The 127,500-nt window shown below is 44.6% G+C and overlaps 1 protein-coding gene and 1 non-coding gene across 2 annotated transcripts; one reads left to right on the forward strand and one right to left on the reverse strand.

The window, feature by feature from the left end:
* Window positions 1–32,319: 32,319 nt before the first annotated feature.
* On the forward strand, window positions 32,320–110,356 carry LOC106593120 (histidine-rich glycoprotein-like). Its single transcript, XM_045719542.1, has 7 exons — window positions 32,320–32,350; window positions 108,584–108,607; window positions 108,730–108,753; window positions 108,997–109,320; window positions 109,595–109,738; window positions 109,790–110,023; window positions 110,073–110,356. The coding sequence occupies exons 1-7, from the start codon at window positions 32,320–32,322 to the stop codon at window positions 110,354–110,356; spliced, it is 1,065 nt and encodes a 354-aa protein (XP_045575498.1).
* trnat-ugu (transfer RNA threonine (anticodon UGU)) lies at window positions 95,623–95,698 on the reverse strand. The gene has a single exon. It is a non-coding gene; the product is annotated as a tRNA-Thr (tRNA).
* Window positions 110,357–127,500: the final 17,144 nt, after the last annotated feature.

A 127,500-nucleotide genomic window follows, 5' to 3' on the forward strand; every position in this document is an offset into this window, starting at 1 on the left:
TTCTGGTGGAGGTGGAGAAGCAGGGTTTAACTGGTCCTTTGAAACCCTGTGAAACCGTGTTCTATTGGCATTTAAATTCAAGCCAGGACGTTAAGGCCTTGTCATTCATTACTCCAACAATTAGGCTAGCTATTTAATCTGTTACCTTGCTTAAAATAAAATCACATTTGATTTGTCACATGCATCTTAAATAACAGGTGTGGACTAACAGTGAAATGCCCTTCCCAACAGTGCAGAGAGAAAGACAAGAGATTTAATAGAAAAGTAAAAGACTAATAATAAAAGCAATATTAAAAAAAAATTATAATAATATTTCACCTTTATCTTAACCAGGTAGGCTAGTTGAGAACAAGTCCTTTATCTTAACCAGGTAGGCCAGTTGAGAACAAGTCCTTTATCTTAACCAGGTAGGCTAGTTGAGAACAAGTCCTTTATCTTAACCAGGTAGGCCAGTTGAGAACAAGTCCTTTATCTTAACCAGGTAGGCCAGTTGAGAACAAGTCCTTTATCTTAACCAGGTAGGCTAGTTGAGAACAAGTCCTTTATCTTAACCAGGTAGGCCAGTTGAGAACAAGTCCTTTATTTAACCAGGTAGGCCAGTTGAGAACAAGTCCTTTATCTTAACCAGGTAGGCCAGTTGAGAACAAGTCCTTTATCTTAACCAGGTAGGCCAGTTGAGAACAAGTTCTCATTTACTACTGCGACCTGGCCAAGATAAAGCAAAGCAGTACGACAAAAACAACAACACAGAGTTTCACATGGGATAAACAAACGTACAGTCAATAACACAATAGAAAAATATATGTACAGTGTGTGCAAATGTAGCAAGGTTAGGGAGGTAAGGCAATAAACAGGTCATAGTGGTGAAATAATTACAATTTAGCATTAACACTGGAGTGATGGATGTGCAGATGATGATGTGCAAGGAGAGATACTGGGGTGCAAAAGAGCAAAAATAAATACATAACAATATGGGGATGAGGTAGTTGGCTGTGCTATTTATAGATGGGCTATGTACAGGTGCAGTGACTGGTAAACTGCTCTGACAGCTGATACTTAAAGCTATTGAGGGAGATATGATTCTCCAGCGTCAGTGATTTTTGCAATTCGTTCCAGTCATTGGCAGCAGAGAACTGGAAGGAAAGGTGGCCAAATGAGGAGTTGGCTTTGGGGATGACCAGTGAAATATACCTGCTGGAGCGCGTGCTATGGGTGGGTGTTGTTATCATGACCAGTGAGCTGAGATAAGGCGAGGCTTTACCTAGCAGAGACTTATAGATGACCTGGAGCCAGTGGGTTTGGTGACGAATATGAAGCGAGGACCAGCCAATGAGAGCATACAGGTTGCGGTGGTGGGTAGTATATGGGGCTTTGGTGACAAAACGGATGGCACTGTGATAGACTGCATCCAGTTTGCTGAGTAGAGTGTTGGAGGCTATTTTGTAAATGACATCGCCGATGTCAAGGATCGGTAGGATGGTCAGTTTTACGAGGGTATGTTTGGCAGCATGAGTGAAGGATGCTTTGTTGCGAAACTGGAAGCCGATTCTAGATTTAATTTTGGATTGGAGATGTTTGATGTGAGTCTGGAAGGAGAGTTTACAGTCTAACCAGACACCTAGGCATTTGTAGTTGTCCACATATTCTAAGTCAGAACCGTCCAGTGTAGTGATGCTGGAAAGGCAGGCAGGTGCGGGCAGCGATCGTTTGAAGAGCATGCATTTAGTTTAACTTGCATTTAAGAGCAGTTGGAGGCCATGGAAGGAGAGTTGTATGGCATTGAAGCTTGTCTGGAGGGCAGTTAACACAGTGTCCAAAGGGCCAGAAGTATACAGAATGGTGTCGTCTGCGTAGAGGTGGATCAGAGAATCACCAGCAGCAAGAGCAACATCATTGATGTATACAGAGAAAAGAGTCGGCCCGAGAATTTAACCCTGTGGCAATCCCATAGAGACTGCCAGAGGCCCGGACAGCAGGCCCTCCGATTTGTCACACTGAACTCTATCAGAGAAGTAGTTGGTGAACCAGGCGAGGCAGTCATTTGAGAAACCAAGGTTGTTGAGTCTGCCGATAAGAATGTGGTGATTGACAGAGTCGAAAGCCTTGGCCAGGTCGATGAATACGGCTGCACAGTAATGTCTCTTATCGATGGCGGTTATGATGTCGTTTAGGACCTTGAGCGTGGCTGAGGTGCACCCATGACCAGCTCGGAAACCAGATTGCATAGCGGAGAAGGTACGGTGGGATACGAAATGATCGGTGATCTGTTTGTTAACTTGGCTTTCGAAGACCTTAGAAAGGCAGGGTAGGATAGATATAGGTCTGTAACAGTTTGGGTGGGGATGACCGCGGCAGCTTTCCAATCTTTGGGGATCTCAGACGATACGAAAGAGAGGTTGAACAGGCTAGTAATAGGGGTTCCAACAATTTCGGCAGATCATTTTAGAAAGAGAGGGTCCAGATTGTCTAGCCCGGCTGATTTGTAGGGGTCCAGATTTTGCAGCTCTTTCATAACATCAGCTATCTGGATTTGGGTGAAGGAGAAATGGTGGGGGCTTTGGCGGGTTGCTGTGGAGGGTGCCGGGGGGGTTGACCGGGGTAGGGGTAGCCAGGTGGAAAGCATGGCCAGCCGTAGAAAAATGCTTATTGAAATTATCGATTATCCTGGATTTACCGGTGGTGACAGTGTTTCCTAGCCTCAGGGCAGTGGGCAGCTGAGAGGAGGTGTACTTATTCTCCATGGACTTTACAGTGTCCCAGAACATTTTTGAGTTTGTGCTACAGGATGCAAATTTCTGTTTGAAAAAGCTAGCCTTTGCTTTCCTAACTGCCTGTGTATATTGGTTCCTAACTTCCCTGAAAAGTTGCAGTAAAGATGTTCTGATGTACAGTACATGTCCATTTTACGCAGTGTAGCTCCTTGTACATATAGCTAGCTAGCAGCAGGCATTAGTCCTCTTACATATAGCTAGCTAGCAGCAGGCAGTAGTCCTTGTACATATAGCTAGCTAGCAGCAGGCAGTAATCCTTGTACATATAGCTAGCTAGCAGCAGGCAGTAGTCCTCATACATATAGCTAGCTAGCAGCAGGCAGTAGTCCTTGTACATATAGCTAGCTAGCAGCAGGCAGTAGTCCTCGTACATATAGCTAGCTAGAAGCAGGCAGTAGTCCTCGTACATATAGCTAGCTAGCAGCAGGCAGTAGTCCTCGTACATATAGCTAGCTAGAAGCAGGCAGTAGTCCTCGTACATATAGCTAGCTAGCAGCAGGCAGTAGTCCTCGTACATATAGCTAGCTAGCAGCAGGCAGTAGTCCTCGTACATATAGCTAGCTAGCAGCAGGCAGTAGTCCTTCTACATATAGCTAGCTAGCAGCAGGCAGTAGTCCTCGTACATATAGCTAGCTAGCAGCAGGCAGTAGTCATTTTACATATAGCTAGCTAGCAGCAGGGATTAGTCATTGTACATATAGCTGGCTAGCAGCAGGGAGTAGTCCTTATACATATAGCTATCTAGAAGCAGGCACTGGTCTTTGTACACTAGCTCGATAACAGCAGGCAGCAGTCTTTGTACACTAGCTCGATAACAGCAGGTATTAGACCTTGTCAATATAGCTAGCTTGTAGCAGGCAGTTGTCCTTATACATATAGCTAGTTAGAAGCAGGCATTAGTCCTGGTAAACTAGCTAGATAACAGCAGGCAGTAGTCATTGTAAACTAACTAGATAACAGCAGGCAGCAGTCATTGTAAACTAACTAGATAGCAGCAGGCAGTAGTCCTAGTAAATATAGCTAGCTAGTAGCAGGCAGTAGTCCTTCTACATATAGCTAGCTAGCAGCAGGCAGTAGTCCTTCTACATATAGTTAGCTAGTAGCAGGCAGTAGTCCTTCTACATATAGCTAGCTAGTAGCAGGCAGTAGTCATTGTAAATATAGCTAGCTAGCAGCAGGCAGTAGTCCTTGTAAATATAGCTAGCTAGTAGCAGGCAGTAGTCATTGTACATATAGTTAGCTAGCAGCAGGCAGTAGTCCTTGTACATATAGCTAGCTAGTAGCAGGCAGTAGTCCTTGTAAATATAGCAAGCTAGCAGCAGGCAGCAACAAACCCAGAGCAAAAAAGTGATCAGCTGGTGGTTGCATACCTGAATCTAATCGGCACCAGTTGTGAAACTGAGCTGCGTTGACCGGGTATCCCCTGATCCTCTCTCTCTCTCCCTCCCTCCCTCTCTCTCTCTCCCTCTCTCCCTCCCTCTCCCTCCCTCCCGCTCTCCCTCCCTCTCTCCCTCTCTCTCTCTCTCTCCCTCCCTCTCTCTCCCTCCCTCTCTCTCTCTCCCTCCCTCTCTCTCCCTCCCTCCCTCTCCCTCCCTCTCTCTCTCTCTCTCTCTCTCCCACTATCCCTCTATCCCTCTGTCTGTCTGTCTGTCTGTCTGTCTGTCTGTCTGTCTGTCTGTCTGTCTGTCTGTCTGTCTGTCTGTCTGTCTGTCTCTCTCTCTCTCTCTCTCTCTCTCTCTCTCCCTCTCTCTCCCTCCCTCTCTCTCCCTCTCTCCCTCCCTCTCTCTCTCTCTCTCTCTCTCTCTCTCTCTCCCTCTCTCTCCCTCTCACTATCCCTCTCCCTCCCTCCCGCTCTCCCTCCCTCCCTCCCTCTCTTCAGGATTCCCCTGGAGCACTTTGGGAAGAAACTTGACGTCAGGAAATCTAACGGTCCCAGGAGAGAAGTTGACATTTACAACATGAGTGTGTGTTAGCGAGTGTGGCTAGCCCTAAACCGTTAGCCTAGCGGCACTACTGCGATTACCACAGAATTCATCCACCACTACCACAGGCAAAGTGTGTGTGTTTGTATTGCAGCGAATTCAAAGGGCAGCCTGAGTGAGACTGAAACCAGCAACCCAGTGTCTGTCAGCACAATACATTTGCCATTACGTCAAGAGGTCTGACCTGTATAACAAGGTTGCTGGTGTGTGTGTGTGTGTGTGTGTGTGTGTGTGTGTGTGTGTGTGTGTGTGTGTGTGTGTGTGTGTGTGTGTGTGTGTGTGTGTGTGTGTGTGTGTGTGTGTGTGTGTGTGTGTGTGTGTAATGAGCAGCTTCTCTTCCTGGTGTCCAATAAAATGAAGGCAGTTTATACAATTTTAAAAACATTACATTAACAGATTTCACAACAGACTGTGTGCCCTCAGGCCCCTACAGTACTAAATCTATGTATAGTGCATATGTTATCATGTGTGTGTAGTTTATTTATTTAACTAGGCAAGTCAGTTTAAGAACAAATTCTTATTTTCAATGACGGCCTAGGAACAGTGGGTTAACTGCCTTGTTCAGGGGCAGAACGACAGATTTTTACCTTGTCAGCTCAGGGATTCGATCTTGCAACCTCTTGGTTACTAGTCCAACCACTAGGCTAGCTGCCACCGTATGCATGTGTCTGTGCCTATTTTTGTGTTGCTTCACAGTCCCCGCTGTTTCATAAGGTGTTTTTTAATCCGTTTTTTAAACCTAATTTTACTGCTTGCATGAATTACTTGATGTGGAATATTGTTCCATGTAGTCATGGCTCTATGTAGTACTGTGCTCCTCCCATAGTCTGTTCTGGACTTGGGGACTGTGAAGAGACCTCTGGTGGCATGTCTTGTGGGGTATGGATGGGTGTCTGAGCTGTGTGCCAGTAGTTTAAACAGACCTCTGGTGGCTTGTCTTGTGGGGTATGCATGGGTGTCTGAGCTGTGTCCCAGTAGTTTAAACAGACCTCTGGTGGCATGTCTTGTGGGGTATGTATGGGTGTCTGAGCTGTGTGCAAGTAGTTTAAACAGACCTCTGGTGGCATGTCTTGTGGGGTATGTATGGGTGTCTGAGCTGTGTGCCAGTAGTTTAAACAGACAGCTCGATGCAATCAACATGTCAATACCTCTCATAAATACAAGTAGTGATGAAGTCAATCTCTCCTCCACTTTGAGCCAGGAGAGATTGACATGCATATTATTAATATTAGCTCTCTGTGTTCATCCAAGGGCTAGCCGTGCTGCCCTGTTCTGAGACATTTGTAATTTTCCTGAGTCCTTTTTTGTGGCACCTGACCACACGCCTGAACAGTAGCCCAGGCGCGACAAAACTAGGGCCTGTAGGACCTGCCTTGTTGATAGTGTTGTTAAGAAGATAGAAACTAGGGCCTGTAGGACCTGCCTTGTTGATAGTGTTGTTAAGAAGGTAGAAACTAGGGCCTGTATGACCTGCCTTGTTGATAGTGTCGTTAAGAAGGCAGAGCAGTGCTTTATTATGGACAGACTTCTCCCCATCTTAGCTACTGTTGTGTCAATATGTTTTGACCATGACAGTTTACAATCCAGGGTAACTCCAAGCAGTTTAGTCACCTCAACACCTCAAAATGACCACATTATTTTTTACAAGATTTAGTTGAGGTTTAGCGTTTAGTGAATGATATGTCCCAAATACAATTATTTTAGTTTTAGAAATGTTTAAGACTAACTTATTCTTTGCCACCCAATCTGAAACTAACTCAAATCAAATCAAATCAAATGTATTTATATAGCCCTTCGTACATCAGCTGATATCTCAAAGTGCTGTACAGAAACCCAGCCTAAAACCCCAAACAGCAAGCAATGCATGTGAAAGAAGCACTGCAACTCTTTGTTAACCTGTTTAGGATAGGGGGCAGTATTTTTACGGCCGGATAAAAAACGTACCCGATTTAATCTGGTTATTACTCCTGCCCAGAAACTAGAATATGCATATAATTAGTAGATGTGGATAGAAAACACCCTAAAGTTTCTAAAACTGTTTGAATGGTGTCTGTGAGTATAACAGAACTCATATGGCAGGCCAAAACCTGAGAAGATTCCATACAGGAAGGCCCTCTCTGACCATTTCTTGTCCTGCTATAGCCTCTTTATGGAAAATAGAGGATCTCTGCTGTAACGTGACATTTTCTAAGGCTCCCATAGGCTCTCAGAAGGCGCCAGAACGGGGAAAGATGACTCTGCAGTCCCTGGGCGAAAAACAGTAGGGGTTTTGGGAAGTGGTCGATCTGAGAACAATGACATGGGTGCGCGCGTGCATGTGAAGACTCCATTTTCTATTTTCAGTGTTTGAACGAAAACAAGGTCTCCCGGTCGGAATATTATCGCTATTTTACGAGAAAAATCACATAAAAATTGATTTTAAACAGCGTTTGATATGCTTCGAAGTACGATAATGGAATATTTTGAATTTCTTTGTCACGATATGCGCCGGCGCGTCACCCTTCGGATAGTGTCTTGAACGCAAGAACAAAACGCCGCTATTTGGATATAACTATGGATTATTTGGAAACAAAACAACATTGGGTGTTGAAGTAATAATTTGGTCAGAGATATACTTGGATATGTAGTGTCAGTATTTGTTACTGGCATGTCATACCTAAATTTGCTAATCTTGCCAATGAAAAAAATCATTAAAGTTGTTGACAATATGAGTTGGCTTTGTGATGAATGAGCCATCTGATTCAATGAATGAAAGAGCCGAGTTAGCTTTTTTACCCAGAATTTCATTTAAGGTGCTTCAAAGCTTTTTACGATCATTCTTTATTTCATGTATCTTTGTTTCATAGTGTAGTAATAACTCTAAAAGTGTGAAACTGGAGGCTCTTAACATTTCAAATCAAATTTGATTTGTCACATGCGCCGAACACACTCTCACACCTTAAGCCTTCCAGATCCAGAGCTGTCCAGAGCTGTCCAGAGCTGTCCAGAGCTGTCCAGAGATGTCCAGAGCTCTCCAGAGATGTCCAGAGCTGTCCAGAGATGCCCAGAGCTGTCCAGAGCTGTTCAGAGATGCCCAGAGCTGTCCAGAGCTGTTCAGAGATGTCCAGAGCTGTCCAGATAATTCTAAAGATGTCCAATTCCTGAGTGTGAGTGTGTGTTTTATAAGGCTAATAAACCACAAAATAAAGGGATGATATAAACTACAAGATGTTAAACTCTCTCTCTCCATCTCTCATTGGGTTAGGGTTAGAAAGGGATGAAATAAACTATAAAATGGTAAACTCTTTCTCCATCCCTCGCTTGTTGGGTTCGGGTTAGGTTTAGAAAATGGATGATATTAACTACAAGATGTTAAACTCTCTCTGTCTGTCGTTGGGTTAGGGTTAGGTTTAGAAAAGGGATGATATTAAACTCTCTCTCTCTCTCTGTCTGTCGTTGGGTTAGGGTTAGGGTTAAATATGAGAAAGGGATTATATAAACTGTAAGATGTTAAACTCTCTCTCGCTCCCTCTCTCGTTGATTGGAGAGATTTTGTCACGCCTGCTTTGACAGGCTGGCCAGAGCTCAGGTCCCAACGGTTTGGCAATTATCCTCTAACCCAGTAGCCTTTTCACTCACACAGTGTGTGTGTAATGAGGTTTGGTTGGTTGGATATAACTGTAGAAGTCTGAAAATCTGGATACTCTTAACATTTCACTCTAATATACCGTACATCTACAGATACACACACCTTAAGACTTCTAGATCCAGAGCTGTCTGATTCCTGAGTCAGACTGGTGACGATTTCAGATGTTTACAAAGGTCCTGAGGACGTATGCTGTCCTCAACGATCACCGAAACACGTACTAAAACTAAGGCACAGCACTGGACTCACAACTCTCAGAGGCAGAGCACACTTAGACCACTGCACCATGCCTTCCCCAACCACAGCCCCGACCTTAACCACTTGGAATGAAAAACTAAATGTAACCCTTTGAGTTGCTTCTGTTTTAACCCTGAAACAACGCGGAATTAATGGGTCAAAAATGTACGTCCTTCCAATTACGTAAAATCCCGAAGTGAAACTATTAGATCAAGTTACACAAAAACACAGCCATGTTGAGGTAGAACCTTCACACACAGCCATGTTGAGGTAGAACCTTCACACACAGCCATGTTGAGGTAGAACCTTCACACACAGCCATGTTGAGGTAGAACCTTCACACACAGCCACGTTGAGGTAGAACCTTCACACACAGCCATGTTGAGGTAGAACCTTCACACACAGCCATGTTGAGGTAGAACCTTCACACACAGCCATGTTGAGGTAGAACCTTCACACACAGACATGTTGAGGTAGAACCTTCACACACAGACACGTTGAGGTAGAACCTTCACACACAGCCATGTTGAGGTAGAACCTTCACACACAGACATGTTGAGGTAGAACCTTCACACACAGCCATGTTGAGGTAGAACCTTCACACACAGACATGTAGAGGTAGAACCTTCACACACAGACATGTTGAGGTAGAACCTTCACACACAGCCACGTTGAGGTAGAACCTTCACACACAGACATGTTGAGGTAGAACCTTCACACACAGACATGTTGAGGTAGAACCTTCACACACAGCCACGTTGAGGTAGAACCTTCACACACAGACATGTTGAGGTAGAACCTTCACACACAGACATGTTGAGGTAGAACCTTCACACACAGACACGTTGAGGTAGAACCTTCACACACAGACATGTTGTCTGATGCAATCACCAAGTTTACTTCGGTTCTGTCTATGTGCTAGCGTAACAGAGGTCACTTGTGTTGGCGACGTAGAGAAACCCTGGTTGGAGTTCAGGGAAGCAGTGTTATATGCTAAGCTATCGCACTGACCCTGGTTAAACTATGTAGGTTTGTTTTGTGCACGTGTGTGTCTGAGCTTAGCCCATGGTTACAAATGTATTTTGTCTGTGTGGAAGAAACAGAATTGCTAGAGGGGTGTAATTTTCTATGTTATAGAGGTGTGTGTGTGGGGGGGGGCCTTGCCTGGAGCTAAAGTCATTGAACCGTTATTAAGGACTTCCTGCTTCACTCCAGGCTAAAGCTGCCCCGCATCATCTGACCACGCGTGAAATTAATACCTTTCATCATCATCATCATCATCACACACACACAAACACACAATCAACGTGGGTTAAAACATATGTTCATACAGACAGCACACGGGTTAACCACGTCTGAGAACAGCACACGGGTTAAACACGTCTCAGAACAGCACATGGGTTAACCCTAAACCTCTACCCACACACTGACTGGACTCTAACCACACACTCACTGGACTCTACCCTCACACTGACTGGACTCTACCCACACTGACTGGACTCTACCCACACTGACTGGACTCTACCCACACTGACTGGACTCTACCCACACACTGACTGGACTCTACCCACACTGACTGGACTCTACCCACACACTGACTGGACTCTACCCCCACACTGACTGGACTCTACCCACACTGACTGGACTCTACCCACACTGACTGGACTCTACCCACACACTGACTGGACTCTACCCCCACACTGACTGGACTCTACCCACACTGACTGGACTCTACCCACACTGACTGGACTCTACCCACACACTGACTGGACTCTACCCACACTGACTGGACTCTACCCCCACACTGACTGGACTCTACCCACACTGACTGGACTCTACCCACACTCACTGGACTCTACCCACACTGACTGGACTCTACCCCCACACTGACTGGACTCTACCCACACACTGACTGGACTCTACCCCCACACTGACTGGACTCTACCCACACTGACTGGACTCTACCCACACTGACTGGACTCTACCCACACACTGACTGGACTCTACCCCCACACTGACTGGACTCTACCCACACTGACTGGACTCTACCCACACACTGACTGGACTCTACCCCCACACTGACTGGACTCTACCCACACTGACTGGACTCTACCCACACACTGACTGGACTCTACCCCCACACTGACTGGACTCTACCCACACTGACTGGACTCTACCCACACTGACTGGACTCTACCCCCACACTGACTGGACTCTACCCACACACTGACTGGACTCTACCCACACACTGACTGGACTCTACCCACACACTGACTGGACTCTACCCCCACACTGACTGGACTCTACCCCCACACTGACTGGACTCTACCCACACACTGACTGGACTCTACCCACACTGACTGGACTCTACCCACACTGACTGGACTCTATCCACACTGACTGGACTCTACCCACACACTGACTGGACTCTACCCACACACTGACTGGACTCTACCCACACTGACTGGACTCTACCCACACACTGACTGGACTCTACCCACACTGACTGGACTCTACCCACACACTGACTGGACTCTACCCACACTCTCACTAGACTCTACCCACATGCTTACTAGACTCTACCCACACAGTCACTAGACTCTACCCACACTCACTAGACTCTACCCACACACTCACGAGACTACCAACACACTCACTGGAATGTACCCACACAGTCACTAGACTCTGCTCACAAAGTCACTAGTCCCTAACCCTAACCCTAAGGAATAGGCCAAAAATCACCCAACTTATTGTGGGAAGCTTGTGGAAGGCTACCCAAAACGTTTAACCCAAGTTCAACAATTTAAAGGCAATGCTACCAAATACTAATTGAGTGTATGTAAACTTCTGACCCACTGGGAATGTGATGAAAGAAATAAAAGCTGAAATAAATCATTCTCTCTACTATTATTCTGACATTTCACATTCTTAAAATAAAGTGGTGATCCTAGCTGACCTAAGACAGGGCATTTTTACTAGGATTAAATGTCAGGAATTGTGAAAAACTGAGTTTAAATGTAATTGGCTAAGGTGTATGTAAACTTCCGACTTCAACTGTATTACCTAAATGTCCTCGTACCCCTGCAGATTGACTCAGGACTAGTACCCCTTGTATATCGCCTCCTTATTGTTATTTTTCTGTGTTACTTTTTCCTTTATTATTTACCTTAATTTGTTTTACTTTTTAACTCTGCATTGTAAGTATGCATTTTACAGTATTGTCTACACCAGGTGTATTCAGCATTTTACAGTAATGTCTACACCTGTTGTATTCAGCATTTTACAGTATTGTCTACACCAGTTGTATTCAGCATTTTACAGTAATGTCTACACCTGTTGTATTCAGCATTTTACAGTAATATCTACACCAGTTGTATTCAGCATTTCACAGTAATGTCTACACCTGTTGTATTCAGCATTTCACAGTAATGTCTACACCTGTTGTATTCAGCATTTTACAGTAATATCTACACCAGTTGTATTCAGCATTTTACAGTAATATCTACACCAGTTGTATTCAGCATTTCAAAGTAATGTCTACACCTGTTGTATTCAGCATTTCACAGTAATGTCTACACCTGTTGTATTCAGCATTTCACAGTAATGTCTACACCTGTTGTATTCAGCATTTTACAGTAATATCTACACCAGTTGTATTCAGCATTTTACAGTAATATCTACACCAGTTGTATTCAGCATTTCAAAGTAATGTCTACACCTGTTGTATTCAGCATTTTACAGTAATATCTACACCTGTTGTATTCAGCATTTCACAGTAATGTCTACACCAGTTGTATTCAGTATTTTACAGTAATATCTACACCAGTTGTATTCAGTATTTTACAGTAATGTCTACACCAGTTGTATTCAGCATTTCACAGTAATGTCTAAACCTGTTGTATTCAGTATTTTACAGTAATATCTACACCAGTTGTATTCAGCATTTCACAGTAATGTCTATACATTTACATTTACATTTAAGTCATTTAGCAGACGCTCTAATCCAGAGCGACTTACAAATTGGTGCATTCACCTTATAATATCCAGTGGAACAACCACTTACAATAGTGCATCTAAATCTTTAAGGGGGGGTTAGAAGGATTACTTTATCCTATCCCAGGTATTCCTTAAAGAGGTGGGGTTTCAGGTGTCTCCGGAAGGTGGTGATTGACTCCGCCTGTTGTATTCAGTATTTTACAGTAATGTCTACACCAGTTGTATTCAGCATTTCACAGTAATGTCTACACCAGTTGTATTCACCATTTCACAGTAATGTCTACACCAGTTGTATTCAGCACTTTACAGTAATATCTACACCAGTTGTATTCAGCATTTCACAGTAATGTCTACACCTGTTGTATTCAGCATTTTACAGTAATATCTACACCAGTTGTATTCACCATTTCACAGTAATGTCTACACCAGTTGTATTCAGCACTTTACAGTAATATCTACACCAGTTGTATTCAGCATTTCACAGTAATGTCTACACCTGTTGTATTCAGCATTTTACAGTAATATCTACACCTGTTGTATTCAGCATTTCACAGTAATGTCTACACCTGTTGTATTCAGCATTTTACAGTAATATCTACACCTGTTGTATTCAGCATTTTACAGTAATATCTACACCAGGTGTATTCAGCATTTCACAGTAATGTCTAAACCTGTTGTATTCAGCATTTCACAGTAATGTCTACACCTGTTGTATTCAGCATTTCACAGTAATGTCTACACCAGTTGTATTCAGCATTTTACAGTAATGTCTACACCTGTTGTATTCAGTATTTCACAGTAATGTCTACACCTGTTGTGTTCAGCATTTTACAGTAATATCTACACCTGTTGTATTCAGTATTTTACAGTAATGTCTACACCTGTTGTATTCAGCATTTCACAGTAATGTCTACACCTGTTGTATTCAGCATTTCACTGTGAGGTCTACTACACCAGTTGTATTCAGCATTTTACAGTAATGTCTACACCTGTTGTATTCAGCATTTTACAGTAATGTCTACACCTGTTGTATTCAGCATTTTACAGTAATGTCTACACCAGTTGTATTCAGTATTTTACAGTAATGTCTACACCAGTTGTATTCAGTAATTTACAGTAATGTCTACACCTGTTGTATTCAGCATTTCACTGTGAGGTCTACTACACCTGTTGTATTCAGTATTTTACAGTAATGTCTACACCTGTTGTATTCAGCATTTCACTGTGAGGTCTACTACACCTGTTGTATTCAGTATTTTACAGTAATGTCTACACCTGTTGTATTCAGCATTTTACAGTAATATCTACACCTGTTGTATTCAGTATTTTACAGTAATGTCTACACCTGTTGTATTCAGCATTTCACTGTGAGGTCTACTACACCTGTTGTATTCAGCATTTTACAGTAATGTCTACACCTGTTGTATTCAGTATTTTACAGTAATGTCTACACCTGTTGTATTCAGTATTTTACAGTAATGTCTACACCAGTTGTATTTGGTATTTTACAGTAATGTCTACACCTGTTGTATTCAATATTTTACAGTAATGTCTACACCTGTTGTATTCAGCATTTTACAGTAATATCTACACCTGTTGTATTCAGCATTTTACAGTAATGTCTACACCAGTTGTATTCGGCGCATGGGTCTAATAACATTTATTTTGATTTGATTTAATTTGATTTGACACTCACAGCCCTGGGTGGTATAGGGTAATATGGTAATTTAGTCTCAGACCTGCTGTCTGGAAGAGTGTCACCCCACATTAACCAGCTACACCATCAGCAAGACACTCATACACACAGAGAGACACACACACACTCCACAGCAGGCGTCAGTTAGATTTGGCTCTTTTGAAGATGAGCAGAAGTGTGGTAATGTTACAGCCGAGGGCGACAGACTGCCAACACACACACACACACACACACACACACACACACACACACACTGTGCCTGTCACACCATATCTACCTCTCCTTCTCCCTTTCTCTCTAACCCTTTCTCTTGATTTTGGTCTGAGTCAGCCTACTACCAGGCCATTTCTAGATAAGTTATTGCTTGCCGGGTATGTAATAGGCTATTTCTAGATAAGTTACTGCTAGCTAGGCTAAGTTAGTATCAGGCTATTCCTAGATAAGTTACTGCTAGCTAGGCTAAGTTAGTATCAGGCTATTCCTAGATAAGTTACTGCTAGCCAGGCTAAGTTACTATCAGGCTATTCCTAGATAAGTTACTGCTAGCTAGGCTAAGTTAGTATCAGGCTATTCCTAGATAAGTTACTATTAGACATAGCCTATTACTATCTCAGCCCGTCTAACAAAGGATCTCCCAAAGAGTCCTGGCAAAATGCTTCATTTAAAGTTGTGGTTTTCTTTTGAACCTGAAAACTATTATAGTAAGTAGACTAATTTTTGTTGCCCAGATATGACAGGTGTGTGTGTGTGTGTGCTTGTGTGTTTGTGTATTGCCCCAGGTCATATCTGTGGTTGGTAGAGCCCAGCGCTGCAGCATGATCCCTCTGCCTTTAATTAACCATATTAACATAAACACTCTCTCTCCCTCTGTCTCTCGCTCCATCTCTCTATCTAAATCTCTCTTTCAGTCCATCTCTCCCCTCCCTCCCTGCCTCCCTCCCTCCCTTTATCTACTTCCCCATCCCTCTCTTCCTCCCTGTCTTCTTACAATTGTGCTGTTAGATGACCTCAGGCTATCCCGACCAGCTGTATTAAACATGAACTAATCAACCACATACTTTCACACACACACACACACACACACAAATGCACACAATGCGCCTGTCACACCACATCTACCTCTCCTTCAACATAGTGTGGTCAGTCGAGTGTGGTTTCTTAGTTCAGATGGAGAGCCTACTATAAAGAGAGATTAGGATGCTAGTCTACTATAAAGAGAGATAAGGCTGCTAGGCTACTATATTATATAGAGAGATAATGATCCTAGGCTACTATATTATATAGAGAGATAATGATCCTAGGCTACCATATTATATAGAGAGATAAGGCTGCTAGGCTACTATATTATATAGAGAGATAAGGCTGCTAGGCTACTATATTATATAGAGAGGTAAGGCTGCTAGGCTACTATATTATATAGAGAGGTAAGGCTGCTAGGCTACCATATTATATAGAGAGGTAAGGCTGCTAGCCTGTTGGGGCTCGGGGGCAGTATTGAGACATTTTGAAAAAAATATGTGCCCATTTTTAACTGCCACCTACACCAACTCAGAAGCTAGGATATGCATATTATTAACACATTCGGATAGAAAACACTCTGAATTTTCTAAAACAGTTTGAATGGTGTCTGTAAGTATAACAAAACTCATATTGCAGGCAAAAACCTGTGAAAAATAGATTTAAAAAAATGTGAATTTTGTGACTGTACTATTTAGTGTCATTGTTTTATAGATACCATAGTGAGAAAGGATTCATTTCGCAACACCTACGGCTTCCACTAGATGTCAACGATCTTTATAAAGTTGTTTGAAGCGTCTATGATAAACAGAGAGCAAATTAGAATCCAAGGAAGTTGACATGTCATCACTTCATTTTTTTGCGCCTGCGCATAAATCTGAGAAACGTGAGTTTTGTCTTCATTGTTTATCTCGACATAGGATAGGTTGTGTGAAAATATTACTGATGTTTAACGTTAAAAATGGACCAAAAGATTAATGCTAAACAATATTTGACATGTTTGAACGAACATGATTATTTACTAGGTTTTTTTAGCTTTTCGGCGTGATTTTACAGTCCCCCACCACGTTTTGTGGGAGCATAATGAACGCTAAGTACTTGGTGTTATTTGGACATAAATTATGAACTTTGTCAAAAGAAACCACATTTGTTCCGGACCTGGAATGCCTTCCGGACCTGGGATGCCTGTCTTCTGATGGAGATAATCAAAGGTAAGGGGATATTTACAATGTTATTATCGATTTTAGATGATGCTAACTGTATAGCATAGCCTGTTGTTCTTAGCATAGCACCCCGTTTATTGCAAAATGTGATTTCCCAGTAAAGTTATTTTGAGATCTGGCCATTCGGTAGCAATTACGAGATGATAATATATTATTCTTTGAATGACAATATTATAATTTACCAATGTTTTCGAATAGTAATTTTGTTATGTTCACCGGAAGCATTTCAGAGAAGAAAAAATCTGAATTTCACGCTACTGTAAAATGCTGTTTTTGGATATAAATATGAACTTGATGGAACAAAAAATGCATGTATTGTATAACATAATGTCCTAGGAGTGTCATCTGATGGAGATTGACAAAAGTTAGTGCATAATTCAAGCTGGTTTCTGCTTTTGGTGACGCCTGACCTTGAATTGAAAATGGATGTTTGTACTTTTGTGGCTATGTACTGTCCTAACATAATCTAACTTTATGCTTTTGCCGTAAAGCCTCTTTGAAAATCGAACAATGTGGTTAGATTAAGGAGATGTTTATCATTTAAATTGTGTAAAATAGTTGATTGTTTGAGAAATTGAAATTATTAGATTTTTGATGTTTTGAATTTCCAGCCTTGTTAGCAATCCCGGCTCGGGGTTCATTGCTAACCTGTAGCCCCAACAGGCTAGGCTACTATATTATATAGAGAGATAATGATCCTATGTACTATAAAGAGGATAAGGCTGCTAGGCTACTATATTACATAAGGAGATAATGATCCTAGGTACTATAAAAAGAGATAAGGCTGCTAGGCTACCATATTATATAGAGAGGTAAGGCTGCTAGGCTACTATATTATATAGAGAGATAATGATCCTATGTACTATAAAGAGGATAAGGCTGCTAGGCTACTATATTACATAAGGAGATAATGATCATAGGTACTATAAAGAGAGATAAGGCTGCTAGGCTACTATATTATATAGAGAGATAAGGCTGCTAGGCTACTATATTATATAGAGAGATAAGGCTGCTAGGCTACTATATTATATTTATATAGATAATACTGCAAGGTAATAATATTATATAGAGAGATAAGGCTGCTAGGCTACTAAAAAGAGAGATAAGGTTGCTAGGATACTATAAAGAGAGATAAGGCTGCTAGGCTACTATATTATATAGAGAGATAAGGCTGCTAGGCTACTATATTATATAGAGAGATAAGGCTGCTAGGCTACCATATTATATAGAGAGATAAGGCTGCTAGGCTACCATATTATATAGAGAGATAAGGCTGCTAGGCTACTATATTATATAGAGAGATAAGGCTGCTAGGCTACTATATTATATAGAGAGATAAGGCTGCTAGGCTACCATATTATATAGAGCGATAAGGCTGCTATGCTACTATATTTGGAATCGGGGTAGTTTCCCAGTTTCATCTGTTGTACAGAGAGACTTGTTTTAGTGTTTTAGTTGAATGAAAGACAGAGTTACTTCTCCTTTATGTATAATGATGCCAGATCAGAGTCAGTAGGGATGAACAGGGATGTTCTCTTGATAAGTGCGTGAATTTTGCCATTTTACTGTCAAAATGTAACAAGTGCCTTTGGGTGTCACAGAAAATGTATGGAGTAACCATGGCTGGAGGTACAGCAGTAGTAGTTGCCTACGAAATTAACTCAGTAAGAAACAATATTGTTGATTAGATCACAGAGGATATCCTCCTCGCAATCTCCAACATAAAACAGCCACAGGACAATTTTGTTTCGACACTGAAACGGAGTCTTGGCTTCCCATCCTATTCTAACCACCTCTCGCCGGCTTTGTATTCATATTACCTGATGAAATTGGTTTACAATATGATATTGTTGCCATCTGATGCACATTCAAATGTCATTAAAAAATCAACACTGCAGAGTTCTCCCTGTCCTCTGCCGTGCCTTGATTATAATACTACTGATGATATCTGGAAATGTGCATGTACACCCTGGCCCATCTACTGTTGCTAGCACCAATTCTGACATGTGCTCTGATATCTGTTTCACTGATTTCTGCTCTCATAAAAGCCTGGGTTTTCTCCACGTTAACACACAAAACTTATTACCTAAAATGTATCAATTGAAGGTGTGGGTTTACAGCTCCAATCCAGATGTGTTGGTCATTACTGAGACGTGGTCAAGAAAGAGTTTTGAACACTGATCTTAACCTTTCACGTTATAACCTTTTTCAGTAAGACAGATCTTCCAAAGGTGGTGGAGTGGCAATCTTTACTAAGGATCACCTTCAGTGCATGGTTGTCTCCACCAAGTCTATCGCCAAACAATTTAATTTGCTGGTTTTAAGCCTTAAACTTTCAAATTGCTCTTTGTTGACTGTTACTGGGTGCAATGGTCCTGGATCAGCACCAGCCTTAAGTTTAAGGAGCTCCTTTAGCATCTCAGACTCATTGACTGCATGCAGGGAGAAGGTTTGTAGCGGGGCAGGGGAAAAAGAGGGAGGAACTGATTTACAGTTCATGAGGGTTTCCTAATCACACATATAAAGTTTTGAAAAGATCTGACCTTTTTAACCCTTCGAAACAGCCCCTATGACACAATTTTAAGGCACTTCCGGTTGGCACAGGAAGCTAAAAGTAAACACATATCCTGATTGGGGTATGCTCTTACAGAATCCTGAGTTTAAAGTCTTTACATTCAGAATTGACCTATCTACACAGGGTTGAATGCAGTGAGTTTCACGAACTGCAGGTTTGGTATATCAAAACACCTTTAGGGTGAATTTAACCACTTCCAGTTGCTCCAGGAAGCTTAGAATCAACACAAGTAGACCTCATAGTAGCCTGACAAATTGTCATCGAAGACAGTTTGATATGGCATTCATAACCCACATAGGCTTCAGGTTGAATTTAGGGGAGCAGGCAATGTATTCCTATGGGGAGAGATGTCATTGTAATCTGTGAGATGAAAAAAACCCTGTTTTCACTGTTAAGGGTTAATGCCACACAGTAAAGGTCAGGCTTGCACAGATCGGGAGGACCTCAGGAACGCTCCTGAGGTTGAATTGTGCTTCTAACCTAACGGTTCCCCTGCTGTCAACCAAAAGCACCTGGAATTTAGGGCCAGGCTTCATTATGGGCCTACTTCTTTTTATTACGGTCGCTGCGCTCAGACCGAGTGAGCTACGGTCAAGCGGGGCATCTCGTTGAACTCGGCACAGCCTAGAGATAATGGTAATGCCATTGTGTCTTTAAGCCCCGCACCGTGTCACTCCATCCTTGCTATGTGTGTGTGTGTGTGTGTGTGTGTGTGTGTGTGTGTGTGTGTGAGAGAGAGTTTTTTCTTTGACATCTGTTGGGAGAAATGACTTATTTACAGTTCATGAGGGTTGCCTAATCACACATGAAGTTTTGGAAAGATGTGACCTTTTTAACCCTTCAAAACAGCCCCTATGACCCCAATTTAAGGTACTTCCGGTTGACACAGGAAGCGGAAAGTAAACACATATCCTCCTTGGGGAAGGCTCTTACAGAATTTTGAGTTTTAAGTCTTTACGTTAAGAACTGACTTATTTACAGAGAGTTGAATGATTGAGTGTTATTTCAGAAAATCACAGATAATCACAGAAATCACGTAGAGTTCCGAAACCTGCCTTAACGTATTCATCTGAACACGCTGCAACTGGATCTGTAACTTTTTTGAGAAAAAAAACACATTTCTTTCAGCAGCACGAATTGTACATTGTACGATTTCTCTTAAATTACGATAGATAAATGTCTGGTTCTTTTTTCCTGACACCGTAGGTTTATGTACTTTGACGTGAAGTCAAATTAGCGCTCTATTTTTGTTTTTGACCTTTAATCCCAGAGAAATGTCCTTAATTAACTCAAAAAGCGTTGAGGCCCCGATGCCATCTTGTTCGGGGCTAACTGCCTATTATGCCAAACCTATGCTCACCAAGTTTCGTCTTCGAAGTCTTTTCTGTTTAAGAGAAAATGCCATGTCATGACTGGTGATGTTTTGTACATTTGCAATATGATTACATTCGCCATCTGGTGGTATTTTCCGGGACAGCGGAAAAATGACCAAAATTAGAAAATTTTATAAAACGGAAACCGAATATACGAGAGACTTCGTTCGATGACTTCCCGGAAGATCTGTCCCCGGTGTATGGCCTGCCGCCGTCCGCGAATTTTACAAACATTCGCGGATGTCTAGTAAGGGACCGTACATTTGCAATATGGAGTTTCTCATCAATCCTACAGCAAATGCCAAAATGTTCCCTTCATGTATGTAATGACACAAAACATTTCCTGAGCTAATGTAAAAAATATTACATAAAAAAAAAATACTGCAAAGTTTCCTAAGAGCTAGTCGCTATGCTGCCATCTCTGTTGGCACCGTTCTGTGCACGTGATTAGCATGTTTGTTTTGCCTACTTTATTCCAATATTTCTGTCATTCAGTGATATTTATTACCATAGTAATTCGTAATGGATCCATCCAGATGGGGTTAGAAAACAATGCATTTGGTGGACTCAAGGGTGCATGGCTTCTTTTGTATTCTTAGAAGAACTCCAGCACAGAGAAAAGAAAGGAGCCTTGAATAATTAAACATGTAAAATACTGTTAGACTTGGGGATTATGGTCACGGACAGTGCTATTCGCCTGTGTTACACCGAACGTGAAAGCCCAAGAAAATGATCAAGTAAAGTAGTCTACAATGCTGTAAAGTAGGCCTAATAATGATGAAATAAATTGACTGCTGGTCTTTACCAAATGCTGTACATTTTTACATTGTGTTCCATTTCCAGCTAGACTATTGAAGCCATCGACTCACTGATGGTTGAAGATGATGAGCAATCGGTAAAGGCCATCTGTAATCTGCTGGCATCACGGCATAACATCAACATCTCTCTAATCACAGTCAGAAGACAGTTGAAGAAACTTGAGCGGACTTCTGGAAAAAACATGTTTTCAAAATGCCTCCAGGGCCAACAGACAAGTTCCTTACTTTTTCCAACTTCCACTTTCCTATTCCATTTTTGTGGTAATGCTGCAATCAGTTGGTTGTAATTTTGGGTAGAGCAGACATTTCCAAATATGTGTGTTCGCTGCATGTGTGACATAACTCCACCAGTCCTATTTATGATATATTTTACAAAGATTATACTTTTTTCTTATTTTTTCGAAAAATACATTTATTTTATCAATTAGTATAATTGAGTTTAACCACAATATTTGTTGTATTATTTGTTCTGTCTTTTCTGGTGGATTAAACTGAAACTGCAACCAATGAAGTCTATGGCTTGTTTAAAAAATAATGATATTTTGGAGATTATTTCGTTCTCAAATAACCGAAAGTGAGAGGTCGTAATCTGAATAAAGGGAAAAAGGTCATTCTTGAACATGGGGTGAGACATTCTTACTAATTTGCTAGAGAACCAGTTAGAATTTAAGTATAACTTTTGTATGACTGACCCCTTTAGTGAGAGGTCTAATGCTTTAATATTTAATCATTTCTGCCCTTCGAATTCATATTCGTTATATAAATAGGCCCATGTGCACCTTTATCAGATGAAACATAACATGCCGGCTAAAGTGATTTAATTAATGAATGCATTTGAAAGTTTTTAATGTTGTGATAGTGAAGAGCAAAATAATCCTTACATTTCCAAATAAAAATCTGATTTATCAAGACCAGTCTCCATGCTATGTCATTCAGTGATATTTATTCCCATAGTAATTCGTTATGGATCCATTAATATATTTAAAGTCCCTAAACTCGGCAAGAGTCTATTGTCCAGCTGATAGTTGAAATAAACCTCTGCATTTTGAAAGAGTATTTTTATCATTATTTTATTAACGAAAACATAATGATGTTGATGAAGAAATACTGTACAGTATATGCTTTACCCGACATTTTGCAGTTGCATGATGTTTGGAGTTAGAAATGTAAAACTTTAGAGTACTTAATTAATACAAGTTGGGGGGATTTTTTTCACGCCGAGCTGTCATTTTGTAATGGTTGAAGAGTCTATTGTCCTGCTAATAGCCCATCATGGAAACGTTGTTTGCACCCATAGGTTTTAGGCCTGCATTAGGTTCTAATAATCCATGCCTTCTGGGAATGTTTAAAAGTCCAAAAGTTATGGGTGGAGTTAGAATTTTGGCTGTCAGAAGTATTAAAATCAACCAAAGTCAGCCTTTAAAATACTTTGGCCATCAATCCAAAAACTCTGCATCTACCGTGGTAGAAATATGTTATTAAATTAGATTTTTATTTTTAAATAGGTTGCTAGGTGTACGCAAAACCATAAGCAAATAGGTAAACTGTGATATGACTAAAGAGTTAATCAGGGTGATTTTTCCACAAGTAGACAGATATTTTCCTTTCTAATTTTGCTACATAAGACCGATTTGAGTTGGTCGTTCACGTAGTTCATAACTAGCTTACTGTTTCTTAACAAAGCTATTTGTTTTCTCGACTATGGTTTGTGTTGTGGTCTTGATTGTTCCTAGTCGAGGAAATGTAGTGTTTGTCCTGTCTGAAATCTGAGTACCTTGTCTTACCGTAGCTTTGTCTATGGAGTAGCCTACCTAGACCGTTTTGCAATGCCCCTTTGTAAGGTAGCTAGCTAGCAGTGTCAAAGTTTCCCAAAATATGGCATTGGCTTTTATCCTGCTTTGAACCTATTTAGCCAGCTACTGTATGTTTTGTGGAAGAATGTAGCTATAATATATTAAACATTGAGTTGTGGTACAGTCTTGTTGGGGTAACATTGGCTACCTAACTAGCTAGTTTGGTAGTAAACGTGAGCAATGCATCTCATTGATTGTAGTAGCAATGCAAATGAATGTGGGCAGCTTGTCAGTTTCCCAAAGTTTGAAGGGTTTTAAACTTAACATAACTAACGATAGCTAGCTATGTTTTGTGTAAGAAAGTATGATATATTTTGGTGCATGAACTGGTCATACGCATCAGCTAATGTTCAGTCTTACATTGGCTAACATTACCTAGCTAACGTTAGCTGGCTATTATAGCAGCCAAGGATGCTTATTTGTACATATTTGTTTGTGCTCTGATTTACACGCAAGAAGTCTACGTCAGCAATTTACACATTATAAATACAGCCTTATATGAAAAAGCTTATTTGGTAAAATATAGTTAGCTTTCCTTGCTTGTTGGTTAGCTACCTAGCCATTGACTAGCTACCTTCCTTTGGCTGTTAGCTAGATTTCAACTGACTGGTGTTCGCTAGCTGCAGATGCTAGCTGCTGGACTAGCTAGCTACCTAGCTAACCCGGGATGGGGGGGGGGGGGGGGGGGTTACTAAGCTATTTGATATTGAATTTTAAGAACCCTTATTTGATAATTTTTTTTTTTTTTGCCTTAGCCCGTACAAACGCATTGAATAACAGATAGTCCCCCAAAAAACAGTCCAAAAGAAGTTTGTTCTGAAGTGTCTGTCCTATATCTGAGAGATAAGAAAGATCATGAAAAATAATGTATATCTTTTTTTTATGTATTTAACCCCTTATTTTTGGCAGTCTATGTATTTCCATTAATTTTTTTAACTGGTACCGGGATCCCTTCAGTGAAGCCTGTGGTTATCCTAAAGCAAAACAACCCATATGTACGTGTTTGTGAGAGTCTCGCCCTTCCACAGAGGGATCATAGTGTGTTGGCCAAACCGTTCGGACGCCACAGGCAATTTTGTGAGAAGACCGATTCTCGGGATGTCTCTGGGTCTGACAAACACCGCTCTAGCTCTGTCAGCTTTCACTGCAGAGGAAGTGCCACACAGGCGTATGTGGTGGATTGAGACTCATCCAATGCAAAAAAAAATCTCTAGATGAAACTGATAGATTTTAATGGGGATTTAAAAAAAAATGATAATTAGGGGGTTAACCTCGGGGGGGGGGGGCGAAATTAGGGTGTTAACCCCACCATATAGACAGCTATATATGCACAGTAGCATAGGTATGCTCCATACTCTTGACTGGCAGCATAGTGCAAGCAGCTGTGTTGCCGAGCAACTGACCCAGTGTCAGAACTCTAAGCTTCAGCTAAAGAGATGTTAGCATTGTCAGAAATTTTACAAAAAGGTAGCACGTTGTTGGTTCTTAAATGTACAGAAATGAGCATGATAGAGAGATAAATTATACATTTAATCAAAACTGTTGCCCCTACAAACTTATTCAGTCTGAAACATGTCAAGTCTAATGGTCACATTATGGCCTAGTCTCGTTCTAATCCGACGCCTAGATATTGAGCTAGGTCTGGCCTAGAAATTGTATTTTAATGCTGAGGACCCTGTTAAAAATTCAGTATGTGGTTCTCAGCAACGGCCAGACGGCTCATGACCAGAGGCAGGGAGATATGAAACTAACAGACATTAACCCTAACCTAACCCTAACCCTCGATTTCATGAAGCTGAACACAGCGCTTCAGTTCACCTAAGTTAAGGAATTTCTTTATTGTCAGGAAACACTTCCCTTTTTCTTTGACTCTAAAGCAAGGGTTCCCAAACTTTTTCACTCAGGCCCCCCTTCTAGCATTGGGGAACATCCCAAGGTGTGCACACCACATCTATTTCTATGGGCACAAGCACTGTTCATGACACGGTTTTCTATACACTTTGCCATGTCTAATGTGTATTCATGTGATATTTCAGTGACTTAAACATTACTTCAATATCTATGGGCTAAAAAAACATTAGCTGACATGGGCTAGTTGATCTGGATATTTCTGACAAGTTATAAATAGATCTGTAAGGTCTGCAATGACTGACATGACAAAAGGAAAACTGATGATGCAATAACTAATTTAGAACACATCAAGTTGAAAGCCGGATTGAGTTCCTGTTTTGTTGCAGTTTTTGGGAGGGGTGACCCCCCGCCGGCCAATCCCTCGCTCCCCAGTTTGGGAACCTCTCCTCTAAAAAAATCAATGTGTCACATTGTATAATGACTGAAGACAAGCACAGGAATACGTAATAGGGGTTTTTATTTTCTCCACCCAAACAAAAAAGCAAGGTGTAAACGTAATACTCGGGACGAGACCCGTAAAAAACAAGTGTGCAATAACATGCAGCATGGAAGACAATACAATAGCACAGGTACTCACACGACAAATGGACATGGTAACAATAACCGACAAGGACAATGGGAAACAGAGGGCACATATTAGTATGTGTATATCAGGGGGAATGGGAACCAAGTGTGTGTAATGAGACAAGACAGTCCGGGGTTGGTGGTAATGAACCCAGTTCAGTGACGCAGACCTCCGGAGCTGGTGAACGGAATGAGCAGCAGTACCCGAGGGGGGGGATCTGTGACAGTACCCCCCCAACTTGCTGCACCAGCAGCGGGACAACACTGGCCTTGGGGACGACCACAGGGACATGTTGCAGGACGGTCAGTGCACCGACGGTGAAATTCCCTGGTCCGTGAAGCATCCAGGATGTCCAATGCAGGAACCCAGCACCGCTTCTCTGGGCCTTACCCCTCCCAGTTGATGAGGTACTGGAGACACCCATCCAACGCCTCGAATCCAGGACTTCACGGACCAAGTACGCCGGACCTCCCTCGATGTCCAGAGGAGGAGTGTCTCTGGGTCCAACCTCAGCGAAGGGAACAGGCACCACTGGCCTGAGGAGAGAGACATGAAAAGTCAGGTTAATGCAGTAATCAGCAGGGAGTTGCAAACGGTACGTTGCCTCATTAAAGTCCTGAGGGTTAAAACGGTCCCACAAACTATGGACTCAGCTTCTGACAGGGCAGATGGAGGGATAGGTTCCGGGTGGAGAGCCAGACCCGGTCGCCAGGAGAGAACTGTGATAGCGGTTGGCCTGTTCCTTGTGACGACAGATGGAGCAGGAAGAGACGTAAACCCGGACATCCCTTGCCAAGGTTAGCCACCAGTACTTCTCAGTCAGGCGATGGCATGGCCTATCCCAGGATGACCCGACACAGGCACCGTGTGCACCCAGGTAAGGAGGCAGTCCCGCACACCCGTGTGCACGGTTCTCCGGGCACTGCGTGCCTTCAGTGTCTCGAATGCCCTCTCCACCTGTGCCGTCCAACGAAGCCACTGAAGACCTCTTAGCAGGGAGGTAAGAGGCGACCACCGTGCTGAAGCCCAGGATCGCTGGACTGAAGCCCAGGATGAACCTCTGAAATAGTTGGCGAACCCCAGGGATCGCTGGACTGCTTTCACGGAGTTGGGGATGGGCCATGACCTGACACGTTGCTCCTCCATCTCCATTCCCTCCGTGGATATGAGGTAGCCCAAAAAGGACACGGACCGCTGGGAAAACAAACACTTCTCTTGTTTGACATAGATCATGCTCCAACAGTCTTCCCAGTACAGACCTGACTAACGAGACATGCTGGGCGCGGTCAGCAGAATAGACCAAAATGTTGTCTACGCCCCGTCCCAGCATGTCGCAAAACATTTTGTTAATAAAGGTCTGGAAGACCGAATGAGCATTAGACAATCCAAAAGGCATCATGAGATACTCGTAATTGTCCGTGGTCGTGGAAAAAGCAAATGCGCACCAGATTGTAGGCAATCAATTTCGTGAAGTACTGCGCCCCGTGCATTTGTTTGATGATGGTTGGGATGAGGGGTAAAGGATAGCTGAACTTAACAGTGGCTTTATTCAGAGTTGGATAATCAAGGCAGGGGCACAGTCCCCCATCTTTATTTATAACAAAAAATAAGCTTGAGGTGGCTAGTGACATACAGGGACAGATAAAACCCTGCTGGAGGCTCTACTGTACGTAGGACTCCGTGGCCTCGGTCTCCACATAGGAGAAGGGATGTACTCTCAGGAGGGCTGCATCGGACAGCAGGTCAATGGCACAGTCCCAGGGGCGATGAGGCAGGCGTGTAGCCTGGCTCTTAAAGAAAACCCGGGGCAGATCCTGGTATTCCTCCGGTAACTCCACTTGAGGGGCGTAGTCTGGACTTTCCACCGTAGTGGTGTTGACAGACACCGCGGGACACCTGCCCTGGCACTCCTGCGACCAACCGAGCAGTCCCTCCTCGGACCAGGAAATAAGAAGGTTATGCCAACACAACCAGAGGAAACCTAAAACAATGGGATGCGTGGGGGTGACTATAATCAAAAAGGTGATCTGTTCTAAATGAGTGTCATGGGTCAGCAGAGAAATGGGAACAGTGATGTGATGTACGAGCCCTGTCGCTACTGGGCGATTATCCAGGGATCGAACCGGAATGGGTGACTGTAGGGGAACCAAAGATTCCCGGCAGCTCCGGAATCAAAATCAGAGCTAACAGGAGTGAGGGGCTAAGGTGTTCAGGGAATTTAAATGGGAAAACACACTGGTTGAGATGACAGAAAAGGAGGGCAGATCTTGCATCCTACCTGGGTAGGAGCAGGAGTATTCCCTGGCTTGTCACCTCCTCGCATATTAGTGGATAGAGGGCAGGTTGGGGAGAAATGACTCCTTTCTCCAAAATAGGAGCAGAGGCCCAGATTCCTCTTTTTCCTACACTCTGCCTCGGGCAAACGTGCAGAACCCACCTCCATCGGCTCTGGCCACGGAGCAGATGTAGCCATGGGCTCTGGATTCCACTCGGGTCTTCGCCAGGACTGCAGGAGGTTGTCAAAACGAATCGCGATGCTGATGAGCTGGTCAAGTGACAGGTTGTCATCATGGCAGGCTAACTCCATCTGTACCTCCCCCCGCAGTCTGCTGCGGAACACGTTGGCCAGAGCTGACTCGTTCCATCCGGTGGAGGCCACGATGGTCTGGAACTCCAGAGCAAACTCCGAGGCGGTCTTAGCTCTCTGGCGTAGTCAGAGTAGGCGTTCACTCCTCTCTTGGCCCTCCACAGGATGATCAAACACTGAGGGGAAGAGGGTGAGGCGCTCATAGAACTCGACCTCGGGTCCGTCCATTTCCCAGATCGCGGCGCCCCAGTCCTGGGCCTGTCTGGTCAATGCCGAGATGTCGGTGGCAACCCTGTCACTCCCGGAGACATCTTCTGCGTAGCGAGTGAGCTACAGGTCGCATTGCAGAAGGAATCCCTTGCATCTCGCTGGAGAGCCATCAAAGCGCACCGGGAGGGACAGGGGTATTCTGCGGACCGGCTCACATGGGACGGAGGCAGGTATGGGTGTGGGGGTTGGTGCCGGAGACAGGAGGGACTGCACATTCCCCTCCAAACGCAGGATGGTTGCCAGCGTGCTGTCCATGGCACTGCCGAGTCTGGAGACAGTCTTCTTGATGCTGTAGGGTTTCTACGATGTTCGACAGCTCGGTCTTGCCTGCTGTTTCCATTTAGTGGGTCGGTTATTCTGTCACATTGTATAATGATTGGGGACTGGCGCAAGAATACATAATAGTGAGTTTTATTTTCGCCACCCAAACAAAAGACCATGGTGTAAATCTCTAAATACACAGTACGAGAATAACCGACCCACTAAATGGAAACAGCAGGCAAGACCGAGCTGTCGAACATCGTAGAAACCCTACAGCATCAAGAAGACTGTCTCCAGATTCGTGCACAATAACACATAACACATAGCATGGAAGCCAATAACACATAGCATGGAAGCCGATACAATAGCACAAGGACAACGGAGAACAGAGGGCACGTACACACGCTAATCAGGGGGAATGGGAACCAGGTGTGCGTAATGAAACAACACAGTCCAGGGGTTGGTAGTAATGATCCAGTTCAGTGACGCCTAGAAGGCCGGTGAGGTAGATCTCAGGAGCTGGTGAACGGAATGAGCAGCAGTACCGGGGCACAATGTTGTTTCCTAGATGGCTATGATATGCAGTGTATACCGTGCAAGCAAATACACACACAGAGGCGTCACTGAACTGGATCCATAGGAGATAAGGGCACATAACCCCTCAGATTTTTTTCCATTATGATTTTTTTTCTTCTTCAGATGTTAAATTAATAACTAAACATTGAAGCCCACGCTTTAACATAATTATTTATAAAAAGATCTGTCAGCGGTATTTTGGGTATATTTTGAGTAAGGGGCACACTGACTGTACCCACCCTCCTATTCTCCATAGTAAGTGGTTCCTTTCAAGGTGCCTCATGGAGCAAAGGTATGCCTAGTGTAGTGTGTGCGGACAGTAGGGAGGTGGCGAGGACTCGCAGGAGGTATGTTTGTAAATGTAACGCCCTGGCCATAGAGAGGTTTTTTTTGTTATCTATTTTGGTTAGGCCAGGGTGTTACAAGGGTGGGCGTTCTATGTTTATTTTTCTATGTTGGTTTGTTTCTTTGGTTGGCCGTGTGTGGCTCCCAATCAGGGACAGCTGTAGTTCGTTGTTGCTGATTGGGAGTCATACATAGGCAGCCTGTTTTTCCTTTGGGGTTTGTGGGTGATTGTTTTCTGTTGAGAGTTTTTCCTGACAGGACTGTTTTGCTGTCGTCTTTGGTTTATTTTTGTATAGTGTTCTAATTTTTCTATTAAATATCTAAGATGAACACACATCCTCCGCTGCACCTTGGTCTCATTACGACGACGGCCGTTACAGTAAATTAATTTGATTAAGCCTATTGACTCCTTAATGAATAAATAAAAGGTTTTGTTGTTTCTCTGTAATACCAGACCCTTAGTAATTCTATGACGTTGGCTTTAGCTAGATAGGAAATCAATCAAATTAGCTCCACTAACCATCTTGGATGGCAAAGTTACTATAATTTAGAAAAGCAAGCAATTACTAAATGACTCACATTCCTTTCAATCTTTTACGCAGATTTGAGGAGAGATTATTTTTTATTAAAGAAACAAATTATCACCAGTCAAGAGGATACAGACAGCTTAAGAGGTATACTTAGATTAAATGTAATCTGGCACTTTATGATAATATATGTATATTAATTATGATGCCATGATATGGGCTTGTATTGATGTGTGGTATGATCCCATGTACTGGGTTGTAATGTGAATGTAATATCCTAGGCATGTATGTGCAGTATATTGAGATGTGTGATTTACAACAGTCAGAATGACACCATCATTAAAATTACAATTGAACAGGTGAAGAGTTATGTTAATTCCCTATACAGAAAGACATCGACATAGAATTATGCCTAATTCTAAGGCTGTAGATTGCAGGAAAAAGCTCACAGTTACTTAGTGATATATAATGGGAGCATGATAACCCTGTATGTACACACACACACCACCATTATCGGCTTAGAGCTGCCCACTATCAGACAGAAAGATGACGGTAGAGAAAGTGTGTGTGTGTGTGTGTGGACAGAGACGTGTTTCCTCAAGGGAGATAATTAGTGTGTGAATATTCATATATGCAAACGCAACATGAATAATGTCCCTCCAAAGGTTAGCTCATTAATTACTAACTAACAATTAACAGAAATACTTTTATAATTAATTATTTTGCTGTTTCCTTGGCGCCAGTGTTCATGCATAACTTACAGTGAGGTCAGAACCTGTGTATATATGTGTGTGTTGCACATAGTCAACAGATCCGGCCTATACAGTGCTCCCGAGTGGTGCAGTGGTCTAAGGCACTGCATCTCAGTGCTAGAGGCATCACTACAGACCCTGGTTCAATTCCAGGCTGTATCACAACTGGCCGTGATAGGGCAGTCATTGTAAATAAGAATTTGTTCTTAACTGACTTGCCTAATTAAATAAAGATTAAATTAAAAAAATACAAAGACATCTCAATTCTGTGTCCACAGATGCATGGAGAAATCACTGCCAAATACACAGTGGTACTAGCTGTAGTTGGTTTTAAGCCAAAGGCATTGTGGTCTTTGAACCTCTGCCTTCAGTTTGATAAAATTCACTCTGAGATCCAACTCCCTGAATGTCCAAGCTACTACTGCGCTAAAACAAACACACCCTCTGTGGAGATAGGGCCATGTCCCAACAATACAACATGGTTCCTACTCTTGTTCCTTCAGGAGACGGACTACTGAGACGAGACAGAGGAGAGGAGACACGGAGAGGAGACAGGAGAGGTTCAGTCCTGTGGTCAGGTGCCACGAAAAGGGACATAGGAAAATTGCAATATACTCAGAATAGGGCAGCACGGCTGGCCCTAGGATGTACACAGGCTCAAAGCGGAGGAGAAATTGATTTCATCACTACCTGTATTTGTGAGAGGTATTGACATGTTGAATGCACGAGCTGTCTGTTTGAACTACTGGCACACAGCTCGGACACCCATGCATACCCCACAAGACATGCCACCAGGGGTCTCTTCACAGTCCCCAAGTCCAGAAACAGACTAAGGGATGTGCAAAGTACTACATAGAGCCATGACTACATGGAACTCTTTTCCACATCAAGTAACTGATGCAAGCAGTTATTATCAAGATGGTGCCGACAGAGAGGGTTGCCTCGCTTCTAGTCCTTAGGAAACTATGCAGTATTTCGTATTTTTTTTAATGAAATATTTCTTACATTGATGGCCCGGGAAAATCTTAAGTGTTATTACATACAGCGGTGAAGAACTATTGGATATCAGAGCGACGTCAACTCACCAACATTACAACCAGGAATACGACTTCCCCGAAGCGGATCCTCTGTTCGGACCACCACCCAGGACATTGGATCTGGTTCCAGAGGCCAACCCAAAACAACATCGCCGCAGAAGAGGTAGACGGAGCGGCCTCCTGGTCAGACTTCGAAGGCTTGCACACCACCCACCACTTCCGAGTATATTACTCGCCAATGTCCAGTCCCTAGACAACAAGGTAGATGAAATTAGGGCAAGTGTTGCTTTACAGAGACTAATATTCTCTGTTTTACGGAAAAATGGCTCTCTCGGGATATGTTATCCTAGTCGGTACAGCCACCGGGATTCTTCAGGCGTCGTATAAACATCTCTGGGAAGAAGAAGGGCTTCATGATTAACGACTTATGGTGTAATCATAACATACAGGAACTCAAGTCCTTCTGCTCACCTGACCTAGAATTCCTTACAATCAAATGCCGACCATATCTCCAAAGAATTCTCGTCAGTTATTGTCACAGCCGTGTATATCCCCCTCTCAAGCAGATACCACGATAGCCCTCAAGGAACTTCACTGGACTCTATGCAAACCATATATCCTGAGGCTGCATTTTGTTGTAGCTGGGGATTTTAGAAAAGCAAATTTGAGAAGGCTACCTAAATTCTATCGGCATATTGATTATAGCACTCGTGCGGGCAATACACTGGATCACTGCTACTCTAACTTCTGCGATGTATAATAAGGCCCTCCCTTCGGAAAATCCGACCACGACTCCATTTTGCTCCTACCGTCCTATAGGCTTTTTTTTTTAAACAAGCATTTTGCTACACTCGCATTAACATCTGCTAACCATTTGTATGTGACCAATAAAATGTTATTTCAGCAATGGAATCAGATGGCTCAGTTGGTAGAGCATGGTGTTTGCAACGCCAGGGTTGTGGGTTCGATTCCCACGGAGGGCCAAGTACAATTTTTTTTTTTTTTTATGTATGAAATGAAAATGAAATGTATGCATTCACTACTTACTGTAAGTCACTCTGGATAAGAGTGTCTGCTAAATGACTAAAATGTAAATGTAAAAAACAGATAGAAATACACCTTACGGAACAGTGGGGACTGTGAAGCAGCAAACATAGGCACAGACACATGCATACACAATAACATACGCACCATACCAACAAGTACACATGGATATTGTATTGTAGATAAGTGGTAGGGATGGAGTGCTTGAGGGCACACAGTGTGTTGTGAAATCTGTGAATGCATTGTAATGTTTTTAAAATTGTATAAACTGCCTTAATTTTGCCTTGGCAGCAGCTAATGGGGATCCATAACACACACACACACACACACACACACGAGGAGAGAGATGGAGGAGGAGAGACACAGGAGACAGAGAGGGGAGACAGTTAGAAGAGGAAACACTGAGAGGACACAGAGGAGACATAGTAGACACTGAAAGGGGACAATGAGAGGGGAGACACAGGAGAGGACGCACTGAAAGGAGTAAAGGAAAGCGGGCACTGAGAGGAGAGGAGGCACAGAGGAGAGGAGAGCAGAGAGAGGAGACAGCGCAGACACTAAGAGGAGAGGAGACATAGTAGACACTGAAAGGGGGCAATGAGAGGGGAGACGTAATTAATCACATCAAAACCTATAACGAAAAAGATATTACAAGTTACATACATTAACATGTAGTGTGTGCGCATATATCAGTTCTACATACATGTCAGTAACTACACACAAGAAGTAGGTCACGTCAGTATCTACACACAACAAGTAGGTCTCATGGGGGAGAGACGTTGTGCCGTATTTGTTTTTTAAACCAGGTTTGCTGTTCGCTTACGCTATACACGATGGAAGGGAGTATAATAGTGTATATTTCTTTGAATTTGTTATGGACCTGGAGACTGTGAAGAGACCGATGGTGCCATGTCTGGTGGGGTAAGTGTGCGTGTCAGTGCTGTGGTGATTATACAAGCAATTAGGAATTTACAACGCATTCATGTTTCTTGTAAAAACAAGTGATGCAGTCAGTCTCTCCTCAACTCTTAGCCAAGAGAGACTGGCGCATGCATAGTATTTATATCAGCCCTCTGATTACAATGAAGAGCAAGATGTGCCGCTCTGTTCTGGGCCAGCTGCAGCTTAACTAGGTCTTTCGTTGCAGCACTCGACCATATGACTGGACAATAATCAAGATAAGATAACACTAGAGCCTGCAGGACTTGCTTTGTGGAGTGTGGTGTCAAAACAGAAAAGCATCTCTTTACTACGGACAGACCTCTCCCCATCTTTACAACCCTTGACTCTATGTCTTTGACCATGACAGTTTATAATTTAAGGTAACTTTTAACAGCCACAGCATTCATTACCAGATTCAGCTGGGTAGCTGGGTTCCCTCCAAGCCTGAGGACAAAGACATTTCTCAGGGCTAAGATTAAATATATGACAGGAAGGGAGTGGCTATAGAGTCAGCCACCATCCTCAGTAGCTTTCCAGCTAAGCTGTCAATGCCAGGAGGTTTGTCATTATTGATTTAACCAAGAAGGAGAGTGATGGAGTGCTGCATCAGATGACCTGGCCTCCACAATCACCCGACTTCAACCCAATTGAGATGATTTGGTATGAGTTGGAATGCAGAGTGAAGGAAAAGCAGCCAACAAGTGCTCAGCATGTGTGGGAACTCCTTCAAGACTGTTGGAAAAGCATTCCAGGTGACTAACTCATGAAGCTGGTTGAGAGAATGCCAAGAGTGTGCAAAGCTGTTATCAAGGCAAAGGGTAGCTACTTTGAATAATCTCAAATATAACATATTTCGATTTGTTTAACACTTTGTTGGTTACTATATGATTCCATAACTGTTATTTCACAGTTTTGATGTCTTCACTATTATTCTATAATGTAGAAAATTGTAAAAAAAATAAAATAAAATAAAAACATTTGAATGAGCAGGTGTGTCCAAGATTTTTACTGGTACTGTATATATATATACAGTTGACGTCGGAAGACTACATACACCTTAGCCAAATACATTTAAACTCAGTTTTCACAATTCCTGACATTTAATCCTAGTAAAAATTCCCGGTCTTAGATCAGTTAGGATCACCACTTTATTTTAAGAATGTGAAATGTCAGAATAATAGTAGAGAGAATTATTTCTTTCAGTTTTATTTCTTTCATCACATTCCCAGTGGGTCAGAAGTTTACATACACTCAATTAGCATTTTGTTGCATTGCATTGTTTAACTTGGGTCAAACGTTTCGGGTAGCCTTCCACAAGCGTCCCACAATAAGTTGGGTGCATTTTGGCCCATTCCTCCTGACAGAGCTGGTGTAACTGAGTCAGGTTTGTAGGCCTCCTTGCTCCCACACACTTTTTCAGTTCTGCCCACAAATGTTCTATAGGATTGAGGTCAGGGCTTTGTGATGGCCACTCCAACACCTTGACTTTGTTGTCCTTAAAAACCTCTCTAGGGGGACGGTAGCATCCCACCTGGCCAACATCCAGTGAAATTGCAGAGCGCGAAATTCAAAAATACTCCATTCAAATATTTTAAATTCTTGAAAATATATGTGTTACACATCAAAATAAAGGTTAACTTCGTGTTAATCCATTCACCATGTCAGATTTCAAAAAGGCTTTACGGCAAAAGCAAACCATGCGATTATCTGAGGACAGCGCTCAGCACACAAAACATTACGTACAGTTACCAGCCAAGTAGATTAGTCACGGAAGTCAGAAATAGCAATAAAATGAATCACTTACCTTTGATCTTCGTATGGTTGCACTCACAAGACTCCCAGTTACACAATAAATGTTTGTTTTGTTCGATAAAGTCCCTCTTTATATCCAAAAACCTCAATTTTGTTGGCGCGTTTTGTTCAGTAATCCAATGGCTCAAATGCGGTCACAAAGGGCAAATAGTATCCGTAAAGTTCGCAGTTGTCAAACGATGTTTATAATCAATCCTCAGGTTGTTTTTAGCCTAAATAATCGATCAAATTTCAACCGGACAAACGCTTTGTCAATATAAAATGAAAACAAGAAAGGCGTGCTCTCGGTCTCGTGCAGTTACCAGTTCTGAGGACATCCCAGGGTCCACTCACTCAATGTTGTCATTCTCCCTCATTTTTCAGAATTAAAGCCTGAAACAATGTCTAAAGACTGTTCACAACTAGTGGAAGCCATAGGGAATGGAATCTGGGTCCTATCCCTTTAAATGGTGGATAGGCTTTCATTGGAAAAACAGCCATTTCAAGGTAATGGCACTTCTTGGAAGGATTTTCCTCAGGTTTTCGCCTGCCATTTCAGTTCTGTTATACTCACAGACATTATTTTAACAGTTTTAGAAACTTTAGTGTGTTTTCTATCCAAATCTACAAATGATATGCATATCCTGGCTTCTGTGCCTGAGTAACAGGCAGTTTACTTTGGGCACGCTTTTCATCCAGAGGTGAAAATAGTGCCCCCTACCCTAATGAAGTTAAGAAGAGTTCAGAAATCAATATTTGGTGGAATAACCCTGATTTTCAATCACAGCTTTCTCCACCAGTCTTTGACATTGATGTTGAGTGACATTATGCCACTCCAGGCGTTAAAATTCAAGCAGCTCGGCTTTGTTTGATGGCTTGTGACCATCCATCTTCGTCTTGATCACATTTCAGAGGTTTTCAATGGGGTTCAGGTCTGGAGATTGGGCTGACCATGACAGGGTCTTGATCTGGTGGTCCTCAGCTACAATGGGGTTCAGGTCTGGAGATTGGGCTGGCCATGATAGGGTCTTGGTCTGGTGGTCCTCCATCCACACCTTGATTGACCTGGCTGTGTGGCATGGAGCATTGTCCTGCTGGAAAAAAACCAATCCTCAGAGTTGGGGAACATTGTCAGAGCAGAAGGAAGCAAGTTTTCTTCCAGGACGACCTTGTACGTGGCTTGATTCATGCGTCCTTCACAAAGACAAATCTGCCCGATTCCAGCCTTGCTGAAGAACCCCTCAGATCATCACCGATCCTGCACCAAATTACACAGAGGGTGCGAGACACTGTGGCTTGTAGGCCTCTCCAGGTCTAGCACCAAAATTTGGTGAAATTTGGTGGAGGATCGGTGATGATCTGGGGGTCATCACCGATCCTCCACCATTTATGTATTTCCAATGTTGTTGTTGTTCTTGTTTTGTTTTTTGCAATCCACCAAAAAAATGTAATCCTGCAATCCACCTGGATCCCTGCTTCAACCCACAAGTGGGTCCCAACCCACAGTTCGGGATCCACCACTCTACAGTTTGAGAGTGTTTGAGGGTTGAAGGGAAGTGTTCCTAAGCTCTCTCCTCCTTTTAACCATATTTGTCTGTTTCAACTCCAATAAAAACAGCAAATCGATCTCATCCAGCCTCATCTGAAGGATCTTTGAAGTTGTCTTGGTAACAGGACTCACTTTCCCTCCAAAAAGAGACTGGTGCAATATTTATCATGCTTCACAGAAATGTGAATGTAAAAAAAGGAAAAAAAAAGAGAGAAAATCCTTGACATTTTCATCAAAAGCATTTTAATCAGGCAGTCTGCAGGTCAACTAATGACTTCGCAGAGAGAGGCCCTCGCCGGGCAGTTAGCTTCAAAGCGCTAGCTCATTAGCGTTAGCGCCTCTGATTATGATACTCAATCTCACATAGGCTACACTCCATCTCTCCTTATCACACACACACACGCTCAGCCGTTATTAGAGTAGTTAGCATCATTAGTATGATTAGCAGCCAAGGTCAGTGTTTGAAGCCACAGACAGCAACATCCATCTTCCTTCAACCAGCCTTTCAAACGCACACACACACAAGCACACACACAACCCAGCCTTTTAAAATGTCTCCCGCTACTCTGCTACTCTCTGCCCAATGTTTCAGTGCTGTAATTAGAATCTTCCTCTCTGCTTTTCACTCACACACATCAGAGAGGAGAGGAGAGGAGAGGTGAGATGAGGAGGAACAGAGAGGAGAGGAGAGGAGAGGAGAGGAGAGGAGAGGAGAGGAGAGAAAAGAAAAGGGTGAGAGTTGGGGGAGGAGAGGAGGAAAAGAGGAGAGGAGAGGAGAGAAGGGGGAGGGAGGAGAGGAAAGGAGGAGAGAAGAGGTCAGATCTGTTGTTAATGTTATGGCTAGGGTTATACAGTGCCTTAGGAAAGTATTCATACCCCTTGACTTTTTTCTGTGTTGCAGAACAAAAAGGAGGAAAAAAAGTACAATAGTTTAAAAAGTATAAAAGATATCAAAAAGTTAAATGTAAGCACACTATTCCACAACAGTTTACACATTATGAAGTTTGAAAGCGTTTCTAGCTTAAACGGTGTAAGAGGAGTAACTTGCGAAATAAGTATGACGAGGATTTAAATTCGTGACTTTTGCTTCGCAAGTCCCACCTAATAAGAAGGATGTGGAGATTTAAAGACCCATTGATAATAAGAAGAAGTACAGTGACTTCAGAAAGTATTCACACCACTTGGATTTTTACTTAAATAAAAAAAAAAACATTTTTTTTTGGTCACTGGCATACACACAATATCCCATAATGTAAAAATGTAATTATGGTTTAAAAAATGTTTACAAATTAATACAAAATGAAAAGCTGAAATATTGTTAATGAGCCTAAATAATCCTAAATAAGTTAATGAGTAAAAATGTAAAAATGTAAAAATGTAAAAATGTGCTTATCAAGTCCCAAAATACGACTCACTCGGTCTGCAATAAATCAAATCAAATCAAACAAAACAAATATTGGTCACATACACATGGTTAGCAGATGTTAATGCGAGTGTAGTGAAATGCTTGTGCTTCTAGTTCTGACAGTGCAGTAATATCTAACAAGTAATCTAACAATTCCACAACAACTACCTCATACACACAAATGTAACAATAATAGTGTTTAACATGATTTGTGAATGACTAACTGATCTCTGTTATCTGGAAGATCCCTCAGTCGAGCAGTGAATTTCAAACACAGATTCAACCACAAAGAACAGGGAGGTTTTCCAATGCCTCGCAAAGAAGGGCACCTATTGGTAGATGGGTAAAAAAAAAAATTGAATATCCCATTGAGCAAGATGAAGTCATTAATTACACTTTGCATGGTCTATCAATACACCCAGTCTCTACAAAGATACAGGCGTCCTTCCTAACTCAGTTGCCGGAGAGGAAGGAAACCGCTCAGGGATTTTCACCATGAGGCCAATGGTGACTTTAAAACAGTTACAGAATTTAATGGCTGTGATATGTGAAAACATGAGGATGGATCAACAACATTGTAGTTACTCCACAATACTATAACCCAATTGACAGAGTGAAAAGAAGGAAGCTTGTACAGAATAAAAATATTCCAAAACATGAATCCTGTTTACAACGAGGCACTAAAGTAATCCTGCAAAAAATGTGACAAAGCAGATAGCTTTTTGTTCTGAATACAAAGTGTTATGTTTGGGGCAAATCCAATACAGAACATTACTGAGTACCACTCCCCATATTTTAAAGCATAGTGGTGGCTGCATCATGTTATGGGTATGCTTGTAATAGTTAAGGACTGGTGAGTTTTCAGGATAAAAATAAATGGAATGGAGATAAGCACAGGCAAAATCCTAGAGGAAAAACCTGGTTTAGTCTGATTTCCACCAGTCACAGCGAGATAAATTCACACTTCAGCAGTACAATAACCTAAAACACAAGGCCAAACCTACACTGGAGTTGCTTACCGAGAAGAGAGTGAATGTTCCTGAGTGGCTGAGTTGAAAATCTATGACATGACTTTCTGTATTTAATTTTCAATAAATGTCCAAACATTTCTAAAAACATGTTTTCACTTCATAATTATGGGGTATTGTGTGTGGATGTGTGAATAATACAGTTCAGGCTGTAACAGAACAAAAAGTGGAATAAGTCAAGGGGTATGAATACTTTATGAAAGCACTGTATATATCCCGATTTATTTGATTCTGAATCAGAGGACAGCAGGATATGGTTGTCCCCTTAACGTTTACTCAGTGATGAAGTAGGTGCACAAAGTAAACAGCATAGTGTGTCAATTCCGCAGTAACTAAGAGCGTTGAAGCACAAGGCTAAACTCCCACACTGTTTTGGTCCCATACCTACCACTCTCTAACAGAGTGAAGCAAACCCATGCACATGCAACAGATTCTGTGTGTGACTGTGTGGGAGCGAAGTCTTGCATCTCGCGCTTGCAGTATCCGCAGTGCTGCTCATGGAAATGTAATTTCACAGAGTTTACCTTTAAACAGGTACAGTATTTGTGACCCACCACCTGGATTTGGTCCTACATAGCAACATTTTCAATTCAATTTTTTACATTGGATAAAAGTAGAGACTAGAAAATGGTATGTCATACACTGCAGTTGAGGAACAATGGGAAAGTAATTCTGCTTCGAAAGTTAATGAACTTGTAACCTCTCTTTTGAGAAAATGGCCTGTGAAAGTTTTGGTAAACCTACTGGAGAGGTCTACTGGAGAGCTCTCAGATAGATTGTAGCTTCCATCAATGTAATTGTGTGCGACACTTCCAATCCCCCATTTTTGGGGGGCAAATACACATCATACATACATACATACATACATACATACATACATACATACATACATACATACATACATATGTACAGTACCAGTCAAAGGTTTGGACACACCTACTCATTCCAAGGTTTTTCTTTATTTTTACAATTTTCTACACTGTAGAATAATAGAGAAGACATCAAAACTATGAAATAACAAATATGGAATCATGTAGTAACCAAAAAAGTGTTAAACAAATCTAAATATATTTTATATTTTACATTCTTCAATGTAGCCACCCTTTGCGTTGATGACAGCTTTGCACACTCTTGGCATTCTCTCAACCAGCTTCATGAGGTAGTCACCTGGAATACATTTAACCTCTCTAGGGCAGGCGGGATGAATTCGTCCCACCTACGCAACAGCCAGTGGCGCGATTTTCAAATACCTTAGAAATGCTATTACTTCAATTTCTCAAACATATGACTATTTTACAGCTATTTAAAGACAAGACTCTCGTTAATCTAACCACACTGTCCGATCGCACCAGGGCCCGCGATGTACATGGGCCCAGTGACAGGCCCAGAATACCGCCCCACCATGCCCAAATATGAATTGCTGACGTGGGTCCATCACATCCACAATTTGTATGATAAATGATCCTACTGATGGTTTCGCCAACAAAATGTTTTTTTTTTTTGCTACTACGTAAGTCAGCATGATATTTTAGTGTATTGATGACAATAAATCAAATTCACTTGCTAAATAAGTCATATTATTCAGTAGTTTCAATACAATGTTAAGGTAATTAAATGTATTCTGGGATTCATTGTGCAAATACTCTCCAAAGCCTTGTTGTTTCTGTCATCGTTTTAAGCAGCAGTTGAGCTAGCTATCAAGAGACAAAGGCCAAAAAATAAAAGAGAGAGTCGAGAACAGAAAATTACGAATTTAAAAATCAGCAATGTATTAACACAAAAGTGGAGCCCAAAAGAGGAAGACCAAAAATGAGAAAGCAAAGGAGGTATCAAAATAAGATTACTTTTTCAAATGCAGTTCATGTGCAGCCATTGCCAGCACAAGCAATGTAGCGGGACCAGAAGAGGATTCTTTATTTTATTTTACCTTTATTTAACTAGGCAAGTCAGTTAAGAAAAAACTCTTATTTTCAATGATGGCCTAAGAACAGTGGGTTAACTGCCTTATTCAGGGGCAGAAAGACACATTTTTACCTTGTTGGCTCAGGGATTCGATCTTGCACCCTTTCGATTATTAATCCAACGCTCTAAACACTAGGCTACCCTGCCGCCCCAGGATCTAAGTTTATCATCGCCAGCTGCAGCTTTTAGCGGGTCAAGTGAGCCAAGGCCAAGCTGTTCCATTGTGCCAGAAGAAGCAACTTCGACAGAGGAGGATACAGGTTGTCAGGTATCGGCGGATACGATCCTGAGCACAAGCTAGGCCAGACAAGCCTTGAAGGGAGGAAGAGGAGCAGGGCGAGGCTAGAATCATGGTGGCTGAGGAAACAGGTGGAAGTGGGACAGACAGTTTTTTAACCTATCCAACTGACAGGGGGCATTATGCAACTCCGGGATGCTGGCCTTCTAGGCAGAGTTCCTCTGTTCAGTGTCTGTGTTCTCCTGCCCATCTTAATCTTTTTATTTTTATTGGCCAGTCTGAGATATGGCTTTTTCTTTGCAACTCTGCCTAGAAGGCCAGCATCCCAGAGTCGCCTCTTCACTGTTGACATTGAGACTGGACAGAGGAACTCTGCCTAGAAGGCCAGCATCCCAAAGTCACCACTTCACTGTTGACGTTAAGACTGGTATTTCGCGGGTACTATTTAATGAAGCTGCCAGTTGAGGACTTATGAGGTGTCTGTTTCTCAAACTAGACCCGCTAATGGACTTGTCCTCTTGCTCAGTTGTGCACCAGGGCCTCCCACTCCTCTTTCTATTCTGGTTCGAGCCAGTTTGCGCTGTTCTGGGAGTAGTACACAGCGTTGTATGAGATCTTCAGTTTCTTGGCAACTTCTCGCATGGAATAGCCTTCATTTCTCAGAACAATAATAGACTGATGAGATTCAGAAGAAAGTTTTTTGTTTCTGGACAATTTGAGCCTGTAATCGAACCCACAAATGCTGATGCTTCAGATACTCAACTTGTCTAAAGAATGCCCATTTTATTGCTTCTTTAATCAGGATAACAGTTTTCAGCTGTGCTAACATAATTGCAAAAGGGTTTTCTAATGATCAATTAGCCTTTTAAAATGATAAACTTGGATTAGCTAACACAACGTGCCATTGGAACACAGAAGTGATGGTTGCTGATAATGGGCCTATGTATGCCTATGTAGATATTCCATAACAAATCTGCGATTTCCAGCTACAATAGTAATTTACAACATTAAACACTGTATTTCTGATCATTTTGATGTTATTTTAATGGACCAAAATGTGTTTTTCTTTCAAAAACAAGGACATTTTTAGTGACCCCAAACTTTTGAAGTATATATATATATATATATATATATATATATATTCATCAACATGTATTGATCACAACTTTACTAATGCTGAAGAAATATGCTTTAAAGCACTATCCAGATCCATAGGATGTAGTGATCACAATATAGTAGCCATATCTAGGAAAACCAAAGTTCCAAAGGCTGGGCCTAATATAGTGTATACGAGGTCATACAATAAGGATTGTAGTGATTCATATGTTGATGATGTAAAGAATATTTGCTGGTTTGTGGTGTGTAATGAGGAGCAACCAGATGCTACACTGGACACATTTATGAAACTATTTATTCCAGTTACTAATAAGCACCCATTAAGAACATGACTGTAAAAACTGTTAAATCCCCTTGGACTGATGAGGAATTGAAAAATTGTATAGTTGAGAGGGACGAGGTAAAAGGTATGGCAAATAAGTCTGGCAGCCCAACTGATTGGCAAAGGTACTGTAAATTAAGAAATCACGTGACTAAACTGAATAAAAATAAAAAATAAACTATACTATGAAACAAAGATATATGATACATAAAATGATAGTAAAAAGCTTTGGAGCACCTTAAATGAAATTTTGGGGAAAAAAGCCAACTCAATGAATCAGATGCTCATTTATCACAAAACCCACTGATTTTGACAACTACTTTAATGATTTTTTCATTGGCAAGATAAACAAACTTAGGGATGACATGCCAGCAACAAACACTGACACTACACATCCAAGTATATCGGACCAAACTATGAAAGACAAGAATTGTACTTTCGAATTCTGTAAAGTGAATGTGGAAGAGGTGAAAAAATTATTGTTGTCTATCAACAATGACAAGCCACCGGGTTCTGAACATCTGGATGGGAAATTACTGAGGATAATAGCGGACGATATTGCCACTCCTATTTAACATATCTTCAATCTAAGCCTACTAGAAAGTGTGTGCCCTCAGGCCTGGAGGGAAGCTAAAGTCATTCCGCTACCCAAGAATAGTAAAGCCCCCTTTACTGGCTCAAATAGCCGACCAATCAGCCTGTTACCAACCCTTAGTGAACTTCTGGAAAAAATTGTGTTTGACCAGATACAATGTTATTTCATAGCAAACAAATTGACAACAGACTTTTTGCACGCATATAGGGAAGGACACTCAACAACAGTTGACACTTACACAAATGACTGATGATTGGCTGAAAGAAATTGATGATAAACTATTGTGATGGCTGTCTTGTTAAACTTCAGTGTAGCTTTCGACATTATCGATCATAGTCTTCTGCTGGAAAAACTTGTGTGTTATGGCTTTACACCTCCTGCTATATTGTGGATAAAGAGTTACTTGTTTAACAGAACACAGAGGGGGTTATTTAATGGAAACCTCTCCAACATAATCCAGGTAGAATCAGGAATTCCCCATGGCAGCTGTTTAGGCCCTTTGCTTTTAACAATCTTTACTAACGACATGCCACTGGCTTTGAGTAAAGCCAGAGTGTCTATGTATGCGGATGACTCAACACTATACACGTCAGTTACTACAGCGACTGAAATGACTGCAACACTTAACAAAGAGCTGCAGTTAGTTTCAGTGTCTGTAGCAAGGAATAAGTTAGTCCTACAGTTTTCCAAAACAAATAGCATTGTATTTGGGACAAATCATTCACTGAACCCTAAACCTCAACTACATCTCATAATGAATAATGTGGAAATTGATCAAGTTGAGGTGACTAAACTGCTTGGAGTTACCCTGGATTGTGAACTGTCCTGGTCAAAACATATTGATACAACAGTAGCTAAGATGGGGAGAAGTCTGTCCATAATAAAGTGTTGCTCTGCCTTCTTAACAACACTATCAACAAGGCAGATCCTACAGGTCCTAGTTTCTACCTTCTTAACAGCACTATCAACAAGGCAGGTCCTACAGGCCCTAGTTTCTACCTTCTTAACAGCACTATCAACAAGGCAGGTCCTACAGACCCTAGTTTCTACCTTCTTAACAACACTATCAACAAGGCAGGTCCTACAGGCCCTAGTTTCTACCTTCTTAACAACACTATCAACAAGGCAGGTCCTACAGGCCCTAGTTTCTACCTTCTTAACAACACTATCAACAAGGCAGGTCCTACAGGCCCTGGTTTTAACGCACCTGGACTGCTGTTCAGTCATGTGGTCAGGTGCCACAAAGAGGGATTTGGAAAAATTGGAGTTGGCTCAGAACAAGTCAGCACATCTGGCCCTTAATTAATAAATGTACACAGAGAGCTAACATTAATGACATGCATGTCAATCTCTCATGGCTCACAGTGGAATAGAGATTGTGGGGACTGTGAAGTAACACAAACATAGGCACAGACACATGCATACAAACACATGATAACATACACATTATACACACATGTACACATGGATTTTGCGTTGTAGATATGTGGTAGTGGAGTCGGCACACAATGTGTTGTTAATTCTGTAATGAATGTATTGTAATGTTTTTAAAATTGTCTAACTGTCTTAACTTTTGCCGGACCCCAGGAAGAGTGGCAGCAGCTAATGGGGATCCATAATAAATATAAATACAAATGATAGAAACTCCATTTGCACGTTATCAGGGTCCAGATAGAATAGAATGAGTCTAGTGAACCAGAATCAAATAATTCATTCTGAACGGGAGTCACACCTGTTCTCTTTGAATTCTCTTATGAGATTTGGTTCCCACTGGACTCACATTCTACTAGCTATGTGCTCCAGTCTAGTGAACCAAAGTCAGCTATGAATAGCAGGCCTGGTTTCCCAGATATTTTATAGTGTTCTATTGTTTCCAGTACTTGTCTTGTATTATCTCCAATGTATCGCCCATGTAAAAAAAACATATCTTGATTAGAATTAATAATATGCGCCAAAACCATTTTTAATTCTATGCGCTATACATTTAGCTATAATGTTTGCATCACATCACTGAAGTGTAAGGGGCCTCCAATGTTTTAAATGGACTGGATCTTTACATTTACCACTTGGATCCTGTTTCAGTAATAATGAAATCAGACCTTCTTGTTGAGTGTCCGAGAATCTACCATTTATATAGGAGTGGATAAAACATGCTAATAATGGTCCTCTGAGTCAAAAAAAGTTTGGTTTACTTCAACTGGTATGCCATCCAGCCCTGGAGTTTTCACAACCAGAAGGCTTTAATTGCATCAAGAAGTTACTCCTCTGTAATTTAGCTTTCACATGAGTCTTTCTGTACGGCTGTTAATTTTACATAGTTAATAGAAAAAAAATCCATACAATTAGCTTCGGTTAGTGGAGATGGAGGAGACTGAAACAAAAATATATGCTTAAAGTACTTTGCTTCCTCCTTCAAAATATAATTTGTTGACTCCGTAATTTGTAACAAGTTTCAGTAAATTATTTTTGGTAGCATTTCTATGTCGAAGATTAAAAAATAAAAACCTTTTCCCCATATTCTATCCAGGTTGCTTTATTTTTATAATATATTACACTTGATCTTTCTTGAATAAGCCCCAGGCATCTCTTTAAGGATTCACATGTGAGGCTAAACAGGGTGAGTAAGGTAGTGTAGTAAACAACCAAAGATTACAAGACTAAAAGTGGTGAAAGTAGTATCAAAAAGTAGTAGTAAATATACACTTCATCTAGTCCTTGGCCTACATCCTTATTTGACTTTAGTGCAGGTCATGGTGTTCTTCACATTACTGTCTATGGTAAACACACACTATATCAAATGAAATCAAAGTTTATCACGGTACAGTGAAATTGTTACTTGCATAGTGGGGTATTTTGTTTATACATGTAGCTAGCTAGCAAAACAATGAACCATAATCCCAACTCATACTACCGTGTATCAAATCAAATCAAATGTATTTATAAAGCCCTTCTTACATCAGCTGATATCTCAAAGTGCTGTACAGAAACCCAGCCTAAAACCCCAAACAGCAAGCAACACAGGTGTAGAAGCACGGTGGCTAGGAAAAACTCCCTAGAAAGGCCAAAACCTAGGAAGAAACCTAGAGAGGAACCAGGCTATGAGGGGTGGCCAGTCCTCTTCTGGCTGTGCCGGGTGGAGATTATAACAGAACATGGCCAAGATGTTCAAATGTTCATAAATGACCAGCATGGTCAAATAATAATGATCACAATGGTTGTCGAGGGTGCAACGGGTCAGCACCTCAAGAGTAAGTGTCAGTTGGCTTTTCATAGCCGATCATTCAGAGTATCTCTACCGCTCCTGCTGTCTCTAGAGAGTTGAAAACAGCAGGTCTGGGACAGGTAGCACGTCCAGTGAACAGGTCAGGGTTCCATACCCGCAGGCAGAACAGTTGAAACTGGAGCAGCAGCACGGCCAGGTGGACTGGGGACAGCAAGGAGTCATCATGCCAGGTAGTCCTGAGGCATGGTCCTAGGGCTCAGATCCCCCAAGAGAGAGAAAGAAAGAAAGAGAGAAAGAGCGAATTAGAGAGAGCATACTTAAATTCACACAGGACACTGGAGAAATACTCCAGATATAACAGACTGACCCTAGCCCCCCGACACATAAACTACTGCAGCATAAATACTGGAGGTTGAGACAGGAGGGGTCAGGAGACACTGTGGCCCCATCCGATGATACCCCCGAACAGGGCCAAACAGGCAGGATATAACCCCACCCACTTTGCCAAAACACAGCCCCCACACCACTAGAGGGATATCTTCACCACCAACTTACCATCCTGAGACAAGGCTGAGTATAGCCCACAAAGATCTCCGCCACAGAGATGTACTATGCATGCATCTGCAGGTAGCTAAAGCTAACCAACTAGGTTCAATGTTAGCTAGCTAGATAACATTAGGCTATAGTAACAATGCAAATATTTCTGAGATATGAAGAGTATTACTACATAGATCATACACGTAACGTTAGCTAGCGAGCCAGCCAGCTAACGTTAGCTAGCTAGCTAACAGTAATCAAATAAAATCAAATAACAAATCGGCATATTCTGGGGGGATGCGCACGGTGTAGACCTGGTCTGGACTTTCCACTGTGGTAGCACTAACGGAAACCCCTACACACCTCACCCGAGCCCTCTCGCGAAAACCCCGTGAGAGCCCTCTGTTGTCAGGAAATGGTGGGGTTATGACGAGCCAACCAGGAAAGGCCTAGTACCACGGGAAACGCAGGAGAGTCAATGAGGAAGAGACTGATTATCTCATCGTGACCCCCCCTGCGTCACCATGGCCAGGGAGATGGTGGCCTCCCTGATTAGCCTGGACCCTAATGGTTGACTATCCAGAGCATGAACCGGGAATGGTCTAACTACAGGAATAATGGGGTTCCCTAAACTAAGAGCGAACGCTCTGTCGATAAATTCCCAGCTGCACCTGAATCGACGAGCGCCTTATGCTGGGAATGCGGGGAAAACTCAGGGAAACAAACAAGTACAAACAGTTGGACAACAGAGGACTCTGGATGAGAGTGGTGCAGACTCACGTGGGGTGACGCCAGAGTGCCCTGCCTGCTGCCTCGACTCCCAGAGGAACCAACCCGGCACCGACCGGCAGTGTGCCCTCTGTGGCCACAGATGGTGCACGTGAAGGCCCCTCCTCCAGCCTTCCTACGTGCATCCCCTCCCAGCTCCATGGGCACCGGAGCTGGGGTGCTGGAAGATGGAACCGACAGAGCCCCCTCTAGACGTCTGCGGGTGACCAGCAGGTTATCCAACCGGATGGACATATCCATCAGTTGGTCAAAAGTGATGGTGGCATCCCTGCAGGCCAATTCCTGTTGGACGTCCTCGCACAGGCTGCATCGGTAGTGGTCGATAAGGGCCCTGTCGCTCCATTCTGCTCCGGCGGCCAAGGTCAGGAATTCCAGGGCGAACTCCTGTGCGCTCCTCGTCCCCTGCCTCAAATGGAAGAGCCGTTCCCCCGCCGCTTCCGGGCCGTCTTCGACCATCCGCCCGAAGGAAGAGCGGCGGCGGAACGGCTCTTCCATTTGAGGTGAACTCATCGAAGTGGTCCAACGCCGCGTCTCCTTCTCCCCACACGGCGCTTGCCCACTCCAGAGCTCTCCCCAAGAGGCATGAGATGAGGGCGGACACTCTCTCCCTTCCCGAGGGAGCTGGGGGAACGGTGGCCAGGTATAGGTCCAGTTGTAAGAGTTGTAAGAGGAGCCCCTGGCAGACCAGAGGACATTTCTCCAACAAGTACGATCTTTGTCCCCATGTGCAGTTGCAAATCGTATTCTGGCTTTTTATGGCAGTTTTGGATCAGTGGCTTCTTCCTTGCTGAGCGGCCTTTCAGGTTATGTCGATATAGGACTCATTTTACTGTGGGATATGGGTACTTTTGTACCTTTTTCCTCCAGCATCTTCACAAGGTCCTTTGCTGTTGTTCTGGGATTGATTTGCACTTTTCCCACCAAAGTACATTCATCTCTAGGAGACAGAACGTGTCTCCTTCCTGAGCGGTATGACAGCTGCGTGGTCCCATGGTGTTTATACTGTACAGATGAGCAGATGAACATGGTACCTTCAGGAGTTTGGAAATTGCTTCCAAGGATGAACCAGACTTGTGGAGGTCTACAATTTTTTTTCTGAGGTCTTGGCTGATTTATTTTGATTTTCCTATGATGTCAAGCAAAGAGACAGTGAGTTTGAAGTTAGGCCTTGAAATACATCCACAGGTACACCTCCAATTGACTCAAATGATGTCAATTAGCCTATCAGAAGCTTCTAAAGCCATGACATCATTTTCTGGAATTGTCCAAGCTGTTTAATGTCAGTCAACTTAGTGTATGTAAACTTCAGACCCACTGGAATTGTGATACAGTGAATTATAAGTGAAATAACCTGTCTGTAAACAATTGTTGGAAAAATTACTTGTGTCATGCACAAAGTATATGTCCTAACCGACTTGCCAAAACTATAATTTGTTAAAAAAAGAAATTTGTGGATTGGTTGAAAAACAAGTTTTATTGACTCCAACCTAAGTGTATGTAAACTTTTGACTTCAACTGCATATGTGATATGAGTAATGTAAGATATGGAACATTATTAAAGTCACATTATTTAAAGTGGCATTGTTTAAAGTGTCTAGTGATCCATTTAGTGTCCAGTGATTGGGTCTCGGTGTATGCAGCAGCCTCTCTGAGTTAGTGATGGCTATTTAACCTCTCTGGGACATGTGGGACGCTAGCGTCCCATATACATTTCTCAAACATACAACTATTATATCCCATTTTAAAGATAATCTTCTCGTTAATCCAAGCACATTGTTCGATTTCAAAAAGGGTTTACGGTGAAAGCATAACATTAGATTATGTTAGGACAGCGCCTAAACAAGAAAAACCACACAGCCATTTTCCAAGCAAGGAGAGGCGTCACAAAAACCAGAAATACAGCTAAAACGAATCACTAACCTTTGATGATCTTCATCAGATGACACTCCCAGGACTCAATGTTACACAATACATGTATGTTTTGTTCGATAAAGTTATTATTTATATCCATAAACCCCATTTTACATTGGCGCGTGATGTTCAGAAAATGTATTGCCTCCAAACCCTCCGGTGAATGAGCACATCAATTTACAAAAATACTCATCATAAACGTTAATAGAATTTACAACAGTTATTGAAAGAATTATAGATACACTTCTCCTTAATGCAACCGCTGTGTCAGATTTCAAAATAGCTTTACGGCGAAAGAACATTGTTCAATATTCTGAGTACAGATCTCAGCCATCAAAGCAAGCTATACAGTTACCCGCCAAGTTCTGGAGTCAACTAAACTCAGAAATAGTATTATAAATCTTCACTTACCTTTGCTGATCTTCGTCGGAATGCACTCCCAGGACTCCCACTTCCACAAGAAATGTTCGTTTTGTTCGATAAACTCCATATTTATGTCCAAATACCTCCATTTTGTTCGCGCGTTCAGATCACTAATCCAAAGGCATAATGCGTGAGTGCAAAACCCGAGACGAAAAGTCAAATCGTTCCATTACCGTTCGTAGAAACATGTCAAACGATGTTTACAATCAATCCTTAGGGTCTTTTTAACATAAATCTTCGATAATATTCCAGCCTGTGTGCCTGCGCAGTAAACAACTCACTGGTCCCAGGCTTGAGACAGCTCTTATTCTCTACCCAGAAACAGTAGAAGCATGAAACAAGGTTACAAAGACTGTTGACATCTAGTGGAAGCCTTAGGAAGTGCAAAATGACCCCACAGACACTGCCTTTCTAAACTGCAATCAGTTGAAAAACTACAAACCACTTCCTGGCTGGATTTTTTTCTCAGGTTTTTTCCTGCCATATGAGTTCTGTTATACTCACAGACATCATTCAAACAGTTTTAAAAACTTCAGAGTGTTTTCTATCCAAATCTACTAATAATATGCATATCCTACCTTCTGGGCCCAAGTAGCAGGCACTTTAATTTGGGCACGTCATTCATCTGAATTTCCGAATACTGCCCCCTGTCACCAAGAAGTTAAGAGCAGTATGGATGCAAACTATGAATCTACTCTCTATCTCCTAATGACGAACACACAGACACACAGACACACAGACACACCCTCTCTGAGTAGTTGGTGTGGGCCAATCAAATCAAATCACATTTTATTTGTCACATACACATGGTTAGCAGATGTTAATGCGAGTGTAGCGAAATGCTTTTGCTTATAGTTCCGACAGTGCAGTAATATCTAACAATAATCTAACAATTCCCCAACAACTACCTAATACACACAAATCTAAAGGGGTGAATGAGAATATGTACATAAGTACATAAGCATAAGTACGTAAGTATATGGATGAGCGATGGCCGAGCGGCATAGGCAAGGTTCAATAGATTATATAAAATACAGTATATACATGTGATTTGAGTAATATAAGATATGTAAACATTATATAAAGTGGCAGTGTTGAGAGTGCATTCTATAAAGTGACTAGTGATCCATTTATTAACAGTGATTGGGTCTCAATGTAGGCAGCAGCCTCTCTGAGTTAGTGATGGCTGTTTAACAGTCTGATGGCTTTGAGATAGAAGCTGTTTTTCAGTCTCTCGGTCCCAGCTTTGATGCACCTGTACTGACCTCGCCTTCTGGATGGTAGCGGTGTGAACAGGATGTGGCTCGGGTGGTTGATGTCCTTGATGATATTTTTGGCCTTCTTGTGACATCGTGTGCTGTAGAGAGAGAGAGAACCTTGCGTTTGAGGGCAGTGCAGTTGTCCTACCAGGCGGTGATACAGCCTGACAGGATGCTCTTGATTGTGCATCTGTAAAAGTTTTGGGTTTTGGGTGACAAACCAAATTTCTTCAGCCTCCTGAGGTTGAAGAGGCGGTGTTGTGCCTTCTTCACCACACTGTCGGTGTGGGTGGACCATTTCATTTTGTCTGTGATGTGTACACCGAGGAACTTAAAACTTTCCAACTTCTCCACTGCTGTCCCTTCAAAATGGATAGGGGGGTGCTCCCTCTGCTGTTTCCTGAAGTCCACGATCATCTCCTTTGTTTTGTTGATGTTGAGTGAGAGGTTGTTTTCCTGACACCACACTCTGAGTTCCCTCACCTCCTTCCTGTAGGCTGTCTCGTCGTTGTTGGTGATCAAGCCCACTGCTGTTGTGTCGTCTGCAAACTTGATGATTGTGTTGGAGGCGTGCATGGCCACGCAGTCGTGGGTGAACAGGGAGTACAGGAGGGAGTTCAGCACACACCCTTGTGGGGCCCCGGAGTTGAGGGTCAGCAAAGTGGTTGTTGTTGTTTCCTACCTTTACCACCTGGGGGTGGCCCGTCAGAAAGTCCAGGACCCAGTTGCACAGGAAGGGTTTGAGACCAAGGGCCTCCAGCTTGATGATGAGCTTGGAGGGTACTATGGTGTTGAATGCTGAACTGTAATCAATGAAAAGTATTCTTACATAAACTCAGCAAAAAAGAAACACCCACTGCATTTATTTTCAGCAAACTTAACATGTGTAAATATTTGTATGAACATAAGATTCAACAACTGAGACATAAACTGAACAAGTTCCACAGACATGTGACTAACAGAAATGGAATAATGTGTCCCTGAACAAAGGGGGGGTCAAAATCTAAAGTAACAGTCTGGTGTGGCCACCAGATGCATTAAGTACTGCAGTGCATTTCCTCCTCATGGACTTCACCAGATTTGCCAGTTCTTGCTGTGAGATGGTACCCCACTCTTCCACCAAGGCACCTGCAAGTTCCCAGACATTTGGCCCTAGCCCTCACCCTCCGATCCAACAGGTCCCAGACGTGCTCAATGGGATTGAGATCCGGGCTCTTCGCTGGACATGGCAGAACACTGACATTCCTGTCTTGCAGGAAATCACGCACAGAATGAGCAGTATGGCTGGTGGCATTGTCATGCTGGAGGGTCATGTCAGGATGAGCCTGCAGGAAGGGTACCACATGAGGGAGGAGGATGTCTTCCCCTGTAACGCACAGCGTTATGACGCCTGTAATGACAACAAGCTCAGTCCGATGATGCTGTGACACACCACCCCAGACCATGACGGACCCTCCACCTCCAAATCGATCCCGCTCCAGAGTACAGGCCTCGGTGGTACGCTCATTCCTTCGACAATACACGCAAATCCGACCATCACCCCTGGTGAGACAAAACCGTGACTCGTCAGTGAAGAGCACTTTTTTTCCAGTCTTGTCTGGTCCAGTGACGGTGAGTTTGTGCCCATAGGCGACATTGTTGCCGGTGATGTCTGGTGAGGACCTGCCTTACAACAGGCCTACAAGCCCTCAGTCCAGCCTCTCTCAGCCTATTGCGAACAGTCTGGGCACTGATGGAGAGATTGTGCGTTCCTGGTGTAACTCGGGCAGTTGTTGTTGCCATCCTGTACCTGTCCCACAGGTGTGATGTTTGGGTGTACCGATCCTGTGCAGGTGTTGTTACACGTGGTCAGCCACTGCAAGGACGATCAGCTGTCCATCCTGTGATCCTGTATCGCTGTCTTTGGTGTCTCACAGTATGGACATTGCAATTTATTGCCCTGTCCACATCTGCAGTCCTCATGCCTCCTTGAAGCATGCCTAAGGCACGTTCACGCAGATGAGCAGGGACCCTGGGCATCTTTCTTTTGGTGTTTTTCAGAGTCAGTAGAAAGGCCTCTTTAGTGTACTAAGTTTTCGTAACTGTGACCTTAATTGTCTACCGTCTGTAAGCTGTTAGTTGTCTGAACAACCGTTCCACAGGTGTATGTTCATTAATTGTTTATGGTTCATTGAACAAGCATGGGAAACAGTGTTTAAACCCTTTACAATGAATATCTGGGAAGTTATTTGGATTTTTACAAATTCTCTTTGAAAGACAGGGTCCTGAAAAAGGGACATTTCTTTTTTTACTGAGTTTAGGTATTATTTTTGTCCAGATGGGATAGGGCAGTCTGCAATGTGATGGCGATTGCGTCGTCTGTGGACCTGTTGGGGCGGTAAGCAAACTGAAGTGGGTCTAGGGTGGCAGGTAAGGTGGCGGTGATATGATCCTTGACTATTCTCTCAAAGCACTTCATGATGACAGAAGTGAGTGCTACGGGGCGGTAGTCATTTAGATCAGTTATCTTTGCCTTCTTGGGTACAGGAAAAATGGCAGCCATCTTGAAGCATGTTGGGACAACAGACTGGGATAGGGAGCGATTGAATATGTCCGTAAACACACCAGCCAGCTGGTCTGCGCATGCTCTGAGGACGCGGCTAGGGATGCCGTCTGGGCCAGCAGCCTTGCGAGGGTTAACACGTTTAAATGTTTTACTCACATCAGCCACGGAGAAGGAGGGGGGGGACGCAGTCCTTGTTAGCGGGCCGTGATGGTGGCACTGTATTATCCTCAAAGCGGGCAAAGAAGGTGTTGAGTTTGTCTGGAAGCGTGATGTCAGTGTCCGTGTTGTGGCTGGATTTCTTTTTGTAGTCCGTGATTTCCTGTAGACCCTGCCTCATACGTCTCGTCTCTGAGCCATTGAATTGCAACTTCATCTCGTCCCTGTACTGGCATTTCACTTGTTTGATTGCCTGGCGGAGGGAATAGCTACACTGTTTATATTCAGCCGTATTCCCAGACCTCTTTCCATGGTTAAATGCGGTGGATTGCGCTTTCAGTTTTCCGTGAATGCCGCCATCTATCCACGGTTTCTGGTTAGGGAAGGTTTTAATAGTCACAGTGGGTACAACATCTCCAATGCACTTCTTTATAAACACACTCACCGATTCAGCGTATAGGTCGATGTTGTTCTCTGAGGCTGACCGGAACATATTCCGCGTGATCAAAACAATCTTCAAGCGTGGCTCCCGATTGGTCGGACCAGAGTTGAATGGTTCTCGTCACTGGTACATCCTGTTTGAGTTTCTGCCTATAAGACGGAAGGAGCAAGATGGCGTCGTGGTCGGATTTGCCGAAGGGAGGGCGGGGGAGGGCTTTGTATGCATCGCGGAAGTTAGAGTAGCAATGGTCGAGGGTATTGCGTATGCGCGTAGCGTTATCAATATGCTGGTAGATCGGGTGAGCAGAAGGACTTTAGTTCCTGTATGTTGGTATGATTACACCTAGGCTCATTAAGGGAAGTGAAGGCTCTGGGCTCAACACACACAGACACACAGACCCACCCTCTCTGAGTAGTGTGTTCATTAAGGGAAGTGAAGGCTCTGGGCTCATCTTTAAAATATATAACAAAGTGCCGTGATGTCACACCCCATCAGCCTATCCTGAGTAGACTAAACCACTTTAGCAGAAAGTGCAGAGACTGTGATCGCCTGAACGCACCGAACCCGCTCTGACACGGCAGGCTGTGCAGGATGAGGGATGCATGTTGGTTTGGGGCTAAACATGATATCTGGGGTCCCCTGGGTTGGCCAATCAGAACAGCCTTCCAGGGAAACAGGAAAAGCACTCAAGACTGGGCCTGGAGAACACACACACACACACACCACACACACACACACACACACACACACCACACACACACACATACACAGAGAGAGACAGACACACACACACAGAGAGAGAGAGAGAGAGAGACAGAGAGAGAGACAGAGAGAGAGAGAGAGAGAGAGAGAGAGAGACGAACAGAGCGAGACAGAGAGAGAGAGAAAGAGAGAGACAGACACACATACACACACAGAGAGAGAGACACACACACATACACACACAGAGAGAGAGACACACAGACACACACACACAAACACATAGAAAGCAAGACACACACAAACACACACAGAGAGAGAGAGACCAACACACACACATACACACACACACAAACACACTTACAAACGCACACAGAGAGAGAGAGACCGACACACACACATACACACACACACACACTTACAAACACACACAGAGAGAGAGAGACCGACACACACACATACACACACATTTTCTATTTTTTTATTTCACCTTTATTTAACCAGGTAGGCTAGTTGAGAACAAGTCCTTTATTTAACCAGGTAGGCTAGTTGAGAACAAGTCCTTTATTTAACCAGGTAGGCTAGTTGAGAACAAGTCCTTTATTTAACCAGGTAGGCTAGTTGAGAACAAGTTCTCATTTGCAACTGCGACCTGGCCAAGATAAAGCAAAGCAATTCGACACATACAACAACACAGAGTTACACATGGAATAAAACAAACATACAGTCAATAATACAGTAGAACAAAAGAAAACAAAAAGTCTATATACAGTGAGTGCAAATGAGGTAAGATAAGGCACTAAATAGGCCATGGTGGCGAATTAATTACAATATAGCAATTAAACACTGGAATGGTAGATGTGCAGAAGATGAATGTGCAAGTAGAGATACTGGGGTGCAAAAGAGTAAGATAAATAAATAAATAACAGTATGGGGATGAGGTAGTTGGGTGGGCTATTTACAGATGGGCTATGTACAGGTGCAGTGATCTGTGAGCTGCTCTGACAGCTGGTGCTTAAAGCTAGTGAGGGATATATGAGTCTCCAGCTTCAGTGATTTTTGCAGTTCGTTCCAGTCATTGGCAGCAGAGAACTGGAAGGAAAGGCAGCTAAAGGAGGAGTTGGCTTTGGGGGTGACCAATGAGATATACCTGCTGGAGCGCGTGCTACGGGTGGGTGCTGCTATGGTGACCAGTGAGCTGAGATAAGGCGGGGCTTTACCTAGTAGAGACTTGTAGATAACCTGTAGCTAGTGGGTTTGGCGATGAGTATGAAGCGAGGGCCAACCAACGAGAGCATACAGGACGCAGTGGTGGGTAGTATATGGGGCTTTGGTGACAAAACGGATGGCACTGTGATAGACTGCACCCAATTTGTTGAGTAGAGTGTTGGAGGCTATTTTATAGATGACATCACCGAAGTCGAGGATCAGTAGGATGGTCAGTTTTACGAGGGAATGTTTGGCAGCATGAGTGAAGGATGCATTGTTGCGAAATAGGAAGCCGATTCTAGATTTAATTTTGGATTGGAGATGCTTAATGTGAGTCTGGAAGGAGAGTTTACAGTCTAACCAGACACCCAGGTATTTGTAGTTGTCCACATATTCTAAGTCAGAACCATCCAGAGTAGTGATGCTGGACGGGCGAGCAGGTGCGGGCAGCGATCGATTGAATAGCATGCATTTGGTTTTACATGCATTTAAGAGCAGTTGGAGGCCACGGAAGGAGAGTTGTATGGCATTGAAGCTCGTCTGGAGGTTAGTTAACACAGTGTCCAAAGAGGGCCCAGATGTATACAGAATGGTGTCGTCTGCGTAGAGGTGGATCAGGGAATCACCAGCAGCAAGAGCGACATCGTTGATGTATACAGAGAAAAGAGTCGGCCCGAGAATTTAACCCTGTGGCACAGGGGTTGCAATAATTTCGGCAGATTATTTTAGAAAGAGAGGGTCCAGATTGTCTAGCCCGGCTGATTTGTATGGGTTTCAGATTTTGCAGCTCTTTCAGAACATCAGCTATCTGGATTTGGGTGAAGGAGAAATGGTGGGGGCTTTGGCGGGTTGCTGTGGAGGGTGCCGGGGGGTTGACCGGGGTAGGGGTAACCAGGTGGAAAGCATGGCCAGCCGTAGAGAAATGCTTATTGAAATTCTCAATTATAGTGGATTTATCAGTGGTAACAGTGTTTCCTAGCCTCAGAGCAGTGTGCATCTGGGTGGAGGTGCTCTTATTCTCCATGGACTTTACAGTGTCCCAGAACTTTTTTTGAGTTTGTACTACAGGATGCAAATTTCTGTTTGAAAAAGCTAGCCTTAGCTTTCTTAACTGCCTGTGTATATTTGTTCCTAACTTCCCTGAAAAGTTGCATATCACAGGGGGCTATTTGATACTAATGCAGAACGCCACAGTATGTTTTGTGATGGTCAACGGCAGACAGGTCTGGAGTGAACCAAGGACTATATCTATTCCTAGTTCAACATTTTTTGAATGGGGCATGCTTATTTAAGATGGTGAGGAAGGCACTTTTAAAGAATAACCAGGCTTCCTCTACTGACGGGATGAGGTCAATGTCATTCCAGGATACCCGGCCAGGTCGATTAGAAAGGCCTGCTTGCAGAAGAGTTTTAGGGAGTGTTTGACAGTGATGAGGGGTGGTCGTTTGATCGCAGACCAATTACGGATGTAGGCAATGAAGCAGTGATCACTGGGATCTTGAAAACAGCAGAGGTGTATTTGGAGAGCGAGTTAGTTAGGATGATATCTATGAGGGTGCCCGTGTTTACGGATTTGGGGTTGTACCTGGTAGGTTCATTGATAATTTGTGTGAGATTGAGGACATCAAGCTTAGATTGTAGGATGGCCGGGGTGTTAAGCATGTCCCAGTTTAGGTCACCTAGTAGCACGAGCTCAGAAGATAGATGGGGGCAATCAATTCACATATGGTGTCGAGGGCACAGCTGGGGGCAGAGGGAGGTCTATAGCAAGCGGCAACAGTGAGACTTGTTTCTGGAAAGGTGCATTTTTAGAAGTAGAAGCTCGAATTGTTTGGGTACAGACCTGGATAGTAAGACAGAACTCTGCAGGCTATCTCTGCAGTAGATTGCAACACCGCCCCCTTTGGCAGTTCTATCTTGGCAGAAAATGTTATAGTTAGGGATGGAGATTTCAGGGTTTTCAGTGGTTTTCCTAAGCCAGAATGCAGACACGGCTAAGACATCCGGGTTGGCAGAGTGTGCTAAAGCAGTGAGTAAAACAAACTTAGAAGTAGGCTTCTAATGTTAACATGCATGAAACCAAGTCAACAAATGAGAGCACCTGGGGAGTGGGAGTGGAGCTAGGCACTACAGGACCTGGATTAACCTCTGCATCACCAGAGGAACAGAGGAGAAGTAGGATAAGGGTACGGCTAAAGGCTATACGAACTGGCCGTCTAGCACATTCGGAACAGAGAGTAAAAGGAGCAGGTTTCTGGGAACGATAGCATAGATTCAAGACATAGTGTACAGGCAAAGGTAAGGTAGGATGTGAGTGCATTGGAGGTAAACCTAGGCATTGAGAGAGATATATTCTCTAGAGACGTTTAAACCAGGTGATGTCATCGCATATGTAGGAGGTGGAACAACATGGTTGGTTAAGGCATATTGAGCAGGGCTTGAGGCTCTATAATGAAATAAAACAGTAATCACTAACCTGGACAGCAATGGACGAGGCATATTGATATTAGAGAGAGACATGCGTAGCCAAGTGATCATATGGGTACAGTGAGTGGTTGGGCTGGCTGGAGACACGGCGATTCAGACAGTTAGCAGGCCGGGGCTAATAAGATAGCAGTTTGTAGGCCGGGGCTAACAAGCTAGCAGTTAGCAGACCGGGGCTAGCAAGCTAGCAGTTAGCAGACCGGGGTTAACAAGCTAGCAGTTAGCAGACCAGGGCTAGCAAGCTAGCAGTTAGCAGACCGGGTCTAGCAAGTTAGCAAACCGGGGCTAGCAAGTTAGCAGAAGGTCCTTTGGGGGACGACGTGATGGAGATAAGTCTGTTTTTGCCTCTTCGTGCGGTGACATCGATAGACCAGTCGTGGATTAGTAGGGTTCCAAGAAGCTCTAGGTAGCTAGCAGGCCGCGGTTAGCATAATGGGCCTTCAGCGGACGTCGCGCCTGAGGGGCCTGTTGTAATCCTCGGGCAGATTATGTCGGTGTTCCAGTCTTAGAGGATCGGCGGGGTTCCGTACCCCGTACCGGCAGTAGAAGGGGTCCGGATATTGTAGCCCAGGAGTGGGCTTCGGTGGTAGCCCAGGAGCCCTGGCCGAGCTAGCTTCAGGCTAATTGGTGCTTGTTCCGGGATGGAAATGCTAGCCAGGAGTAGTCACCCGGGATTGCGGTTAGCTAGTTGTTCAGAGTTTGTGGTAGGAAATGTTCATAGTTTGCGGTAAGAATCCTGGGATATGGAGAGAAAAAGAATAGGTCCGTTATGCTCTGGTTTGAGTCACGTTGTACGAACTGGCGAGAGCTTTCCGAGCTAAAGGTTAGCTGATGACCGCTAGCAGTGGTTTGCTGACTGATAGCTGGTAGGTAGTTAGCTGGCTAGCTTCAGTTGAGGTATTCCAGATCCGAAGTAAATAGAAATACTTTAGAAAAAAACTGATCCACGCCACATTGGGTGAGGCGGGTTGCAGGAGAATATTTAGAAGTTGAGGTTTAGGAAAATATTTTTAAAAGATATGCGAAGAAAAATATATATACAAGGGATACGACAGGGCAAAGACACAGACGTCTGACTGCTACGCCATCTTGGATTCCTACATACACACACACACACACACACACACACACACACACACACACACACACACACACACACACACACACACAACACACAACACACAACACACACACACACACACACACACACACACACACACACACACACACACACACACACATAGAGAGAGAGAGACGGACACACACATACACACACATACAGAGAGAGAGACAGACACACACACAGGTGTAGTAGACCTTACAGTGAAATGCTGAATACAACAGGTGTAGTAGACCTTACAGTGAAATGCTGAATACAACAGGTGTAGTAGACCTCACAGTGAAATGCTGAATACAACAGGTGTAGTAGACCTTACAGTGAAATGCTGAATACAACAGGTGTAGTAGATCTTACAGTGAAATGCTGAATACAACAGGTGTAGTAGACCTCACAGTGAAATGCTGAATACAACAGGTGTAGTAGACCTCACAGTGAAATGCTGAATACAACAGGTGTAGTAGACCTCACAGTGAAATGCTGAATACAACAGGTGTAGTAGACCTTACAGTGAAATGCTGAATACAACAGGTGTAGTAGACCTTACAGTGAAATGCTCAATACAACAGGTGTAGTAGACCTCACAGTGAAATGCTGAATACAACAGGTGTAGTAGACCTCACAGTGAAATGCTGAATACAACAGGTGTAGTAGACCTCACAGTGAAATGCTGAATACAACAGGTGTAGTAGACCTCACAGTGAAATGCTGAATACAACAGGTGTAGTAGACCTCACAGTGAAATGCTGAATACAACAGGTGTAGTAGACCTTACAGTGAAATGCTGAATACAACAGGTGTAGTAGACCTCACAGTGAAATGCTTACTTACAAGCCCCTAACCAACAATGCTTTAAGAAGTTAAGAAAAAAAAGTGTTAAGTGATTTTTTTTTTTAAGTAACAAATAATTAAACAGCAGCAGTAACATAACAGGTGAGGCTATAAACAGGGGGTACCAGTGAGTTGAGGTAATTGAGGTAATATGTACATGTAGGTAGAGTTAAAGTGACTCTCCATAGATTATTAACAGAGTGTAGCAGCAGCGTAAAAGAGGGGTCTGAGTAGCCCTTTGATTAGCTGTTCAGCAGTCTTATGGCTTGGGGGTAGAAGCTGTTAAGAAGCCTTTTGGACCATGACTTGGCGCTCCAGTACCGCTTGCCGTGCGGTAGCAGAGAGAACAGTCTATTTATTTATGATTTTTGTATATATATATTTTTTTACCTTTATTTAACCAGGAAAAGCCCATTGAGACCCAGAGTCTCCTTTTCAAGGGAGACCTGGCCAAGAAGGCAGCAACAATCAATACATTACAGATTTAAAACATACAACAATACAATACAACAACATTATCCTGGTAGGTTCATAGATAATTTGTGTGAGATTGAGAGCATCAAGCTTAGATTGTAGGATGGCTGGGGCTATCTCTGCAGTAGATTGCAACACCGCCTCCTTTGGCAGTTCTATCTTGGCGGAAAATGTTATAGTTAGCGATGGAGATTTCATGGTTTTTGGTGGTTTTCCTAAGCCAGGATTCAGACACGGCTAAGATATCCGGGTTGGCAGAGTGTGCTAAAGCAGTGAGTAAAACAAACTTAGGAGTAGGCTTCTAATGTTAACATGCATGAAACCAAGGCTTTTACGGTTACAGAAGTCAACAAATGAGAGCACCTGGGGAGTGGGAGTGGAGCTTGGCACTGCAGGACCTGGATTAACCTCTGCATCACCAGAGGAACAGAGGAGAAGTGGGATAAGGGTATGGCTAAAGGCTATACGAACTGGCCGTCTAGCACGTTCGGAACAAAGAGAGCAGGTTTCTGGGCACGATAGCATAGATTCACGGCATAATGTACAGACAAAGGTATGGTAGGAAGAGAGTACATTGGAGGTAAACCTAGGCATTGAGTACTGATGAGAGAGATATAGTCTCTAGAGACGTTTAAACCAGGTGATGTCAGGCATGGGTCCCCAGATCCTCAAAAAGTTCTACAGCTGCACCAAATCTTGGACCTAAAGGCTCCTTAACAGCTTCTACCCCCAAGCCATAAGACTGCTGAACAATTAATCAAATGGCCACCTGGAGGGCACGACAAAACCTTTTCCCTCTCAGGAGACTGAAAAGATGGGTGCCCTGATCCTCAAAAGGTTCTACAGCTGCACCATCGAGAGCATCCTGACCGGTTGCATCACCGCCTGGTATGGCAACTGCACGGCATCTGACCATAAGGCACTACAGAGGGTAGTGGGGCCAAGATTCCTGCCATCCAGGACCTATATAATAGGAGGTGTCAGAGAAAGGCCCATAAAATTGTCAGAGACTCCAGTCACCCAAGTTATAGACTGTTTTCTCTGCTACCGCACGGCAAGCGGTACCGGAGCGCCAAGTCTAGGACCAAAAGGCTCCTCAGCAGCTTCTACCCCCAAGCCATAAGACTGCTGAACAATTCATAAAATCGCCACCGGACACTTTACATTGACCCCCCCACCCCCCCCGTTTTGTACACTGCTGCTACTCGCTGTTTGTTTGTTAACTATGCATAGTCACTTCGCCCACACCTACATGTACAGATTACCTCAACTAGAGTCTACCCCTGCACTCTGACTTGGTACCAGTGCCTCCTGTATATAGCCTCCACATTGACTCTGTACCGTAATACCCTGTATATAGCCTCCACATTGACTCTGTACCGTAATACCCTGTATATAGCCTCCACATTGACTCTGTACCGTAATACCCTGTATATAGCCTCGTTATTGTTATTGTGTTACTTTTTATTTTAGTCTACTTGGTAAATATTTTCTTCTTCTTGAACTGCACTGTTGGTTAAGGGATTGTAAGTAAGCATTTCATGGCATATTTGTATACCATATATTAAGTCTATTTGGCGCTTATGACAAATAAAGTTTGATTTGATTTGAGAGTGATTCGATTCTTGAAGTCTGAGAACTCGAGGACCTTTCAGAATGAGAACATAGCAACTGACTGTCATCTGTTGGTATTCATATTAATGGTATAATGGTTCATGATAACTACGCTAGATTTAATGAAAGGGACCTCTATGTATAAAAACCCTTCATTGTGCCTCTACTTGATTAATTTGGATAGGATAACCAAATTGATTACAATAAATTATAAAAACAGGTAGCTAGCTAGTTAACATTAAGGAAAGTGCTTATTTCCAGTGTGTGAGTGAGTGTGATTCCAAATTGTGATCAGAATAACCCCTCATTGTGCTTCTTGTGTTTCCCTGCCAGCTGCTGTCGGGGGACACCGACTCGATGCCGAAACCTTCGGAACTCAAGAACTCAGATACCTGTGTCAACACCTGTTACCAACTAGCCAGCTAGCTAGCTAGGTTGCAATGGACCCTGCTTCGCCTGGAATAGCTAACACATGGTTCCTGCGCTGTAGAAGCTGTGTTTATTACGCTCTTGTCCGGGACAATATTGACAATCCAGAGTTCCAATGTGGCAATTGTTTGCTAACGGAGGATTACATGAATGAGGTGGCTATGCTTAACAAACAGATCTCAATTCTGCGCAAACTTATGGGGAAAACATAAATTGGAACTGATTGGGTTACTACTTGACACCAACAAACGGCCCACAATATCTGGCCCCGGCAGTCCTACAATCTAAGCTAGATGCAATCTCACACAAATCATCAAGGAACCCACCAGGTACAACCCTAAATCCGTAACCATGGGCACCCTCATAGATATTATGCTGACCAACTTGCCCTCCAAATACACCTCTGCTGTTTTTAATCAGGATCTCAGCGATCACTGCCTCATTGCCTGTATCCGCTTTTGGTCCACGGTCAAACGACCAACCCTCATCACTGTCATACGCTCCCTAAAACACTTCTGCGAGCAGGCTTTTCTAATTGACCTGGCCCGGGTATCCTGGAAGGATATTGACCTCATCCTGTCAGTAGAGGATGCCTGGTCATTCTTTAAAAGTAATTTCCTCTCCATCTTAAATAAGCATGCCCCTTTCAAAAATGTAGAACTAAGAACAGATATAGCCCTTGGTTCACTCCAGACCTGACTGCCCTTGACCAGCACCTCCTCCCAGCTGCCCACTGCTCTGAGGCTAGGTAATACGGTCACCACCGATAAATCCATGATAATCGAACATTTCAATAAGCGTTTCTCTATGGCTGGCCATGCTTTCCTCCAAATCCAGATAGCAGATGTTCTGAAAGAGCTGCAAAACCTGGACCTGTACAAATCAGCTGGGCTAGACAATCTGGACCCTCTCTTTCTAAAACTATCCGCCGCCATTGTTGCAATCCCTATAAATCAGTCTGTTCAACCTCCTCGTTCGTTTCGTCTGAGATCCCTAAAGATTGGAAAGCTGCAGCGGTCATCCCCCTCTTCAAGGGGGGTGACACTCTAGACCCAAACTGTTATAGACCTATATCCATCCTGCCCTACCTCTCTAAAGTCTCTGAAAGCCAAGTTAATAAACAGATCACTGACCATTTCGAATCCCACCGTACCTTCTCCGCTGTGCAATCCTGTTTCCGAGCTGCTCATGGGTGCACCTCAGCCACGCTCAAGGTCCTAAACGATATCATAACCGCCATCGATAGGAGACAGTACTGTGCAGCCGTCTTCATCAACCTGGCCAAGGCTTTCGACTCTGTCAATCACCGTATTCTTATCGGCAGACTCAATAGCCTTGGTTTCCCAAATGACTGCCTCGCCTGGTTCACCAACTACTTCTCAGATAGAGTTCAGTGTGTCAAATCGGAGGGTCTGTTGTCAAGACCTCTGGCAGTCTCTATGGGGTACCACAGGGTTCAATTCTCGGGCAGACTCTCTTCTCTGTATACATCAATGATGTCGCTCTTGCTGCAGGTGAATCCCTGGTCCACTTCTACGCAGTCGACACCATTCTGTATACTTCTGGCCCTTCTTTGGACACTGTGTTAACTAACCTCCAAACGAGCTTCAATGCCATACAACACTCCTTCCGTGGCCTCCAACTGCTCTTAAACGCTAGTAAAACCAAATGCATGCTTTTCAACCGTTCGCTGCCCGCACCCGCCTGCCCGACTAGCATCACTACTCTGGACGGTTCTGACCTAGAATATGTGGACAACTACAAATACCTAGGTGTCTGGCTAGACTGTAAACTCTCCTTCCAGACTCATATTAAACATCTCCAATCCAAAATCAAATCTAGAATCGGCCAAACTTACCCTTGTAAAAATGACTATCCTACCGATCCTCGACTTTGGCGATGTCATCTACAAAATAGCTTCCAAAACTCTACTCAGCAAACTGGATGCAGTCTATCACAGTGCCATCCGTTTTGTTACCAAAGCCCCTTATACCACCCACCACTGCGACCTGTATGCTCTAGTCGGCTGGCCCTCGCTACATATTCGTTGCCAGACCCACTGGCTCCTGGTCATCTATAAGTCTGTGCTAGGTAAAGCTCTGTCTCCCTCACTAACTTTAAACATCAGCTATCTGAGCAGCTAACCGATCGCTGCAGCTGTATATAGTCCATCTGTAAATAGCCCACCCAATCTACCTACCACATCCCCATATTGTTTTTATTTACTTTCTGCTCTTTTGCACACCAGTATCTCTACTGGTGTGCAAAAGGTGAAATATATATTTTTTTTATATGAATAAATAAATCTGCCCTCCCTAAATCGTGGCATGGAATGGTTCGGCAGAGTTTTAGCCCTCCATAACTGGCTACCAGACTATTGCAGCTCTGTGGGTATAACATTTATTGACAATTTTGATACCTTCTTGAAATAAAGCTCGTATTATAAGGAGGATGGGATCCACCCAAATCATTTGGATTCCTGGATCCTCTCACATCAAAGATGGCGCCGACAGACATGGCAGCTCTGCTTCTAGCTCCTAAGCAACGTTGCAGTATTTTTGCTTTTTTGTGTTACATACAGAACGTTTTTTGTGTGTTACATACAGAACGTTTTTTGTGTGTTACATTAGCCCAGAACGTTTTTTGTGTGTTACATTAGCCCAGAACGTTTTTTTGTGTTATTACATACAGCCGGATATAACTTTTGGTTAAAAGAGCGGTGGTACCTCACCAGCATTGCGACCAGAAATACGACTTTCCTGAATTGGATCCTTTGTTCGTACCCCCCAGGGCAATTTAACTCATCCCAGAGGCTGCTCCAAGACGCCGCTGGCGGAGAAGAGGCATTCAGAGTGGACTTGTAGTCTGACTCAGCAGGCGTGTACACCATCCACCGCTTCCAAGTATATTACTTGCTAAAGTTCAGTCCCTGGACAATAAAGTAGATGAGCTCAGGGTGAGGATCTCCTTCCAGAGAGACATCAGGGACATACTCTGTTTCACGAAATCATGGCTCTCTCTGGATATATTGTCCCCGTCCATACAGCCAGCTGGGTTCTCAGTACATCGCGCAGAGAGGAATAAAGAACTCTCCGGGAAGAAGAAAGGCGGTGGTGTATGTTTCATGATTAACTACTCATGGTGTGATTGTGATAATGTACAGGAACTCAAGTCCTTTTGTTCACCTGACCTAGAACACAATTAAATGGTGACAGTATTAACTCCCAAGAGAATTCTCTTCAGTTATAGTCATAGCCGTGTATATTCCCCCTCAAGCCGTTACCACAACTGCCCTCAAGGAACTACACCGGTCTTTGTGCAAACTGGAAACCACATATCCTGAGGCCGCATTTATTGTACCTGGGGATTTTATTTTAACAAAGCAAATTTGAGAAAAACCTACCGAAGTTCTATTAACACATTGCCTGTAGTACTCGCGCTTCAGAAACACTCGACCATTGTTACTCTCCTTTCCGGGATAGCTACAAGTCCCTCCCCTCCCTCCCTTCAGCAAATCAGATCACGACTCCATTCTGCTCCTCCCTTCCTATAGGTAGAAATTCAAACAGGAAGTTTCAACGCTGGTCTGACCAATCGGAAACCATGCTTCAAGATTATTTTGAACAATCTCACAGACTGGGATATGTTTCAGGTTGCCTCTGAGAATAACATTTATGCTGAATACACGGATACGGTGACTGAGTTAATCAGGAAGTGTATAAGGGATGTTGTTCCCACTATTGAAACCTTCCCTAACCAAAAACCGTGGATAGATGGCAGCATTCGCGCAAAACTGAAAGCGCATACCACCGCATTTAACCACAGCAAGGTGACTGGGAATATGGTTGAATACAAACAGTGTAGTTATTCCCTCCGTAAGCCAATCAAATAGGCAAAATGTCAGTATACAGACAAAGTGGAGTCGCAATTCAACAGCTCAGACATGAGACCTATGTCACAGGGTCTACAGACAATCAAGGATTACAAAGGGAAAACCAGCCACTTCACGGACACCAGTGTCTTCCTCCCAGACAAGCTAAACACCTTCTTTGCCTGCTTTGAGGATAGTAGTGTCACCGACACGGCCCGCTACCAAGGACTGTGGGCTCTCCTTCTTTGTGGCCGACGTGAGTAAGAGATTTAAGCGTGTTGCTGCCGGCCCAAACGGTATCCCTAGCCGCCGCATCCTCAGAGCAGCTGGCTGGAGTGTTTACGAACAAATTCAATCTCTCCCTATGCCAGTCCTCACTTGCTTCAAGATGTCCACCATTGTTCCTGTAATCAAGAAAGCTAAGGTAACTGAACTAAATGACTGTCGCCCTGTAGCACTCACTTCTATCATCATGAAGCGCTGTGATAGGCTAGTTAAGGATTGTATCACCTCCACCTTACCCGACACCCTAGACCAACTTCAATTTGCATACCGCCCCAATAGATCCAGAGACGATGTAATTGCCATCGCACTGCAAACTTCCCTAACTCATCTGGACAAGAGGAATACTTACAATGTATTCGGAAAGTATTCAGACCCATTGACTTTTTCCAAATTTTGTTAGGTTACAGCCTTATTCTAAAAGTGATTCAATTCATGTTTTTCCTAATCAATCTACACACAATACCCCATAATGACAAAGTGAAAAAAAGGTTTTACAAATTTTAGCAAATGTATGGAAAATAACAAACAGAAATACATTATTTACATAAGTATTCAGACCCTTTGCATTAAGACTCGAAAAATAGCTCCGATGCATCTATTTCCATTGATCATCCTTGAGATGTTTCTACAACTTGATTAGAGTCCACCTGTAGTAAATTCAATTGATTGGACATAATTTGGAAAGGCACACACCTGTCTATATAAAGTCCCATAGCTAACAGTGCATGTAAGAGCAAAAACCAAGGAATTGTCCATAGAGCTCCAAGACAGGATAGTGTCGAGGCACAGATCTGAGGAAGGGTACCAAAATGTTTCTGCAGCATTGATGCTCACCAAGAACACAGTGGCCTCCATCATTCTTATATGGAAGAAGTTTGGAACCACCAAGACTCTTCCAAGAGCTGGCCGCCCGGCCAAACTGAGCATTCGCACCATCCCTACAGTGAAGTGTGGTGGTGGCAGCATCATGCTGTGGGGATGTTTTTCAGCGGCAGGGACTGGGAGACTAGTCAGCCGCCCGGCCAAACTGAGCAATCACGGGAGAAGGGCCTTTGTCAGGGAGGTGACCAAGAACCCGATGGTCACACTGACAGAGCTCCAGAGTCCTTCTGGAGATGGGATAACAATCCAGAAAGACAGCCATCTCTGCAGCACTCCACTGCGGTACCGTCGATGTGGATAGGGGCGTGCTCCCTCTATCCAAGTCCACGATCAGCTCCTTTGTTTTGTCGACATTGAGTGAGAGGTTATATTCCTGGCACAGACCCAGGGCCCAAGCTTAATGATGAGCTTGGAGGGTATTATAGTGTTGAATGCTGAGCTATAGTCAATGAACAGCATTCTTACATAGGTATTCCTCTTGTCCAGATGGGATAGGGCAATGTGCAGTGCGATGGCGATTGCCTCGTCTGTGGATCTATTGGGGGGAAGGGGGTATGCAAATTGAAGTGGGTTTAGGGTGTCAGGTAAGGTAGAGGTGATATTATCCTTAACTAGCCTCTCAAAGCACTTCATGATGACAGAAGTGAGTGCTACGGGGCGATAGTCATTTAATTCAGTTAGCTTTGCTTTCTTGTGTACAAGAACAATGGTGGACATCTTGAAGCAAGTGGGGACAGCAGACTGGAATAGGGAGAGATTGAATACGCCCGTAAACACTCCAGCCAGCTGGTCTGCACATGCTCTGAGGACGCGGATAGGGATGCCGTCTGGGCCGGCAGCCTTGCGAAGGTTAATACGCTTTAATGTCTTACTCACAGAGGGCACACACTTAATATGTTGTCAAGTCTGTTGTGAATGTATTGTCATTATTTTGTTTTTACTGCCTTAAATTTTCCGGACCACAGGAAGAGTAGCTGCTGTTTGGCAGGAACTAATCCATAATAAATACAAATAAAAAAATACATTAATATGCTGTGAAACAGGTAGCTAGCTAGTTAGCAATACGATTCTGTATAAACAGGGAGCAAGATAGTTAGCAGTAAGATGCTTTAAAAACAGGTAGCTAGCTAGTTAGCAGTAAGATGCTTTAAAAACAGGTAGCTAGCTAGTTAGCAGTAAGATTCTGTAAAAACAGGGAGCAAGATAGTTAGCAGTAAGATGCTTTAAAAACAGGTAGCTAGCTAGTTAGCAGTAAGATTCTGTAAAAACAGGTAGCTAGCTAGTTAGCAGTAAGATTCTGTAAAAACAGGGAGCAAGATAGTTAGCAGTAAGATGCTTTAAAAACAGGTAGCTAGCTAGTTAGCAGTAAGATTCTGTAAAAACAGGGAGCAAGATAGTTAGCAGTAAGATTCTGTAAAAACAGGGAGCAAGATAGTTAGCAGTAAGATGCTTTAAAAACAGGTAGCTAGCTAGTTAGCAGTAAGATGCTTTAAAAACAGGTAGCTAGCTAGTTAGCAGTAAGATGCTGTAAAAACAGGGAGCAAGATAGTTAGCAGTAAGATGCTTTAAAAACAGGTAGCTAGCTAGTTAGCAGTAAGATTCTGTAAAAACAGGTAGCTAGCTAGTTAGCAGTAAGATGCTGTAAAAACAGGGAGCAAGATAGTTAGCAGTAAGATGCTTTAAAAACAGGTAGCTAGCTAGTTAGCAGTAAGATGCTGTAATTTTGGTAGCTGCTAGTAAGCATTAAGACGCTGTGAAAACACCCAGCTAACACGTAACATTCTGAGAACCACATGTTTCTTAGAGCTTTGTGAGAGCATGGTTGTCAAATCAAATTCAATTTTATTGGTCACACATATTTAGCAGATGTTATTGTAGCGAAATGCTTGTGTTCCCAGCTCCAACAGTGCAGTAATATCTAACTAAATGCTTGTGTTCCTAGCTCCAACAGTGCAGTAATATCTAACTAAATGCTTGTGTTCCTAGCTCCAACAGTGCAGTAATATCTAACTAAATGCTTGTGTTCCCAGCTCCAACAGTGCAGTAATATCTCACTAAATGCTTGTGTTCCCAGCTCCAACAGTGCAGTAATATCTAACTAAATGCTTGTGTTCCTAGCTCCAACAGTGCAGTAATATCTAACTAAATGCTTGTGTTCCTAGCTCCAACAGTGCAGTAATATCTAACTAAATGCTTGTGTTCCCAGCTCCAACAGTAATATCTAACTAAATGCTTGTGTTCCTAGCTCCAACAGTGCAGTAATATCTCACTAAATGCTTGTGTTCCTAGCTCCAACAGTGCAGTAGTATCTAACAATTCACAACAATACACAAATATAAAAGTCACAGAATGGAATTAAGAAATATATAAATATTAGAACGAGTAATGTCGGAGTTGCAATTGACTAAAATACAGTAGAATAGAATACAGTATTTACATACATTGCCTTCGGAAAGTATTCTGAACCCTTGACTTTTTCCACATTTTGTTACATTACAACCTTATTCTAAGCAATCTAAACACAATAGCCCATAATGACAAAGCGACAACAGGTTTTTAGATTTTTTTGCAAATGTATTCAAAATAAAGAAACGGAAATACATAATTTACATAAGTCTTCAGACCCTTTGCTATGACACTTGAAATTGAGCTCAGGTGCATCCTGTTTCCATTGATCATCCTTGAGATGTTTCTACAACTTAATTGGAGTCCACCTGTGATAAATTCAATTGAATGGACATAATTTTGAAAGGCACACACCTGTCTATATAAGGTCCCACACACACCTGTCTATATATGGTCCCACACACACCTGTCTATATAAGGTCCCGCAGTTGACAGTGCCTGTAGTGCAGTTGACAGTGCAAGAACACAGTGGCCTCCATCATTCTTAAATGGAAGAAGTTTGGAACCACCAAGACTCTACCTAGAGCTGGCCACCCGGCCAAACTGAGCAATTGGGGGAGAATAGCCTTGGTCAGGGAGGTGACCAAGAACCTGATGGTCACTCTGACAGAGCTCTAGAGTTCCTCTGTGAAGATAGCAGAACCTTCTAGAAGGACAACCATCTCTGCAGCATTCCACCAATCAGGCCTTTCTGGTAGCGTGGCCAGACGGAAGCCACTCCTCAGTAAAAGGCACATGACAGTCCGCTTGGACTAAGGACAAGGGACTCTCAGACCATGAGAAACAAGATTATCTGGTCTGATGAAACCAAGATTGAACTCTTTGGCCTGAATGCCAAGCGTCACGTCTGGAGGAAACCTGAAGCATGGTGGTGGCAGCATCATGCTGTGGGGATGTTTTTCAGCAGCAGGGACTGGGAGACTAGTCAGGATCGAGGGAAAGATGAACGGAGCAAAGTACAGAGATCCTTGATGAAAACCTGCTCCAGAGCACTAACGACCTCAGACTGGGGTGAAGTTTCACCTTCCAACCTGACAACGACCCTAAGCACGCAGCCAAGACAATGCAGGATTGGGACAAGGTTCAATGTCCTTGAGTGGACCAACCAAAGCCCGGACCTGAAAATAGCTGTACAGTGGCACTCCCCATCCAACCTGACAGAGCTTGAGAGGATCTGCAGAGAAGAATGGGAGAAAATCCCCAAATACAGGTGTGCCAAGATTGTAGCATCCTACCGAAGACTCGAGGCTGTAATCGCTGCCAAAGGTGCTTCAACAAAGTACATTTACATTTTTACATTTTTAGTCATTTAGCAGACGCTCTTATCCAGAGCGACTTACAGTAAGGAATGCATACATTCAATTTCATTATTTTTTTTTTCTGTGCTGGCCCCCCGTGGGAATCAAACCCACAACCCTGATGTTGCAAACACCATGCTCTACCAACTGAGCTAAAGGGTCTGATTACTTATATAAATACAACATTACAGTGGGTTTCTTTTTTAAAATGTACAAATTAATATTTTTAGATTTGTCATTATGGGGTATTGTGTGATTGATTAGAATAAGGCTGTAACCTAACAGAATCCGGAAAATGGGGTCTGAATACTTTCCGAAGGCACTGTATGAGATTGGTTTCTCAAATGACTGCCTCGCCTGGTTCACCAGCTACTTTGCAGACAAAGTTCAGTGTGTCAAATTGGAGGGCCTGTTGTCCGGACCACTGGCTGTCTCTATCGGGGTGCCACAGGGTTCAATTCTTGGGCCGACTCTTTCCTCTGTATATATCAAATCAAATTTATTTATATAGCCCTTCTTACGTCAGCTGATATCTCAAAGTGCTGTACAGAAACCCAGCTTAAAACCCCAAACAGCAAGTAATGCAGGTGTAGAAGCATGGTGGCTAGAAAAAACTCCCTAGAAAGGCCAAAACCTAGGAAGAAACCTAGAGAGGAACAAGGCTATGAGGGGTGGCCAGTCCTCTTCTGGTTGTGCCGGGTGGGGATTATAACAGAACATGGCCAAGATGTTCAAATGTTCATAAATGACCAGCATGGTCAAATAATAATAATCATAGTAGTTGTCAAGGGTGCAACAGGTCAGCACCTCAGGAGTAAATGTCAGTTGGCTTTTCATAGCCGATCATTGAGAGTATCTCTACCGCTCCTGCTGTCTATTGGAGAGTTGAAAACAGCAGGTCTGGGACAGGAGCACGTCCGGTGAACAGGTCAGGGTTCCATACCCGCAGGCAGAACAGTTGAAAATGGAGCAGCAGCACGGCCAGGTGGACTGGGGACAGCAAGGAGTCATCATGCCAGGTAGTCCTGAGGCATGGTCCTAGGGCTCAGGTCCTCCGAGAGAGAGAAAGAAAGAAAGAGAGAAAGAGAGAATTAGAGAGAATTAGAGAGAGCATACTTAAATTCACACAGGACACCGGATAAGACAGGAGAAATACTCCAGATATAACAGACTGACCCTAGCCCCCGACACATAAACTACTGCAGCATAAATACTGGAGGCTGAGACAGGAGGGGTCAGGAGACACTGTGGCCCCATCCGATGATACCCCCGGACAGGGCCAAACAGGCAGGATATAACCCCATCCACTTTGCCAAAGCACAGCCCCCACACCACTAGAGGGATATCTTCAACCACCAACTTACCATCCTGAGACAAGGCCGAGTATAGCCCACAAAGATCTCCGCCACGGCACAACCAAAGGGGGGGGCCGCCAACCCAGACAGGAAGACCACATCAGTGATTCAACCCACTCAAGTGACGCAGCCCTCCTAGGGACGGCATGGAAGAACACCAATAAGCCAGTGACTCAGCCCCTGTAATAGGGTTAGAGGCAGAGAATCCCAGTGGAGAGAGGGGAACTGGCCAGGCAGAGACAACAAGGGCGGTTCGTTGCTCCAGAGCCTTTCCGTTCACATTCACAGTCCTGGGCCAGACTACACTCAATCATAGGACCCACTGAAGAGATGAGTCTTCAGTAAAGACTTAAAGGTTGAGACTGAGTCTGCATCTCTCACATGGGTAGGCAGACCATTCCATAAAAATTGAGCTCTATAGGAGAAAGCCCTGCCTCCAGCTGTTTGCTTAGAAATTCTAGGGACAATTAGGAGGCCTGCGTCTTGTGACCGTAGCGTACGTGTAGGTTTGTACGGCAGGACCAAATCGGAAAGATAGGTAGGAGCAAGCCCATGTAATGCTTTGTAGGATTTGCAGTAAAACCATGAAAACAGCCCTTGCCTTAACAGGAAGCCAGTGTAGGGAGGCTAGCACTGGAGTAATATGATCAAATTTTTTGGTTCTAGTCAGGATTCTAGCAGCCGTATTTAGCACTAACTAAAGTTTATTTAGTGCTTTATCCAGATAGCCAGAAGGTAGAGCATTGCAGTAGTCCAACCTTGAAGTAACAAAAGCATGGATTAATTTTTCTGCGTCATTTTTGGACAGAAAGTTTCAGATTTTTTTCAATGTTACGTAGATGGAAAAAAGCTGTCCTTGAAACAGTCTTGATATGTTCTTCAAAAGAGAGATCAGCGTCTAGAGTAACGCCGAGGTCCTTCACAGTTTTATTTGAGATGACTGTACAACCATCAAGATTAATTCTCAGATTCAACAGAAGATGTCTTTGTTTCTTGGGACCTAGAACAAGCATCTCTGTTTTGTCCGAGTTTGAAAGTAGAAAGTTTGCAGCCATCCACTTCCTTATGTGTGAAACACAGGCTTCTAGCGAGGGCAATTTTGGGGCTTCACCATGTTTCATTGAAATGTACAGCTGTGTGTCATCCGCATAGCAGTGAAATTTAACATTATGTTTTCGAATGACATCCACAAGAGGTAGAATATATAGTGAAAACAATAGTGGTCCTAAAACGGAACCTTGAGGAACACCGAAATTTACAGTTGATTTGTCAGAGGACAAACCATTCATTCACAGAGACAAACTGATATCTTTCCGACAGATATGCTCTAAACCAGGCCAGAACTTGTCCGTGGAGACCAATTTGGGTTTCCAATCTCTCCAAAAGAATATGGTGATGGATGGTATCAAAAGCAGCACAAAGATCTAGGAGCATGAGGACAGATGCAGAGCCTCGGTCTGATGCCATTAAAAGGTAATTTACCACCTTCACAAGTGCAGTCTCAGTGCTATGATGGGGTCTAAAACCAGACTGAAGCGTTTCGTGTACATTGTTTGTCTTTAGGAAGGCAGTGAGCTGCAACAGCTTTTTCAAAAAATTTGGAGAGGAATGGAAGATTCAATATAGGCCGATAGTTTTTTATATTTTCTGGGTCAAGATTTGGCTTTTTTCAAAAGAGGCTTTATTACAACCATTTTTTTTTGAGTTTGGTACACATCCGGTGGATAGAGAGCCGATTATGTTCAACATAGGAGGGACAGGAAGCAGCTCTTTCAGTAGTTTAGTTGGAATAGGGTCCAGTATGCAGCTTGGCGGTTTAGAGGCCATGATTATTTTCATCATTGCGTCAAGAGATATAGTACTAAAACACTTTAGTGTCTCCCTTGATCCTAGGTCCTGGCAGAGTTGTGCAGACCTAGGACAACAGAGCTTTGGAGGAATACGCAGATTTAAAGAGGAGTCCGTAATTTGCTTTCTAATGATCATGATCTTTTCCCCTTTAGAAATTCATGAATTTATTACTGCTGAAGTGAATGCCATCCTCTCTTGGGGAACGCTGCTTTTTAGTTAGCTTTGCGACAGTATCAAAAATAAATTTCGGATTGTTCTTATTTTCCTCAATTAAGTTGGAAAAATAGGATGATCGAGCAGCAGTGAGAGCTCTTCGATACTGCACAGTACTGTCTTTCCAAGCTAGTCAGAAGACTTCCATTTTGGTGTGGCGCCATTTCCGATCCAATTTTCTGGAAGCTTGCTTCAGAGCTCGTATATTTTCTGTATACCAGGGAGCTAGTTTCTTAAGACAAATGTTTTTAGTTTTTAGAGGTGCAACTGCATCTAGGGTATTGCGCAAAGTTATATTGAGTTCCTCAGTTAGGTGGTTAACTGATTTTTGTCCTCTGACGTCCTTGGGTAGGCAGGGGGAGTCTGGAAGGGCATCAAGGAATCTTTGGGTTGTCTGAGAATTTATAGCGCGGCTCTTGATGATCCTTGATTGGGGTCTGAGCAGATTATTTGTTGCGATTGCAAATGTAATAAAATGGTGGTCCGATAGTCCAGGATTATGAGGAAAACATTAAGATCCACAACATTTATTCCAAGGGACAAAACTAGGTCCAGAGTATGACTGTGGCAGTGAGTAGGTCCAGAGACATGTTGGACAAAACCCACTGAGTCGATGATTGCTCCGAAAGCCTTTTGGAGTGGGTCTGTGGACTTTTCCATGTGAATGTTAAAGTCACCAAAAATGAGAATATTATCTGCTGTGACTAAAAGGTCCGATAGGAATTCAGGGAACTCAGTGAGGAAAGCTGCATATGGCCCAGGAGGCCTGTAAACAGGTGCTATAAAAAGTGATTGAGTAGGCTGCATAGATTTCATGACTAGAAGCTCAAAAGACGAAAAACTTGTTTTTTTAGGGGGGGGTAAATCGAAATTTGCTATTGTAAATGTTAGCAACACCTCCGCCTTTGCGGGATGCACGGGGGATATGGTCACTAGTGTAACCAGGAGGTGAGGCCTCATTTAACACAGTAAATTCATCAGGCTTAAGCCATGTTTCAGTCAGGCCAATCACATCAAGATTATTATCAGTGATTAGTTAATTGACTATAACTGCCCTTGAAGTGAGGGATCTAACATTAAGTAGCCCTATTTTGAGATGTGAGGTATCACGATCTCTTTCAATAATGGTAGGAATGGAGGAGGTCTTTATTCTAGTGAGATTGCTAAGGCGAACACCTCCATGTTTAGTTTTGCCCAACCTAGGTCGAGGCACAGACACGGTCTCAATGGGGATAGCTGAGCTGACTACACTGACTGTGCTAGTGGCAGATTCCACTAAGCTGGCAGGCTGGCTAACAGCCTGCTGCCTGGCCTGCACCCTATTTCATTGTGGAGCTTGGGGAGTTAGAGCCCTGTCTATGTTCATAGATAAGATGAGAGCACCCCTCCAGCTAGGATGGAGTCCATCACTCCTCAACAGGCCAGGCTTGGTCCTATTTGTGGGTGAGTCCCAGAAAGAGGGCCAATTATCTACAAATTCTATCTTTTGGGAGGGGCAGAAAACAGTTTTCAACCAGCAATTGAGTTGTGAGACTCTGCTGTAGAGCTCATCACTCCCCCTAACTGGGAGGGGGCCAAAGACAATTACTCGATGCCGACACATCTTTCTAGCTGATTTACACGCTGAAGCTATGTTGCGCTTGGTGACCTCTGACTGTTTCATCCTAACATCGTTGGTGCCGACGTGGATAACAATATCTCTATACTATCTACACTCGCCAGTTTTAGCTTTAGCCAGCACCATCTTCAGATTAGCCTTAACGTCAGTAGCCCTGCCCCCTGGTAAACAGTGTATGATCGCTGGATGATTCGTTTTAAGTCTAATACTGCGGGTAATGGAGTCGCCAATGACTAGGGTTTTCAATTTGTCAGAGATAATGGTGGGAAGCTTCGGCTTCGGCGTGTCAGACCCCGGAACGGGAAGAGTAGAGGCCAGAGAAGGCTCGGCCTCTGACTCCGACTCGCTGCTTAATGGGGAGAACCGGTTGAAAGTTTCTGTCGGCTGAATGAGCGACACCGGTTGAGCATTCCAACAGCATTACCCTCCATAAGCCATGAGAAAGTTGTCCGGCTGCAGGGACCGTGCGAGGGGATTTATACTAACGTAACTATCTGTACTTACTGGTGGCACAGACGCGGTTTCATCCTTTCCTACACTGAAATTACCCTTGCCTAACAATTGCGTCTTAAGCAGCACAGCTATCCTCGCCGTAGGCGATCGTTCTCCTGTATATTAGCGACTGCAATTAGAAGGACATCAAGGATGATCAAGGACATCAGCCACGGCCTGTTCACCCCGCTATCATCCAAAAGGTGCACCTTTTGGTGCACCAAAGCTGGGACTGAGAGACTGAAAAACAGCTTTTATCTCAAGACTGTCAGACTGTTAAACTAGCCGGCTACCACCCAGATACTCATCCCTGCACCTTGGAGGCTGCTGCACAATACAATTGAAGGTGGAAGTTTACATACAGTTAGGTTGGATTCATTAAAACTCGTTTTTCAACCACTCCACAAATTTCTTGTTAACAAACTATAGTTTTGTCAAGTCGGTTATCTACTTTGTGCATGACACAAATAATTGACATCATTTGAGTCAATTGGAGGTGTACCTGTGGTTGTATTTCAAGGCCTACCTTCAACCTCAGTCTTCAACCCCGAGGCTCCGCATCTGTCCTCGTGCTCCTAGATCTTAGTGCTGCTTTTGATACCATCGATCACCACATTATTTTGGAGAGGTTGGAAACCCAAATTGGTCTACACGGACGAGTTCTGGCCTGGTTTAGATCTTATCTGTCGGAAAGACATCAGTTTGTCTCTGTGAATGGTTTGTCTTCTGACAAATCAACTGTAAATTTCGGTGTTCCTCAAGGTTCCGTTTTAGGACCACTATTGTTTTCACTATATATTTTACCTCTTGGGGATGTCATTCGAAAACATAATGTTAAATTTCACTGGTATGTGGATGACACACAGCTGTACATTTCAATGAAACATGGTGAAGCCCCAAAATTGCCCTCGCTAGAAGCCTGTGTTTCAGACATAAGGAAGTGGATGGCTGCAAACTTTCTACTTTTCACCTCTTATGGACAGACGTTCCGCTAGCGGAATGCCTCACCAATATCCAATGGTAGCGCCTGGCGCGAAATACGAAAAACCTTAAAAATGCTATAATTTCAATTTCTCAAACATATGACCATTTTACACCATTTGAAAGATAAGACTCTCCTTTATCTAACCACATTGTCCGATTTCAAATATGCTTTACAGCGAAAGCAAAACATTAGATTATGTCAGGAGAGTACCTAGCCAGAAATAATCAGACACCCATTTTTCAAGCTAGCATATATGTCACAAAAACCAAAACCACAGCTAAATGCAGCACTAACCTTTGATGATCTTCATCAGATGACACTCCTAGGACATTATGTTATACAATACATGCATGTTTTGTTCAATCAAGTTCATATTTATATCAAAAACCAGCTTTTTACATTAGCATGTTTTGTTCAGAACTAGCATACCCACCGAAAACCTCCGGTGAATTTACTAAATTACTCACGATTAACGTTCACAAAATACATACAAATTATTTTAAGAATTATAGATACAGAACTCCTTTATGCAATCACGGTGTCAGATTTTAAAATAGCTTTTCGGTGAAAGCACATTTTGCAATATTCTGAGTAGATAGCCCGGCCATCATGGCTAGCTAATTTGACACCCACCAAGTTTGGCCCTCACCAAACTCAGATTTACTATAAGAAAAATTGGATTACCTTTGCTGTTCTTCATCAGAATGCACTCCCAGGACTTCTACTTCAACAACAAATGTTGTTTTGGTTCCAAATAATCCATAGTTATATCCAAATAGCTCCGTTTTGTTTGTGCGTTCAAGTCACTATCCGAAGGGTGACGCGCCGGCGCATTTCGTGACAAAAAAAAATTCAAAATATTCCATTACCGTACTTCGAAGCATGTCAAACGCTGTTTAAAATAAATTCTGAGATTTTTCTCGTAAAATAGCGATAATATTCCAACCGCGCGACGTCGTCTTGTGCACGCGCGTCTGAGTGTCATTGTTCCCAGAAGGACCACTCACAAAAACCCCTGCTGTTTTTCGCCAAGAGACTGCAGAGCTCTCATTCCACTTTCTGGCGCCTTCTTAGAGCCAATGAAAGCCTTAGAAAATGTAACGTTACAGCATAGATGCTGTATTTTTGATAGAGATGACCTAGAAGGACAAGAAATGGTCAGACAGAGCACTTCCTGTATAGAATCTTCTCAGGTTTTGGCCTGCCATATGAGTTCTGTTATACTCACAGACACCATTCAAACAGTTTTAGAAACTTTAGAGTGTTTTATATCTAAACCTACTAATTATATGCATATTCTAGTTTCTGGGCAGGAGTAGTAACCAGATTAAATCGGGTACATTTTTTAACCGGCCGTGAAAATACTGCCCCCTATCCCAAACAGGTTAAACTCGGACAAAACAGAGATGCTTGTTCTAGGTCCCAAGAAACAAAGAGATCTTCTGTTAAATCTGACAATTAATCTTGATGGTTGTACAGTCGTCTCAAATAAAACTGTGAAGGACCTCGGCGTTAGTCTGGACCCTGATCTCTCTTTTGAAGAACATATCAAGACTGTTTCAAGGGCAGCTTTTTTCCATCTATGTAACATTGCAAAAATCAGGAACTTTCTGTCCAAAAATGATGCAGAAAAATTCATCCATGCTTATGTCACTTCTAGGTTAGACTACTGCAATGCTCTACTTTCCGGCTAAAGCAATAAATAAACTTCAGTTAGTGCTAAACACGGCTGCTAGAATCTTGACAAGAACCCCAAAATTTAAACACATTACTCGAGTGCTAGCCTCTCTACTCTGGCTTCCTGTTAAGGCAAGGGCTGATTTCAAGGTTTTACTGCTAACCTACAAAGCATTACATGGGCTTGCTCCTACCTATCTTTCCAATTTGGTCCTGCCGTACATACCAACACGTACGCTACGGTCACAAGACGCAGGGCTCCTAATTGTCCCTAGAATTTCTAAGCAAACAGCTGGAGGCAGGGCTTTTTCCTATAGAGCTCCATTTTTATGGAATGGTCTGCCTACCCATGTGAGAGATGCAGACTCAGTCTCAACCTTTAAGTCTTTTCTGAAGACTCATCTCTTCAGTGGGTCCTATGATTGAGTGTAGTCTGGCCCAGGAGTGTGAAGGTGAACGGAAAGGCTCTGGAGCAACGAACCGCCCTTGTTGTCTCTGCCTGGCCAGTTCCCCTCTCTCCACTGGGATTCTCTGCCTCTAACCCTATTACAGGGGCTGAGTCACTGGCTTATTGGTGTTCTTCCATGCCGTCCCTAGGAGGTGTGCGTCACTTGAGTGGGTTGCGTCACTGACGTGGTCTTCCTGTCTGGGTTGGCGCCCCCCCCTTGGGTTGTGCCGTGGCGGAGATCTTTGTGGGCTATCCTCGGACTTGTCTCAGGATGGTAAGTTGGTGGTTGAAGATATCCCTCTAGTGGTGTGGGGGCTGTGCTTTGGCAAAGTGGGTGTGGTTATATCCTGCCTGTTTGGCCCTGTCCGGGGGTATCATCGGATGGGGCCACAGTGTCTCCTGACCCCTCCTGTCTCAGCCTCCAGTATTTATGCTGCAGTAGTTTATGTGTCGGGCGGCTAGGGTCAGTCTGTTATATCTGGGGTATTCCTCCTGTCTTATCCGGTGTCCTGTGTGAATTTAAGTATGCTCTCTCTAATTCTCTCTTTCTCTCTTTCTTTCTTTCTTTCTCTCTCTCGGAGGACCAGAGCCCTAGGACCATGCCTCAGGACTAACTGACATGATGACTCCTTGCTGTCCCCAGTCCACCTGGCCGTGCTGCTGCTCCAGTTTCAACTATTCTGCCTGCGGGTATGGAACCCTGACCTGTTCACTGGACGTGCTACCTGTCCCACACCTGCTGTTTTCAACTCTCTAGAGACAGCAGGAGCGGTAGAGATACTCTGAATGATCGGCTATGAAAAGCCAACTGATATTTACTCCTGAGGTGCTGACCCGTGGCACCTTCGACAACTACTGTGATTATTATTATTTGACCCTGCTGGTCATTTATGAACATTTTAACATCTTGGCCATGTTCTGTTATCTCCACCCGGCACAGCCAGAAGAGGACTGGCCACCCCTCATAGCCTGGTTCCTCTCTAGGTTTCTTCCTAGGTTTTGGCCTTTCTAGGGAGTTTTTCCTAGCCACCGTGCTTCTACACCTGCATTGCTTTCTGTTTGGGGTTTTAGGCTGGGTTTCTGTACAGCACTTTGAGATATCAGCTGATGTAAGAAGGGCTATATAAATACATTTGATTTGATTTGATGATATTTTTGTCCTTCCTGTTTAGCTCCCGAGTGGCGCAGCGGTCTAAGGCATCTCAGTGCAAGAGGCATCACTGCAGTCCTTGGTTCAAATCCAGGCTGCATCACATCCAGCTGTGATTAGGAGTCCCATAGGACGGCGCACAATTGGCCCAGTGTAGACCGTCATTGTAAAATAGAATTTGTTTTTAAAACCTGTTGAGGACAGACGTTCCACTAGCGGAACGCCTCGCCAATATCCAATGGAAGAACGTGGCGCGAAATACAAAAACCTCAAAATTGCAATAATTTCAATTTTTCAAACATACGACTATTTTACACCATTTTCAAGACAAGACTCTCGTTAATCTAACCACGTTGTCCGATTTCAAAAAGGCTTTACAGCAAAAGCAAAACATTAGATTATGTTAGGAGAGTACATAGCCAAAAACAATCACACAGCCATTTTCCAAGCAAGCATATATGTCACATAACCACAGCTAAATACAGCACTAACCTTTGATGATCTTCATCAGATGACACTCCTAGGACATTATGTTATACAATACATGCGTGTTTTGTTCAATCAAGTTCATATTTATATCAAAAACCAGCTTTTTACATTAGCATGTGATGTTCAGAACTAGCATACCCACCAAAAACTTCCAGTGAATTTACTAAATTACTCACGATAAACGTTGACAAAATACATAACAATTATTTTAAGAATTATAGATACAGAACTCCTTTGAGCAATCGCTATGTCCGATTTTAAAATAGCTTTTCGGCGAAAGCACATTTTGCAATATTCTGAGTACATAGCTCGGCCATCACGGCCAGCTATTTTGACATCCGCCAACTTCGGGGTCACCTAAACGCAGAATTACTATTAGAAAAATTGGATTACCTTTGCTGTTCTTCGTCAGAATGCACTCCCAGGACTTCTACTTCAACAACAAATGATGTTTTTGTTCCAAATAATCCATAGTTATGTCCAAATACCTCTGTTTTGTTCGTGCGTTCAGGTCACTATCCAAAGGGTAATGCGAGCCAAAAAAATTGAAAATGTTCCTTTACCGTACTTAGAAGCATGTCAAACGCTGTTTAAAATCAATTTTTATGGTATTTTTCTCGTAAAATAGCGATAATATTCCAACCGGACAATAGTGTATTCATTCAAAGAGGAAAAGAAAAAACAGCATGGTCGTGTGACCGCGCATATCCAATCTCTTTGTCACCAGGCAGACCACTGACAAACTGAGCTACCATACTCTGCCCAGAGACAGAAGACGGCTCTGGGCAGAGAACCAATGGAAGCCTTAGGAAGTGCTACGTAACCCCTCAGATACTGTAGTTTCGATAGAGAATCAAAAGAAGAACTACAAATTCTCAGACTGGCCACTTCCTGCTTGGAATCTTCTCAGGTTTTTGCCTGCCATATGAGTTCTGTTATACTCACAGACACCATTCAAACAGTTTTAGAAACTTCAGAGTGTTTTCTATCCACATCTAATAATAATATGCATATTCTCATTTCTGGGCAAGAGTTGTAACCAGTTTAAATCGGGTACGTTTTTTTCATCCGGCCGTGAAAATACTGCCCCCTATCCCAAACAGGTGACTTGTCTAGTTAAATAAAGTTTAAATAAAAAATACATTGTGTTCTGGAGGGCAGGCAGTGTACCCCAGGTGAAGTTTTGGTCAGGCCACACCACCCTCTGGAGAGCCCTGTGGTTGCAGGTGCTGCAGTTTCCTTCTTCACCACACTGTCTGTGTAGGTGGACCATTTCAGATTGTCAGTGATGTGTACGCAGAGGACCATAAAGCTTTACACCTTTTCCACTGCAGTCTTGTCGATGTGGATAAGGGCTTGCTCCCTCTGCTGTTTCTTAAAATCCACGATCAGCTCCTTTGTTTTGTTGACGTTGAGGGAGAGGTTATTTTCCTGGCACCAGTCCACCAGGACCCTCACCTCCTCCCTGTAGGCTGTCTTGTCATTGTTGGTAATCAGGCCCACTACCGTTGTGTCATCTGCAAACTTGATGATTGAGTTGGAGGAGTGCGTGGCCATGCAGTCGTGGGTGAACAGGGAGTACAGGAGGTGGCTGAGCACTGACCCTTGTGGGGCACCTGTGTTGAGGATCAGCGCAGTGGAGGTGTTGTTTCCTACCTTCACCACCTGGGGGCGGCCTGTCAGGAAGTCCAGGACCTAGTTGCAAAGGGCAGGGTTCATGTGTCATCTGCAAACTTGATGATTGAGTTGGAGGAGTGCGTGGCCATGCAGTCGTGGGTGAACAGGGAGTACAGGAGGTGGCTGAGCACTGACCCTTGTGGGGCACCTGTGTTGAGGATCAGCGAAGTGGAGGTGTTGTTTCCTACCTTCACCACCTGGGGGCGGCCTGTCAGGAAGTCCAGGACCTAGTTGCACAGGGCTGGGTTCAGACCCAGGGCCCCGAGCTTAATGATGAGCTTGGAGGGTACTTTGTTGTTGAAGGCTGAGCTATAGTCAATGAACAGCATTCTGTTGTCGGTATTCCTCTTGTCCAGATAGGATAGGTCAGTGAGCAGTGCGATGGCGATTGCATCATCTGTGGATCTATTGGGGCGGTAAGCAAATTGAAGTGGATCTAGGGTGTCAGGTAAACCCACTTTAATGTCCTATGGTTATCCAGCATACAACCTTCTCACAACTTTCTGGGAATGGAGCAGGATAATTGCTTGGTTTTGGAAAATTCGCAGCATAAGGAACTTGAACGTTTCCTGAAAGTAGAAACATGGTTACGTTTAATTTCTATTTTGGTAATTTTCTAGGAGTGTTCTCCAACTGGTTTAACATTGGGAATGTTCTCAAATAGTTCAGTACATTAAGAAACAATGTTCAGTACTTCAGTATAACGTTTCCTACAGGTTTCCTCATGGTTATATTTAAAGTCATGTTCTCAAATTGCTCGAAGAACAATGTTCTTCTTACTTTCTTATGTCTTTCTTATTCTCTCTGGCACCAAAACGTTTAAAAAGTGTTGATAGGGGACAGAATGCGATCGGACCGTCATATAATTGGCATATATATTACTCTTCCAAAATATTCCTTGTGGGCAAGGATATTAGAAATTTAATAAAAGCCTACTGGATGACAACTTGTTTTTAAGTAGGACAGAATAATTTATAACTGACTTTTGCAGACATGACATAGGTACAGCAGATCCCCTTATAGTATGGGACACCTTTAAATGTGCCTTTAGAGGCCATGCAATTCAGTAGTCATGTCACGCCCTGACCTGAGAGAGCCTTTTTATGTCTCTATTTAGGTTTGGTCAGGGTGTGATTTGGGTGGGCATTCTATGTTCTATTTTCTACGTTTTGTATTTCTTGGTTTTGGCCTGGTATGGCTCTCAATCAGGGATAGCTGTACTTCGTTGTCGCTGATTGGGAACCATACTTAGGCAGCCCTTTTTCCCACCTGTCCTTGTGGGTAGTTAACTTTGTTTGTGGCACTTTGCCCTGTAAGCTTCACAGTCGTTTTGTATTGTTTATTGGTTTTGCTGGCGACATTCAATAAAAAGGAAAATGTACACTCACCACGCTGCACCTTGGTCTACTTCATCCGACAATTGTGACAAGTCATCTATAAAACAAAAGCCATTTAGGTCAAAAGAGTCCATATTAACAAAGGAAATTGAAGGACTAACAGTACAGATAGCAATAACAACTGTACCATAGAGGCTCAGAGTAAGTTAGAGGAAAAATTTAAATAAATGGAGGATCTTATTTAGTGTAATATACTATAAAAATAAAGCGAACTGGATGGAATATGGGGAAAAATGCACCAAATTATTTTTCAATCTTCAACATAGAAATGCTACCAACATGTTTTTACTGAAACTTGTTACGAATGATGCAGTCAATCACGAAATTTTGAAAGAGGAAGTAAGATACTTTAAGCACATGTTTTCGTTTCAGTCTCCTCCATTTACACTAACCAAAGATAATTGTATGGATTTTTTTCCTATTAATCATGCAAAATTAACATCTGTACAGAAAGACTCACGTTAAGGCGAAATGACAGAGGAGACATTTCTTGATGCAATTAAAGCCTTTCAATCTGGGAAAACTCCAGGGCTGGATGGCATACCAGTTGAAGTAAACCAAACTTTTTTTAATATACTCGGATGACCATTATTAGCATGTTTTAACCACTCCTATATAAATGGTAGATTATCAGACACTCAACAAGAAGGTCTGATTTCATTATTACTGAAACAGGATCCAAGTGGTAAATGTAAAGATCCAGTCCATTTAAAACATTGGAGGCCCCTTACACTTCAGTGATGTGATGCAAACATTATAGCAAAATGTATAGCGCATAGAATTAAAAATGGTTTAGTCAGATATTATATTTGTCAGAGTTTATATATAAATGTCTGGAACGTTTCAATAAGAATCTCTTATTAAATGGGTAAAACTTATGTATAGCAACCCTAGGTGTAAAACAGTAAATATTGGCTACAAGTTTAAGGGCCAGCCGTGCTGCCCTGTTCTGAGCCAACTGCAATTTTCCCAAGTCTCTCTTTGTGGCACCTCAGCAAACGACTGAACAGAACTCCAGGTGCGACAAAACTAGGGCCTGTAGGACCTGCCTTGTTGATAGTGTTGTTAAGAAGGTAGAAACTAGGGCCTGTAGGACCTGCCTTGTTGATAGTGTTGTTAAGAAGGTAGAAACCAGGGCATGTAGGACCTGCCTTGTTGATAGTGTTGTTGAGAAGGTAGAAACCAGGGCATGTAGGACCTGCCTTGTTGATAGTGCTGTTAAGAAGGTAGAAACTAGGGCCTTTAGGACCTGCCTTGTTGATAGTGTTGTTAAGAAGGTAGAAACTAGGGCCTGTAGGACCTGCCTTGTTGATAGTGTTGTTAAGAAGGCAGAGCAACACATTATTATGGACAGACTTCTCCCCATCTTAGCTACTGTTGTATCTATATGTTTTGACCAGGACAGTTTACAATCCAGGGTTACTCCAAGCAGTTTAGTCACCTCAACTTGCTCAATTTCCACATTATTCATTACAAGATGTAGTTGAGGTTTAGGGTTTAGTGAGTGATTTGTCCCAAATACAATGCTTTTAGTTTACGTGTATAGCGTTGAGTCATCCACATATATAGACACACTGACCTTACTCAAAGCCAGTGGTATGTCATTAGTAAAGATTGAAAAACGCAAGGGGCCTAAACAGCTACCCTGGGGAATTCCTGATTCTACCTGGATTATGTATGAGAGGCTTGCATTAAAGAACACCCTCTGTGTTCTGTTAGACAGGTAACTCTTTATCCACATTATTGCAGGGGGTATAAAGCCATAACACATACGTTTTTCCAGCAGCAGACTGTGATCGATAATGTCAAAACCTGCACTGAAGTCTAACAAGACAACCCCCATAATCATTTTATTATCAGTCATTTTGTAAGTGCTGTGCTTGTTGAGTGTCCTTCCCTATAAGCGTGCTGAAAGTCTGTTGTCAATTTGTTTGCTATGAAATAGCATTGTATCTGGTCAAACACCATTTTTTCAGAAGTTTACTAAGGGTTGGTAACAGGCTGATTGGTTGGCTATTTGAGCCAGTAAAGGGGGCTTTACTATTCTTAGGTAGCGGAATGACTTTAGCTTCCCTCCAGGCCTGAGGGCACACGCTCTCTAGTAGGCTTAGATTGAAGATATGTTAAATAGGAGTGACAATTTCTTCTGCTATTATCCTCAGTCATTTTCCATCCAGATTGTCAGACACCGGTTGCTTGTCATTGTTGATAGACAATAATTTCTTCACCTCTTCCACATTGACTTTATGGAATTCAAAAGTACAATTCTTGTCTTTCATAGTTTGGTCCGATATACTTGGATGTGTAGTGTCAGTGTTTGTTGCTGGCATGTCATCCCTAAGTTTGTTTATCTTGCCAATGAAAAAATCATTAAAGTAGTTGTCAATATCAGTGGATTTTGTGATAAATGAGCATCTGATTCATTGAGTTGGCTTTTTTCCCAAAAATTTCATGTAAGGTGCTCCACAGCTTTTTACTATCATTCTTTGTATCATATATTTTTGTTTCATAGTATAGTTTATTTTATTTTTTTATTCAGTTTAGTCACGTGATTTCTTAATTTGCAGTACCTTTGCCAATCAGTTGGGCTGCCAGACTTATTTGCCATACCTTTTACCTCATCCCTCTCAACTATACAATTTTTCAATTCCTCATCAGTCCAAGGGGATTTAACAGTTTTTACAGTCATGTTCTTAATGGGTGCTTATTAGTAACTGGAATAAGAAATTTCATAAATGTGTCCAGTGCGGCGTCTGGTTGCTCCTCATTACACACCACAGACCAGCAAATATTATTCACATCATCAACATATGATACCTATGCACTACATATACCTATTGTATGACCTCGTATACACTATATTAGGCCCAGCCTTTGGAACTTGGGTTTTCCTAGATATGGCTATTATATTGTGATCACCACATTCTATGGATTTAAATACTGATTTAAAGCAAATTTCTGCAGCATTAGTAAAGATGTGACCAATAGATGTTGATGATTTCATTCCTGTGCTGTTTGTAACTACCCTGGTAGGTTGACTGATAACCTGAACCAGGTTGCAGACATTGGTTACAGATTGAAGTTTTTTTCTTGAGTGGGCAGTGTAATGAACACAAGGGGAGACAGAGAGCTGGTTTCATGCGCAGGGCGCGGCAGGTGTTTATTGCAAAGGACCACAGGAGGAGGCAGGTATCTGGGTCCAGGGGCAGGCAGAAGGTCATACACAGGAGGAGGCAGATAGCTGAGTCCAGGGGCAGGCAGAAGGTCATACACAGGAGGAGGCAGGTAGCTGGGTCCAGGGGCAGGCAGAAGGTCATACACAGGAGGAGGTAGGTAGCTGGGTCCAGGGACAGGCAGAAGGTCATACACAGGAGGAGATAGGTAGCTGGGTCCAGGGGCAGGCAGAAGGTCATACACAGGAGGAGGCAGGTAGCTGGGTCCAGGGGCAGGCAGCAGGTCATACACAGGAGGAGGTAGGTAGCTGGGTCCAGGGGCAGGTAGCTGGGTCCAGGGACAGGCAGAAGGTCATACACAGGAGGAGACAGGTAGCTGGGTCCAGGGGCAGGTAGCTGGGTCCAGGGGCAGGTAGCTGGGTCCAGGGGCAGGCAGAAGGTCATACACAGGAGGAGGCAGGTAGCTGGGTCCAGGGGCAGGTAGCTAGGTCCAGGGGCAGGTAGCTGGGTCCAGGGGCAGGCAGAAGGTCATACACAGGAGGAGGCAGGGAGCTGGGTCCAGGGGCAGGTAGCTGGGTCCAGGGGCAGGCAGAAGGTCATACACAGGAGGAGGCAGGTAGGTAGCTGGGTCCAGGGGCAGGCAGAAGGTCATACACAGGGGGTCTGAAAGGGCAACAGTACAGGCAGGGAAAAGGCTAGTAACGTAGTCTGGGAGATCAGGCAATAGGTAGATAACAGGAAATCTGATAGGCTAAAGTACAGGCAGGGAAAAGGCAAAAAGGCGTCATTAGTGAGGATGGCCAAAAACGATCATACATGAGAGGAGTAAATCACAGGGAAACCCAGCGCTCTGAAAGTCGTGTGTCACAAAGCAAACAATACCTCACAGTGACGGGGTGCAAAGAACTGAACTAACTAGTGTGTGATAATGACATACAGGTGTGTGAACAGGTGATCAGAATTCAGGTGATTGGGATCTGGAGAGTGAGCTGCGTTCAGGGGATCTATGTGTTTGAGAGTGTGAGCTGGAGAGTGAGCTGCATTCAGGGGATCTAGGTGTTTGAGAGTGTGAGCTGAAAGCAGACGTTACATGCATCTTGATGAGACAGTCAATATTTAAATCACCCAGAAAATATACTTCTCTGTTGATATCACATACACTATCAAGAATTTCACACATATTATCCAGCTACTGACTGTTAGCACTTGGTGGTCTATAGCAGCTTCCCACCAGAATGGGCTTTAGGTGAGGCAGATGAACCTGTAGCCATATTACTTCAACAGTATTTAACATGAGATCGTCTCTAATCTTTACAGGAATGTGGTTCTGAATATAGACCGCAACACCGCCTCCGTTGGCATTTCTGTAGATGTTATAACTATGTATTGCTACCACTGCATAATCAAAGGTATTATCTAAGTGATTTTCTGAGACAGTCAGAATATGAATGTCATCTGTTACAAAACAAGTTACTGACTTCATGGACCTGGTTTCTTAGGCTACATATGTTAATGTGGGCTATTTTTTTATCACCTTCTGGGTTGTGGATTGTTTCTAAAGCTTTACTGGGAAGCTGATCAGAGGTAGACTTACTCATGTTATTTACATTGGAGCTGATAGTGCAGGGTGAGCTGCAATAAGGTGGTCTTCCTACTATTGAACACCACCTCAGTGCACACAGTGGTCTTCCTACTCGGGCAACAAAGGTATTCAGGGCAGTTACGGGGACATAAATTAAGTTACTTACATTGTGTTTGCCAACACCCCTAGAATTATGTACATTTGATGCAGCATTATGACGATTCATTGTCACAATGGTAGGGATTAACTGAGCTGGTCTTGGATCATTTACCAGTCGTTGTTTCAGTGGACTAATTCCATGGATAGAAAACAGAAGATTTGAATCTCACTGATGCCATGTCACAATAAAAAAAAAAAAATGTGTTTGCATGGCTTTGTTCCCACAACCAATGTGAAACCAAAAACATACGTTTCCACAACTTCCAAGGAACCAAATGTGCCAGCTGGGTGCTATTGTCGCAGATCTCTTCAGAAACTCAAAGTAGTAACAAATACATGTGCGATCATCTCCACATGCATGTACACACACACACACACACACACACACACACACACACACACACACACACACACACACACACACACACACACACACACACACACACACACACACACACACACACACACACACACACACACACAAAGTCCAGCAGACCAATGGCCCAGGAGATGGAGGGGGGGGCTGATTAGGGGTGACGAGTGGAGAGGGTGGAGGGGGATTTGAGGTGTGTGTGTGTGAGGAGGGGTTAGAGGGGATTTGCGCGGGCGAGGGCAGGGTGAGGGTGTGAGGAGGGGGTAGAGGGGATTTGTGCGGGTCGAGGGCAGGGTGTGTGTGTGAGTGTGGGGGGAGACCAGTAGGGAATGGTGTCAGCTGCGCAGGCAGCAGGGAAAGCCGACATCTTAATAAAACAGCCTCAGGCTAAAACCCATTAAAAGCCTCAGAGCCTGTTACCACTGCTGGCCAGGTAGCACACACACATATATTATATATGGATCTGTCTGTCTGTCTGTCTGTCTGTCATATTATATATGGATCTGTCTGTCTGTCTGTCTGTCTGTCTGTCTGTCTGTCTGTCTGTCTGTCTGTCTGTCTGTCTGTCTGTCTGTCTGTCTGTCTGTCTGTCTGTCTGTCTGTCTGTCTGTCTGTCTGTCTGTCTGTCTGTCTGTCATATTATATATGGATCTGTCTCTGTCTGTCTGTGTGTTTGTGTGTGGTTACAGACCTTGACCATTGTGGCATTACAATAGTCCAGGGAAATTGATTGATAAATAACAGGAAAGGGGGAAACCCTACTCAAAACACAAACAGGAAAGGGGGAAACCCTACTCAAAACACAAACAGGAAAGGGGGAAACACTACTCAAAACACAAACAGGAAAGGGGGAAACCCTACTCAAAACACAAACAGGAAAGGGGGAAACCCTACTCAAAACATTTTTTTTAGCACAGTGAAATGTCACTGCTTACTCTTTCCCAACAATGCTGTAATCAATAAGTAGTACTTAAAACATTTATTAAAAAAAGTCAAGTAGATCAAAAAGACTGTAGAAATCACACACTCAGTATGTAAACTACACTGAGAGGACAAGACAGACTGACCAGGTGAATCCAGGTGAAAGATATGATCCCTTATTGATGTCACTTGTTAAATCCACTTCAATCAGCGTAGATGAAGGGGAGGAGACGGGTTAAAGAAGGATTTTTAAGCTTTGAGACAACTGAGACATGGATTGTGTATGTATACCATTCAGAGGGTGAATGGGCAAGACAAAATATTTAAGTGCATTTGAATACGGTATGGTAGTAGGTGCCAGGCGCACCGGTTTGAGTGTGTGAAGAACTGCAACACTGCTGGGTTTTTCAAGCTCAACAGTTTCCTGTGTGTATCAAGAATTGTCCACCACCCAAAGGACATCCAGCCAACTTGACACAACTGTGGGAAGCATTGGAGTCAACATGGACCAGCATCTCTGTGGAACGCTTTAGACACCTTGTAGAGTGGAGGGATGCAACTCAAGATTAGGAGTTCAGAGTTCAGACAGGCTCTTATTGGTGCTGTAATATAGCTGAGTTCAGACAGGCTCTTATTGGTGCTGTAATATAGCTGAGTTCAGACAGGCTCTTATTGGTGCTGTAATATAGCTGAGTTCAGACAGGCTCTTATTGGTGCTGTAATATAGCTGAGTTCAGACAGGCTCTTATTGGTGTTGTAATATAGCTGAGTTCAGACAGGCTCTTATTGGTGCTGTAATATAGCTGAGTTCAGACGGGCTCTTATTGGTGCTGTAATATAGCTGAGTTCAGACAGGCTCTTATTGGTGCTGTAATATAGCTGAGTTCAGACAGGCTCTTATTGGTGTTGTAATATAGCTGAGTTCAGACAGGCTCTTATTGGTGCTGTAATATAGCTGAGTTCAGACAGGCTCTTATTGGTGCTGTAATATAGCTGTGGCTCTTTTGGTGTTGTAATATAGCTGAGTTCAGACAGGCTCTTATTGGTGCTGTAATATAGCTGATTCAGACAGGCTCTTATTGGTGCTGTAATATAGCTGAGTTCAGACAGGCTCTTATTGGTGCTGTAATATAGCTGAGTTCAGACAGGCTCTTATTGGTGCTGTAATATAGCTGAGTTCAGACAGGCTCTTATTGGTGCTGTAATATAGCTGAGTTCAGACAGGCTCTTATTGGTGTTGTACTAAACTATTGTTTTGACAGGATGTCACTTCTCTTCTGCTAGGTGTGTGTGAGTGTGTAAGAGTGTGTGTGTATATGTGTGTGTATATGCGTGTGTGTGTGTTTGTGTGTGAGAGAGAGAGTGTGGTACGCCGCGAGCCGCCTCTTTATCTCAGGCCTAAGGCTACTGTCACTGAGCCGAAGGGAGCGAGGGAGAGACGGAGGGAGAGAGAGGGAGAGAGGGAGGAAGAGAGAGATAATTCACTTGTCAGCTGCCTGATGAAATGCCATTTTAACTGAAGCTGTTAATAAGAGCATTACAGGGTTCACCCAGCCACACACACACAGACACAGACACACACACACACACACTTGACCAACAGCCACTGGGTACATGCACACAGACACACACACACACACACACACACACACACACACACACACACACACACACACACACACACACACACACACACACACACACACACACACACACACACACAACCCTTTACCCTGCTGGCATAATGACTTCTTAAAGACATGCTCTGGAACTTTGGCGACTAGGAAAGTATTTTTCAAACTTTGCGCTTTGGGCTGGATGTGTCATTGTGTAGTTCATATATGCATATTCTATGAGCGGAATATGTGCACCACATCATTGCGCTCTCTCTCTCTCTCTCTCTCTCTCTCTCTCTCTCTCTCTCTCTCTCTCGCTCTGCTGAGACTTGCCCAGCGTTATCCAATGAGGTTGCAGGGCGGTCCCGACTGCAAAGTGGATACAGCAGAGAGAGAGAGAGCGCAATGACGTGGTGCATATATCTGCACATATGTGAAGTACTAAGCAATTCTGTGGGGATACTTTTGGCTCACAGGGTGCTACTTTCAGAACTACTGGCTACAAAGTACACAAAAGTACCGGAGAATCTCTTTAAGAAACCCTAGAATCGATGTCCACTCCCCCCTGGAAATCAAATTGGCATAATACAAAAAATCCCCATAAAAATCTGTCAGTTTAAGCAAGAGATATGTTTTTTTTGCATTGGATGCATCTCAATCCATCGCATCCACCGATGTCTCACTTTTGCATCTGGGGTAAAAGGTGACAGAGCTAGAGCAGTGTTTGTCAGACCACCGGCCTTCCCGAAAATCGTCTGAGGCGTCTGAACGGTTTGGTCTACAAACTATTATGGTGAGATTGTCATGAACATGTACATGAGCTGTCATTAAGGCAAAGGGTGGCTACTTTGAAGAATATAAAATATAAAATATATTTTAATTTGTTTAACACTTTTTTGGTTACTACATGATTCCATATGTGTTATTTCATTGTTTTGATGTCTTCACTATTATTCTACAATGTAGATGATAGTAAGAAATTAAGAAAAACCTTTGAATGAGTAGGTGTGTCCAAACTTTTGACTGGTACTGCATTTACCAAATAAACTAAAGTAAAAAATTATAAAAAAAGTAACACAATAAAAAAGCAAGGCTAGTGAGATACCTAATCAGTTGTGCAACTGAACGCATTCAACTGATGATGTTGGAGTCATGTTTGGCCACGCAGTCGTGGGTGAACAGGGAGTACAGGAGGGGGCTGAGCATGCACCCCTGAGGGGCTCCAGTGTTGAGGATCAGAGTGGCAGATGTGTTGTTGCCTACCCTCACCACCTGGGGGTGGCCCGTCAGGAAGTCCAGGATCCAGTTGCAGAGTGAGGTGTTTAGTCCCAGGGTCCTTAGCTTAGTGATGAGCTTTGAGGGTACTATGGTGTTGAATGCTGAGCTGTAGTCAATGAACAGCATTCTCACATAGGGGTTCCTTTTGTCCAGGTGGGAAAGGGTAGTGTGGAGTGCAACTGGGTCATCTGTGGGGGCGGTAGTACATTTACATTTAAGTCATTTAGCAGATGCTCTTATCCAGAGCGACTTACAGTAGTGAATGCATACATTTCATAAATGTTTTTCTCCGTACTGGTCCCCCGTGGGAATCGAACCCACAACCCTGGCGTTACAAACACCATGCTCTACCAACTGAGCCACACGTGACCGGTACCGGTATGTGAATTGTAGTGGGTCTAGGGTGTCCGGGAGGATGCTGTTGATGTGAGCCATATCCAGCCTTTCAAAGCACTTCATAGCTATCGACGTGAGTGCTACAGGGCAGTAATCATTTAGGCAGGTTACCTTCGCTTCCTTGGGCACAGGAACTATGGTTGTCTACTTGAAACATGTAGGTAATACAGACTCGGTCAGGGAGAGGTTGAAAATGTCAGTGAAGACACTTGCCAGTTGGTCCGCACATGCTTTGAGTACACGTCCTGGTAATCCATCTGGCCCCGCGGCTTTGTGAATGTTGAACTGTTTAAAGGTCTTGCTCACATCGGCTACCGAGAGTGTTATCACACAGTCGTCCGGAACAGCTGGTGCTCTCATGCATGCTTCAATGTTGCTTGCCTCGAAGCGAGCATAAAAGGCATTTAGCTCATCTGGTAGGCTTGCGTCACTGGGCAGCTCTCGGCTGTGCTTCCCTTTGTGGTCGGAGCCGGTGTAGTAGGATTCAATCTTAATCCTGTATTTACACTTTGCCTGTTTGATGGTTCGTCTGAGGGCATAGCAGGATTTCTTATAAGCGTCCGGATTAGTGTCCCGCTCCTTGAAAGCGGCAGCTCTAGCCTTTAGCTCAGTGCGGATGTTGCCTGTAATCCAGTGCTTCTGGTTGGGATGTCACTTTGGGGATGACGTCGTCGATACACTTATTGATGAAGCCGATGACTGAGGAGATATACTCCTCAATGCCATTGGATGAATCCCAGAACGTATTCCAGTCTGTGCTAGCAAAACAGTCCTGTAGCTTAGCATCCGCGTCGTCTGACCACTTCCGTATCGAGTGAGTCACTGGTACTTCCTGCTTTAGTTTTTGCTTGTAAGCAGGAATCAGGAGGATAGAATTATGGTCAGATTTGGCAAATGGAGGACGAGGGAGAGCTTTGTATGCATCTCTGTGTGTGAAGTAAAGGTGGTCTAGGATTTTTTCCCCTCTGGTTGCACATGTGACATGTGGTAACAATTTAGTAAAACTGATTTCAGTTTGCTTGCAATAACGTCCCCGGCCACTGGGAGCGCCACTTCTGGGTGAGCATTTTCTTCTTTGCTTATGGCCTTATAGAGTTGGTTGAGAGTGGTCTTAGTGCCAGCTTCATTCTGTGGTGGTAAATAGACGGCTACGAATAATATAGATGAGAACTCTCTTAGTAGATAGTGTGGTCTACGGCTTATCATGAGGTACTCTACCTCAGGCGAGCAATACCTCGAAACTTCTTTAATATTAGACATCGCGCAACAGCTGTTATTGACAAATAGACACAGACCCCGCCCCTCGTCTTACCAGACGTAGCTTCTCTGTCCTGCCGATACATGGAAAATCCCGCCAGCTCTATATTGTCCGCGTCGTCGTTCAGCCACGACTCGTGAAACATAAGATATTACAGTTTTTAATGTCCCGTTGGTAGGATAGTCTTGGTCGTGTATCATCCATTTTGTTTTCCAATGGTTGCATATTGGCCAATAGAACGGATGGTAGAGAAGGTTTACTCACTCGCCTATGAATTCTCATAAGGCAGCCGGACCTCCTCCCCCTTTTCTTCACGCAAATGACAGGGATTTGGGCCCGTTCCCGAGAAGCAATGTATCCTTTGCGTCGGACTCGTTAAAGAAAAATCTTCTTCCAGTTCGAGGTGAGTAATCACTGCTGTGATGTCCAGAAGTTATTTTCGGTCATAAGAGATGGTAGCAGCAATATTATGTACAAAATAAGTTACAAACAACACGAAAAAAACGAACAAAATAGCGTAGTTGGTTAGGAGCCCGTAAAACTGCAGCCGTACTGTCCCCTCCGGCACCATCCAATAGGTTCTTTGCAAGGCATTGGAAAACCTCCCTGGTCTTTGTGGTTGAATCTGTGTTTGGTGAGGAATCTTACTGATAATTGTATGTGTGGGGTACAGAGATGGTAAACTATTATTGCACACAGAGTGAGTCCATACAGCTTATTATCAAATCAAATGTATTTATATAGCCCTTCGTACATCAGCTGATATCTCAAAGTGCTGTACAGAAACCCAGCCTAAAACCCCAAACAGCAAGCAATGCATGTGAAAGAAGCACAGTGGCTAGGAAAAACTCAATAGGAAAAACTCCCTAGAGAGGCCAAAAACCTAGGAAGAAACCTAGAGAGGAACCAGGCTATGAGGGGTGGCCAGTCCTCTTCTGGCTGTGCCGGGTGGATATTATAACAGAACATGGTCAAGATGTTAAAATGTTCATAAATGACCAGCATTGTCAAATAATAATAATCATAGTTGTTGTCGAGGCAACAAGCACGTCCGGTGAACAGGTCAGGGTTCAGGTCAGGGTATTATATGAGTTGTTAAGCATATTTTTACTCCTGAACTTATTTATTTAGACCATAACAAAGGGGTTGAATAGTTATTGACTCAAGACATTTCAGTTTTTCATTCTTAATCAATTTGTAAAAATAAAAAAATCAATTTCACTTTGACATCGTGGCATATTGTGTGTAGGCCAGTGACAAAAAAAAATATCTCAATTTAATCAATTTTAAATTCAGGCTGTAACACAAACAAAATATGTAAAAAGTGAAGAGGTTGAATACTTTCTGAAGGCTCTGTATCCATAGTACACTATAGTTATTATTACCAACACCTGTCTGTTAAAACAGACACAACAACAGTTATAAATTCATGGTCTTTTGTAATTCTTTATGGTCTTCTTCCCTCATCCACCAAGTCAGTAGAACATCACAACACGATTTAAAAACAGCCTTCTCATCCAAACTATCTAATCTTATGAAATTTTTATCAAGTTATAATAAAACAAAGTTATCTTGAAACTTCACATAAAATCATTAGCATATATCAACATCAATAGCTTCCCAGCTCGCAAATTTGGTTCCTTGAAGTTGTGGGGAACGTATGTTTTTGGTTCTGACCAGTAAAACGTAAACGTTTTTTAAACTTTCTGAGAACCGAAGTGAAAATGTTGCCTACTGTAGGAACATACATTTTTGGTTGCAGGGAGGTTCTGAGAACGTTTTACTATGGTTCTGTGCAAATTTTCCTGGGAGGATTTATACATTTTCCAAGCACAGATAGGACACTGTCACGTCCTGACCAATATTTAGGTATTATTTCTATTATATTTGGTCAGGACGTGGCAGAGGTATATTTGTTTTGTATTATGGGGTTTTGTGTGTGGTGTAGTGGGGTGTATTAGTTTGGTATAGGTTCTAGGTTTGTTTTTCTATGTGTAGTTTTGGGTGCTGGACTCTCAATTGGAGGCAGGTGTTTCTAGTTGCCTCTGATTGGGAGTCCCATAAGTAGGTGTGTGTTTGGTTTTCGTGGGTAGTTGTTTTTGCACTGCGTGTTGTGTGCCTGCAAAACTGTTCCTGTCGTATATATTGTTTGAATTGTTAAGTGGATGCTCTACTCCTTTATTTTAATTAAAGATGAGTATTCACATACCTGCTGCGCCTTGGTCCATTTCTACAGAAGACAGCCGTTACAGAACTACCCACCACCAAAGGACCAAGCAGCAGAAGAGGAGGAAGGCCAGTGACACCATCTCGCCTATACGGACGCACAGCCCAGTTCGCCCAGTACCAGCGCCCCGCAGGTGCCAGGGCAAGGGGAGCATCGAGCCGGAAGGGGTGATGCCAACCCTGCACTCAAGACCGCCAGTGCGCCCTTTCGGTCCGGTGTTTCCCGCCAGACGCACTAGCATGGAGGTGCGTGTCTCCAGGCTGGCACGTCCTATACCAGCCCCACGCATCAGGAGTCTAGTGTGTCAACCCAGCCTCGCCAGTCAACAGTCATCAGTGCTGCCCGCCAGTCAACAGTCACCAGAGCTGCCCGCCAGTCAACCATCACCAGAGCTGCCCGCCAGTCAACAGTCGTCAGAGCTGCCCGCCAGTCAACAGTCGTCAGAGCTGCCCGCCAGTCAACAGTCGTCAGAGCTGCCCGCCAGTCAACAGTCGTCAGAGCTGCCCGCCAGTCAACAGTCGCCAGAGCTGTCAGCCAGTCTGAACATCGCCAGAGTGGCCAGACTGCCCTGAACTGCCGGAGTGGCCAGACTGCCCTGAACTGCCGGAGTGGCCAGACTGCCCTGAACTGCCGGAGTGGCCAGACTGCGCTGAACTGCCGGAGTGGCCGGACTGCCCTGTTCTGCCAGAGTGGCCGGACTGCCCTGTTCTGCCAGAGTGGCCGGACTGCCCTGTTCTGCCAGAGTGGCCGGACTGCCCTGTTCTGCCAGAGTGGCCGGACTGCCCTGTTCTGCCAGAGTGGCCGGACTGCCCTGTTCTGCCAGAGTGGCCAGACTGCCCGGTTCTGCCAGAGGTGCCCGCCTGCCCTGATCTGCCAGGGTGCCCGGCCTGTCAGGATCAGCCCGAGTGGTCCTCCTGCCCTCCGGTCCAGCCCGAGTGGTCCTCCTGCCCTCCGGTCCAGCCCGAGTGGTCCTCCTGCCCTCCGGTCCAGCCCGAGTGGTCCTCCTGCCCTCCGGTCCAGCCGAGTGGTCCTCCTGCCCTCCGGTCCAGCCCGAGTGGCCCGCATGCCTTCCGGCCCAGCCCGAGTGGCCCGCATGCCTTCCGGCCCAGCCCGAGTGGTCCGCCTGCCCTGATCTGCCAGGGTGCCCGGCCTGTCAGAATCAGCCCGAGTGGCCCTCCTGCCCTCCGGCCCAGCCCGAGGGGGCCTCCTGCCCTCCGGCCCAGCCCGAGGGGGCCTCCTGCTCTCCGGCCCAGCCCGAGGGGCCCTCCTGTCCCCCGGCCCAGCCCGAGGGGCCCTCCTGTCCCCCGGCCCAGCCCGAGGGGCCCTCCTGTCCCCCGGCCCAGCCCGAGGGGCCCTCCTGTCCCCCGGCCCAGCCCGAGAGGCCCTCCTGTCCTCCGGCCCGGCCCGAGGGGTCCGTCTGCCTGGCGCAGCTATCGGCTCCACCGAAGTGGGCGACGCCGAGGGTGGAGCAGGGTCCACGTCCTGCACCGGAGCCACCTCCAGGATAGGTGGGTTGGGGAGGGAGGGTGTAGCACAGTGCCGTCGTTGACGGCAGCCACCCTCCCTTCCCTCCCTTATTGTTTAGGGGGTATTGCTTTTTGGTTTTGTTGGGGTAATGGGGATTTTTTGTGTTTTCTTTTAAGGTGCATTCCGGGGTCTGCACCTTTAGGGGGGGGTAATGTCACGTCCTGACCAATATTTAGGTATTATTTCTATTATATTTGGTCAGGACGTGGCAGAGGTATATTTGTTTTGTATTATGGGGTTTTGTGTGTGGTGTAGTGGGGTGTATTAGTTTGGTATAGGTTCTAGGTTTGTTTTTCTATGTGTAGTTTTGGGTGCTGGACTCTCAATTGGAGGCAGGTGTTTCTAGTTGCCTCTGATTGGGAGTCCCATAAGTAGGTGTGTGTTTGGTTTTCGTGGGTAGTTGTTTTTGCACTGCGTGTTGTGTGCCTGCAAAACTGTTCCTGTCGTATATATTGTTTGAATTGTTAAGTGGATGCTCTACTCCTTTATTTTAATTAAAGATGAGTATTCACATACCTGCTGCGCCTTGGTCCATTTCTACAGAAGACAGCCGTTACAGACACATGGAAATTAATTTGCTTAGGCATTAATCATGCAAAGACATTTTTGTTTTTGTTTTATTGTGGCACGGCGTCAGAGAGCGTAGAACCTGTGATCTTCTGTTCTCTATCTATTGAATTAGTCCACCAGGATGGAGATAGCATGCAATGTTGTTTTTAACTCATACAGTGGAAACGAAAGAAACGTCTGACCTCTGTGATTGCCAACAAGGGTTTTGCCACCGAGTACTAAGTCATGTTTTGCAGAGGGGTCAAATACTTATTTTATAACATTTTTGACATGCGTTTTTCAGGATTTTTTTGTTTTTGTTATTCTGTCTCTCACTGTTCAAATAAACCTTTCATTAAAATTATAGACTGATCATGTCTTTGTCAGTGGGCAAACGTACAAAATCTGCAGGGGATCAAATACTTTTTTCCCTCACTGTACAATGCTGTTCATTTTAGTCTATTCAGATGGATCCCATTTCAAAGGAAAAAGCACTCATTAAGATCAGGTGTGGCTAATTAGTGGGCGCTGCCAACACATCTGAACACACTTAACAAGATGGAGGATAGAGAGAGTTCTGTTGATGCTGAGAACAGAATTACCTAGTTTTTTGAATATTACTGTTTTCTTGAGGTTTTTACAGAAAGTTTCCTTAATGTTCTGAGAACATGATTTTAAATAGAACCATGAGGAAACCTGTAAGAAATGCTATGCTGAAGTATTGAAATTCCCATAAGAAACATATGGTTCTAAGAACATTATGTTCTAGCTGGGTATCACGCACCATTCCAGAACATTGTGGGACGGTTGTCTGCAAAATAACATAATAACCTGACTACACCGCTCGCGTCGCGTGCACTAGCGTTGCAAAATAAATTTAGAAATCTATATTAATAATTATTGCACCCACACTGCTCGCGCACGCCAACGAGTGTCTGCGTTGCCAAGGGCTAAAATAGAAGTCAGTTCTATTTGTGACGCAGATCGCTGCAAGTCCTGCCTCTCCCATCTCCTCATTGGTTTATAGAAGCAGGTACCCACGTGCCATCTCCTCATTGGTTATACCCACGTGGGTGATTGAAAGACAAACTGTGTTGTCGGTCATCGTGGCAATACTATGAAAGTTTAGATGCCAATCACCATATAAGTTCAAGGAAGAAAAAGCCTGGAAGGAGGAGAGATGACTAGAAACTAATCAGTTGACCGTTTTATGTGTGGATTAATTGTCGGAGTAGAGGACCTTGTGCATTTCAGGTAAAATAACAACTCAATGTTTATATCCCAGGACAAATTAGCTAGCAACAGCAAGCTAGCTAAATAGGGCAAATTAGCTAGCAAGTGCAAGCTAGCTAGCGAAATTTCCATAAATGTTTAATGCTTTTTGACCTGTCCCCAAATTAATGTAATTGGTTCAGAGTTTGTTTTGATATTTTAACCTGTGTGTCGTGATCACGTTTGGTGTGGGGGGACAAAATAAATGTATGCACAATGGCGCATGATGGCGCACGATGGCGCACACTCGCATTCTCACCAAGCTCTAAGAAACATATCGTTCTCAGAACGTTATGTGCTAGCTGAGCTAACTTAAAAATCGTATTTAACAAACATTATTTAGAATTCAAATAGGCCATCTCAAATACAGATAATTTAAAATAACATTTTTATTTTCATATAATTACAATCTACCATGTCATATGCAAATACAGTGCCTTCGGAAAGTATTCATTCCCCTTGACTTTTTCCACATATTTTTACATTACAGCCTCATTCTAAAATTGATTACATAAATGAAAATCCTCATCAATCTACACACAATACCCCATAATGACAAAGCAAAAACAGGTTTAGAAATGTTAGCATATTTCTTAAAAATAAAAAACTGAAATACCTTATTTACGTAAGTATTCAGACACTTTGCTATGAGTCTCAAAATTCAGCTCAGGTGCATCCTGTTTCCATTGATCATCCTTGAGATGTTTCTACAACTTGATTGGAGTCCACCTGCAGTAAATTCAATTGATTTCATATGATTTGGAAAGGCACACATCGGTCCCACAGTTGTCAGAGCAAAAACCAAGCCATGAGGTCAAAGGAATAGTCCGTAGAGCTGCGAGACAGGATTGTGTTGAGGCACAGATCTGGGGAAGGGTACCAACACATTTCTGCATCATTGAAGGTCCTCAAGAACACAGTGGCCTCTATAATTCATAAATGGAAGAAGTTTGGAACCACCAAGACTCTTCCAAGAGCTGTCCGCCCGGCCAAACTGAGAAATCGGGGGAGAAGGGCCTTGGTCAGGGAGGTGACCAAGAACCCAATAGTCACTCTGACAGAGCTCCAGAGTTCCTCTGTGGAGATGGGAGAACCTTCCAGAAGAACAACCATCTCTGCAACACTCCACCAATCAGGCTTTTATGGTAGAGTGGCCAAACGGAAGCCACTCCTCAATAAAAGGCACATGACTGACACCTTAGAGTTTGCCAAAAGGCAACAAAATGACTCTCAGACCATGAAAAACAAGTTTCTCTTGTCTGATGAAAGCAAGATTGAACTCTTTGGCCTGAATGCCAAGCGTCACGTCTGGAGGGAACAAGGCACCGCTCATCACCTGGCCAATACCATCCCTACAGTGAAGCATGGTGGTGGCAGCATCATGCTGTGGGGATGTTTTTATGGGGCTAGGAGACTAGTCGGGATCGAGGGAAAGATGAACAGAGCAAAGTACAGAGAGATCATTGATGAAAACCTGCTCCAGAGCGCTCAGGACCTCAGACTGGGGTGAATCTTCACCTTCCAACAGGACAAAAACCCTAAGCACGCAGCCAAGACAAGGCAGGATTGGCTTCGGGACAAGTCTCTGAATGTCCTTGAGTGGCCCAGCCAGAGCCCGGACTTGAACCCGATCGAACATCTCTGGAGAGACCTGAAAATAGCTGTACAGCAACGCTCCTCATCCAACTTGACAGAGCTTGAGAGGATCTGCAGAGAAGAATGGGAGAAACTCCCAAAATACAGGTGTGCCAAGCTTGTAGTGTCCTACCCAAGAAGACTCGAGGCTGTAATCGCTGCCAAATGTGCTTCAACAAAGTACTGAGTCTGAATACTCATGTAAATGTGATATTTCAGTTTTTTACTTTGTAAAAATGTGCACAAAAATATAAAAACTTTGTCATTATGTGGTATTGTGTGGAGATTGATGAGGGAAAATAACAATTTAATCAATTTTAGAATAAGGTTGTAATGTAACAAAATGTGGAAAAATTCAAGGGGTCTGAATACTTTCCGAATGCCTACAGAAAATCTATACTATTTTCACATCAATATTGATTTGAAAATAGATATCAGGCCTAAATTAGTTGAAATATTATAGACACATCTGAACAAGAAGATGCATTCAATACATTCACCGTTCACACTGTCTCCCATCATCGTGTTAGAGAGAGAGAGAGGGTGAAGAGAGCCCTGAGGCCAAGTGCTTTACGGAAGAATGAGCCAGTGTGTGTGTGTGTGTGTGTGTGTGTGTGTGTGTGTGTGTGTGTGTGTGTGTGTGTGTGTGTGTGTGTGTGTGTGTGTGTGTGTGTGTGTGTGTGTGTGTGTGTGTGTGTGTGTGTGTGTGTGTGTGTGTGTGTGGTGAGTTCTGAGTCTCAACGTAAAGAAGAAACCTTCTCTCCAGTCCACGTTAGGGTTAGTGTAGCTCTATCTAGCTCTATGATTTTCTACAATAACCATTCTACATAATCTATCTCTATTATATTTTACAAGAGGGTTTTCCAACGCTCTCTTTGTCTGGGAGCGCCCAAGCAAAAGGTTGGAAAACTCTGTTCTACAATACCATTCTACATCACCTAGCTCTAGGATCTTCTTCAATCTATACACACCTCTATGTGTTCTATGTTCACACACACAGTTGTCAGTGTCTGTATCTGCAAAGAGACTGCACACCATCTAGTGGGGTATATCTGACAGGACAGGGAGACAGTGTCTCAGTGACTAAAAGACAGAACTGTATTTTAACAACACCACAACATCGAGGACACAGGAGAGAGACAGACAGCACAACATCGAGGACACAGGAGAGAGACAGACACCACCACATCGAGGACACAGGAGAGAGACAGACAGCACCACATCGAGGACACAGGAGAGAGACAGACAGCACAACATCGAGGACACAGGAGAGAGACAGACAGCACCACATCGAGGACACAGGAGAGAGACAGACAGCACCACATCGAGGACACAGGAGAGAGACAGACAGCACCACATCGAGGACACAGGAGAGAGACAGACAGCACCACATCGAGGACACAGGAGAGAGACAGACACCACCACATCGAGGACACAGGAGAGAGACAGACACCACCACATCGAGGACACAGGAGAGAGACAGACAGCACCACATCGAGGACACAGGAGAGAGACAGACAGCACCACATCGAGGACACAGGAGAGAGACAGACAGCACCACATCGAGGACACAGGAGAGAGACAGACAGCACCACATCGAGGACACAGGAGAGAGACAGACAGCACAACATCGAGGACACAGGAGAGAGACAGACACCACCACATCGAGGACACAGGAGAGAGACAGACAGCACCACATCGAGGACACAGGAGAGAGACAGACAGCACAACATCGAGGACACAGGAGAGAGACAGACACCACAACATCGAGGACACAGGAGAGAGACAGACACCACCACATCGAGGACACAGGAGAGAAACAGACACCACCACATCGAGGACACAGGAGAGAGACAGACAGCACCACATCGAGGACACAGGAGAGAGACAGACAGCACCACATCGAGGACACAGGAGAGAGACAGACAGCACCACATCGAGGACACAGGAGAGAGACAGACACCACCACATCGAGGACACAGGAGAGAGACAGACAGCACAACATCGAGGACACAGGAGAGAGACAGACACCACCACATCGAGGACACAGGAGAGAGACAGACAGCACCACATCGAGGACACAGGAGAGAGACAGACAGCACAACATCGAGGACACAGGAGAGAGACAGACACCACAACATCGAGGACACAGGAGAGAGACAGACACCACCACATCGAGGACACAGGAGAGAAACAGACACCACCACATCGAGGACACAGGAGAGAGACAGACAGCACCACATCGAGGACACAGGAGAGAGACAGACAGCACAACATCGAGGACACAGGAGAGAGACAGACAGCACCACATCGAGGACACAGGAGAGAGACAGACACCACCACATCGAGGACACAGGAGAGAGACAGACAGCACCACATCGAGGACACAGGAGAGAGACAGACAGCACCACATCGAGGACACAGGAGAGAGACAGACACCACCACATCGAGGACACAGGAGAGAGACAGACAGCACCACATCGAGGACACAGGAGAGAGACAGACAGCACCACATCGAGGACACAGGAGAGAGACAGACAGCACCACATCGAGGACACAGGAGAGAGACAGACACCACCACATCGAGGACACAGGAGAGAGACAGACAGCACCACATCGAGGACACAGGAGAGAGACAGACACCACCACATCGAGGACACAGGAGAGAGACAGACAGCACAACATCGAGGACACAGGAGAGAGACAGACAGCACCACATCGAGGACACAGGAGAGAGACAGACAGCACCACATCGAGGACACAGGAGAGAGACAGACAGCACAACATCGAGGACACAGGAGAGAAACAGACAGCACCACATCGAGGACACAGGAGAGAGACAGACAGCACCACATCGAGGACACAGGAGAGAGACAGACAGCACCACCTCCTGGACACAGGAGAGAGACAGACAGCACCACATCGAGGACACAGGAGAGAAACAGACAGCACCACATCGAGGACACAGGAGAGAAACAGACAGCACCACATCGAGGACACAGGAGAGAGACAGACAGCACCACATCGAGGACACAGGAGAGAGACAGACAGCACCACCTCCTGAACACAGGAGAGAGACAGACACCATCACATCGAGGACACAGGAGAGAGACAGACAGCACAACATCGAGGACACAGGAGAGAAACAGACAGCACCACATCGAGGACACAGGAGAGAGACAGACACCATCACATCGAGGACACAGGAGAGAGACAGACAGCACCACCTCCTGGACACAGGAGAGAGACAGACAGCACCACATCGAGGACACAGGAGAGAAACAGACACCACCACATCGAGGACACAGGAGAGAGACAGACACCACCACATCGAGGACACAGGAGAGAGACAGACAGCACCACATCGAGGACACAGGAGAGAGACAGACAGCACAACATCGAGGACACAGGAGAGAGACAGACACCATCACATCGAGGACACAGGAGAGAGACAGACAGCACCACCTCCTGGACACAGGAGAGAGACAGACAGCACCACATCGAGGACACAGGAGAGAAACAGACAGCACCACATCGAGGACACAGGAGAGAAACAGACAGCACCACATCGAGGACACAGGAGAGAGACAGACAGCACCACATCGAGGACACAGGAGAGAGACAGACAGCACCACCTCCTGAACACAGGAGAGAGACAGACACCATCACATCGAGGACACAGGAGAGAGACAGACAGCACAACATCGAGGACACAGGAGAGAGACAGACACCATCACATCGAGGACACAGGAGAGAGACAGACAGCACCACCTCCTGGACACAGGAGAGAGACAGACAGCACCACATCGAGGACACAGGAGAGAAACAGACAGCACGACATCGAGGACACAGGAGAGAGACAGACAGCACCACATCCTGAACACAGGAGAGAGACAGACACCATCACATCGAGGACACAGGAGAGAGACAGACAGCACCACATCGAGGACACAGGAGAGAGACAGACAGCACCACATCGAGGACACAGGAGAGAGACAGACAGCACCACATCGAGGACACAGGAGACAGACAGACAGCACCACATCACAGGGTTAGATAGATAATTGTTATTCTCCAGCCTGCTGCTAGAGGACTGAGAACAGAGAAGCAGACCTATAGCAAAACTAGTAAATTACATTTTCAAGCAACTCAATATTAGCAACTGTTTGGTATACTCAGTCAAAGTTAAATTTAGTAAAATAATTGGTTTGATTACTTTCATATACTAATATATCAACTTTGGATTGTGGGCAGTTAGATCACACATTTCATCACATATAACTACATTCAGACGAACCCTTTATCCCCTCTCCTACCAGACTACCACGGTATAGACTACCAAGGTATAGACTACCACAATATAGACTAACCCTTTATCCCCTCTCCTACCAGACTACCACGGTATAGACTACCAAGGTATAGACTACCACAATATAGACTAACCCTTTATCCACTCTCCTACCAGACTACCACGGTATAGACTACCAAGGTATAGACTACCACAATATAGACTAACCCTTTATCCACTCTCCTACCAGACTACCACGGTATAGACTACCAAGGTATAGACTACCACAATATAGACTAACACTTTATCCACTCTCCTACCAGACTACCACGGTGTAGACTACCACGGTATAGACTAACCCTTTATCCACTCTCCTACCACGGTGTAGACTACCACAGTATAGACTAACCCTTTATCCCCTCTCCTACCAGACTACCACGGTTTAGACTAACCCTTTATCCACTCTCCTACTAGACTACCACAGTATAGACTAACCCTTTATCCCCTCTCCTACCAGACTACCACGGTATAGACTACCACAGTATAGACTACCACGGTACAGACTACCACAGTATAGACTACAACGGTTTAGACTACCACGGTGTAGACTACCACGGTATAGACTACCATGGTATAGACTACCACAGTGTAGACTACTACGGTATAGACTACCACGGTATAGACTACCACAGTATAGACTACCACGGTATAGACTACCACAGTATAGACTACCACGGTATAGACTACCACAGTATAGACTACCACGGTATAGACTACCACGGTAAAGACTACCACAGTGTAGACTACCACAGTATAGACTACCACGGTATAGACTACCACGGTATAGACTACCATGGTGTAGATTAAAACAGTATAGACTACCACGGTATAGACTACCACGGTAAAGACTACCACAGTGTAGACTACCACGGTATAGATTAAAACAGTATAGACTACCACGGTATAGACTACCACGGTAAAGACTACCACAGTCTAGACTACCACGGTATAGACTACCACGGTAAAGACTACCACAGTGTAGACTACCACGGTATAGACTACCACGGTATAGACTACCACGGTGTAGACTAACCCTTTATCCCCTCTCTTACCAGACTACCACGGTGTAGACTACCACGGTACAGACTACCATGGTGTAGACTACCACGGTATAGACTACCACGGTATAGACTACCACGGTAAAGACTACCACAGTGTAGACTACCACGGTATAGACCACCACGGTAAAGACTACCACGGTATAGACTACCACGGTTAAAACTACCACGGTATAGACTACCATGGTATAGACTACCATGGTATAGACTACCACAGTGTAGACTACTACGGTATAGACTACCACGGTATAGACTACCACGGTATAGACTACCACAGTATAGACTACCACAGTATAGACTACCACGGTGCAGACTACCACGGTACAGACTACCACGGTAAAGACTACCACAGTATAGACTACCACGGTATAGACTACCACGGTGTAGACTACCACGGTATAGACTACCATGGTATAGACTACCACGGTATAGACTACCACGATATAGACTAACCCTTTATCCACTCTCTTACTAGACTACCACGGTATAGACTACCACGGTGTAGACTACCACGGTAGAGACTACCACGGTGTAGACTACCACGGTATTGACTACCACGGTATAGACTACCACGGTAAAGACTACCACAGTCTAGACTACCACGGTATAGACTGCCACGGTATAGACTACCACGGTATAGACTACCATGGTGTAGACTACCACGGTATAGACTACCACGGTAAAGACTACCACGGTGTAGACTACCACGGTATAGACTACCACGGTAAAGACTACCACGGTATAGACTACCACGGTTAAAACTACCACGGTATAGACTACCACGGTATAGACTACCACGGTAAAGACTACCACAGTGTAGATTAAAACAGTATAAACTACCACGGTATAAACTACCACGGTATAGATTAAAACAACTTTATTTTCTCACAACTTTTTTGGATGACAGCGGTATGTTCATGAAGTCCTCTCTGGGCTGGAAGGGGACAAGTGTGAAGAGGGACCCACTGTCCTTAAAGGGGGAACTGCTTCCCTATGAGCACCAGGGGGGGACAGCGGGCCCTAAAAAATCCATTCAATGTTTTGTCCGATTTCGTTTCGTTTTTTTTCTCCAAATTCCGTTTTTTCTGTTTAGTTTTTCCTGGTTTCAGTAATTAAAAAAAAATCTAAATCACACGTTTAAAATGAAAAAAACAACAACATTGGATGTCATAAGTCCACAACAATGCTTAAGCCACATCAAGGGACCGACCACTTGAGGTTTGGAAAAATAGAAGAAATGTAGATTTATGTACGTAGTTACCCTTTAATGCAAGTGTGCACCAGCAAGAGACCGTTGTTTGGTTAGCGATATTTCTGTAGTGTTCATGTCATTGCAGAGTTTGCAAAACAAATGACAATTGGATTGATGCAAATAATCATGATATCACTCAGCCAGGTAGGCACAAGTATGGGTAGCTGCAGCCCAATATGGTGACTGGAGTACGGGTAGCTGCAGCCCAATATGGTGACTGGAGTATGGGTAGCTGCAGCCCAATATGGTGACTGGAGTATGGGTAGCTGACCCCAATATGGTGACTGGAGTATGGGTAGCTGTAGGCCAATATGGTGACTGGAGTATGGGTAGCTGCAGCCCAATATGGTGACTGGAGTATGGGTAGCTGCAGCCCAATATGGTGACTGGAGTATGGGTAGCTACAGCCCAATATGGTGACTGGAGTATGGGTAGCTGCAGGCCAATATGGTGACTGGAGTACGGGTAGCTGCAGGCCAATATGGTGACTGGAGTATGGGTAGCTGCAGGCCAATATGGTGACTGGAGTATGGGTATCTGCAGGCCAATATGGTGACTGGAGTATGGGTAGCTGCAGCCCAATATGGTGACTGGAGTATGGGTAGCTGCAGCCCAATATGGTGACTAGAGTACGGGTAGCTGCAGGCCAATATGGTGACTGGAGTATGGGTAGCTGCAGGCCAATATGGTGACTGGAGTATGGGTAGCTGCAGGCCAATAGGGTGACTGGAGTTACGGGTAGCTGCAGCCCAATATGGTGACTGGATTATGGGTAGCTGCAGCCCAATATGGTGACTGGAGTATGGGTAGCTGCAGGCCAATATGGTGACTGGAGTATGGGTAGCTGTCCCCCAATATGGTGACTGGAGTACGGGTAGCTGCAGCCCAATATGGTGACTGGAGTATGGGTAGCTGCAGCCCAATATGGTGACTGGAGTATGGGTAGCTGTCCCCCAATATGGTGACTGGAGTATGGGTAGCTGTAGGCCAATATGGTGACTGGAGTATGGGTAGCTGCAGGCCAATATGGTGACTGGAGTATGGGTAGCTGCATCCCAATATGGTGACTGGAGTATGGGTAGCTGCAGCACAATATAGTGACTGGAGTATGGGTAGCTGCAGGCCAATAGGGTGACTGGAGTACGGGTAGCTGCAGCCCAATATTGTGACTGGAGTACGGGTAGCTGCAGCCCAATATGGTGACTGGAGTATGGGTAGCTGCAGGCCAATATAGTGACTGGAGTATGGGTAGCTGCAGGCCAATATGGTGACTGGAGTACGGGTAGCTGCAGGCCAATAGGGTGACTGGAGTATGGGTAGCTACAGCCCAATAGGGTGACTGGAGTATGGGTGTGCCTGCCGACTTGAAGAGCTTCCTTGTAGGTATCATTGTATTGTGCCTGCCGACTTGAAGAGGTTCCTTGTAGGTATCAATGTGTTTTGCCTGCGGTAGCTACGTGACCATTTTTTTCTCTCACATTTGACTGTACCTGACTATACCTGGCTGTACCTGACTATACCAGGCTATACCTGGCTATACCTGACTATACCTGACTATACCTGACTATACCTGACTATACCAGGCTATACCTGGCTGTACCTGACTATACCTGGCTGTACCTGGCTGTACCTGGCTGTACCTGACTATACCTGACTATACTTGGCTATACCTGGCTATGCCTGACTGTAACTGACTGTAACTGACTGTACCTGGCTATACCTGACTATATCTGACTATACCTGACTATACCTGACTATACCTGACTATACCTGGCTATACCTGGCTGTACCTGACTGTACCTGGCTGTACCTGGCTGTACCTGGCTGTACCTGACTGTACCTGACTGAACCTGGCTATACATGACTATACCTGGCTGTACCTGGCTGTACCTGGCTGTACCTGACTGTACCTGACTGAACCTGGCTATACATGACTATACCTGGCTATACCTGACTATACCTGACTATACCTGACAATACCTGGCTATACCTGACTATACCTGGCTATACCTGGCTATACCTGACTATACCTGGCTATACCTGACTATACCTGACTATACCTGGCTATACCTGACTATTCCTGACTATACCTGACTATACCTGGCTATACCTGACTATACCTGGCTATACCTGACTGTACCTGACTATACCTGACTATACCTGGCTATACCTGACTATACCTGACTATACCTAACTATACCTGGCTATACCTGACTATACCTGTCTATACCTGACTATACCTGACTATACCTGGCTATACCTGACTATACCTGGCTATACCTGACTATACCTGACTATACCTGGCTATACCTGACTATACCTGACTATACCTGGCTATACCTGACTGTACCTGACTATACCTGGCTATACCTGACTTCACCTGACTATACTAGGCTATAGCTGACTGTACCTGACTATACCTGACTATACCTGGCTATACCTGACTATACCTGACTGTACCTGACTATACCTGGCTATACCTGACTATACCTGACTATACCAGGCTATACTAGGCTATACTAGGCTATACCTGGCTATACCTGACTATACCTGACTATACCAGGCTATACCTGACTATACCTGACTATAACTGACTATACCTGACTATACCTGGCTATACCTGGCTATACCTGGCTGTACCTGGCTATACCTGGCTATACCTGGCTGTACCTGACTATACCTGACTATACCTGACTATACCTGACTATGCCTGGCTATACCTGACTATACCTTACTATACTAGGCTATACTAGGCTATACCTGCTATACCTGACTATACCTGACTATACCAGGCTATACCTGACTATACCTGACTATACCAGGCTGTACCTGGCTGTACCTGACTATACCTGACCATACCTGGCTGTACCTGGCTGTACCTGACCATACCTGGCTGAACCTGATGATACCTGGCTGTACCTGACCATACCTGGCTGTACCTGACTGTACCTGGCTGTACCTGACCATACCTGGCTGTACCTGATTATACCTGGCTGTACCTGACCATACCTGGCTGTACCTGGCTGTACCTGGCTGTACCTGGCCGTACCTGGCTGTACCTGACCATACCTTGCTGTACCTGACGTTACCTGGCTGTACCTGGCTGTACCTGACCATACCTGGCTGTACCTGACTGTACCTGGCTGTACCTGATGATACCTGGCTGTACCTGACCATACCTGGCTGTACCTGACCATACTTGGCTGTACCTGACTGAACCTGGCTATACCGGACTGTACCTTGCTGTACCTGATGATACCTTGCTGTACCTGACGATACCTTGCTGTAACTGACTGTACCTGGCTGTACCTGACCATACCTGGCTGTACCGGACGATACCTGACTACACCTGGCTGTACCTGGTTGTACCTGGCTGTACCTGGTTGTACATGACTATACCTGGTTGTACCTACATGGCTGTACCTGACGATACCTGACTACACCTGGCTGTACCTGGTTGTACCTGACTATACCTGGTTGTACCTACATGGCTGTACCTGACTGTACCTGGCTGTACCTGACTGTACCTGACTATACCTGACTATACCTGACTGTACCTGGCTATACCTGACTATACCTGACTATACCTGACTATACCTGGCTATACCTGACTTTACCTGGCTGTACCTGACCATTCCTGGCTATACCTAGCTGTACCTGACCATTCCTGGATATACCTGGCAGTACCTGTCTATACCTGACCATACCTGACTATACCTGGTTGTACCTACATGGCTGTACCTGACTGTACCTGGCTGTACCTGGCTGTACCTGACTATACCTGGCTGTACCTGGCTTTACCTGACTATAACTGGCTATTCCTGGGTGTACCTGGATATACCTGGCTATACCTGGCTGTACCTGGCTGTACCTGACTATGCCTGGCTATACCTGACCGTACCTGGCTATACCTGACTGTACCTGACTATACCTGGCTGTACCTGGCTGTACCTGACTATACCTGACTATACCTGACTGTACCTTGCTGTACCTGGCTATACCTGGCTGTACCTGGCTGTATCTGACTATGCCTGGCTATACCTGGCAATACCTGAATATACCTGACCGTACCTGGCTGTACCTGGTTGTACCTGATTTTACCTGGCTGTACCTGGCTGTACCTGACTATACCTGGCTGTACCTGGCTCTACCTGACTATAACTGGCTATTCCTGGGTGTACCTGTATATACCTGGCTATACCTGACTATACCTGACTGTACCTGACTATGCCTGGCTATACCTGACCGTACCTGGCTATACCTGACTGTACCTGACTGTACCTGACTGTACCTGGCTGTACCTGACTGTACCTTGCTGAACCTGACTTTACCTAACTGTACCTGACTGTACCTGGCTATACCTGGCTGTACCTGGCTGTACCTGACTATGCCTGGCTATACCTGACCGTACCTGGTTATACCTGGCTGTACCTGACCATACCTGGCTGTACCTGGTTGTACCTGATTTTACCTGGCTGTATTTGGCTGTACCTGACTGTACCTTACTACACCTGGCTGTACCTGGTTGTACGTGATTTTACCTGGCTGTACCTGACTATACCTTGCTGTACCTCACTACACCTGGCTGTACCTGGCTGTACCTGAATATGCCTGACTATACCTGGATATACCTGACTATACCTGGCTATACGTTGCTGTAGCTGACTGTACCTGGCTGTACCGGGCTGTACTTGACCACATCTGGCTGTACCTGGCTAAACCTGGCTGTACCTGACCGTACCTGGCTGTACCTGACCATACCTTGCTGTACCTGGCTGTACCTGGCTGAACCTGATCATACCTTGCTGTACCTGACGATACCTGGCTGTACCTGGTTGTACCTGACTATGCCTGGCTGTACCTGACTATACCTGACTACACCTGGCTGTACCTGACTATACCTGGCTGTACCTGGCTGTACCTGACTGTAGCTGACCATACCTTGCTGTACCTGACGATACCTGGCTATACCTGACTATACCTGACTGTACCAGGCTATACCTCACTGTACCTGACTATACCTGACTATACCTGACTATACCTGACTATACTAGGCTATACCTGACTATACCTGACTATACCAGGCTATACCTGACTATACCAGGCTGTCCCTGACTATACCAGGCTATACCTGGCTATACCTGACTATACCTCACTATACCTGGCTATACCTGGCTATACCTGACTATACCTGGCTGTACCTGACTATACCTGACTGTTCCTGACTGTACCTGACTATACCTGGCTGTACCTGACTATACCTGACTGTACCTGACTGTACCTGACTATACCTGGCTATACCTGGCTATACATGGCTATACCTGGCTGTACCTGACTATACCTGACTATACCTGACTATACCTGGCTATACCTGACTATACTTGACTATACCTGACTATACCTGACTATACCTGGCTATAGCTGGCTATACCTGGCTATACCTGGCTATACCTGGCTATACCTGACTATACCTGGCTGTACCTGACTGTACCTGACTGTACCTGACTATACCTGGCTATACCTGGCTATACATGGCTATACCTGGCTGTACCTGACTATAACTGGCTGTACCTGGTTGTACCTGACTATACCTGGTTGTACCTACATGGCTGTACCTGACGATACCTGACTACACCTGGCTGTACCTGGTTGTACCTGACTATACCTGGTTGTACCTCCATGGCTGTACCTGACTGTACCTGGCTGTACCTGACTATACCTGGCTGTACCTGGCTGTACCTGGTTGTACCTGGCTATACCTAACTATACCTGACCATAACTGGCTGTACCTGACCATTCCTGGCTATACCTGGCTGTACCTGACTATACCTGAATTTTTACCTGGCTGTACTTGGCTGTACCTGACTATACCTGGCTGTACCTGGCTGTACCTGACTATAACTGGCTATTCCTGGGTGTACCTGGCTATACCTGACTGTACATTGATGTACCTGGCTGTACCTGGCTGTACCTGGCTGTACCTGACTATACCTGACTGCACCTGACTGTACCTGACCATACCTGGCTGTACCTGGTTGTACCTGATTTTACCTGTCTGTACCTGGCTGTACCTGGCTGTACCTGGCTGTACCTGACTATACCTGACTATACCTGACCATACCTGGCTGTACCTGGTTGTACCTGATTTTACCTGGCTGTACCTGGCTGTACCTGACTATACCTGACCATACCTGGCTTTACCTGGTTGTACCTGATATTACCTGGCTGTACCTGGCTGTACCTGACTATACCTGGCTGTTCCTGACTATAACTGGCTATTCCTGGGTGTACCTGACTATACCTGACTATACCTGGCTGTACCTGGCTGTACCTGACTATGCCTGGCTATACCTGACCGTACCTGATCATACCTGGCTATACCTGACTATACCTGGCTGTACCTGACTATACCTGACTATACCTGACTATACCTGACTATACCTGACTATACCTGGCTATACCTGGCTATACCTGACTATACCTTGCTATACCTGCCTATACCTGACTATACCTGGCTATACCTGACTATACCTGACTACACATGGCTGTACCTGACCATACCTGACTATACCTGACTATACCTGGCTATACCTGACTATACCTGACTCTACCTGACTATACCTGCCTATACCTGGCTATACCTGACTATACCTGACTACACATGGCTGTACCTGACCATACCTGACTATACCTGACTATACCAGGCTATACCTGACTATACCTGACTATAGCTGACTATACCTGACTATACCTGGCTATACCTGACTATACCTGACTACACATGGCTGTACCTGACCATACCTGACTATACCTGACTATACCAGGCTATACCTGACTATACCTGACTATACCTGACTATACCTGACTATACCAGGCTATACCTGACTATACCTGACTATACCTGGCTATACCTGGCTATACCTGACTATACCTGACTATACCTGACTATACCTGGCTATACCTGGCTATTCCTGACTATACCTGGCTATACCTGACTATACCTGACTACACATGGCTGTACCTGACCATACCTGACTATACCTGACTATACCAGGCTATACCTGACTATACCTGACTATACCTGACTATACCTGACTATACCAGGCTATACCTGACTATACCTGACCATACCTGATTAAAGTTGGTTATACCTGATTATACTTGACAAACCTGACTATACCTGGCTGTACCTAACTATTCCTCCCTGAACCTGGCTGTACCTGACAATACCTGACATTACCTGGCTGTACCTGGCTGTACCTGGCTGTACCTGACTATCCCTGGCTGAACCTGACTGTACCTGGCTATACCTGGCTGTACCTGACTGTACCTGATCATACCTGACTGTACCTGGCTATACCTGGCTGTACCTGACCATACCTGGCTGAACCTGACTGTACCTGGCTGTACCTGACCATACCTTGCTGTACCTGGCTATACCTGACTGTACCTTGCTGTACCTGGCTGTACCTGACTGTACCTGGCTGTACCTGACGATACCTGGCTGTACCTGACGATACCTTGCTGTACCTGGCTGTACCTGGCTGTACCTGATGATCCCTGGCTGTACCTGACGATACCTTGCTGTACCTGACTGTACCTGACCATACCTTGCTGTACCTGACCATACCTGGCTGTACCTGACGATACCTGACTACACCTGGCTGTACCTGGTTGTACCTGGCTGTACCTGGTTGTACCTACATGGCTGTACTTGACTGTACCTGGCTGTACCTGGCTGTACCTGATTGTACCTGACTACACCTGGCTGTACCTGACTACACCTGGCTGTACCTGACTATACCTGACTATACATGGCTGTACGACTATAGCCAGGTATAGTCAGGTACAGCCAGGTATAGTTAGGTACAGCCAGGTGTAGTCAGGTACAATCAGGTACAGCCAGGTACAGCCAGGTATAGTCAGGTACAGCCAGGTATCGTCAGGTACAGCAAGGTATGGTCAGGTACAGCCAGGTATCGTCAGGTACAGCCAGGTATGGTCAGGTACAGACAGGTATAGTCAGGTACAGCCAGGTACAGCCAGGTAAAATCAGGTACAACCAGGTACAGCCAGGTATAGTCAGGTATAGTCAGGCATAGTCAGGTACAGCCAGTTATAGCCAGGTATCGTCAGGTACAGCAAGGTATGGTCAGGTACAGACAGGTACAGTCAGGTACAGCCAGGTATAGTCAGGTACAGTCAGGTAGTCAGGTATAGTCAGGTACAGCCAGGTATAGTCAGGTACAGTCAGGTACAGTCAGGTATAGCCAGGTACAGCCAGGTAACCCTAACCCTAACCCACTTGATAAGAGTAGAGTACTAACCCTAACCCTAACCCTAGTACTAACCCTAACCCTAACCCCTAACCCCTAAGAGTAGAGTACTAACCCTAACCCTAACCCTAGTACTAACCCTAACCCTAACCCTAGTACTAACCCTGACCCTAAGAGTAGCCACTTCGCCCCTGTAGTCTTCCACATGCTAGCAGTTGCTACATTGAAAGTCATCGCGGTCCACATTGTCCCGTAACAAAGCAAAGTAAACACAGCTCCTGCAAGGCTGGAAACGTTCAATAGCGGCCTCCATTTGAGCCCACCGAGCCAGTTAGGCCATCTGAGCAAGTTAGGCCAGCTGAGCCAGTTAGGCCAGCTGAGCCAGTTAGGCCAGCTGATTCAGTTAGGCCAGCTGAGCCAGTTAAGCCAGCTGATCCAGTTAGGCCAGCTGAGCCAGTTAGGCCAGCTGAGCCAGTTAGGCCAGCTGAGCCAGTTAGGCCAGCTGAGCCAGTTAGGCCAGCTGAGCCAGTTAAGCCAGCTGATTCAGTTAGGCCAGCTGAGCCAGTTAGGCCAGCTGAGCCAGTTAAGCCAGCTGAGCCAGTTAGGCCAGCTAACCTCTCAAGACAGGACAGCAGAGGAATAAATCATAAGGAATAAGGTTTGGAAGTGTCTGTCCTATATCTAGGACAGTGTTTCCCAACTCCAGTACCCCAACAGTGTTTCCCAACTCCAGTCCTCCAGTACCCCCAACAGCGTTTCCCAACTCCAGTCCTCCAGTACCCCAACAGTGTTTCCCAACTCCAGTACCCCAACAGTGTTTCCCAACTCCAGTCCTCCAGTACCCCAACAGTGTTTCCCAACTCCAGTCCTCCAGTACCCCCAACAGTGTTTCCCAACTCCAGTCCTCCAGTACCCCAACAGTGTTTCCCAACTCCAGTCCTCCAGTACCCCAACAGCGTTTCCCAACTCCAGTCCTCCAGTACCCCCAACAGCGTTTCCCAACTCCAGTCCTCCAGTACCCCAACAGTGTTTCCCAACTCCAGTCCTCCAGTACCCCAACAGTGTTTCCCAACTCCAGTCCTCCAGTACCCCCAACAGTGTTTCCCAACTCCAGTCCTCCAGTACCCCAACAGTGTTTCCCAACTCCAGTCCTCCAGTACCCCCAACAGCGTTTCCCAACTCCAGTCCTCCAGTACCCCCAACAGTGTTTCCCAACTCCAGTACCCCCAACAGTGTTTCCCAACTCCAGTCCTCCAGTACCCCCAACAGTGTTTCCCAACTCCAGTCCTCCAGTACCCCCAACAGTGTTTCCCAACTCCAGTCCTCCAGTACCCCCAACAGCGTTTCCCAACTCCAGTCCTCCAGTACCCCCAACAGTGTTTCCCAACTCCAGTACCCCCAACAGCGTTTCCCAACTCCAGTCCTCCAGTACCCCAACAGTGTTTCCCAACTCCAGTCCTCCAGTACCCCCAACAGTGTTTCCCAACTCCAGTCCTCCAGTACCCACAACAGTGTTTCCCAACTCCAGTCCTCCAGTACCCCCAACAGTGTTTCCCAACTCCAGTCCTCCAGTACACCCAACAGTACCCATTTTATTGTAATCCTGGACAAGCACACCTGATTCCTCCATTCGTTTGTATGGGTTACCTTCAGATGAGTCCCGTGACACTTGTGGAGAACACCATCGTGTTTGCGAGAGTTTCCCCTTTCCATAGAGTGGTGAGAGTTTGTAGGCCAAACCGTTCGCTGTAGCTCGGCCGCTTTCCACCGCTGATGCAGAAGTCCAATACCTGATATTTCTAGCGTAAACTGACGGATTTTAATGGAAATGTTTTATTATGTTACTTAGATTGACGTACAGGTGCATCTCTAGACACTTAAGGACTACGACGTAATGGTAAAGAAAATGATTTACTCTCCTTCCGTTCCTATATGCCTACTTCTCTATATTCCTCCCTCTATTTATCCCTCTTTCCCCATCTCTCTCCATCCCAGCAAAATAACTCAACAGCAAGGTAACTAACTCAACAGCAAGGTAACTAACTCAACAGCAAGGTAACTAACTCAACAGCAAAGTAACTAACTCAACAGCAAGGTAACTAACTCAACAGCAAGGTAACTAACGCAACAGCAAGGTAACTAACTCAACAGCAAGGTAACTAACTCAACAGCAAGGTAACTAACTCAACAGCAAGGTAACTAACTCAACAGCAAGGTAACTAACTCAACACCAAGTTAAGTAACTAACTCAACAGCAAGGTAACTAACTCAACAGCAAGGTAACTAACGACGCAAGGTAACTAACTCAACAGCAAGGTAACTAACTCAACAGCAAGGTAACTAACTCAACAGCAAGGTAACTAACTCAACAGCAAGGTAACTGCCGCAACAGCAAGGTAACTAACGCAACAGCAAGGTAACTAACGCAACAGCAAGGTAACTAACTCAACAGCAAGGTAACTAACTCAACAGCAAGGTAACTAACACAATACCAAGCTAAGTAACTAACACAACAGCAAGGTAACTAAGTCAAAGAAGGAATGGTTTGGGTTAGAAAAGGGCAGGATAGAGGGATGGATAAGATGGATGGATCAAGGGACAGAGGTAAGAAAGAATGGTGGGAGGGACCACACCCCAGCAGGCGCTCTCATTGGTGGAGAGTTGAGGGCCCCAGGCGATGTGATTGGACAACAAGCCGGCAACTCAGAGCATCCCATAATACCCAGCTCACTGAGGGCATCACCATGGAGACAGAGAACAACAGAAACAAACCCAGCATGCTCACAGAAAAACAAGAGGTACAATGTGTGTGTGTAGGTGTGTGTGTGTGTGTGTGTGTGTGTGTGTGTGTGTGTGTGTGTGTGTGTGTGTGTGTGTGTGTGTGTGTGTGTGTGTTGAGCTCAGGTAGCAGTGTGTCAGAAGGCTGTCAGTCACTCATCCATCCAGCTGGCTAATTGGCTCCTTACCTTCCCTTTCCCTCCCTCCCTCCCTCTCTCTCTCCCTCTCCTCCCTCCTCCAGGCATAGCTCCTAACCGGGTGCCGGAGGCCAAAATGCATATGAGCCAATGCTCTGCTGCTGCTCTGTTTAATTACCTCACAATGTGTGTGTGTGTGTGTGTGTGTGTGTGTGTGTGTGTGTGTGTGCGTGCGTGCGTGCGTGCGTGCGTGCATGTGTGTGTGTTTTACCGGCCCACACACCAGTGCTATGTTAAGCAGCAAGGCATCCTGGGAATTGGAGTGACAGCTCATTTTGGTTCTGCAGTCTGAGACATTGCGCACGCACACACGCACGCACACACACACACACACACACACACCCCCCTCTCTGTGGAGCTCCTGGGTCGGGGCTGTCGTGACAGTGACAGGGTTGTTGACAAACACTAGCAGCCAGCGGCACCATGGGAAATGGTGTCAGCAGAATGACAAGAGCTGTTAATGTCTCGCCTCGGCATCCAGCGCCTGACAGACAGACACACCTCACACGTCTCTTATACACACATCTCAAATAACATTTATTCCTCACATGCTTTGTAAACAACAGGTGTAGACTAACAGTGAAATGCTTAGTTACGGGCCCTTCCCAACAATGCAGAGAGAAAGAAAACAGAGAAATAATAGAAAACTTAAACACATAATAATAAATACACGATCAGTAATGATACCTTGGCTCTATCAGACTATATACAGGGTATTACGGTACAGAGTCAATGCGGAGGCTATGTGGAGGCTATATACAGGGGTACCGGTACAGAGTCAATGTGGAGGCTATATACAGGGGGTACCGGTACAGAGTCAATGTGGAGGCTATGTGGAGGCTATATACAGGGGGTACCGGTACAGAGTCAATGTGGAGGCTATATACAGGGGGTACCGGTACAGAGTCAATGTGGAGGCTATGTGGAGGCTATATACAGGGGGTACCGGTACAGAGTCAATGTGGAGGCTATATACAGGGTATTACGGTACAGAGTCAATGTGGAGGCTATATACAGGGGGGGTACCGGTACAGAGTCAATGTGGAGGCTATGTGGAGGCTATATACAGGGGGTACCGGTACAGAGTCAATGTGGAGGCTATATACAGGGGGTACCGGTACAGAGTCAATGTGGAGGCTATATACAGGGTATTACAGTACATTTACATTTACATTTAAGTCATTTAGCAGACGCTCTTATCCAGAGCGACTTACAAAATGGTGCATTCACCTTATGATATCCAGTGGAACAACCACTTTACAATAGTGCATCTAAATCTTTTAAGGGGGGGGTTGAAGGATTACTTTATCCTATCCTAGGTATTCCTTAAAGAGGTGGGGTTTCAGGTGTCTCCGGAAGGTGGTGATTGACTCCGCTGTCCTGGCGTCGTGAGGGAGCTTGTTCCACCATTGGGGTGCCAGAGCAGCGAACAGTTTTGACTGGGCTGAGCGGGAACTGTGCTTCCTCAGAGGTAGGGGGGCCAGCAGGCCAGTGGTGGATGAACGCAGTGCCCTTGTTTGGGTGTAGGGCCTGATCAGAGCCTGAAGGTATGGAGGTGCCGTTCCCTTCACAGCTCCGTAGGCAATCACCATGGTCTTGTAGCGGATGCGAGCTTCAACTGGAAGCCAGTGGAGAGAGCGGAGGAGCGGGGTGACGTGAGAGAACTTGGGAAGGTTGAACACCAGACGGGCTGCGGCGTTCTGGATGAGTTGTAGGGGTTTAATGGCACAGGCAGGGAGCCCAGCCAACAGCGAGTTGCAGTAATCCAGACGGGAGATGACAAGTGCCTGGATTAGGACCTGCGCCGCTTCCTGTGTGAGGCAGGGTCGTACTCTGCGAATGTTGTAGAGCATGAACCTACAGGATCGGGTCACCGCCTTGATGTTAGTGGAGAACGACAGGGTGTTGTCCAGGATCACGCCAAGGTTCTTAGCACTCTGGGAGGAGGACACAAGGGAGTTGTCAACCGTGATGGCGAGATCATGGAACGGGCAGTCCTTCCCCGGGAGGAAGAGCAGCTCCGTCTTGCCGAGGTTCAGCTTGAGCTGGTGATCCGTCATCCACACTGATATGTCTGACAGACATGCAGAGATGCGATTCGCCGCCTGGTTATCAGAAGGGGGAAAGGAGAAGATTAATTGTGTGTCGTCTGCATAGCAATGATAGGAGAGACCATGTGAGGATATGACAGAGCCAAGTGACTTGGTGTATAGCGAGAATAGGAGAGGGCCTAGAACAGAGCCCTGGGGGACACCAGTGGTGAGAGCGCATGGTGCGGAGACAGATTCTCGCCACGCCACCTGGTAGGAGCGACCTGTCAGGTAGGACACAATCCAAGCGTGGGCCGCGCCGGAGATGCCCAACTCGGAGAGGGTGGAGGGGAGGATCTGATGGTTCACAGTATCAAAGGCAGCAGATAGGTCTAGAAGGATGAGAGCAGAGGAGAGAGAGTTAGCTTTAGCAGTGCGGAGAGCCTCCGTGACACAGAGAAGAGCAGTCTCAGTTGAATGCCCAGTCTTGAAACCTGACTGATTAGGATCAAGAAGGTCATTCTGAGAGAGATAGCAGGAGAGCTGGCCAAGGACGGCACGTTCAAGAGTTTTGGAGAGAAAAGAAAGAAGGGATACTGGTCTGTAGTTGTTGACATCGGAGGGATCGAGTGTAGGTTTTTTCAGAAGGGGTGCAACTCTCGCTCTCTTGAAGACGGAAGGGACGTAGCCAGCGGTCAAGGATGAGTTGATGAGCGAGGTGAGGAAGGGGAGAAGGTCTCCGGAAATGGTCTGGAGAAGAGAGGAGGGGATAGGGTCAAGTGGGCAGGTTGTTGGGCGGCCGGCCGTCACAAGACGCGAGATTTCATCTGGAGAGAGAGGGGAGAAAGAGGTCAAAGCACAGGGTAGGGCAGTGTGAGCAGGACCAGCGGTGTCGTTTGACTTAGCAAACGAGGATCGGATATCGTCAACCTTCTTTTCAAAATGGTTGACGAAGTCATCCGCAGAGAGGGAGGAGGGGGGGGGGGGGAGGAGGATTCAGGAGGGAGGAGAAGGTAGCAAAGAGCTTCCTAGGGTTAGAGGCAGATGCTTGGAATTTAGAGTGGTAGAAAGTGGCTTTAGCAGCAGAGACAGAAGAGGAGAATGTAGAGAGGAGTGAGTGAAAGGATGCCAGGTCCGCAGGGGAGGCGAGTTTTCCTCCATTTCCGCTCGGCTGCCCGGAGCCTTGTTCTGTGAGCTCGTAGTGAGTCGTCGAGCCACGGAGCAGGAGGGGAGGACCGAGCCGGCCTGGAGGATAGGGGACAGAGAAAATCAAAGGATGCAGAAAGGGAGGAGAGGAGGGTTGAGGAGGCAGAATCAGGAGATAGGTTGGAGAAGGTTTGAGCAGAGGGAAGAGATGATAGGATGGAAGAGGAGAGAGTAGCGGGAGAGAGAGAGCGAAGGTTGGGACGGCGCAATACCATCCGAGTAGGGGCAGAGTGAGAAGTGTTGGATGAGAGCAAGAGGGAAAAGGATACAAGGTAGTGGTCGGAGATTTGGAGGGGAGTTGCAATGAGATTAGTGGAAGAACAGCATCTAGTAAAGATGAGGTCAAGCGTATTGCCTGCCTTGTGAGTAGGGAGGGAAGGTGAGAGGGTGAGGTCAAAAGAGGAGAGGAGTGGAAAGAAGGAGGCAGAGAGGAATGAGTCAAAGGTAGACGTGGGGAGGTTAAAGTCACCCAGAACTGTGAGAGGTGAGCCATCCTCAGGAAAGGAACTTATCAAGGCGTCAAGCTCATTGATGAACTCTCCAAGGGAACCTGGAGGGCGATAAATGATAAGGATGTTAAGCTTGAAAGGGCTGGTAACTGTGACAGCATGGAATTCAAATGAGGAGATAGACAGATGGGTCAGGGGAGAAAGAGAGAATGTCCACTTGGGAGAGATGAGGATTCCAGTGCCACCACCCCGCTGGCTCGATGCTCTAGGGGTATGCGAGAACACGTGGGCAGACGAAGAGAGAGCAGTAGGAGTAGCAGTGTTATCTGTGGTAATCCATGTTTCCGTCAGCGCCAGGAAGTCTAGGGACTGGAGGGTAGCATAGGCTGAGATGAACTCAGCCTTGTTGGCTGCAGACCGGCAGTTCCAGAGGCTGCCGGAGACCTGGAACTCCACGTGGGTCGTGCGCGCTGGGACCACCAGGTTAGAGTGGCAGCGGCCACGCGATGTGAAGCCTTTGTATGGCCTGTGCAGAGAGGTGAGAACAGGGATAGACAGACACATAGTTGACAAGCTACAGAAGTGTTGTTTCTTGTATTATTGTCTCTTGTGTCTTTAGAGAACTGTTTCACTTTGATATCCTTTTTCTTCTGTCCTGATTTTCTCTTTCTTTTCGTCTGTTAACTAGATATTCTTTGTTGTTCTTCGTTAGCTAGCTAGCTTCTTCCAAAAGAGTCCCTAGCAACTGCTTAGCAACTGGTAAACAATTCAGCTTGCTAAGATAACTACAATTTTATGAAAAATAGTTATTTTTCAAAAGCCTATCTTCTTTGTTTGTTGCTTGTTTTTTCTCCTATTCAGTCTTGCAGTTTTCTTTTGGTTTTTTCCGATGTACTTCACTCTAAAAACCATGTAAATTTCAATATTTGTAGGAGCTCATTTTTCAGCTGCTGCTGCTCGTCAATGTGGAGGCTATATACAGGGGATTACGGTACAGAGTCAATGTGGAGGCTATATACAGGGGGCACCAGTACAGAGTCAATGTGGAGGCTATATACAGGGGGGTACTGGTACAGAGTCAATGTGGAGGCTATATACAGGGTATTACGGTACAGAGTCAATGTGGAGGCTATATACAGGGGGTACCGGTACAGAGTCAATGTGGAGGCTATATACAGGGGGTACCGGTACAGAGTCAATGTGGAGGCTATATACAGGGGGTACCGGTACAGAGTCAATGTGGAGGCTATATTCAGGGGGTACCGGTACAGAGTCAATGTGGAGGCTATATTCAGGGGGTACCGGTACAGAGTCAATGTGGAGGCTATATTCAGGGGGTACCGGTACAGAGTCAATGTGGAGGCTATATACAGGGGGTACCGGTACAGAGTCAATGTGGAGGCTATATTCAGGGGGTACCGGTACAGAGTCAATGTGGAGGCTATATACAGGGGGTACCGGTACAGAGTCAATGTGGAGGCTATATTCAGGGGGTACCGGTACAGAGTCAATGTGGAGGCTATATACAGGGGGTACCGGTACAGAGTCAATGTGGAGGCTATATTCAGGGGGTACCGGTACAGAGTCAATGTGGAGGCTATATACAGGGGGTACCGAGTCAATGTGCAGGGATACGAGGTAGTTGAGGTAAATATGAACATATAACCAGGAATAAAGTAACAGACAATCAACAGGAGCAGTCACTTATTGCAAGA

This window comes from Salmo salar, chromosome ssa06, assembly GCF_905237065.1.
Source record: "Salmo salar chromosome ssa06, Ssal_v3.1, whole genome shotgun sequence".
In the NCBI taxonomy this organism is placed as follows: Eukaryota; Metazoa; Chordata; class Actinopteri; order Salmoniformes; family Salmonidae; genus Salmo; species Salmo salar.

Bases quoted from the DNA above. Each gene is read 5' to 3' on its own strand.
- LOC106593120 (XM_045719542.1), top strand. From the start codon at position 32,320: ATGGCTCTCTCGGGATATGTTATCCTAGTCG. The intron at 32,351-108,583 runs GTACAGCCACCG...CTCTCCTACCAG, and splicing joins GGGATATGTTATCCTAGTCG to ACTACCACGGTATAGACTAC. The intron at 109,321-109,594 runs GTATAGACTACC...CTCTCTTACCAG, and splicing joins CCACGGTATAGACTACCACG to ACTACCACGGTGTAGACTAC.